The 144,179-nt window shown below is 29.2% G+C and overlaps 12 protein-coding genes across 14 annotated transcripts; 8 read left to right on the top strand and 4 right to left on the bottom strand.

Annotated features, from left to right (window-relative positions):
- The first annotated feature begins 19,559 nt into the window (after positions 1-19,559).
- Positions 19,560-54,996, top strand: LOC135928903 (leucine--tRNA ligase, cytoplasmic-like). Of its 3 annotated transcripts, XM_065465355.1 has the most exons (29): positions 19,560-19,702; positions 19,814-19,904; positions 19,947-20,027; positions 20,069-20,209; positions 20,322-20,486; positions 20,650-20,826; positions 24,926-24,993; positions 25,517-25,823; positions 26,246-26,333; positions 27,527-27,657; positions 28,463-28,603; positions 28,803-28,966; positions 29,791-29,945; positions 30,718-30,859; positions 31,276-31,503; positions 31,751-31,808; positions 32,439-32,508; positions 32,922-33,089; positions 33,556-33,667; positions 41,400-41,490; positions 41,707-41,853; positions 42,228-42,362; positions 42,583-42,687; positions 44,742-44,852; positions 44,960-45,046; positions 46,000-46,189; positions 47,772-47,930; positions 52,834-53,014; positions 54,453-54,540. In XM_065465355.1, exons 1-28 carry the CDS (start codon positions 19,587-19,589, stop codon positions 52,968-52,970), a joined length of 3,765 nt encoding a protein of 1,254 aa, XP_065321427.1. In that variant the 5' UTR covers positions 19,560-19,586; the 3' UTR covers positions 52,971-53,014; positions 54,453-54,540. The 3 variants fall into 3 exon arrangements, with proteins under 3 accessions (XP_065321427.1, XP_065321426.1, XP_065321425.1); XM_065465354.1 differs by lacking the exon at positions 52,834-53,014 and having other exon boundaries at positions 32,925-33,089; positions 54,453-54,996; XM_065465353.1 differs by lacking the exon at positions 52,834-53,014 and having other exon boundaries at positions 54,453-54,995.
- Positions 54,997-83,714: 28,718 nt separating this feature from the next.
- On the bottom strand, positions 83,715-86,012 carry LOC135928573 (uncharacterized). Its single transcript, XM_065465029.1, has 5 exons — positions 85,712-86,012; positions 85,347-85,475; positions 85,025-85,191; positions 84,627-84,795; positions 83,715-83,923 (listed from the first exon to the last, which is right to left on the bottom strand). Exons 1-5 carry the CDS (start codon positions 86,010-86,012, stop codon positions 83,715-83,717), a joined length of 975 nt encoding a protein of 324 aa, XP_065321101.1.
- A 445-nt stretch (positions 86,013-86,457) lies between these two features.
- On the bottom strand, positions 86,458-88,282 carry LOC135928572 (putative uncharacterized protein DDB_G0291812). The gene is made up of 6 exons (XM_065465028.1): positions 88,073-88,282; positions 87,550-87,956; positions 87,369-87,471; positions 86,902-87,097; positions 86,548-86,779; positions 86,458-86,470 (listed from the first exon to the last, which is right to left on the bottom strand). The coding sequence occupies exons 1-6, from the start codon at positions 88,280-88,282 to the stop codon at positions 86,458-86,460; spliced, it is 1,161 nt and encodes a 386-aa protein (XP_065321100.1).
- A 1,139-nt stretch (positions 88,283-89,421) lies between these two features.
- Positions 89,422-89,923, bottom strand: LOC135928571 (uncharacterized). The gene is made up of 2 exons (XM_065465027.1): positions 89,676-89,923; positions 89,422-89,590 (listed from the first exon to the last, which is right to left on the bottom strand). The coding sequence occupies exons 1-2, from the start codon at positions 89,846-89,848 to the stop codon at positions 89,422-89,424; spliced, it is 342 nt and encodes a 113-aa protein (XP_065321099.1). The 5' UTR covers positions 89,849-89,923.
- Positions 89,924-95,743: 5,820 nt separating this feature from the next.
- LOC135928570 (protein qua-1-like) lies at positions 95,744-96,229 on the top strand. The gene has a single exon (XM_065465026.1). The coding sequence runs from the start codon at positions 95,744-95,746 to the stop codon at positions 96,227-96,229; it is 486 nt and encodes a 161-aa protein (XP_065321098.1).
- Positions 96,230-96,314: 85 nt separating this feature from the next.
- On the top strand, positions 96,315-97,154 carry LOC135928569 (uncharacterized). The gene has a single exon (XM_065465025.1). It carries the CDS (start codon positions 96,315-96,317, stop codon positions 97,152-97,154), a length of 840 nt encoding a protein of 279 aa, XP_065321097.1.
- Positions 97,155-98,101: 947 nt separating this feature from the next.
- LOC135928568 (merozoite surface protein 2-like) lies at positions 98,102-98,488 on the top strand. The gene has a single exon (XM_065465024.1). The coding sequence runs from the start codon at positions 98,102-98,104 to the stop codon at positions 98,486-98,488; it is 387 nt and encodes a 128-aa protein (XP_065321096.1).
- A 1,048-nt stretch (positions 98,489-99,536) lies between these two features.
- LOC135928567 (uncharacterized) lies at positions 99,537-100,163 on the top strand. The gene has a single exon (XM_065465023.1). It carries the CDS (start codon positions 99,537-99,539, stop codon positions 100,161-100,163), a length of 627 nt encoding a protein of 208 aa, XP_065321095.1.
- A 233-nt stretch (positions 100,164-100,396) lies between these two features.
- On the top strand, positions 100,397-100,870 carry LOC135928566 (uncharacterized). The gene has a single exon (XM_065465022.1). It carries the CDS (start codon positions 100,397-100,399, stop codon positions 100,868-100,870), a length of 474 nt encoding a protein of 157 aa, XP_065321094.1.
- Positions 100,871-101,255: 385 nt separating this feature from the next.
- On the top strand, positions 101,256-101,681 carry LOC135928565 (uncharacterized). The gene has a single exon (XM_065465021.1). The coding sequence runs from the start codon at positions 101,256-101,258 to the stop codon at positions 101,679-101,681; it is 426 nt and encodes a 141-aa protein (XP_065321093.1).
- An 817-nt stretch (positions 101,682-102,498) lies between these two features.
- On the top strand, positions 102,499-102,936 carry LOC135928564 (keratin, type I cytoskeletal 14-like). Its single transcript, XM_065465020.1, has one exon. It carries the CDS (start codon positions 102,499-102,501, stop codon positions 102,934-102,936), a length of 438 nt encoding a protein of 145 aa, XP_065321092.1.
- Positions 102,937-124,518: 21,582 nt separating this feature from the next.
- Positions 124,519-130,381, bottom strand: LOC135928381 (gastrula zinc finger protein XlCGF44.2-like). Its single transcript, XM_065464833.1, has 3 exons — positions 130,105-130,381; positions 129,956-130,062; positions 124,519-124,954 (listed from the first exon to the last, which is right to left on the bottom strand). Exons 1-3 carry the CDS (start codon positions 130,289-130,291, stop codon positions 124,673-124,675), a joined length of 576 nt encoding a protein of 191 aa, XP_065320905.1. The 5' UTR covers positions 130,292-130,381; the 3' UTR covers positions 124,519-124,672.
- Positions 130,382-144,179: the final 13,798 nt, after the last annotated feature.

The following is a 144,179-nucleotide window of genomic DNA, read 5'->3' as shown; positions in this document are numbered from 1 at the left end:
AAGGATCGGCTCTCAGCCCACTTCTCTTCATTACAGTAATAGATGTATTAGCACAATCTATACCTCAAACAGTCCTGTGGAATATGATATTTGCAGATGATATTGTGATACTTGCCGAATCCAAGAATGAAATGAAAGAAAGATTAGTGAATTAGATAAATATCCTAAAAAAGCACGGACTAAAAGTAAATAAAGAAATGACGGAATATATGGTGATAGGAGGAGATGAAACAAAGAGTATTGATATAAATGAATGGCAGATATCGGCAATTGAAACCTGCAAATATTTGGGCTCCACTATACAAACAAACGGCAAAAAGAGATAAAGAGTAAAATTAATCATGGGTGGTTAAAAGTGCTATTTGACAAAAGAATCCCACACAAATTATAGGGAAAAATTTACAGTTCCATAATACAACCAACTATTCTATATAGTTCGGAAACATGGCCAACCAAGGAATCAGACGAGAGAAGTCTACAAACTATGGAGATGAGAATGCTGAGGATGATTGCTGGAGTAACAAGAAAGGATAAAGTGCGCAATACAAGAATACTAAGTAGTTTAAAGGTAGACTAAGTTAATGGTAAACAGACTTAGGTGATATGGGCACACAATGAGAAGGCCTATCACTACATAGGAAATAAGGTTGAGAGCTTGGAAGTGATGAGCAAACGTAAAAGTGGAAGGCCAAAACTTCAATGGGGCCATAAATTTATAGCCAATATAAAGAAGTATAAATTAGATATAAGAGATTGTATAAATAACATAAAGTGGAGAGAGATGTTGAAGGAGCTTACCACCAGAAAAGGTGAAAGCTAAAGAGAAAAAAAAGAAAAAAGAAGGAAATTATGCCAGGCTCTAAAGGAATGGAATGCCAGAAAAATAATTTAATGATATACCCCCTTTTAAAATGTTTAACTATTTAAAATTTAGATTGCAAATCTTATATTGCTGAGGATATTCAGCAGATAGAATAATTTTTAATTTCCTCTTAAAATGTGTGGAAAATCCTATGAGGTTGGGAAGTATGATTTCAGGATTTCTATCTTGATGAAATAAATAGTAAAGATATATATATTGCGTGTTAAATTACGTAACGAATAATGTTCATTTGCCAGTGTACTCAAAGATATGGTAGCAGAATAAATGAAATGGAAGATGATCGTATGAACAAGTGAGGAGTCAAATGAAGAAGAAGGAATATTACAATATCATAATAACTCAGAGTGTGATAATAAGTGTAACAAATGTTGAATATGCGCGTATGAAATTTTTAAAAGATGCAATATGCATACAAGTGACACTAATTTATTGGCATATGAATACATTTTAACTTTGTCATTTATGCAAATTAATTGCGAGAAAACATTTAGTAAATTAAAAATTACAAAAATAAGCTGAGATCTAATATTGACCAAGAAAAATTAAAAGCGTTTTTAATGATGTCAGTTGAATGAGAACCATTGGCGCAGATTGAACTAGAAGATATTCCTGTATATTTGCGTAAAGATTCAAAATTAATGAGAGATTTATTAACGTAAAAATTATACATTTCCTTAATTCTTTTATTTGAATTTTATTAATATCTATTTACAATATGATCGGTGCCTGATTTTATAAGTGCAGCAATTTTATACGCTGTAATATTGTATAACTGCAATAATTATATGTGTAAAATTAATAGATTTGATATATTAAGTATGTATTTTTATATTTAACAGATGTATGATTTGATTTTATAGTGCAATATCGTTATAAATTTAATATAAAAAAATATATATGTGCAATGAATATTATTTTATATTGGTAGTGAATATGATTTTAGATGTGCATTTTTTAAAAATAAATTATAAATACTATTCTTTTTTTTACTAAAAATGTAAATCTTTTGAACTTATTTTCAAAAATAAGAAGTAATAAAAATCATGTAAATCGAAGAAGCCATATAAGGGAAGGGGGCGAAACCCCCATATAAATGAGGCCGCTATAAAAAAATGCCCACGAGGCCGTAGCGTCGCCAGTCCGCCCCTGAATCAACGAATATATTAATTTCGTCTAAAGACCCTCAAAATTTCTTGTCAATAAATACAAGGTGTGAAAATAATTGTGCATTCTCCTCCAACAGAGTAAAGCGGGATCTTAATGCTAATAAATATTTGTTAAAGTGGTTTTTCTTAATAAATTTTATAAATGTTTTGGGCTTAATCATTTCCCCTTTGCTCAAAATTTATGGGAATGAGCCTTCAGTAAACCCTATCTGGACTTCTAAAGGTTGGATAACGTATTTGGCACATTATCACTATCCCATATCGAAAACATTGTTAAATTTTGGTTTCTTCATTTATTTGCTCTTCTTCGCTAATCAGCTATAGGCAGTTGTATTCCCATTCAACTACAACATGTTAGTTAATATTAAAAGAGTCAGAATTGCTATGCTCTTGTGTCTCACATACTCATTAATATGGTATTTCCCTACGCGCAAATGGTCTACTTTGTATAAGACGAAATTATGTACAACCACATTAAGCGGAGGAAATAAATCTTACACAGGAGATTATGTATATTATTACCGATTCAGAAGTTTTGAACCTCAGGACAATATATCTAGGAATCTTTGGATAACTTACCAAATTTGCAGAGAAGTTTTTGCTGTGTTAATACCTTTTTCCCTGATGATTTTATGCAAAATTATACTTATCAAAAGAGATATAAAAGTTTCTGATGATATTTATAAATCATTCAATAATAAGCATCTTATAAGCGTGACTGCCAACAAACCTATAGAAGATTGCCTTGGTATTGAAACTAGTCTTGACAATTATATAAAATCTAACATTCATTTTATTGATACAATTGGGAATAATCCAATCCATAGCATAAATTCTAATTTAATTGATGGACCAAAGTCAATCAAGCCTTTAAACAAAAGAATCACCGATTTAAATATAAAACCTTCTAAAATAAATTCCTCTAATAGATGGCACTCCAAAAAGTTATCCGAGAATAAGCAACACATAAAAACTTTAACAATTTTAACATTTCAATTTATATTTCTTATGTTACCAGTATCAATTTTTCAAATGGTAGTAGACATTTTGATCACGAGATATTCTAGGAAAGTTCTAGCAAATATTTAGTGTTAGAATATATATACGTTAGTTGTACCTTTTATTTTAACTTTCTATTCAATTCCAATTAGAGAATTATGATCATCGAAAGATTAAAGATATACACCAGAATTTTAAAAAATATCTTTCAAAATTAAAATTTTGAGCATTTAATATTTATAAACTCATATATATATGATTAATTATATACCATTTTAGTGTTATAATAATATATTTACACATTTATCTTTTAATCTTATATCTTTAAACCTAAAAATATTATTATAATTCAAATCACTATATCTCATTGATAGTTAAAGTTTAGAAAAATAAATCACATTATCTCTAAAGAAGTCTGTTAAAAATAAACAGACCCAATCATAAACGATTTAGTTAAATGTATATTTTTTTTAACCTTAATGTCAACTAAATCTCAACACTTATCTCTTCCCATAAATTGGCCAGACCTGTAATCTCAGAGTTAGTCTGAAATTAGCAGTTTTTTGTTCCTCCTACTATTCACCAATTGTAAAATACATTTGACCTATCTATCCGCCCTTGGTTTTTAAAAAACAATTTCCGCCCATTTATTTTAAAAATTTGTTTAGCTAGCCTGCCCGATATTTAGAGATTATTTTATTCTTCGGTCTTTTATGTAAAGTTATTTTAAAATGTTTTTAATTAAAATTATAAAATATGCAATATTATGAGATAGGAAAATAATTCTGTTTCTAAACTATTTTATTGATATAAAGATACGATGTTTAAATTTTTGAACCCACCCTTACAGACTTTTACCTTGAGTAACATCTGCCACGTTTATAATGATAAAAGAAAATTTGTGTTATCAATTTAATAAATGATAGTTAAAAATTTTATCCTTCGATTTTTAAGAAACTTTTTTCGGTGATCATTATGTTCAAATATATTTGTCCCATTAAAATATAATATGCCATACCAACATCAGAACCTATTAAACGAGTGTTCAATATATGAAAGAGATTTCTGAGAGATTAACTCTCTTATTTGATGGATATGAAAACACTATTAGTAAAAAAAAGTGATAAAATACTCAATATATTATAGATAAGTCGTAATATAATAATATAAAAATTTGTGCCAAAATTAATTATATGTATATTATTTTTGTTTATAAATTTATTTTTTTAACCCTTTATTTTGATCACTGCCTATCAATACCCAATTCAATTTGTACGCCAGATGGATGACAGCAGCAATGATTATTATTAGATATCTGAAAAAGTATACCGAACTCTAACCTGGCCCTCTTGCATGAGTCATTTAAGAGCTTTTCCTATTTGCGATAAAAAAAAAAGTTTCCAAATGTTAAAATTAATTGATAGCCCTTATTTTATTCAAAATGCGTATTTTAATTGAATGATTTCGAAATTTCTTTTAATTTTATTCACACCGGAAAAGTTGCCGATTTTTTTATAGCAGCGGAGCGTTATATTTATATATTAAATTGTTATTATTTTAATTTGAATATCAACATTAAATTAAAATATGAATTGTATTCTATAGCTATTTATAATAGAATAGTGTATATCATTTACATGCATTACTACATCATATTTCATTTTCCACAAACACATATATATTTATGGACATGTTTTAAACCACCCTATATAAAATTATGAAATTACAACTCTCTCTACAAATCATAAATTATCCATTTTCACAGCAATTTATTTTAATTTTAGAATTATATTTATATTTAATTTATATTTTAGTTGTGAAATAAAATGTTTTAGTAAAAATCTAAGTACAAGTAACTTTTCTCTTTCATAAAGTATTAGAAAAAATTAATAATAACCTAGGCTTGCTAATTTAGCTAGGAAGGTTCTTTAATAATTTTGCTAAATCTGAATTCTGATTTATTATATTTCATACTTTATATTTTGCTTGCATTCCAAATTTATATTTTAATTTGTATAATAAAAATCAATATAATATTACTAATATATGTTGTTTATGTGACTCCGACCTTAGTAAAAATACAATTCATTAGTCGACTTCTGAGAATGAGAAGATAAATATAAATTGGAGTGAGACAGGAAATAATTTAAGAAATGAATTAAACTATAACAATGTGTTAGAAAAGAGCGCCCAAATAAATTTAAAAAAATGTAATATACATTGATTTATAAATTAAATTCATTAAATTTAAAAAAAAATAAATATCGCGCCACCGCCGCCGACAATTTAATAGGCGGCGGCGAAATAAAAAATATCGCCGCCTTCGATTGAAACAACGGCGCACAGGTCTAATAATAATTGACAATTATAAATTTATAATGTATGATCTCAATTTTAATCATAATATAAAGTGAGGAGCGGATTGGCGGGCTTAAGAGCAGGTTGGCAAAAGCCGGGATTAAATATAGTTCATTGGGACCCGATTAAAATACATATAATTTTTGCGGCCGATTGAAGAAAATTTATTAAAATTCTAAGTTATCAAAAATATTTATTATATTTTATATATTATCACATACGCAAAAAAATAATATTAAATTTTAGGAATTACATTTGCAAACATTTATTTGTTAATTTTGTTCGCTAATATTTTTTATTTTAAAAAAAGTATTCATAAATTTATTTCTTTAGGTATATCATTTTATAATAATGGCAACAGACAGAAGATATTATTTTTAATTAGCACACAATCAATTCAGTATGAATATGAAAGTAGATATTTTTATATCAAAAAATTATTGATATTCACACTGCATGGACTATGGTTGAAGTTGCCAAATTATCAATATCTAATTTGGATTTTATTTCTATTGAAAGTAAATCAAAATTTAGGGCGTTCAAATAAAATGACCTGTTCATTGATCAAATGTTTTACTTGAAAATATTGCCATGGCATGTGTGTGAATGACATTTTACAGAATTAGTCATAAGAAATAATATATTCAGATGAATGTAGAGACGCGCAACCAAATTACCCTATTAAGCGTTTTAGTAAGGTGTGTTTCAACCTATAATAAACCAAATAGTTATAAGGTTTAATTAGAGATTTTTAAAATATAGGCCTCAACGCTGATGTACAATATTTTCACCCAAATTCATGTCATAAGGGGACCCCCATAAAACTAAAGCCTCAGATATTTTCCCACGGCTACCAATTATTTCCAGTTCGACCCTGTATAAATTGGAAACATTAGCTCTTCTTATTTTAAATTATGAGACTCAGAGATATATTAGTGCGCGTATTGCTACTGGTGTAGTTAGAACTTCTATAATTTGATGGCTTATTTGGAAAATTTGTTATCCAAATAAAATTTTATGATGATGTGGTTACAATAGACAATCTATTACTCTGAAGTGCTAGGATAGAGTGAGTATATAGTAAGGCAAACTAATAGTATACAGGTGATTGATGCTTGGAAATAGAAAAGGTTAAAAGTCCGTCCATCACATATGGAAGGAAGCGTAACTTTAAAGACTTCCCTTCCAAAATATAGTGTTTTGGGGGAGTTTAATTTTTCAAAAATTATGGGGTTTTATATAAAAAAAATAGAATTTAATTTAAAATGTGAAAATTTTATATAATTTTATAAAAAATAAAAGGAAATTTGAATTACAATCTCTTTTTTATGATAAAAAAATAATTTAAATAAATATTTTTCTATAATATAATTATTCCATAAATAATTTATATGATAATATGTTTTAGAAAAATTCAATAAAATTAAAATAAATGAGTGTTTGCTATACATATTTAAATATTATTTATCGTTATTTTATAATAATTTAATTTAAAAAATCTACTGTATACTTTATAAATGTTATCCCCCTATTTTTTTCGGATAATATTATATATCACATTTTTTTTCCAATTAGAAATACACAGCCAATATTTTTTTTTCTCGAATTAAATGTAAGAAGGATTATTCATTATGACACATGTAAAAACTATTCATTTTTATAATTTTAACATTCGCCAAACTTTACAATAATCAAACTTTATACCTATATTGGAATAGTCGCTGGTAATCTAGAATAATATGTACATCATTTATATTTTATCGTTTTCGATTTGCTTCTACGTCTTATCGGTCATCTCGAAGTATATTAATCTGTCTTTTATATACAATAACTTTGATTAAATAGTATTATTAACTGCACCATTAATTTATCCATTTTACATTATTATTCCTTGTTATTTAGTAATTTTTCTAAAGAGAAAATTTATTTTAATGAAATTTAAATTTATATTAAAACACCATAATATTGTATTATAGGAAATATTCTGGCAATCCCAATCAAGAAAAACGAAAAAGAAATCTTTATGCTAATACTTCAATCGTTTCATTAATTAATTGCAAACCTTTTGTAAATACATCACTCCAACTGTGTTACACGTATAAATCCTTGAGCGATGAAAAATCCTATGTTAAAAATCTTCCAGATATATTCTTTTATTCCCCTGGAGATATCTACGTAGGAGCTTTATTTGAGATATACGAGCCTAGTTTGGAAAGTTTTGGTGTTTGTGGGAATAAGATAGATCAATATTTGCTAGAAAAGGCCTTTTCTTTTGTGTTTGCCATGGAGATGTTGAACGAAAAGTTGAAAAAATACTTTAATATTACCATAGGCTATTACATGTTTCCTACTTGTACCAATCCATCTTTGGCGTTGGTAAAAATAAAAATTCTTTCTAATGTTATCTTGTAGTTAATAAATCATTCCCTTTTTATTTTAATTACACAAATATTATTAGAGATTTGATCCTACAATATTCAGATGTTTAAAATTATAGTATAAAAAGAAAGAGGGGAATAAGAACCTTTATTAATATTTATCTTTACTGCAGGCGCATATCCAATGGAGGGGGTGGGCATCGCGAATTTACCTCTTCTCGTAACTTTCAAAAAATGTATACTAAAGTATAAATTCAAAGAATAATTATTAAAATTAATAACTTTAATACCAGTGAAACCCCAAGATTATTTATATAAAAATATAATAAAGACCATCAAAGTGGACCTCCAATATAAAAATATTTATAGCGAAAAAACACGCCTAATATTATTTTAACCTCCTATAACATAATCCTGGTTACGCCTATTGCTTTCTTAAAAAAAAATTCAAAATACTTAATCCAATAACAATTTTTTTTATTATTGCAATTAAGTATTTTTCCGATTTAAAAGCATGCTCATCAAAACAATAAAATGTTATTTCAGAAAATTTATAATGATTCATTTAGACATGAAATAGACGAGGGTGGCTCGCTTTGCCTAATCGACTAAAATTGACACAATCTATCTGCAGGAATACACGCTCTCTAATATAGTAAACTTCGAGGTGCGAATGACTTTTTTTTTACATGTTTCATGAAGGTGTAACTATTATTTAGCAGAAGACTCAAGGTTGCAGTTATAAATTTTTTGCTGAAATTTGATTTAAATGTTTCTGAAGAAGGCTCAGAATCGCTATAAATAATACTGTGATTTTTTATTAATGTTAAAGTCTAGATAGGAGAGTATTTAAGTTAAAGCAACTTTTTAAAAAATGGTGGGGGTGGGGAGGGGGGCTTATATTTCAATATATCTAAATCGCTAATTTATGAGAACCGTTTTACACGGGGTTGATAGGTCTACCATATTGACTATTAGACTACCACATTTTTTTCTAAAAAAAAAGTTGAAACCTATTTTTAATTCTATCGCTTTCAAAATTTCCAAAATATACTAAGAATCCCTCCAAATTTCAAATTATATTATTGATTTATGATATACAAATATGAAATATGCCAGTTATTTTAGCTATTATCAAAATCAAACTAGACAAAACAATCATTGTTTTAAAAAACTAATTAAGAAGAATTGCCAACATTTTTTTAAAAATCATTTTCTTGCTTGGATTTCTGAAAATTCACTTTAAATTATTTTTAGAACTATCTTAAGATTTCTAAAATATTTTTTCCAAAGTTACAAACTATGCAGCGCCTTTTAGAAAAACGGCAAATTCAATTTTTTATTTCGACCTGACCCTAAATTATTTTATATTTAAATATAAAATTAAACGTTTATTTTTATGATGATTACTTTTTAGTACATAATTAGGCACCAGCCAAGCAATTATTTTATAATTTTTAGACCCAATCCTAATTAAGAGCCTAGTTGCAGAGCTATAACAAACCTAACCTAAAAAAATATATTCTTTTTCATTCATAAAGCTTTTTTTTGGTTATTTTTTATGGCTTTTTTTAAACTAACCTATTAAAGTGAGTTTTGACAATCAAACCGGTTAATTTATATTTAAGACTTCTAATATACCATTCTTTTTTAAAGAATTGCCTACAATCATGATTCCTTATGTAAATAATTATTGATCTTACAACGGCAAGAAGCCGAATATAAATCCAAAACCCTCGAGTTTTTACTGAAACAGAACTCAACCTGAACATATTATAAAGTTTAGGGTTCAGAGTTCAAGAATTAATTTTCTATTTATTTTAATTTAACCTTTTTTTCTGATGGAATCATTTTTATTAAATTTTAAACTAATTTTTACTACCCTATCATTGTGTTTGGAAAATTTTTATTGCATGAATACTATTATAAAGAGGCTTTCATATACCGTTTCAAATTATTTGTATTTATACAGATTCAAGCTATTAAGATTAGAAAATTGAGTATGACTTTGCATCCGATAGTAGCCATACTTGGTCCCTTTTCCAGCCCTGAAACAGAATTAGTAGCTAATTATTTATCACATTATAATATCGCTCAAATCAGTTTAGGTGCCAATGCAGATTCTTTGATATCTAATAAAAGGTAAATAAAAGAAATGAGGATTATTTTTACCATGTATATCTCATATGTCTTTCGTTTTTTATTTAGTAACTCTTATCTATAAATATTTTTTAGAAAATTAATTAATTACGGTAGCATTTATTATTAAACATCAAAATAATTTCAATTCACTGGCGATTCTAAATAAAGATAAAAATTAAATAAATTTAATTTGTATTAAATGTTATATATTTTTATACACATTATAAATACTTAAAAATTTATAGCAAAATTGTCTAAAAAGTTGGATATATTATATAATCTCCTAGAATAATTATCGTAATTAAGAACCTTAATAAACAATTGATAAAAATAAGGCATTTAAAATTATTTATAAATAAAACACTAAAAAGTTCGTGAAAATCAGAGATGGCGAAAAGTTAGAAAATAAAATGCATTTTAAATCCAATAATGAAATTCGCTTATTCCTTTATTTTATCATTAAATTCTCGCATAATAGCCAAGTAATTTTAAGCTTAATTGTTTTATTTTGATGAGACAAAGATTTTTTAAATATATTTTCTCCATTTATTTGAATGTCCAGTATTTTTATGAAATTCTCAATATATTTTTCTGAAGTAACTATTTATAGTTATATTACAAAAGTAACTTACTGCATTGCTGGAAAGTGACTTTATAAATTTAACTCAATATTTTTATTATTATTTTTGTATTATATAAAATAAGAAAATTAAAAAAAAAAATTAAATTAGACAATTAAAAAGCATAAATAAGAAATATAATAAAAAATTGTAAGGATTATAAAAATTATTTCATACTGGTAAATTAATTTAAATAATGTACAGTATAAAATAACTAAAATAATGGAGGATAGATATGATTACAGACAAACAAATTAAAATAATGGAAATCTAACAAAGAACATTAAATTCAAGATATATTTAATGAAAATTTTATACTGAACCCGAAGTTGCTGAAAATTATTATATTAACATATTTTATAAAATACTGGTGATTTCGTGAGAAATAAATAGATTGTTCTAACATATAAATTCAAATGGATTTTATTAAGAAATTTTTTATGTAAAATTTATAAAAAAAAAATACTGCTAAGATTCAAATCTCTTTTTACCATGACAACCAATCAACTATACTTTGTTCGTGTTATAGTGGAACTGTTAGAACATATGAAATGGAATCGTTTCTCGATAGTATATTATCAAAACAATTATTTTACGCTTTACAAGAACAAGATCTTGAAAAATTTAAAAAATCTCAAGGCCTGTGTGGATCTACAAATAGCATTATCTCCACAGGAGTTTGATAATACAACCATACACCTTTTTATGGAGATAATAAAGAATTCAAAGAAATCGAGATTAGTTTTGCTGTTCCTGCCCAAGAAACAATATATTATGGTGCTAAAATTGATAAATATACTAGCTCCAAACCATGACCTAATATTTTTAGCTCTCGACAATTGGCCCGATCTTAATGAAATAATTAATGAAGGATTGATCACAGTTGCACTTGGAACCATAACTATATTCGAGTTTAGCAAAGGAGTTGAAGATTTCTCTGAGTGGATGGAAATCTTCAAAGCCAACAACAAATTAGCATGGATAGACATAATGGCTATAGGCACAAATTATAGTTTTCCCATTTCGTCTCTCATCTCTCATCCTATTAATGAAATGCTATTTTCGCCGCTTAACTCAGGTGTTCCCATATATGATAAACGTTTTGCTATCATTCTGGACGCCGTTGATACTTTTGGATATGCTATAGAAAATATGATAAATACTGTTTGCTCTAAGGAAACTCATAAAGTGTTTTACAATAGCTTAATAGAATGCCTTAATAACTACTCAATTATTCCTTATATTCTAAATGTTTCTTTTGAAGGGAGAACGGGATATATTAGGTTCAACGAATTTAAATCAATTGTTAAGGTAATAAAAATAGCCCAAATGACACGTGTGACGGGTATAAAAAGTAATTTTATTAAATCTGATGTGTTATATCATAATTATGAACACAGAACGGTCGGGACTTACAATACCTATAAAAACCAACTTTCAATATTCATTCCTTTAATTTGGAAAAACTATAGTTTTGAAAATGGGGAAAACGCCCCACTCTCTAGTTGCAGCTTGCCTTGCAGTTATAGTCAAATCAAAATACCTTCAGAAGTAAAATGTTGTTGGAAATGCGTGACGTGTGTCAAAAGGGAGGCTTATAGCAAAAACATAACTATGCCCTGCTACAATTGCTCCATCTTCACTTGGCCGGACCCTGCTAACAAATTGAATTGCACAAGGTTACCGGCCAAATATATCTATTCAGATCTTAAGCTTTGGCCAGATCTCATGTCATTATTTGTATCGATAGCTCTCCTCTACTTTTTACTATATATTATGTTTTACTTATATCATCAAAATGTCCCATCTTTCAAATCGGAAATAAAGCCTCTTGTCGCCCTCCAGTGCCTTGGAATTATCATGGGTCTCCTATCTACCTATTTATATATCTTAACTAAACCCAGCAATCATTTATGTATGGCATCGCAATTTTTATTACAGCTATCGGTGACCATAAATTTTTGTTCACTGTCCGCCAAAATGCATATTGCAAGAGTTATCATAAGGAATAAGTTAATAAAGTTGCAAACTACTGAAGACATTAAAATTCCAAGAAATTGTTATTTTATTCAAGTACCACTTATCCTTACAACTATTCAAGTTATTTTAAAATTATATAAACACCTACCATACCATTTATACCCTTTCTTAAATTATATACTTAGACTTTTTAATTAGTATTATTAGGATTATATTTGAATCTTTTTAATTAATCATTAGTATTATAAATATTTTCGAAATATATATTGATAATTATAATTTTATAATAGATAATATTGAATATAATCTTCTCAATATATGGAGGTTTTAAACTTTTTCAAAAAGAGACATTGACAGATAATAACCAATCTATTAAAGGCTCGGATATCAAAAGTTACGGGAGAGTTGAAATTAGTTGTGCGATTTACCCAGCCTATTTACATTTTTTTTTAATTCAGATATTTTATCACATTTTCATTGCTATCCTATTACTTTGGCAAACCCTAAAGTTGAAAAGTTTTCCTGTGGAACAGTACAAAGCACATCGCCTTAACATTATTAACGTATACATTACCCTGACCTTGTTCGTAATCGGATTACTAGCTTATCTAACTTTAATTTCTCTGTTAGGAATATTATTATATTTATTATCACTTATTTTTCAACTTTTATTAACTGAGATACTGCAAAGCGTTAATAAAATCAAAATCGTACTGTTTGAAAAAGCCCAAAATAGTTATTAAAATATTCTAATTTTAGAGAAGTTTTGTAAATTTAACAATGATAATAAAAAGAGGATTGTATTACATAATATTTTTATAATTATTAGCATATTATTATCCCGCATTCAATCATTATTATAAATGAATATTGGCATGAATAATTCCTATTTTTGTAAATAATATATTCAGTGATTAATTAATAAACTAAATTTACATCAACGTGGAAAATATTTAACAATTATTATATAATTTTTATCCAGAATCAATAAATATGGCGTTCAATTTATATATGATGAACTTGAACGCGTTCCGTCTTTTTTATAATATAATAGTGTATAATACCTGTACACTATAATTTGGAATATTTTATTTTTTTAGTTTATAAAACTATTTTTTTAAAATATGTATAATTAATAATACAAATATTTTAAATTAATATTGTTTTATTTTTGGTTTTATATATTATTAAAAATGGTAAACTTTAAGAAAATTATTACGGATAAAAAGAAAGTGCTTGAATCTCTATGATGATAGCCAATTTTTGCTGAAGGTAAAACTCAATGCAGAGATATTAAATTTATTATTTATCAGTGTCCGGCAAATAAACAAGGAGAAGGTATATAAATCAAATTTTATCGGCAAAGGGAAAGAATATTAATTTTATTTTATGCCAGGGGAATATCACCTTGAGAATTCACTCTTCTACCATAAAATCCAGGCAAATTTGTCAGGATGTTTATGATAAAAGCTGCGTCCGATGAACACGTAAATTATTAAATACTTTAGGGCATGGGCTGTTACACCATTGCATTTAGTGTATTGAATGATCTTCTCAATTATTCCAATGCAGTGAATGTCGGCATTTGAAATAAAGAGAGTTTAAAAGAGTTTACAAATATAAGGGATTAGATTAAAGCAATTGTCTCAATATATATTTCTCACTGAGGGAGAAGGGGGAGGGGGCATATGTTTAATTTTTGAATGGTTAGTGACTAAAATATTTTGTAGATAGCATGTTACCTCTAACTTTTCGAAAGTGATGTAGTTCAGCGCTACCAGTATAAGTATCAAAGTTCCTTGGTGGAAGCTAGGTATTTAGAGATAAGAAACGATTCTAACTTTTAAATTAGGGAGGTACAAACATTTTCGAGGAAGGTTAAGTAAGCAATAGAATAAATGGGTATTACATAGCTTTCATTTAGTGAGTTCGAAAATTAGAACCAGGAGATAAATATACCTTAGTTGTTGAAAATTGAGCATCTGACTTGGTAAGAAGGGTGACCTGTGTCTATTTTAAATAATTTTAATATACATAATAGTGTGAGCATTGGGTAAATACCCGGGAATTTACCCTATAATATTTATTTTCCCTGGAAATATTCCCCATTTAGTTTTATATGTCAATTTCTTTTTATTTTTGAAGTCGTTTATTTATTTTTTTATCATTATTATCTTCAGCCAAATTAATTCACTTTTTCATAATGGAATAATATCTGATTTAACAATATCTCTCATTCTCATTTAATTTATTACTACAATTATTTTCTTCTAACAAGTGCATTAGGAAAATCATATTTATCTAATGTATTAGAAATATTTAGGGAAATAAAATAATTTACAACTTCACTCAAACAATATTGCAAATAACTTTGAAAACAATTCGCTTATATTAATATAAAGAAATTTTTTGCCGATTAGATTATTTGCAACAATACTTATAAATCCACCTTGTCTACCCATGAACTTCAACTGCCCTTATCCTAAGATATTAATTAAGCAATCGTTTAAATCTAAATTTAGACACAGTGATAGAAAATCAACCTAAATATAAGTGTTAAGGTTATTGGAAATACTTGCTATATGGGAAGGTATTACAATTATTTTTTCATTTATTTGGTAGAAAGGGGTTTTTACAAATTAAAGTCTGCATTTTATTCTTAATAAAACAATCAATAAAAATATACATATATCTTCTAGTAAATGTATTTCTGATTCTGGGATTTTTTAAATAATTTTATCTTTTAGGATGCTAGGGAGTGGGCATGATTAGGTAGAGTTTTTCCCCTAAATTTTATTGGAGATCTTTAGATGCCCTTATTGGCCTTTGTCTATATTCGATTTTTTATAAAAATAATTTTAGGTTTTACTTTTGTTTTATGAAATAATTTTTTCTAAAATATTTGAATTATAGTCGTTATTTTGATAAGTTATTAACTTGTAATAACTTGGTTACTCGCCTGTTCACTAGAATAAATTGTTTTTTTTTTAATAATCAAGGGAAGTTGACACCTCTCCTCCCCATATCGAAAATATGATTAGATTAAATAAATTAAATACTTATATACTGACATAATTTGCTTTCATTTCAGTTAAATTTATAAAACACCTCCCAAATTATATTTAAAAAATTTTTTTAAACAGGACGCTTCCCAAAGACGCCATATTTCGGAATAGACACCGGCGTTTAAACTCTTCGATTCCTAATTGTAAAAACATAGTTAGTACTAATATTTATATTTAATAAAACATCGATTGCAATAGTTTTCAATTTCAAAATCAATCCATCTTATTTATGTGTCAAATTGTTCAAAGATTTGACCACTTTTTATGCTACCATCACTAACATATAAAAGCCATAAAACTACATCCAGAAATATCGAGTTTCATATTTAAAAATCTGTTAAAAAGTTGATTTTTTTTAGTCATGAGAGTATTTTTTACATTAGATATTTAATTTCTTTTCCTAATTGCTTTGACTTCTATATTTTTTTATCTTGAATCTTGCTATCAATTTTAGAATTTTAGTATTGAACTAATAACTTTTTAATTTTAATTTTATGCTGTTTACAGGATGGATAGAAGATTAAATCAAATTGTCTTTTTTGTATGCAATGCCTAATAAATATTGAATAAATGGAAACACAATATTTATTCTTCCATATAGCACATACAAATGAAGGCAGGATATAAAATGTATTTTGATCCATAAATCACATGATAGATGATATTGGTGTTATGTAGTTATCCTCACCATATTATATTAAATCATGAATATATGTATATATATCTAATTGACGAATATAAAAATTCATAATGTATAAATAGTATATATTTCTACATTACTACAAAATCAAAATTGAGAAAGCGCTAAGACGTCTTTGTTAGGCCATAACTCAAGAGGATACCCACATAATATACTCCTTTGAGATTTCAATAAAGAGATATCCTCCCTAGATTTTCCATGGTGGCAAAACTCTTTAAGGGCATCATCAATAAAAATGCTGGGACTTCTCGCAAAGAGAGTCAAAATAAGTGAAAGCATCAGCAGCCACGTCAGTCACCCAAATAATTTGTGTGAGTCATTTCTACATTTAATTTGAGATTATCGAGATACCTTCACTCTTTATAATATGCATCTCCTCATTTATCTTAAGTGGACGAACACAATGAGACCATCATTTAATCAATTTTATAAAAACAGCTAAATAAAATGTTAGCCAAAAAATAGCTGAGTCTTGGATTTGGCCAAAAGAAGGTCAATAAGGATAAGTTGATTTCTGACATTCATAATCAAATAAAGGGCAAAATTCTGATTTACCCATCGTCAAATAAAGGATAAATATGTTATTCCCCGTCATTCTTGACTGGTTATCAACTGGTTGCAATATATTTATACATTACTGCACTTTCCCTTCAATAATTGAACGGAAACCTACATTTCCTAGAGGAATCCACGACTTATTTCTCATAATCTTTGTCTATGGTTTCCATTTACCTATACCTTGTGGTGTTACCTTTTTAACACAGTCTTCTCCCCCCAATCAAAATCTTGATCTCTTAAAAGAGCATCAATATTAGGTGCCTTACAATTGTCTCACATAGAATATGAGATGATCCATATCCCTACATCGCACAAAGATCTGGCTCATGGAAGCTCCATTAGTTTTAGCATAGGTCACGTGATTTGAAAGCCCAATGTTCTTATATCATTATATCTAAATTAGCCAGGTTTCTTTATCACTCATTTTGCAAATGTCTATATTACCATAGTTCAAAGATCATAAGCCATAACCCGATCTCCTTGTAATGTCACTTATCATTAATAATCTATGTTTTTACTAAAATTATACTACTAAGTCTAAGCGTAATCAATTTCCCAAAATTAATTTCCATATCCATAATTTGATATAAATCCAAATGATTGTTAAATTATTATCAACAGATTTCCAAATATATACATTTCCCAAAATTATTCAGCCATTAACAATCATGATTTTAATTTTTTTTATATTTCCATATTTAATAATTGTATTTTGAATAAACTCAATTCTTCTGCAATTTTATCCAATATCAGCATGAACATCTTCATTTGTACCAAAAATTTATGATTTTATAATTTCCTTTCTTTTGCATATTTATTTATCAACTAAATGTTCTTTGTCAGCATTTATAATAATTCATTCAATATCAGAACCATTAATATATTTTCTAAATTAAGTTAATTATCAACTATAATTTTATCATATTTTACAAATTCTACATAATTTATTCCAATGACTTAATTCTGATTTACAATTTTACTTTATCCATATTAATTTCATAAAATATCCAATGCATTCATGCTCAAACAAATATCACATATACAGATTAGTTCATACTAACCATGACATTTTCCAATAGTTACCCAAAAATTATTTCATAAAACATCCAATAGATTATTACAGATTATCTGCACCATGACTTCGCCAATATTATAAATAGAATAATAAACATAATATTTATTCATCCATATAACACATAGAAATAAAAGCAGGATATAAAATATATATTGATCCTGATATTATTATAATATATGATATGGATATTGAATTGATGAGTATAATAATTCATAACGTATAAATTGTATATTACAAAATATTCCTATTTACTAAACATTACATATTGGTCTACGTTTAATAATTAGTGTCTTAAAAATTTGGCAAGCCTAATACTTAGAACTGTGTCGTAATATGAGATTCGGATTCATATCAAATTTTTAATAATATAATTCGATTCAAAATATAATACGATATAAAATTAATTATCTATTGAATATACTGAAAAGAAAAAATAAAATTTTTAAAAATTGAATCATAAGTTTAAAAAAATTTGAATTCGGGAAAAGAAATATGAATGTATTTAGACGTAATTGATTTTGCATAAAATTTGAAATCCGATATTTAAGACTCAGCCGAGGGCATGACAATAATTTTAATTAGCTTATAACAGGTTAATGTTAATTAACTGGAAAACTGATTAAATTTATATGTATTAAACAGGCATTACATTACATCGGGCAAAATATTGAAGGTGTTTATAATTTTCATTTTAGAATTATGCCAATCTTAACAATTTTTATTATTTTTTCAATAATGGATTTTCCCTGAACTAACTATCAATTGGGTTGATGTACCTAAAATGTACTAATAATTTTTTAATAAAATTTTTTATTGGAGATCGTTAGGTCCATTTACTGTAGATTTGGCTATATTAGATTTTTATAAAAATAATTTTGGTTTTACACTTTTTTTTAATTACTATTTTTCTAAATATTTTGAATTATAGTCAATATTTTAAAAAGTTATTAACTCTTACAAATTTTTTTTTCAAATTGTTATTTATTATGATATATTGTAGATATAATTGGAAGAAAAGGGGGTTGGGAGTGTGTAGGTGGGATATTAGTTTGGAATGATATTTACGAGAGCATGTAAATTTTTTGGAGGGACCCTCCCTCTGATTACCAGCTTGATTTGACCTCAAACATATGTAACAAATAATATATAATTAAGGAAGCTCTTAATGATATTGCTGGCCAAAATTTGATCTTAAAATTTTTATCCTCTTAAGTTGAAGCACTAATATTTAGCACTAGTCAATGATAAATAAATATCTATAAACTAATAAAGCCTTAAACAATGGCATAAATGATAGAATTAGACTTCCAAATGTTCAATCGATTATAAAGGAGATGATATAAGACATATGATATTAAAAAACAAAATAGAAATAAATATCTAATCATTATTTTTCATTGGCGATACTTGACTAATGGCGAGCAAATGTGTGTTTAGCCATTGGCCACGATTCCTTCACCTTCTACAAGAAATTCTACTATCCACCCCTTCCTTAAATTAATTCTGTAAGCCACTGTTATATCTAGTCAATAAGATTCATAAATAATAAAAAACTATTATTTTTTACTTTTGTCAGTTAAATGCCAGATGATACATCTGACAAGAAATGTTATTCTAATATATATTGGGTACATTATTTTATATTTTCTCACGTTTTTATAAATGACAGAAGAAAAAAAGGGTAAAGTTAAGAAGTTGATTAAATTAGAAAAAGAGATTCAAGGCTATTGGAATGAGAACAAATTATTTGAAATTGATGCTTACTCTAAAAATAAAAAGTAATTAATAAATTTTGAAATAATAATTTTCTTTTAAAATGATTGAAATTAAGTAATATTATCCTTAAATTTTATAATGATTTTAACTTATTATAATATCATTTTACATAGATCGGATGAAAAATATTTTGTAACTTTTCCTTATCCTTATATGAATGGTCCTCTTCATTTAGGCCATGCTTTTACTATGTCTAAATGTGAAGTTTGTTAAATGCCTTTTTATTTATTTATAACATTGGCCTAGTTTTCTGTTGGATACCAAAGATTGAAAGGCAAAAACTGTTTATTTCCATTAAGTTTTCATTGCACTGGAATGCCAATAAAGGTCATATTTTATTTGTAATAAAAATAATATTTATATTATAGGCTTGTGCTGATAAATTGAAACTAGAGGTTAAAAATTTTGGATATCCTCCAAAATTTCCGTCTAAATCTGATAAAGCTAGCATTGAAATAAATAATCTGGAGGTTAAGGAAAATAATAATAATGTTGGTAGGAGTGGAAAGGTAGTTAATTATACTAATTGATTTTTTCTTGCCATTTATATAATGTTGCTAATAATTTGATTTATTTTTTATCCATTAAAAAATCAACCCTTTTAAATTCAACAACTAACAGAGCAAACTAATAGCAAAGGGAGGTGGGGAAACCAAATATCAATGGGAAATCATGAAACAGTTGGGATTTTCAGACAAAGAAATTTTGGAATTCATAGATCCTTACCATTGGATTGATTATTTCACTAAACAAGCTATTATGGATGCCAAGAGCTTAGGATTGAAAGTTAAAATTTATAAATAAGCTCATTTTTTTTCAAATATTATCTCTTACATAACAATATTAACATGCAATTAAGAAAAAGTTTATATTAATAAAGCTTCTCTTTAGACATAAATACTATATTTATTAATAACAAATTATAATCTTATTACACCCACCCTTTAAGATTGATTGGAGACGTTCATTTGTTACAACTGATATAAACCCTTTCTATGATTCTTTTGTTAAATGGCAATTCCGGAAATTGAAACGCACTCACAGGGTGAAATTTGGAAAGAGATACACCATATTTTCTCCAGCAGATAAGCAACCTTGCATGGACCATGATAGGCTTAGTGGGGAGGTTTAATCTTATCACATTGCTAAATTATTGCTATATTTATATATCTCACATCTATAATCTTATGATTAGGATTTTTTTCATTATTATTTATACTGATTAGAAATCTGCAAGACCCAACCCATTTTGACTTGTTAAGAATCTTTGCACAACAAAAAGTTGTGCTACCCCAAAATTTTTCAAAAGTCAGGCATGGTACATCCCAGCTTTTAAAATTTTACTAATAGTCCACTATAGCCCAAATTTTTCTATAAAAATTTCTGGCCATTACATTTTTAAAAGCTATATCTAATTTTTTTCCCAGTATCAATTAAGGCAATTATATATGTAATATATGGCTATCTATTTCTACAACAATCATTTTATAAATCATTGTGTTTGATAAATAATTTGTTTAAAAATTAGTGATCTGCATTGGGCCTATTTTTTTAAGCTTGGCTTTAGCCGTAATTTTTTTTAAAAGCTTTGCCAGCCTGGCTATGATTATTTTTTATTTGTCCCTGCCTAGTCCGAATTAATTTAAATATAGAAATGAATTTTTCTTAATAAAAAATAATTATACCCAAAATAAAAGATATATATCATATAGCACCTAATTTCTACAAATAAATAAAATTAAATATTTTTATTTTACATATAAAAAATGTTGGCGCTTTATTTCTTAGAATAAAATTTAAAGTTGAATCATATTATACCCAAAATAAAAGGACATATATTATCTACAATTACAATTCATGTTGAGGTACTACGCTATGATTGTCATAATTATCTTAGTTAGCGATATCAGATGCTTATCTATTCCTATGTTTTCCAGCAAGGGCCGTATCTTATGCTGTTTAATGGAATCAAAGGCTTGACTTAAATCAATCATTAGGGCAAAGATAGGGGATTTATGCATTCTAGCCTTTTCCAGAATAACTTTAAGTGCCATAGTCAACTCCGTAGTATTTCTACCATTCCTGTATGATGTGATAGCCTTAAAGAGGAACCTGTTAATGATTAATTTAATCCTGACAGATATGATGTATGTGAACATTTTTAGGGCAACTGGTATCAGTGCAATACCTCTGTAATCTTTAAGTCTGTTTGGGGTCTTGTTTTTAGGGAAGTTTAGTATTATTGATGTCATCCATTCGTAGGAAATTTACCCGTATTCCATATCTCCCTAAAGAGGGAAGTGGTAAACTGGCACTTAGGTCTACATCTATCTTCCAGAGTTCTGCAAAGATCCCATCGACTCTAGCAGCTTTATGCATTTTTAGTCGTTTAATGGCACCGATTTTATCCAACTTGTTCAGGTTCTGACTGGGTGATTGGAAAGGGTAGTCACATATAGGTCTGGGCCACCTCGTTCTGTAGAAGTTCATGTAATAATCTATTCATATGTCTAATTGTTCCTTTGGGTCAGTTATAATCTTATTGTTATTTAAGTGTAGTCTTGGTAAAGGATTGGTCTTAAAGGTGGTGAGTAGTTTAAGAGATTAGAAAGCCTTAAATGTTATTATTATCAAAAATGAATTGGATAAATTTAGATAAATTAGCAATAAACAGCCTTTTGTCAGCCCTTATGCGGTGAGTAATGTCCCTCCTGTGATGTTTAGCATATTGGTGATGGGATATATTTATTGTTAGATTCTTAATTATTTGTATAGTTGAAGGGGTGAGCCACTCTCTGCGTTTAATGCGTGGTCTTAAACATGATGTTATACTAACTAATAAATTCAGCTTAATGTCCTTCCAGGTCAGATTTGGGTTAATCATGCCATTTAATGTATTCCTCCACGTTGCTAACTTAGTGACGAACTCTTCTTTCACCTCTAAGTCATTGAGCTATGCTAAGTCTTTTCTGGCTATGAATCTTACACTGGTGAGACAGTTCTGTTTAATGTAATTTGGGAAAATGCTATTGTTGATTCTGAGTTCACAGCCCAGTGGGTAATGGTCCGTAAAAAGTGTAAGGTTTAGTTTACTGATTACTCTGATGTCTCTTACCCACTTGAAGATCTTTGTGAAAATTACAAAGAAATCTATCTGTGAGGTATTGCCAAGGAAGGACTCTTGTAAGTTCATGAGATAAATAGGATGCTCGAAGAACGTATTTTCAATTTTCATGTTGAATAGTTCACAGATTTCTATTAACCTTTTACCGTTGGGGTTCGTACTTTGTACTAATGTGGCATTTCCAAAGCAGGAAGAGTTATTAGGTTTGCCTACCGAAGCATTGAAATCGCCTGCTAAAATGATACCATCCCGACGCGGTAGTTCCTTTAAGATATTCTCCAATTCCATATAAAAGATACTATCATTGTGAGGTGCGTATACGTTAAACAAATGAACTTTTTTGTATCCTAAGTTTAAGGTAAGGCAGCATATTCGACTGGAGACTGGGTTGAAGCTTACGAATTTTATTAATTTATTATGTATCAGAATCGCCACCCCAGCCCATACATGTTCAGCATTCGAGCTGCAATATAAGGTATAATCTAAGAGGTTCCTTACTTCAGTTACTTTAAGTTGGGTTTCTTGTAAAAGGAGGATATCGTAATGTTGATCATTCATGACTTGCCTAAGTATAGTTTATAGAAAAAAAACTTGCTTCTTTAACCTTTGACTTCCAATATAGTCCTAGACTCGCAATACCTGTTAGCTTAGGGATGACTTAATATACCTTGCACTCGAATAAAAATCAGTATAAGAGGATCTTCAACGAAAGTAACAAGAAATACAAGTTATAATACTAGTGCGTAAATTTCTAAATACCTATAACATATATATAAACTACCTGATTCTAATTCCCCCCCCCCCTAGGACCTAAGGATGGATTATCACTCGAAATACATCTTTTAGCACACAAATAAGTAATGGAACCTTATAAACTATGCTATACATCATAATGACATAATTGAAATGAATATATATAGTACTTTTTCTCTTTTTTCCCTTTCTCTCTGTCACAGAATCGGCACAGTAATTATAATAAATTTTAAAAAAAATTTTTCAATAAAGGACCACAGTATTAAAATGATCTCTTTTAATATAAGATCCCTGAATGACAAATTAACTATACTTAGGCAAGTCATGAATGATTAACATTACGATATCCTCCTTTTACAAGAAACCCACATTAAAGTAATTGAAGTAAGGAACCTAGATTATACCTTATATTGCAGCTCGAATGCTGAACAAGTAAGGGCTGGGGTGGCGATTCTGATATAATAATTAATAAAATTCGTAAGCTTCAACCTAATCTCCAGTCGAATATGCTGCCTTACCTTAAACTTAGGATACAAAAAAGTTCATTTGTTTAACGTATACGCACCTCACAATGATAGTATATTTTATATGGAATTGGAGAATATCTTAAAGGAACTACCGCTTCGGGATGGTATCATTTTAGCAGGCGATTTCAATGCTTAGGTAGGCAAACCTAATAACTCGAATATTTTTATTTTACATAAAAAATATTGGCGCTTTTTTTGATATAATATAAAACATAAAATTGATAAATTTAGATATAATTTTTAAAAATGTAGGCCTGAAGCCCATTTGGTTCTTGTCTAGTATGCGCTGGGTGTACCTTTGCAGTACCTAAATACAAAGAAATTGACATATTGTAATATATTTTCAATAGTAAATTAAAATATTAACTTGAAATTCAAAAAAATATATCAAAATTGCAATGCCCAGGTTGTATTATAAATTTGTAATATTGTGTCTGATTTTTTTATATATATCTAATTGACCAGCCCTAAAATATTTTAGATATAACTTGCCTCGCCAGGCATAATTTTTTTAAAAATTTTCCAGACCCGGGCTTTGGATGCAGGAATTGCAGATCTCTTAAACTGATACCTCAATGATTTAAAGTTGTTGTATATTTTATTACACTTTTTGCTTGGTTCATTTTACCAGTATAAGCTGTTAATCTCTTGCTTAAAAAAATGATTTTGGTTTGATGCACCCTAATTCAATGGGAAAATTTTTGTTTGTCCTTGAATGCTCAAGTTAGTATCTACTGGTTTTTACTTTTGTATTTCATATTTAATTGTAAATTTTTTTCATATTTTATTTGTAATCTTAATTGATTCTTTTTTTAAAAAAGGGAATTCTGCCACAGGAATACACGTTGATCAAACTTAGAGTCTTAGAACCCTTCAACAAGCCTTTACAGTTTTATATTAAAATTATTTTTTTTTTAAATCCTGAAAAAGGGGGAAGGTTTAACTCTTGAGGGGTAAGATGGATAAATAAATAATATGGGCAATTGGGTAGGGTATAGCTATCCCTATTTTATGGCTAGATTCATAGCGGGATTCAATTCTGACACGATTTAACAGCAGGTCGATTTTAATCTGTTTTATGAGAATACTTTTTTTAATATTAATTTAATCTTAATAAAGTTTATGATAATAATCCAAGAATTATTGATTTTAATAAAGAAAAATTGATCTCATTAAAATATTTTTGAAATCGCTTAGCTGTAAATGAATCCAGCCTAAAACTGTTAAATCTCACGCAAATTTTTATACTAAGTTCTGATATTTTAGATGCGTATGGAGTTAAACTTAATTTTAAATTATGAACACATATATCAAAAATGGATTTAGAGCTAATCAAATGTTTTTTAAAAAAAACCATGTTCTGAATATAGACTAATATTTTAAAAAATTCAACCCACAAATTATTTTAACAGACAGTTTCTAGACTCCCCTCATCTTAAAAAAATCAGCTGGAGTGGTCGAGTGTATTTACCCGCAGCTACTCTAAGGCCAGAAACTATGTATGGCCAAACCAATGCTTGGATCCACCCTGATATTCTTTATAAAGCCTTTTTGGCTGGGAAAAACTTGGAAAATGACGGGAAAGCTAATGCCTCACAAAATGGCGATGGTAACATGGATATTTATGTGTGTTCTTCAAATGGCGCTAGGAATATGAGTTTTCAAGGCTTTACCGGTCAATTTGGGGAGATCATCGAACTAGGAACCATACCTGGCAAGGTTATTGTTTTTCATGATATTATTTAAAAAGAAGAGTAAAAAAAAATTTCGACTAATCTGAGTAAAAAAATTTAAAAAAAATTATCGACTGATCTGAGTAAAAAATTTTATCCAAAATTTTATTTTATAGAAATAAGTTCGAGTTCGACTCCATTTTTTTCAGTGTTGTCAATAACCTCCGCCATTTTAAAAAATGGCGTAATCAAGATATCAGCCTAACCTAAGCATCAAGATTTGGTCAGCCAGATCTTGAATCGAGGTTTTGACGACACAAATTGGATGTTGAAAAAGTTGCGATATTTTCACGAAGTCGAGAAAATTATAAGCCCCCTGGAGGATGATAAAAAATTTTGTGGTAATCCTTTTATTAGTCATAAAAATATAAAGTATGTCTATATAATTTTTATTTATTAATATGCTAGGATTTGCTAGGATTGAAACTGAAGGCCCCTTATTCAAAATACGACGTAGTCTACTCCCTGCCTATGATGACCATCAACGAAGATAAAGGTTATTATCGATTTTTTTTCTTTATTAATTAAAAATAAAAATTCATAGCTTTGGGTGAATATAATAGTGTTCTATATCCACTTTTTTACAAAACGCATTTTTTTTCGAAATCCTTCAGTACTCTATAGGGGTAGTGCCAATATTAAATATAGGATCTGCACCGATATTTAGCATTTTCAAAAAATATTGGATAATGCAGATTTCTGGGTTATTTTATGATTGTATATATAAATAATCATAATAATAAATTGGGAAAGAACTCAATTTATTTGTTGTAATGTTAAAAAAAAATAGCTATAATTTGTACACAATTTTTTTGGTATATTATCTAAACAAAATAAAGGATTTTAAATAAACGACTCGATGGGCTAAATTTCGAGGTTAGATAATAATATTTTGGCTAAATATCTTATTTAGCCCTTTTTAAAAAAATAGGCTAAATGGAATTTTTTAACAAATATATAAAATATTGATGTTATTATTACATCGATTTAAAGATAAATGGTAAATAAAAATCAATATAAATCTGATCTATACCGAAATCAGTTTTTTAGCAATATATTGAAAATTTTGGATCGGCACAGCCCTAGTATTCTTCCATAGCACCAATAAAAGTGATCCAAAATACACGAATTTTTTTTTAAAAATGCTCTCCTGAAAAATTAACGAATGAACCGATGAATTTTTTCTGGGAATGAAAATGACGATCTAAAATAATTTCTTCTCTTTTTGTTTATATTTTCAAATAATTATTTGTTTTTTTATTCGTGTTAACTGAATTCAGGATTAGAGTACGACTATTATTTTTTCTTTATTAGTATATTACAGAATGTGATTGGTGTATTGGTTTATGAGTATGAGTTTTAAAAAAGTGCTTTATTAAATAGCTATTTTTTTTACATCTAAAAAATTTAGAAAAATGGCAATCAAATTAAGACAGTTGTTTCTTGGGTGCATTAAGATAATACGGGTTAATGTATAAAAATAGGCTAATTAGACCTAATCATCTGGTGCGAATATTTTTTGGGTAAAAACTGTGCTTGGCCGTTTTTTGTCCAAAACTAATAACAGCAATTAACTAGGAGCAGAGTTTGAAAAAAAATCTCCAATCTTATATACTATACATAAATTAGAAAGCATAAATGGGCAAAATTACTCTTTTTTTAAAAAAAACTTAAAAACAAAAAAAATAGGAACGGCCATAGTAACCAGTGTTCCTTCTGATTCTCCCGACGACTATGCCGCCTTGCTTGATCTCAAAAATAAGCCCAATCTTAGATCTAAGTATTCTATTGGGGATGAAATGGTCCTCCCCTTCGAACCGGTATTTTATTTAATATACTATTTATAGCATCACGTGAAAGAACAGTTTTGCCTTGGGGGGCATTCCCCAATGCAAGATAAAAAAATGAAAGGGCTATCAAGAGAACCTCGATTCATTAAATTACTTTTTTTTAAAGATTTATGATCGTTTTTAAATGGGGCATTAAATTAATTATGACAATTTATTTCCTTTTTTCGATGCCTCTTTTTTTTATGGTTGGATCTTGACCGACCTAGCTTAATAATTCTAGTTTGGAGGTAGCCATGAATAGGATTAAAGTTTTTTATTCATATCAAAGACCTGCGGGCTCGGTCCGGTCCTACCCCGTTGGGCCGAGCCTTATATTTTAAGACCGATTATTTTAATTAGCTATCATTAGCTACAAAAATTAAAAATAAATGTATAATATATTTAAAAATAATCCTGGTCGGGTCGAAATTATTTTTTTTAAAAAAATCGGGCTGGGTCGACAAAGTACGGGTCGGGCTTGGCCTTGAAAATGGTACCTCGGCCGGTCTCTGATTTATATATTATTCAAGTGTTTTATATATTATAGGTGAAATAATATAAAGCGCTTTTAAGATAAATTATTATCTTACCCAACCAAATAATTTTGGAAAGATTAATTTTTTTTTGACGAACATGCAAAGAATGATGGGAAGAAAGAAAGTAAGAAAAAAAAACGTAACTCACTTTCAACCTTAAAGAAATGTAGAAAAAAAATCAAGCGAGTGTGATATTTTTAGAATAAAAAATAAATTATTTATATTTTGGTGTTATAAAAACACATTCCTACCTAACAAAGATTCCCATATTAGAGATAGAAGGATTAGGAACCCTCTGCGCCAAGGAGATGTGCCAAAAATTTAAGGTTCAAAGCCAGAACGATAAGGAAAAGCTGAAGCAGGCCAAGGATTTACTTTATCTCAAGGGATTCTACGAAGGGGTTTTTTTTATATTTAAAAAAATACCATTCATTTATCTCACTCTACTCTTAAAATGTATTATATTAGATAATATTGAAAGCTTTTAATCAGTTGAGTTATTGCTTAAGAAGTTTGATAGATTCCTATTTTAGGAATAATCAATTGAGTTTATAAGGGGGAACAATGCATTCGAAAAACTACAACAAATAATTTTCGCAGGTCATGTTAACGGGAGCTTATACCGGGCGCAAGGTATCTGAGATCAAAAAAAACGTGCAAAGCGATTTGATTGCCGAAGGCTTGGCGGATGTCTACATGGAACCGGAAGGTCTCATAGTCTCTCGTTCCGGTGACAGATGCATCGTGGCCTTATGCGATCAATGGTTTACTAAAAAAAATATCTTTAAATATTACACAAATTTATATTAGTTAAACGTAAATAATATATTTTCAAGACGAGTTTTTATAACATAAGATTACTAAAGCTTCTTTTTTTCTCATATTTTTTTTTTACTTTTTAAAAATGTGTATGTTAATTTGTGCCGAATACACTTTAATCATTTGAAAGGAAATACTTTTAAAAGTGATTTCTTCCCGAATCTGGCCTAATAAAGATCGGAAACTGAACTGGGCCAATTTTTTTTTTAATGGATGTAAATGTATAACAATGCGAATATAAATATAAAGCCTAGACTTGCTACCTCTATTATTCGCTCTAACTATCTAACTTTTATTTCTTTCATCAAATAATCTTCCATGCCTCCTTATCAGTGTTGTTAAAAAGCCCGATTCGGCTGATTAAGATTATAGCTAAAATAACATTACGTAAGCCTAAAGATTTTGTACACAACTAGCAGAAATGCTTGGACATCTATTTGCCAAATCTCGATGCTTGCATGATATTATTTTACCTACCCTTCCTAGTTTCTCTTTACTATTTTCTTTTTTAGGCATCCTCTTTTTAAATTTCTTTTCCCTTATTTATCGCCCTTATTAATTTTGCTTTAGAAAAAAATAAATAGTTATATGCCATAAATGAATAAAAATAAATTTTGACATGCTATTATTAAAATATAATAGATTAAATGCTGACACTGACTTTAGATCATTTAAAAAAATCTAATCTTTGGTATGGACTGGATTCTAAATCTTTTTCACTGATCCGATGGTTTTTTTTTATTTTAAGAATAATTCTAATTTTTCCCAGGTATTTGGATTACGGTGAAGAAAAGTGGAAAAGTCAAGTCAGGAATTACGTTGAAAATGGGTTGAGCACGCTGAACAGTTTGGAAATCAAAAAGAATTTTCTGGCTACCTTGGATTGGTTACAGGAACATGCTTGTAGCAGGCTATACGGGCTAGGTATAACATTAATATTTTATAGGCGTCGCCTGCTGTTATCTTTTAGGCACGCTAAAAAAATCTTTTTTGTGTGGTTAGAAAATACGCCAACGTCAGATGAAAAATCGATAAAAGTTTTAAGCAGGATTTTGAACCCGTTTTGGGGTTCTGAAATTCAAAATTACTTTGCGACATTTTACGAACGTGGACTATACCTATAAAAATATAAATCGAATATGTGTGTTATTCGATTTGTATTATTCGTGCTTTACTCGACGAATATTCGATTCGATAAATTTCATAGAATATAAAAAATTAAAAAAAAAATAAATAAAACCCCAAGGAACATGTTTAAATATTTATGAATAATTTTGAATTGAGAATAATATTATTTTGAATATTTGCAAATTATTTTCAAATATTTACAAATTATTTCGATTAATAGTACTAATTTTAAATTATACAGATAATTCGATCAAATAATCTATAAAAAAATTGTTATTCGTAAATAGGTATCGAATCAAATAAATCGAATGTTGAATAATTCATTTTAAGTATAACATGGACCAAACAGAACCTATTTTTGGATAACCCTCAAACCGGGGGTAATATGGGCCAGGGTGGGTTCAGGTGTATTTTGTAAGATCAATCACTAACTTTATACAAAATTCTCGCAATCTTACAATTTAAATTTCTGAACCTGGGTGCAGTAAGAACCTTCATTTTATAGAACTAAAATAAAGCCGAAAGTTATAAATTTAACAAAAGAATATATTTAAAAAAAAATTGTTAGGCAGTAAAATACCTTGGGACGATGGATGGCTTATAGAATCCTTGTCTGATTCGACAATTTACATGGCGTATTATACGATAGCTCATCTTTTGCAGGGCCTGGACAATCTGGAAGGAAAGCTCGAAAATGCATTGCATATAAGGTTGTTTATTTTTCTCATATTATCTCTTAACTCCTTGGGCATTTAGAATCTTCAAAATATAAAATGGCGCTATTATAAGAGGAAACTTAAGTTTTAGAGCTATTTATATTTTATAAATGTTTATTTTTACTTATCCTTTTGCGATTAAAAATGCGTAAAAACTTTACGCGTAAACCTTATAGGTCTCAGACCGTTTTTATGATCTTCGTTTAACATTTCTTTTGTTAATTAATTGAGGAACGTTTTAACCTGATTATTACATCTCTCTTAGATAACTTGAAGTGATCTACATAAGAAGCTCTTTGGGTAAATCAAATCTAATATAAGTCGAACATCATCTATATTCATTAATTCAACTTCATTTTTCATAATAAAATTTCTCGTTTAACCTATATTTTACCACTTTTCTTTTAAAGACCCGCGCAAATGACCGACAAGGTATGGGATTACTTATTCGACCTTAACCCTGATCCACCTACCAATGGCGTCGAAGATAATGGCATTCCCCTCTCGGCTTTGAATCGACTCAAGGCCGAATTCTTGTATTGGTACCCGGTCGATTTGAGGGTAAGTGGCAAAGATTTAGTTCCTAACCATCTGACTTACTACCTGTATAATCATATAGCCATATGGGAAAACGATCCGTATTATATCATGCATAAATATACTCATATATTTTTATTTTTCCAATAATTGGCCTAATATTTTAAATCTTTTTTTAGTAATCATGATTATTTTTGAAAATGAAAATTAACATGAGCTAAAAACCAAGGGTGTTCAATGAGATGGGGTAGTATATGAAGTAGTTGTATGGTAATGGAATATAATAAATCGCATTAATATATAAATAAATTATTTTTGTGACCCCCTCCCCTCCCTTCCAAAAAAAAGATCTAAATGGCCTAAAAGTATTCGAGCGAACGGTCTATTGAACCTCAATTCAGAAAAGGTTAACTTTTCATTATTTTCTATATTATATTCTTTTAGAATTATTCAATAATATATTCTCTAGGTCCCGAATTTCTTAACTGTGGGCAAGATCTGTTTTGTATTTATTTTGTATATTATAAAAAAGAGGACCTTTGAAGGGTTTATTAATTAAAGCCTCCTATTTAATCGCTCAGAAAAAAAATCCCTGAACGCTCAGAATAAATACTTGACCTCGGAAAAAAATACTGAATACTCAGAATTCTTTCTTAATGCTCGGATATAAAACGGAAACGCTCAGATTAAAAAATGATCTGCTCAGAAAATCGTCTTTAAGAAAAATTTCTGCAAAATTCAGTAAAATTTTTTTTAGCTTTAAGGCCGTTTCATGTCGGCCTTGCTGTAAAAAAGAAAAAACGAGATTAAATACTTAAAATAAACCGAAATAGGATGTCATCGATCATACTTTTTAGACTATACTAAAAAGCAATTAAGTATTCAAATTAAGCCGACCTAGGGTTGAATATTTTTTTTTAATTCATAAAAATTCTGAGCGTTTCAATTTCAAGTGTTTATTTTGAGCCAAACAATATAAGCCTTAATTAATTAAATTGTGAACTTTTTTTGCTTATAAATTTAAAAAAAAAATCAGATGTCAAAATCGACGGGAAATTTTATGACATTATCTCAAGCTGTTGGTCATAGAAAAGAGTATCAAGAAGGTTTATATATATATATATATATAGTATTTTTAAGATAATTATTAATTACTGTATTTATTTACAAATATCAATTATTTTTTTTATAAGTTAATTAAAATTTTGGATAATATATGAGTGTTATATATACTATTTTTGAAAGATGGGTATTTATTTATTTTTTGCATTTTATATAATATTAAATGTATATTATATATAATTGAACAAATATGGAGGGATTTTTAGTGCCTCCCCCTTTATTATTCTTATCTGGGTAACAAAGTTTTGTCGGCTTCCTTACGAAAAAACCAGCCCCACGTTCGTTGGGTCATATAGCAAGCATCGTGCTAAATGAATGAATGAATTACTGAATTATTTTAAAAATTGGAATTACTTTTTTTTTAAAAAAAATAATGAACAAAAATAAATTTTCTCAGAAGGCAGCGATTATTTTGGGGCGGACGGGACGCGGCTCGCTTTGGCAGATTCCGGCGATTCTCCCATCGAAGACTCGAACTTTTGCGTGCAAACGGCTACTGTTAATGGCGTCTTGAAGCTTTACGCCTTCTTGCAGTGGGCCCTAGCTTTTAATAGCGAATCATTCGGTATTCATTAATGTTACTATTCTCGCTAATGTGTAAGTTGAATATATCAAGTTGTTACATGTAAAAAAAAACACTGTTGTGTCAAATATAAAAAACGATGAAATAACCAAAACATGATTTTAACAAAATTCTGAAACATAAAATATGAATTTTAAATAAACACAATTTAACAGGATGTGCTCGTTTTGTATTCAAAAAAATTATATTTCCCATAAGGAGTGGGATTCCATTCGACATTTAACAGCTGATCGTTTTTTAAATGAGATCAATTTTAAGAAAGAAAGAAAGAAAATTATTTTATTTTTTAATTCTATTCATTATAATAATCTAAGAATTATTGATTATCATCAAAGGATTTTTAAAAATCGCTCAGCTGTTAAATCGTGTCGAATTGGATCAAACTATGAATCTATCCTTATTCACATTTATTTCCCTGCTCTTCATAAACCTTATTCACATTATAAAGACGACCAACATCAACATAATTTAATCAAAGAACTCCGTTCGGGAATTAGCGTCGATACCATAAGAAGAGGATCTAAATACACGGATTTCTTCCCCGATAAAATTTTTGCAAAGTTTTAAAATTAAAAAAAAAATGTATACTACTTTTTTAACAATCGAATTACGATGAAAGTTAGTTGACGTCTTCCCCTTGTGACAATTAACCAATTTAAGAACGCATAGCTTAGTTTGTTTTCCGCTTAACCCTTTCGCGCCCGACATATTTCCCGTGAACAAAAATTTTTTTTCTTCTAAAACTGAGTTAAATAAGACGCAAATAACACATTTTCAACGTTTTTTATTTTAAAAAGTGTATATATATAGAATTATAAAATGTTACCAATTGTCATCATTGGGATATTCATGTGTAAAAAAAATATACAATTTATTTTGAATGATAAGAAATAAAACAATTGCGATTTTAAACATAAAGACATTTTACATTTTAAACATTCAAATCTGGTATAACCATTTTTGCAATTCTTGCATCTTTGTCTGTTAGCCGCCGAGGGCCAATGCCCTATTTTATCGAATCTAATATCTGGGATTGGATGAAAACTATTCAATTTCTTTCTTTTTTTTCAATCTTCAAATTATGTTTACCTTCTTTTCCATAATTTTCCTTTCCAACCATCATTAATCCTTTAGTTATCCGAGCTTTAAACGGTAAAAGAGATATATATTTATCATCTTTCTGTTTGATGTGGCGTCTATAGAGTAACCACGAATTCACCACACAGGAATCTAATAAATGAAAGAAAATTAGCATGTAAAAGCGCTTCCATTTTATGTCAATTCTGTATAGTTCAATTAACATATCATGGAGATCCACTCCGCCCATACCAGCATTATAATCTTGAATTATAGCCGGAATTTCGACATTAATAAAAGATTTTTAAGATACCGACCATCTTTTCGTTCGTGATGTGCGATTTATACTCATAAATGATGATATCGTGATAACCGATTTGTTATCAAACCATTTGCAAATTATAATATTATAATTAAAATCCACTTTATAATCAAGGGACCCTCTTCCTTTTTTCTTTAAGATTTTATCATCAACCAGATGGAATCCTAATAATCGATTAGATCTATGATCCCCGACATGATAAAGCCATTATCTTTGAGCGCAACTGCTAAATTATATGAAGATAAAAAGTTATCCATGTAAATTTTATGATTTTTATGTGGGGGAACAGTTTCTAATAGTCGTATAACAATATCTCCGCTAATACCCATCAAAGTTTTTTTTATATTTGTGCATTTTCCTATATATATTTCGAAATCATATAGCATTCCAGATGATCCACATAAAGCGTAAATTTTGATTCCCCATTTATGCGGTTTTGAGCTAATATATTGTTTAAATTCACATCGCCCTTTGAAGGGGACTATCATTTCATATTCTTCTCCGTTTTATGGCGATTTCCAGGTTTACCCGGGTAGGCCAGTTTTCCCTCTGATTTTTCTTTTCATCAATTGATAATTTTTCCTCTAATTGAATCTTTCTCATGTTCATTTTTAATGCACTAATAAATGGTCTTAGTTTGAAAAGTTTATCGTAATTAGGCTGGCCCCTAAGGATTATATTATTATTATCATTAATATGAAAGTATTTTCTCAATTCCAAGAATCTGTTTCTTGTCATGCATTGAGAAATTTGAGGAATCACTCTCTCTATAGCCCAATATTGCCTTATTGATGGCAATTTAACAATGCCCGTATAAAGGTGAATTCCGAGAAATTTTTCAATTTCACTACTATTTGTATTTGTTGATTTGCCAGATAATTGAAAAGAATAAATATTCGTTTGCTTTACTAAATTGTTAATAATATCATCGTCTATAAATTTTTTAAAATATTTGTAAGGCGAAATTTCCTTATCAGGTGGAGGCAAAAATTCTTGTTTAAATTCTGTATTATATTTATATAAATCCTTATTTCGCCATAGGGCTTTCCTATTACTTGGGATAATATCATTATCATAATTTTCCAGTTCCAACCCAATATCTGGTAAAATATCATAGGTCATATTTAGATCAACTACTGTGGCATTTTCAAAGTCATCATCCTTCTCAATATCTACATCAGATATATCTCCCTCTGGTATAATAGATGTTGAGGTCATCTAAAAATTATATAAAATTTTAAATAAAATAAAATTTTCACTTTCTTAACTTTTTGCAAATATTATAGTGGCTTGTTAAATGGAAAATAGCCTATATTTAATTCTTACTATATCATATTTTCAATATTTAATTTTAAAAAATTTATGGAAAAAATTACATAAGAAAATCCCAATGTTACCAATTTGGATTTTCTTTAAAAAATCATATAAAAAATAGTTATTGTTAATTTTTTTTTTACTAAACATGAAATACTAGTAATAATCTATCATAAAAATATTATTTACCTTTGATTTATATAAATTTATATAGAATGGTAATCGATGTAAAAGTGTAAAAATTTTGGCGCCTAAAATACCTAACTTTGAAATTATATTCTGATATAATACGTGATATATAGCGCATTCGCCCTCTAACGTTGAATACACAACAGAGCAACGCTAGGTTTTCCTCATTTCCATCTAATTGGAATTTATTAATTTGGGGGAGAAAAAAAAATATGAGGAGCCCTCCACACGTTTGTGGGCAAGCCGCACGTACTTGTACGCACAACATTTCTAAGAAATGTTATTAAAACGTCTATAGGCTTAGAGGAAAAGAGCGGGACCAAAAAATAGCTTATACCCAAGAACTGCTTTTAAAATTAATTACTTTAAAGGTGGGAGGTGGATAATTTAATTTAAAAAATTTAAAGCAAGGTTATTTATTTTTGAGGTAAATTAAAGAAGAATACTTTTGAGAGGAATAAGTCCACATAAGAAATCGAAGAAGAAAAGTAAGAAAAAGGTATGTGAACGAGAGATCCCTAGGAACAATTTTCATCTGAAATATCTATCTTTGATGCGAAAGAGTTTTCTGATAGACCTTTTGCAATTATTAAGCTTTATAAATTGTTTCATGTTTACATTCAGCTCCATCACATCTTTTATAGCTTTGTAATACCATAACGATTTATATTTAGTATACTGTTTCCCTTTATGTGTATATAACCAAACGATAGCATCATGTGCAAGGTTGTGATCTGAATTCCTTATTATATGGGCTAGGAACTGTATCCGACGTTTTTTTAACGTAATATTTATCGGAGAGTGGCTAGATTTCCTCCAGAGGTTAGGGTTAGAGATGACTCTGGGATAAAAAATACCATTTATAGTTCTCAGACAATTATTTATAAAGGATTGAATGCGTCTTAAGTTAGCTTCCCATATGTCACTTCCGTATAATAAAATGGGGATAATAATAGAGTTGAATAGCCTCAACCTCGTAAAAACCGATATTTCCTTAGACTTCTAGATTTTCATGTACATATAGAACGCACTTTTGGCTTTTTGCGTTCTAATCTATATTTCCTCCTTGCATTCCCCCTTGTTATTGAGCATCACACCCAGGTATTTAATATTATCTACTTTTTTGATAACGTTTCCGCCTACCAAAAGATTTTGGAGTGGTGGCGTATTTGGCGAGGAAAGAATAACCGTTTTATTGAAATTAATTTTTAGACCAACTCTGAGGCTTATGGTTTTGATTAGGTAAATCAGGCTTACAACTTTCCCAAATTTTATTAAAGAGAGCAAGGAGAAAAGAAGAGATTATGTTCGGGGATATTTTTAAATATTCAGCTGTAATGTTGTCCAAACCCGGAGCTCTATTGTTCCGTAATTTCTTTACAATGTTTGAAATTTCATTTGAAGAGAAACCAGCCGTAGATATAATTGTATGAGAATTCATAGTAGTTAAAGGAGTAGCCTTGCGGGAGTCGAAAATCGACATATAATGATCCAGCCACAATGCCATTTGCTCATCTTGGTCAGTTATGGTTTTCCCATTCGCTAAGACGATCGTAGGGAGTTTCACGAAGCAACTGGATTTACAGAAGTACTTTAATTTTTTATATGCATCGTAGATTCTGTTCTCTTTCATATCTTTATCAATGTCTGCCGCCCTTTTAGCTATAAAAATTCTCCTATCTTTCCGTAGTAATCTTTTAATGTCTTTCCATAAATCAATGTTAGAGCTGTTCGTCATTCTTAGTTGATATATCTTCTCAAGAGTTTCATCAGACATCCATTCTTTCCTAGACACAAGATTTACGTTTGGTAGTCTATCATAAGATTCCGCCAATTCTTTCTTAAAAAGTTCCCAACAATCTTCAACATTTCCATTTCTGGTAACATTAATAAAGGTTCCTTTTTTCGAAATAAGGGATTGTTCAAAGAGAGTTTTATTTCCTTGCAATAGAAACTTATTTGATTTACGTTGAAAAATTATATTGGACGAGTTAACATTGATGCGCCATTGAGTTAGGAATACTATTATTATGATAACCCCAGATGTTTTTTATATTTATAACTGCAGTAACCATCTTATGATCAGATATGTTGACCCTGGTAGATGCTTTAACATCCACAAACCAACTATGAATATTAGAAATAAAAAAGTAAATTTGAGATATCTGCCTGCCCCTCACAAAGGTATATTTGTTGATATCGCGATGGCAGAAAAAAGTATTTTCTACCTTAAAGTTTTTGTTACTGCAGTAATTAGGAATTTTATGCTGTCTACATCATTAGATTTGTTGAATGGCAGCTTGCCCTATAACTCCTCTACTTATATATTCACTGTCTTTACCTATTTTCATATTGAGATCACCCAGGATTAACGTTATATCTATTTGAGAGAGAGTTTAATATATATATCATTTCGTCTCAAAAAAGTTTTTCTCATGTTCCTATTTTGTGGGGCATAAAAATTCACTAAAAAATATAATTTTTCCACGTAAATCAAATAAGTTTCTATTGCAAGGAAATAAAACTCTTTGAACAATCCCTTATTTCGAAAAAAGGAACCTTTATTAATGTTACCAGAAATGGAAATGTTGAAGATTGTTGGGAACTTTTTAAGAAAGAATTGGCGGAATCTTATGATAGACTACCAAACGTAAATCTTGTGTCTAGGAAAGAATGGATGTCTGATGAAACTCTTGAGAAGATATATCAACTAAGAATGACGAACAGCTCTAACATTGATTTATGGAAAGACATTAAAAGATTACTACGGAAAGATAGGAGAATTTTTATAGCTAAAAGGGCGGCAGACATTGATAAAGATATGAAAGAGAACAGAATCTACGATGCATATAAAAAATTAAAGTACTTCTGTAAATCCAGTTGCTTCGTGAAACTCCCTACGATCGTCTTAGCGAATGGGAAAACCATAACTGACCAAGATGAGCAAATGGCATTGTGGCTGGATCATTATATGTCGATTTTCGACTCCCGCAAGGCTACTCCTTTAACTACTATGAATTCTCATACAATTATATCCCCGGCTGGTTTCTCTTCAAATGAAATTTCAAACATTGTAAAGAAATTACGGAACAATAGAGCTCCGGGTTTGGACAACATTACAGCTGAATATTTAAAAATATCCCCGAACATAATCTCTTCTTTTCTCCTTGCTCTCTTTAATAAAATTTGGGAAAGTGGGAAAACTCCGACAGAAAGGAATAAATCTCTCCTGTGCAACTTCCCGAAAATCAAGGAACCTAAGAAATTCGCAGACTATCGGGCAGTTGCTCTCACCTCCTGTGTATCGAAAGTTTTTATGACACTCATCAAGAACAGGATCTTAACTTCTACACCCCATCTTCTTTCTAAATTAATATGTTGGCGAGGAAAGAATAACCGTTTTATTGAAATAAATTTTTAGACCAACTCTGAGGCTTATGGTTTTGATTAGGTAAATCAGGCTTACAGTCTCTTCAATATTTTTTGATATTACAACAATATCGTCAGCATACGAAACGATCTTATTAACAAAGTGAAAATTTTCATTAGACCCAAAGTCAGCCAAGTCGGCAGCAGCATTTACCTCCTTTATGACTTTATTTATTATGATGTTAAAGAGAAGCGGTGATAAAGTGCAACCTTGTTTTACTCCCTTTTTTATCTTGAAGTAGGGTGATATTTTATCGTTAGTTTTAAAACATGAAGTTAATTTGGAATAATGATTCCTTAAGATGGAGATAATATTTTGTTCGATGCCACACTTTGATAGTGCTACCCATAAGGCGTTATGGTCTACATTATCAAAGGCCCTACTAAAATCAATAAAAGTGTAATAAGACGGAATCCTGTATTTCCAGCACTTTTGCATAATTATTTTTAGCGATAAAATGGGTTCCAAGATGTTTTTATTTGGTCTATATGCGCATATATATTTAGAAAGAAGATGGGGTGTAGAAGTTAAGATCCTGTTCTTGATGAGTGTCATAAAAACTTTCGATACACAGGAGGTGAGAGCAACTGCCCGATAGTCTGCGAATTTCTTAGGTTCCTTGATTTTCGGGAAGTTGCACAGGAGAGATTTATTCCTTTCTGTCGGAGTTTTCCCACTTTCCCAAATTTTATTAAAGAGAGCAAGGAGAAAAGAAGAGATTATGTTCGGGGATATTTTTAAATATTCAGCAGTAATGTTATCCAAACCCGGAGCTCTATTGTTCCGTAGTTTCTTTACGATATTCGAAATTTCATTTGAAGAGAAACCAGCCGGGGATATAATAGTGTGAGAATTCACCGTAGTTAAAGGAGTAGCCTTGCGGGAGTCAAAAATCGACATATAATGATCCAGCCACAGTGCCATTTGCTCATCTTGGTCCGTTATGGTTTTCCCATTTGCTAAGACAATCATAGGAAGTTTCACAAAGCAACTGGATTTGCAGAAGTACTTTAATTTTCTATATGCATCGTAGATCCTGTTCTCTTTCATATCTTTGTCAATGTCAGCCGCCCTTTTAGCAATAAAAATTCTCCTATCTTTCCGTAGTAATCTTTTAATGTCTTTCCATAAATCAATGTTAGAGCTGTTCGTCATTCTTAGTTGATATATCTTCTCAAGAGTTTCATCAGACATCCATTCCTTCCTAGATGCAAGATTTACGTTTGGCAGTCTCTCATAAGATTCCGCTAGTTCTTTCTTAAAAAGTTCCCAGCAAACTTCAACGTTTCCATTTCTGGTAGCATTAATAAAGGTTCCTTTTTTTGAAATAAGGGATTGTTCAAAGAGAGTTTTGTTCCCTTGCAATAGAAACTTATTTGCTTTACGTGGAAAAATTATATTGGACGAGGTAGCATTGACGGCCATTAAGTTAGGAATACTACCGCGAATTTCTTAGGTTCCTTGATTTTCGGGAAGTTGCACAGGAGAGATTTATTCCTTTCTGTCGGAGTTTTCCCACTTTCCCAAATTTTATTAAAGAGAGCAAGGAGAAAAGAAGAGATTATGTTCGGGGATATTTTTAAATATTCAGCTGTAATGTTGTCCAAACCCGGAGCTCTATTGTTCCGTAATTTTTTTACAATGTTTGAAATTAAAATAATGATTTTGACAGGTTAATGATAAAATATGAAAGAATAAATATTGTTTTGTAAATTAATGTGTCTAAATAGCAACCATTTTTTTAAATATAAAAATTAATTGATTAAAAATTTTGATGACAAATGATCTCGCTGTACGCGAAAGGGTTAACAGAATAGTCAAATGTTTTAAGATGCTTTAAAGGTTCCAATCGGAATTTTTGAATTTTTTTATAAAAAATTATTTTTTTTAAACATTTGGCTTTGCGAAATTATATATTATATATTGAATTTTTATTTTCTTTTAATAAAAATGCACTTAGCGAGATAAACGACACTATTAACCAGGCGGAATACTTTTATGAACGGATGATGTTTAAAGAAGCTTTAAAAATTTGCTTTTTCGAATTTCAAGTAAAACATCTTTTTAAAAACACGGTGGGATATAATAAATTTCCCACCTTTAAACGCAAAAAAAACAGCATAAATATCCAACAATATTATGAAATTTAGTTCATTTTCTCATATTTAATATAACTTTGTGTTTTCGCCTAATTTTTTGTTTAAAAAAAATGAAATTTCCATATAATAAAGGGCTGAACTATTTATTTATTTCTGGTATAAAATAAGGGAGCGAGGGATAGGTACCGAGAACTCTGTATGGATTTGGGCATGAATTATTCGCTTATCGCTAGGTATATAGAAGTGCAATGCTTGCTGCTTTCGCCTATATGCCCACACGTTACCGAATTCATATGGCTGCATTCCTTGAAAATGGTTTTACAAACATTAATTGATAAATGATTAGCCATTAGATTTGTATTAATAATTATCTATAATATGTTTTGACACTTCAAATTCATTTTTGAGAGTCACTTTCTTTTGTTATTTTGATTCATATCAAATATGTTTTATTATGGAAATTTATAACTTTCTAAAAGTGAATTCTCATAAAGTGATTCTTCTCAAGTAGATTGGTTAATATTGAGAAATCGTAAATATAAATATTTTTTATAAGATTTTGGTTGGGAATTGCTAATACCGACTTAAGATGGTCAAGATAGGTGCGTTTTCATCATGGAAATAACCTTTTGGAGGTTTCATTGATGTTATAGCACTGTTTTTTTTTATATAAAAACAATTAATATTAGAAAACTTCTATAACTCAAGCCAAATGGCCCCTGGCTGGAAAGGTGGATAAGAATTTGCTAGAAGCTTCCAAATATCTCTGGAAAAATGCTCACGAATTCAGGATTCACCTGAAAAGTTTACTGATTGGCAAAAAGGTTTTAATTATTATATATTAAAATAGTATAATTCACTTATAAAAAATATATCTATATAGTATATACTTTCTTAAACTATCGCCTATATATAATTAGAGGTTATCTAAACTGTACCCATTCATAAATGGTTTATATTTTTAAATATTAATTTAATTGTATTAATAATCAAAGGAATAAAGCTTTTTTCTTCTTCTATACTCCTATTTTCATACATTTCTAGAAAGAATTCGCTGGTAAAAAGCCTACCAATGCCATCATATACGTAGCTAAAGATTTCCCCCATTGGCAAAAGATCGTTATAGATACTTTAACTACTTTGAAGAAGGTTTTTTAAAAAATATATTTCTTGATTTATACTTATTGTAATGCTTAAAAATTCCATTTTTTTAAATCCTATTCATAAGATCTTAACTACAGTGAGACGTTTTGGAAACATCACTATTTTTTCAGAAAAATATTTTAAAGAGAATTTTGCAAAATTGTTTTATTGTTCTTTACATATAAATATAAACATTTAAAAGTGAATTATAAATTATTATTTTTTAAAAAATAATTAAATAAAATATTACACATTAATTTACCTTTATTATTTACCTACTTCTGTTATTTATTATAAATTATTTATATTTCGTTATAACATATTGCAGGGGATCTGCCAGAGGTCTAAATTTTAGGTCTAGCTTAGGTTTGAAAAAAATTCATTTTTAAAGCCCGACCCAAATTTTTTTAAAAAGAATTCTTTTTATATTGGAGTTGGCCCAGAATTATTTGGCCCCCGATTTTTATTCTTGATCATATTTCATGCTGCTCCGGAATTAAAATTTTCTTAGAAAAAATAAATTATACCATATGGAGGCCGATTCCGGGCTCTCACCACATCTCGTATATACTGTATATATAGCAGAGACCTGCAGGCCCGGCCCTAGGCCCGGGCCGGGCCGTATTTTAAATTTTTTAAATATATCCGGGCCGGGCCTAAAAAAATTTTTTTTAAAATATATCCGGGCCGGGCCTAAGATTGTTAAACCCGGGCTGGGCCTTAATATTTTTTATAAAAATTTTTACATTATGAGTTAATGGTTATAAGATTAGATTATATTATAGTTATGATTAATATAATATTGGGTGATGGTTAACACACCTAACACCCACAGATCGATCTAATTATTAATTTCCTGCAAATTTATTCAAAGTATTAATATATTTTTTTATAATTCATATCTAAATTTTTACAACATATTTTACCAAAACAATCAAATAAAGGAATATCTTAAATAAGCCCCAATATTCAAGTATTAATAATATATTTTTTATAATTCATATCTAAATTTTTAGAATATTTACCAAAACAATCAAATAAAGGAATATAATGGCACAAAATACTAATGATATAATTAATAAAATTAAAAATAATATTTATTCTTTTAGAAATACAAATAATAATTTAAAATCTGAAATATGGGCTAAATTTAACATCATCATAGATGAAAATAAAAAAAACATTGGCTACGTACAATGTAAGAATTGTTCAAGTATATTATCTTATAATTATAAACATGGTACATCACATCTAAAATGACATAAATCTGTTGGTAAATCCATAAAAATTAATAATTTTTTTTTACACCTGAAAAACCAACCTATAAGTAATATAAAATATTTAAAAATTATAAAATAAATTATATTAATATTGTGCAATTAGATTATATTTTCAAAATACTATTTGCATTTTTTTAAATAGCGATTTATTTTTATTTTATAAATTAAATAGTAAATTAAATACAATATATTATATTCTCAAAATATTTTCCATTTTTATAAATTAAATATTTTTATTTTTTTTAAATGCAATATAAAATATAGTATATGCTCAAAATATTATTACCATTTTTATGAATATTAGTTTTATTTTTATAAATGCAAAAGATATAGTATATGCTCAAAATATCCATTTTTATAAATAACAGTTTTATAATATAAATTCAATATTATATTCTCAAAATATTAGCTTTTTTCATGTATTTTTTAAATAATAAGCGATAATACTCGCTGAAAAATATGGTAAAATACTTCATAGGTGAATTTTTGTATATACCAGGTCGAATATAATTTTAAAAAATTCCGAGCCGGGCCTTAAATTTTTAAAACCGGGCCGGGCCGTGCAAATGGTGCCTCTGCAGGTCTCTGATATATAGGCTAATTCATTATCTATAAGCTGCTCATTCGCGAATACCATTTTTTTTAAAAAGTGAAAACCCTAGTATGTTTTTAACATATTGATAAAAAGGATAAGAGTGAGAATATGATCGGGCTCGGTCTACCCGAAAGGTTAAATTGACGGCCCTGTCCCCTTCTTAATTTTTTTATTATTGTTATTAGAATAACGGTGGCACCTTACCCGATAACAAATTCATATCCGAAGCGCTTTACAAAATACCCGCTCTCGAGAAATACAAGAAGAAAATTATGCCCTTGGTTCAAACCATTAAGGTTTATTTTAATTTGCATTCATTTAAAAAAAAATTAAGATTAAAATAAAAGAATAGAATAGCTATAATTTAAAAAACTATAAACGTAATTCTTAACTTTTTATTCAGGATAATTTTGACGAAGAGAAAACATTTTTACTGGACGAACAGAACATTTTACAGCAAAATATCAAATATTTGTGCAACACTTTGGAGGTTAGTTCCTTTTTTTTGTAAAATTTTTCTTAGAAATCAATGCTTAAAACGAATAAATACACACTTTGCATAAAGTGTGTATTTATTCGTTAAGTTTCAAAGTCTTTTTTTTGTTGGAATTCTATCAAGTAAAAATTGATTTTCTTATATTTTTTGGGTTTATTCTTTGAATCCACTCATAGCTACTTATTTGGGGAAGTGGTTACCTATTGAGCCATCTATTATAATTTATTAATTATAGTTTTTTTTCTCTTCTTTTTATTCGATCCTTGGTGGGTATCAATATTTTTCTGAAACTAACCTTTTGTACGAAGTTATGGTTATAGGCCATAGTGATATCGCTTAGGACCACTCATTGACATATAATAAGACCTTTGACGATTAATTCATTTAGGAATATTAATCCAAATCAGCTGATGGACGCCATATTGGTTTCCCGTTATAAAGAATTTACATAGCTTTTTTTGAAAAAATATATATGGGATACCAAAATGGCGTGTCACCAGCTGATTTTTATTCAATATATTTTAAAAAGAATGAATTGTCAGTCTAAATAAGCATAATATCTTATTGGGTTTAATATTTATTTAATATAATAGCTCAATACACCCACTTACCGAAATTTTATACAAGTTTTCTAATAGATGCCTATTATTATTTTTTAATGATAAAGGAAAATTAGTTATTTTTATAAATGATTTTCATTTTATGCCCCCCCCCCTCTTTGCATTTAAATACCAAAACGTAATGATAAGGACTTGATTTGTATTAAGGTTAGCCTACTGATATGACTAAGTTTAGGTTAAATATGATCTACCATTTTAAAAATAATGTTTGGGCTATCATATTATTATTTTTTTACCAAATTCAAATAAGGTGCTTTACCATGATACATATCAACCCAAATTTAAGTGTATCCTTTAAAATTGTTTATTTTTGTATAATGCGAAAAGCTTAAAAGGATAGATGTACTTGCCGATACCCAAGACGACAAAATAGAATGTTGTCCCGGAAAACCAGCGATCGTATTTGGGTTTGAACCGGTATTTGATATCCTGTTTATCAACAAGCAAGTAGGGGCCCCTTATTTCGAAATAAACCTACCCGTGACCCAAAACGAAAGGGTGGCTGATATCATTGACAGTTTAAACTTAATATTTTTTTTCTCTTCACTTCCCTTTAAAACTAAAAAAACAAATATACCTTACGTATTTTTTTCGCCTCGTATTTATATTGTTGGCAATAAATTGAACTCTGGCACCATCCTCTCTCACATACAAGGTTTGCCATTGTTTTTGCACAGAAAATCTTATTATGATAGCTCAAAATACAAAAATAACATTTCCTATATTTTATTCTCATTCAATTCATAAACCATAAGAGAAAAAAAATGTAATTATCCCTATTTTTACCATTTGTTGGAACAAATTCCGATTTAAAACGAACATTTGTTAAATAATACAATCTTTTACACTTTAACTTATAATTTATTCGAAAAAAATCAGCGAAAAAAATTTAAATTCATTTGTTTAATTTTGTGCATCAATGATACTGCATGAAAATTACTTTATAAGCTACTCGAAATAAGCTTTATTCTATAAACTTATTTTTGAATAAAAAGAAAGTAGCGATTTTTAAATAAAAGAATACTCGGATAACCTTATTAACTTTACCATATATCATTTGAAAGTAATAGAGAATCAAATTATTTTAATAGAGGAGGTTGAAGGAATGACATCAAAGTAATTTTATTTCCTAAAGACCATCATTGTATCATATAGAAAATAAAAATAAAAGGAAATTTATTCATTGATATTAAAAATTAATTTAAAAGTATAATATTTATGTGCATAATTAGTTGGAACATTTTTTTTATTGTTGAATATTTACTTTTATAAAAATGAAGGATGGAAAAGGATAATTAACTATTAAATTCTAACAATTATACAAATCCTTGCTTAGCCATGACGTTGATTAATGGTTAAAACAACAATAAAAAAAATTTTCTTATGTATTAAAATATTAATTAATTATTAATTTTTTTAAATAATTTAGTTATTCAGCTGATTTTTATTAAAAAAATTATATTTTTATGCTCGTTTGAAATGGGAAATAGTTCGAAAGAATGATAAAAATTGGGGTAATACTTCTTTTTTATATAATATTCGAATTGAATGAAAACAAAATATAAAAAATTTACCGTATTTTAAGTTCTCTTAATAAGAGTTTCTGTTCAAACAACGACTAACACTGTATTTTTAGATCTTTACTTTTGTATAATTTATTAGCAATATCATCCGATACATTTTTCAAAAAAAAAATGATCGGCAAAATAACTAGATTCTTGGTAGCTTATCAACTTTATCATAATGCAGCATTGACTCGTATAATTATATTACATAGAATAAAATACTGAATAAGTCTAGAAAGAAAACAAAGAAAAAAATTAGGTGTACCTACTATTATTTAACTTAGGGCCATACGAGTGTATTGGGTTTGAGATCCTTACCTCTGAGTCATTTATAGATAAAATTCTTAAAGATTTTATCCTCAAAAGAAAAGATAAAAAATATGGAATAAAAATAAAGAAAAGAAAGCAAAATAGGAAAAATTACACGGATGAGCTAAGTTCAGATAACGTTATATTTGTGATCTCCACTGAAAATAGGTTTTATTTGTATTTATTAACCTTTTTTTAATGTCCTCTCTGGTCATTTAATTTTAGGAATAAATAAATATCTGGCACGCTCGGCCGATTTCAAGGCTAAAGATATATTCCTCTGCAGATACGAAGACCCCTTGTTAGGGCCCAGAATGCTCCCATCTTGCTTGGATTATGAAGAGCAACTCTTTGGTCCAAATAAGCTTGCTACTTCTTTACCACGTATGCATTCTCTCATTAAATTTTTTTTATTCTTCACTCCTAGTCCCTTAATGGTTTTCATTGATTTTATATATTTATTTAGGGATGTACCGACATTTTTTTTGAATCAGACCGATATCTCATCTTTTTTTAAATATCGATATTAGCTAATATTAAAAAATTTTGCTATCCGATAAAATGGCTTTTAAAATTTCATAATATTTTCTGTTTGTTACTTATTATGTAAATAGATTAACGTCATTTATATAAATAATTGATTTATCAATTTAAAATATTTTATATACTTTTAGATTCATGAATATAAACTATAACTGATCATTCTAATATATTTAAATGACTTATGTTTTCCTTTCTTTTTAGCTTTCACCTGGTAGCTCCTTCAATATCTCTCTCCATTTTATGTTATTCTTGCTATCTCTTTTATCTAATTTATATTTCTTCATATTGGCTCTAACTTTATTGCCCCATTGAAGTTTTGGCCTTTCTCTTTTACATTTGCCCATCACTTCCAAACTCTTAACCTTATCTCCTATATAGTTTATAGGCCTTCTCATTGTGTGCCCATACCACCTAGTCTGTTCACCGTTATCTTAGTCTTAATAGGCACTACTTTAAACATACTAGTATTCCTGTACTTCGCACCTTATCCGTTCTTGATACCCTAGCATATCAGCATTCTCATCTACATAGTTTGTAGACTTCTCTCGTCTGATTCTTTGGTTGGTCATGTTTTTGAACTGTATAGAATAGTTGGTTGTACTATGGAACTGTTAATTTTTCCCTTCAATTTGTTTGGAATTCTTTTGTAGAGCACTCTAGATAAAGATCTCCACTTTAACCACCCTTGATTAATTTTACTCTTTATCTCTTTCTCTATTATGCCGTTTGTTTGTATAGTGGAGCCCAAATATTTTCAGCTTTCAATTGCCGATATCTGCCATTCATTTATATCAATGCTCTCTGTTTCATCTTCTATCACCATATACTCCTTCTTTTCTTTGTTTACTTTTAGTCCGTGCTTTTCTAAGATATTTATCCAACTTACTCATCTTTCTTTCATTTCATCTTTGGATTCTGCAAGTGTCACAATATCATTTGCGAATATCATATTCCACGGGACTGTTTGCGGTATAAATTGTGATAATACATCTATTACTGTTATGAAGAAAAGTGGGCTGAGAGTCGACCCTTGATGAACTCCCTCGGCTATTGTGAAGCCTGTTGAAGTACCACTTGTGCTACGACCATTGTTGTATGGCCCATATACATATCCTGTATTATTTTTTTATATTTTTCGGAAATCTTTTGTTGCATAGCGCCCACCAGATAAGTTTTCTTGGGATTCTATCGAAGGCCTTTTCTAGATCGAGAAAGACCATGTGTAGCTTTTTGTTCTTTTCCCTGTATTTTTCACTCATTTGCCTAATTGCATGGATAGCATCGGTTGTTGATCTTCCAGGCATAAAGCCAAACTGTGTCTCTCCTATTTCGATTATATCCTTCTTAATCTTTTTTCTATTATTTTTTCGTATAGTTTTAGACAGTGTGACATTAGTTTTATGCCCCTGTAATTTTGACAATTGTGTGGATCCCTTTTATTTTTGAAGATAGGAACTAGATAGCTTTGCCTCCATTTTTGAGGGATCTCACATTTCCCAGTATTTTATTATACAGATTTGTGAGGAGATGTATTCCATTATCTCCTAGTACTTTAATGCTTTCTATTGGAATATCATCTGGACACCTAGCTTTGTTGTTTTCTATATGCTTGAGACATGTGATTATTTCTTGTTCTGTTATTGGTTGTATAAGGTTTTGACATGGGGAGTGTTCGTCTACATGTAGTATGTGGGGATTAAAGTTGAGAAGCTCCTGAAAATATTCTTTCCATCTATTTATTATTTCTTTTTCCTTTATCAATTTCCCATCTTTATTTTTGATTACTTTCGGAGCTCCGTTTATATCCCTAGAATTTTTTTCTCGCTGTTTGGCTAATCTGTATATTTTATTTTGCCCTTCTTTGGTATGTAGTTCTTCATACATGTCATCATATGCCATAGCTTTGGCCCTAGCCACCGCCTTTGTAGCTATTCTCTTGGATTTTTTTTTTAATTTGTCTTGTCATCTGGGTTTTTAAATTTGTACCATATTTTATATAGGGCTTTTTCTCCTTTATAGTGGTTTGTACATCTTTTCCACCACCATAGTTCTTTGTATGATTTGTTGCCTCCCCTTGTCAAGCCCAGTGTCGATTTGGCAGTGTCTATTAATCTGGATTAAAGGTCTGTCCACATTTTTTTCACTGGCTTGTGAGGAATCTATTGTTTCAATGTTTGCATTGATTGCAAAGGCATCTGTCATTAATTTTAATCTACCCCATTTAATGCATGGTTCAAGTTTTATCTTGTTTTGAGTGGATTTATTTGTGATGTGTAAATCCATGACTAGTAGCTTGTGTTGCGCGGCAATATCTTCTCCTGAGATGACTTTGCAGTTATTACATCTTTTAATTTTCTGATAGAGATTAGCATGTAATCTATCTAGGTTTTCCTTATACCACTTTCATATGTTATTAAATGACTGTCCTTTTTCTTATATGGTTAAGGCAAGGTCGAAGGCTTGCACAAATTTCAGTACTTACTCTTCTCCATATTCAAAACAATCATGATGCCTTTTGTAGCTGTCTCTTGCTTTTCCCACATGAGCATTTAAGTCTCCAGCTATTATGACTAGGTCATTCTTAGGGATCTTAGGAAATATTGCCGTGCAACACAAGTTATTAGTCATGGATTTACACTTCACAAATAAATACACTCAAAACAAGATAAAACTAGAACCATGCATCAAATGGGGTAGATTAAAATCAATGACAGATGCCTTTGCAATCAATGCAAACATTGAAACAACAGATTCCTCACAAGTTAGTGAAAAAATATGGACAGACCTTTTATCTAGATTAATAGTTACTGCCAAATCTACATTAGGCTTGACAAGGGGAGGTAACATGTCACACAAAGAACTAATGAAGAGGTACAAGTCACTATACAGGAAAAAAGGAGCCCTATATAAATATGGTACAAATCCAAAGAACCCAGATGATAAGACAAAATACAAAAATTCCATGAGAATAGCTACAAAGGCGGTGACTAAGGCTAAAGCAATGACATACGATGACATATACGAAGAACTACATACTAAGAGGGGCAAAATAAAGTATACAGATTAGCCAAACAACGAGAAAAGAATTATAAGGATATAAACGGAGCTCCGAAAGTAATCAAAAATAAAGAAGGGAAATTGATAATAAAGGAAAAAGAAATAATGAATAGATGGAAAGAATATTTTCAGGAGCTTTTCAACTTTAATCCCCACATACTACATTTAGATGGACACTGCCCATGTCACCTTTTACAACCAGTAATGGAACAAGAAATAATCACATGTCTCAAACATATGAAAAACTAAAAAGCTAGGGGTCCTGATGATATTTTAAAAGCCTTAAAGCACTAGGAGATGAAGGAATACATTTCCTCACAAATCTGTACAATAAAATACTGGGAAACGAAGAGATTTCTCAATGGCGGCAAAGATATCTAGTTCATTTTCAATAAGGGATCCACACAGATTTCAAAATTAGGGGCATCACACTGTCTAAAACTTTACGAAAAAATAATAGAAAAAAAGGTTAAGAGATATAGTCGAAATAGAAGAGACTCAGTTTGGCTTTATGCCTGGAAGATCAACGACTGATGCAATCCACGCAATTAGGCGAATGATTAAAAAATACAGAGAAAAGGACAAAAAGCTTCACATGGTCTTTCTCGATCTAGAAAAGGCCTTCGATAATTCTAAAAAACTTATCTGGTGGGCGCTACGCCACAAAAAGGTTCCCGAAAAATATATATGAATAATAAAGGATATGAATATTTGAGCCATACAACAATGGTCCGTTACACAAACCTTTGAGCCGTATATGAGAAAAATCGTCAGGCTTGTATAATAATTTTTCTGGATAAATACTGAGTTAACATTTTTAAAAATCGACTTGGACCGATTTTGTAACACTAGATTGTGTGCATTAAAAATTAAAACGATTAGTATGTTTACAGAATACAAAAATCGAATATGATATCGGCGGCCTTAATTTAATATTAGATCTGATCGGCCACCAAGAAGTAGTGTCATTACACGCCTATTAAATTAATATGTTTAGATAAAAATATAAATGAGCCATAATAAAAATTAAGGAATATATTAACCCTCCTCCCTAATTTTGCTTAAAATATCTATAAAAATTTGGCACATTTTTTGCAAGTTATTAACTTACCCATATTCTTCATATTTCCCCCAATTTATAAATAATATGTTTAGCATGTCTTGTTAAGGATCACCGGGATATCATAATTTTAGTTAATTTTTTAATTTATTTTTATGTGTCATTTATGCTTCACTAAACCTTAAATAGAGTAAAGCACTAGCGAAATGCTTTTTGCAAAGAAGCTACTGCGTTAATTAGGGTAGTAATTTAAGCATGTATTATTGTGACATTTTGATATATGGCCTTGAACTATTGTCCAAATACATTTTTTGAAATATTGAAAATACTCAAAATATTTTATTTTCTAATTGAATTTTGCATAATTATAAATAAATTGCTAATATAGAAAATAAAGTCAATTTGTTTTTCAATGGTAACTATAAGTTATAAGATATTGGGAGAGTCCTAAAGAATTATATGATTATGAAAATGAAGAGAGTAAGTAACATTAATACACTTACAAACAAAAGAAGATGATAACTATTCCGAAAAAAATGAAAATGTTATTAAACCCCAAATAAACATATACCATTTGAAATTGATAAAAAGCAATTTATTTCAATTATATAGTTTAATATTTTACAGACCCAAATCAAGATGGAAAAGTTGGCATTCTTTATCTCCGTTACACTTGTCATATCTTAAGCCTTATGACCACAACCAATTCATTTCAACAGTCCTTATCACTAGCCTTCACAATACAGCGGTGGGGATATGTATAGCATGGAATTTTATCGGTTGATCAAAATCTTCTGAAATAACTCAGGCAAAATTAAAAACTAAACTTATCATGGTTTTTGAAAACATAATTTCAGGTTTTAAAAGAAAATGGACATTTTATAGAAGAATATTGTCAAATATTATTTTCTCTGTCAATCGCTTTGGATAAATTACAAAAGGGGGAGGAAGGTTATTATGGCGACCTAGTTCTAATAATATTTATAGTTAGGTAAAAACTTATTTTACTTAAAAGTGGCTCGCTGAATTATTTCTTACTTTTACTTAATGGCTGTGTTAATTGATCTGGAGAAAATTTATGAAAAATTGTTATATTTTGACAATATTATGCAGCATTTTAGCTACGGTTTCGCATCCATATTAGTGTTGCTAATCCACTACATTTAGTCGACTAACTAATAGTTATAGTCAAAAAATTCGACTAAAATCTTTAATTAAAGTTTTTGAAAACAAAAAATTTGCCTAATCTTCTATTAATAAAATAATAATTTTAAAAAATATGCAAAATATTAGATTTGGTGCAAGCCAGGCGCTAAATAAAAAGAAATATAATGGAAATAAATTATAAGCAAATCCACGAAATTAATCGACTAATTAACAACACTAATCCATAAAAACTGAGATGCTGAGGAATTTCTTTGAACAAGATTAAAGGTAAGCAAAAATTATTAAAGAAACGATAGCATTTAGATACAAAATCTCTTACTTTTTTTCATGTTGGCGATAATAATGATAAATTTTTATTTTTGTTGATCATCAAAATCATACTCTCGATTTAATGACAACATGATATTGAGCTTTAATATCTTCGAAATTCAAATACTTAATAATTGGATAATAACAAAAATATTTCTGAAATATAATACAACATTACCTTCTTTCTGGAATAGTGGGAAGACTTTTTTCATCTCTCACTAACGGTGTTTGGATCCAAAATTTTGTCAAATATATATTTACACATACCCCTCATTTATTATAATAACTTTCTTATATAATAATAAATGTTGTCTTCCTAAATAAAGTTGTTAATTAAACTTTTGAAACCATTTGTTCCATCGCATCAAGCATAATTTAAAAAAAATTCATGCTCAGTTTAACAATTATTTACCATTTATATATCGTTGATTTTCAATATGCGAACGTTCGTGATTAATTTTGAGCAATAATATAAATCTCTATGGTCACATTCACAAAAATTTATTTTAGACATTCCAAAAAATAACTAGTTATACAGCATAAATGTACCCTTTTCAAAATATATTTTGTTATAATTAGACCTGACTCATACTAAGCAAAATATCTCGCCTGTTAACACAAATATATGCTAAATGTTAAATCTATTGCTAAATCTCATTTCACAAAATGATGATCATTTCGTTTAATTTGAATTAGGCCATAAAATTTCTTTTTTTAAAAAAAAATAACTATTTAATAACACTTTTATTTTTTGAATTTTCGATTATTAGCCACTCATTTACATCCCGTACCAATGGAAAGCAAATTCTTCTCTGAGCCAGATGACAAAAATGGTCTGAAAATATTTTTATTTCCCAAGGAAAAAGATTTTTTCGAAGTCGGGAAAACGTTGGTTTATCACGTTTCCGCCTGAAATCTATTTTAAAATATTTTTTACATATAAATCATTTTTTTATATAAAATAAAAAAGAAATTGATTTGATCTGTAATATATTAATTTTTATGTTTAGGTATTTTTTGCGTTCCTATAGAAAAATTTGTTCCGCCCCCTTTCGAACCTTTCTGACAGATGATATTTCATTTCCATTTTCAATCAAACATTTTTATCTGGTAATCTTTATTCATAAATCAATTATTGAAGACCCAAACATTAATATATTGCCTGAAATATTTATCGTTTAAATTTATACGGTGATAACAATTATAAATTTGAGTGTGAAAAAAAACAACTTATTGCCAACCCTAATTTTGTAACCTTATTATCCACTTAAAATTTATTATAGCATACTTTCAAAACTTTCTAATTTGGGCACAGTTAGCACTATACCTATCATATTTTATGAATAGGAATATTAAAATTAATTGAATTGAATACGAATAAAGAAAATAATATATTATTCTTCGAACAACTTTTTTTATCCATTAGATCGAATTATTCGTATAATTTTAAATATTTCGTGTTATTCAAAATTTATCCTAAATCGGCATCATTTCGAAACTATTCAAACTTATTCCTAAATTTTTAAAATGATTTGCAATTAGTTAAATTGTTAAAAATATTCAAAGATTTATTCAAAAAGTTTTGAAGATTTTTTAATATTTTTTTTAAAAAAAAAGATTTTTAAAGAATATAATTTTCCAAACGAATATTCGACGAATCAAATCAAATAACGTTTTTATTATTTGTAATGGAATTTTTCGTTTCACATTTTTATAGTTGTGACTATGAATTTTGGTTAATTTAGACGTGCCTATTCACTCTTCTGTTATATTCTTAGTTTAGCAAAAAAAATGAGATTATATTTATTAATTCATCAAAATAGTGAGTAAAATTATATATGGTATTCATAAACTTATGCAAAATAAGGTTACTTCATTCAGGTTATATCATTTTAAAAAAATAATGATAATATACCCCCCTTTATAAACGCGATAACCCAAAATAAGAATGTCTAAAATGGTTGTAGGAATAAAAATATATAATTAATTTATGAAATAAAATAGTATGCTATCTTTTTTTGTTTACAATATATTTTATATACATATATGGCATTTGATAATGTCTTCTTTGGATTTATGAATATTGTTAACAGTTCATTTAGAAATATTTAATTTTTTGTGACATTCTCTTAGAGTATGTAATGTAACTGGTTTTTTTTAAATTAACCAAATTTGTTATATTTGTTTTCTTTATTAATTTTGTTATTTGACATGAATAGTTTTAAAAAGATGATAAAATACAATATAAATGAATGATTGTAACTAGAAAAACTTAATTATACTTTATAGAAGTTTTACTCAAATGTACAAAAAATTAAAAATCGGCTCTTTTTTCAAAGTATTAACGCATTTTTTTCTAATAGTAGTTAATAACAATTTGATTACGGCTCAATATTTTGGTGAGTTTCCCTTATTATCGAGAAATCCAATTAAATAGGTTTGACTGTATTTTTATTTAATATTGTTTTTTTTGTTTAAAAAAAAGTTTTTATAATCTCATTCTAATCAAAAATTTAATAACAAAATATATATATAGGTAATATGATAATAGTATTATTGTATGAATTATGGAGCAGATCTTAAAATTAAATAAAATGTTCATTTTTAATATTATTTAGCTAAATGCCAGGAAAGTAACGGAATATACCTTCTCGTTCCACAATCCCCGATACAGTGCACAGGCATTTTTTTTCTAAGATTTAAAAATTGCTTTAATAATTCCATATTTTGAGACTGTTCTTCAATAACTTCATAGTTTATTTTAACCAATGGGTTAAACAACATTTTTAGTAAGATAAGAGTAGGGATACGATCAATAACCACGGTTCAGGGAATAAGAAAAATTACTAATGCTAAAAATGATAAAACATACCCTTTTTCCTCATCATATAATTGAGTATTTTACCCAAATAATTATAAAAGAGGAAAATCATGTTATTTATTTTTTACTCATAGCATCATGATTAAAAATTGCCATTAATAATTCCATATTTTGAGATGGTTCTTCAATAATTTCATAATTTATCTTAACTGAGAGGTTAATCCAAATATTTGATGGAAAGTAAAAGTAGGGGCTCGATTAAAGATTACGCTTCAGGGAATAATAAAATAAATATTACTAGTATAAAGTTGAAAATGATATAACTTATCTCCTATATTGAGGTCAAAAAATTTATAAAAGAGGAAAATACATGTTATTCTTTTTATTCATAGCATTTGGGCTGGATATTCCCTTATTCAAATTAGTGAAATTCAATCATGCGACCGATTTTGGTAGATAAATTAAGATTCTATTGGGATTTTTAACTTAATTTAAATGCAAACCAACCACTATTTTGGGAAAAAATTTGGTTTATTCTGGAAACAGCTCGGGATTCTCAGGTAACATTACCAGGTCTGGTTCTACTAGTTTCTTAGCTCCTTCTGCTAGTATATAAGGATTATAAGTACTCACTTCCACCAGTGTTTGTTTAAAGCTACTTTTAAAATTTAGCGCTACCGTATTTTTTCAAAAAAAAAATAGCGCGCTATCTACTTTAGAATTTTTAAAATATTTTTTACGTATCTTTATTTCCACATATAAAAATATGACTGATTATAAATATATATAATTTATTGCATTTCAATAATAACATTTTTATACAGTCACATTCTCAAGTCTAAGCGAGATCAGAAAAAAATAAGCTTTGTCATAATTAATCGTTCAGCACTAGCATTTTAGGGCAATGAGTATTAAATTTAATATACAAGTTTTTATATAAGAAAAATCATAAAAAATATTCATTTGAGTATTTTTAGATTTAAAAAATGCCTATAGAGTTTAAAAAAATATCAGTAAGTAACGTTTTTGTGACTAGGGTATCCTAGTCTGATATAACATTATTTAACGTTAATATTAGTCTATAAAGTTGCCCTTTAGATTTAGTCAAATTAATATATTTCCAATTCCACTTAACTGGAGTGAACAATAGCAGTTATTTTTAACATCCAGATAATAATTTATAAAATATTAAATATATGGTCTGATGATAAAATGAGATGTTAATATTCATTATTGTGATTTTTAATTTATAATACAATTCTTAAATAATATCTACAGAAAATGAACTTTCACGTAAACTCATTTAACTTAAAAACTATTATAGATAAAGTCTTGATTCAAATTTTATTTTTAAGATCAAGGATTTGGTTACACATTGTATTAAATTTATTTGGTATATTACCTCTAAATGTTTTCTCAAGTTGAAGCTACTACTAGTCTTGTTAGATAATAAAACTTCTGGCTCATCTTAAAACAAAATTTATAACCTGTGTTAATTTTATCGTTAATTAAAATATTTTGTAAATTTAGGAAAAGGAAATTTCATATTGTCATCATTTTCCAGGGAAATTACTTGGTCGATATGATCTGTATCAAGATTATTTTCAATATCAAACTCTATTGTCGGCATTTATTTTGAAAATTAAATTTATAATGTATATTTATAAATAAAAATTTCAAAGTAAAATAAAAGAATTATGATATAATTTTTATGTGTATTAAATGTATTCTAAATCAGTAGCGAGCTACCTATATAGCTATTTTTTTAAATGTAGCGCGTTAAAGCTACCGTTACTGAAAAAGTAACCCACTACTTTAACAACACTGCCTTCCACCTTATCTCGGAGTCAATGTTTGCTCTAGGCTTCGAATCCAAATATCGGCTTGAGTTAATATTTTGAACTAGTTGAAATGCTTGATGCCCATATTTCTCTTCTGTCCTCTATGAGCACCGAATCGGCAGGTATTCTGCCACTGATATGATACTTTCAAATTATCACAGTTTCTTGCTAGTATTGGCTGACCATGAAGCGGTTATTCTCGCGTTTCATAGTGCTGATAATCAAATTAATGATCAATTATTTTTAAAAATAAACAATTTAATCAATCCTTTGCGTATAATTTAAATATAAATTTTTAAACATAACATTTACTGTAATCTTTGTTATATTTGAAACATGTAATTGTTAAATTTTATTTAAAATATTTTTATATAAGGAGAAATAAATTTATATGATAAGTTATTATAAAAAAATTATTTAAATTAGTTTATGTTTGAAGAATAATTTCTAATTATAATTTGCTTTTTTTTATTAAATATCGATATTTTGATACTAAAGAAATTTGTAAATATAATGTATTAAAAAAAGTATTAAGTTTCGATATAGGTTTTATTTAGTCAATCCAATATAGTCTAACAATAGATTATTCATAAATTTCGCTAAAAAACAGATGGATAATTAAATTAATAAATTTTTCTCGAAGGTTTATTTTTTCCTGGACATATAAAATATTTTTTATTACATTATAAAACTTGATATAAATCAAATTAATCGTGATATAATCAAAAAATAGATTTATTTAATAAAAAAATTTCGTGATTTTTAAAAACCCTAGTGTTCCAGAATGGATATTTCAATCACGAAGTAAGTTAAGATAATCATCTAATCCTATTCATTTACTTCTTGAACACTGGCATTCTATTTAACAAACTAAAGAAAACTTTTTGGTAAAATAAAATGGTTAAATTTTATCAAAATTAGAAGAGAAAAAAATGACAATGACCCAACTTGGTACTCTTATCAATATTTCTAATAATTATTATTTTTTGATCTTTATTTTTGAACTTAAATTTTTTATTCATCTCCCGATTCTCTTTCCAATATTTTGTTAATTCTCCCATCATTTATCATTGTCAAAAGTCGGTCGAAAAAAATGTTTTTTAGGTCGGGTCAAACAACTTAGCCATATATTTTTACGGATCAGGTCCGAAGTTAGTGTTTTGATTAGTAAGAAGTGGGGCTGGTTTACAATACTATTATATTAGTAATGGTTTCAAGCTATTATATTGATTTAAATCTATGTTTTGGGGGTGAGTTCCATTCAGATGAAAACATTTATGAACGCCTAACGATTTCCCTAACATCTATCGAGCTGAGTTATTTCATAGCATAATTTATAAGATATTTAATCTATTGTATCCTAAATATTTTCATGAAATTAATAAGTATTGAGAAGGGCTATAAATTTTTTTAGCGAAGGTAAATTAAAGGAAAATTAAAAAAATAACTATTCCTTTGCCAGAATTATTATTAGCTTAAAAGTTGATCTGAGAAAAAGAACAGAAAATAGAAGTCATCAAAAATACAATAAACATGATCAACTTACTGTTTAATGCATTATTGAATTGGAAATATATTTATTTTCTCTTTAATTTATTTTATCAAGTTTTTGCCAAAGTATACTAAATTTATAAATTTTTTTAAATAAGAATAAACTTTCAGAGTAGACCCGGCCCTAGGCTGTATAAAGGTGGGTCGAAGCTTGGCAACTTTAGCAAAGTTCATCTAGCAGAGTTTATTATTATAAGTTTTGGCCATTTCATTTTTTCAGAAAAGGTATATGTCATATGGAAGAAGAAATAAATAAAACTATGTAATAAATCATATAATTATTATATTTTAATAAAAATCAGATATGCACAAAAAAATAATATTAAAATAGTGTCATCTCTCACTTATTAAATCAGTCAAATTTGAATGGTCAGTTTGACATCTCGGGCAGAGATTTAAGTAAAACTCCAGTTAATGATAATGAACATCGTCAGACAATATATATAGCAATTTACTAAATAATGACCAAATTGTATCAACTTTTTTTTATATATACATACACTCCCTTTCCCATATCTGGGTACCTTTTTAATCATAGGCTAACTAAGAAGAATAAATTACTTTTAAAAAGAGCATACTATTGCAACATTACACTGACCAGAAATTTGTAATATAAAATATATAATTTAAACATATTTTTTATTATCAGTTTTATTTTGATGATAAGTGCTAGAAAGAACGTTATTTTCTATCTTTTTGAGAAAAAAAAAATTTTCACGTCCGAGTCTGACGCCTTGAATATTTTAAATGTTTAGATCCCGGGACAACTTGGTGGGTCTCTAAAGATTTTAAAAATATAAATTTATTTATAATATCGTTATAAAATGTTTTTCCCAGTTGCTTCGAAACTTTTAATGAAAAAAAAAAAATTATTCGGTGGACTCCTTGGCCAAAGAGACAGTTGTAACCCACACTACAGGATTAATTTATTTTCGCATTTTTATCGAATATTAAGAATGCATTTCAAAATATGAAAAATAGCATAAAATTTAATGCACCATCGTTGCCCGAAACCAACCATACAAGTGTTGTTAAAAGCTACTTTTAAAAGTAGCGCGCTATAACTACAGCTAGCATTTTCAAAAAAAAAGTAGTACGTTATTAGCTACTTTTTACGCCACTTTCGCATTTTTTTTTAAAATATTTTTTACACATCTCTATTTCTACAAATAATGACTAAAATTACAAATATGTATATATATATTTTTTTTAATTAGCATCTAACTAATAATAACATATCCATTAATGATCTGCAAATCACGGCCCGTACCCAGGTTGGGTCTATTTTTAAAAAATAATTTCTGACGTCTTAAATTTTTAAATATGATATGATATATTTTGTCAAATATATTAATATATTTTAAAATTCTTGCAAGAAAAAAGACGCTAATAGTTTTGTAATTTTAAATAAATTCGGACCGGGCCAGGTAGACAAATAATTTTTATTTCGGGTCGGGCTTTTAGGGACAAATAAAAATTTTTGTTTATGATTGGAGGACAAATTTTTTTTTTAAAATTTTTAGGGTAGACCGGGCTTATAAAATTAAGGCCCGATGTAGATCACTAATTTCTATACTGTCATCGCCAAGTCTAGGGCCACGATTAGAAAGTCTAAAATTATAGTAAGTATTAGTTAGAATAGAAATTACTTTAACTATCTTATTGAACCAATTTCTCTCAAAATTGGTCAAAATGTGAAAGAATTGAAATAAGTATCTTTTTAGGCATGTTTTGGTAAAATTAATAAATAATCAAATAGATGAGTGATTAATTTTAAAAGCATATTTAACATCCAGATAAAAATTTATAAAATATTATCATTAAATAGATGAGTCTGATGTTAAAAAGTAAATGTTAATATTAAATATTTATTGTAATTTTTTAATTCACAATATAATTCTTGAATAATATCTTATGGCCAGTTGGAATTGAAACACACCATGTTTGAACAGAGCCAGAAATCAACTTTCACTTAAACTCATTTAGCTCAAAAACTATTATAGATAAGATACAGCTTTGATTCATATTTTATTTTAAAGATTAAGGATTCGACTATACATTATCAAATTTGTATATTACCTTTACTACTACTTTTGTTTTTTGGAAACAACCTTCCGGCACATATTACAATGAAATTTATACCCTGTGTTAATTTTTTTATCGAGGATTAAAATATTTTGCCAATTCAGGAAAAGGAAATTCCATATTATCATCATTTTAAATTACTTTGTCAATATGATCTGTAGAGGAGACTGGGGTTAAATAAATCCCAGCGCTTGACAAGCCACTTAATCTCATTTTAAAATTAAATGCACCAGAAGGTTAAAATTTTATCATAATATAGCTTTTATTAGTTTACATCTATAGACAAAAATCTTTCGAAATAATTAATTATAATTTTCTAAAAATCGGTTCACCCCAGTCTCCCCTACTAAAATTATCTTCAATATTAATCTCTAGTCTACTTTTAAATCTAGATTTATAATGCAGATTTTAAAATATAAATTTAAATTACAAAATTAAATTAAAAAGATTATGATTTTAGAATTAATTATAAATATATTTTAACAATTTTAATTGCGTATTTATTATATAAAATTGCCTACTTTGTTACTTTCTAAATTAGTAGCTAGACCGCCATCGCTATTTTTTTTAAATTAGCGCGGCATAGCTACCGCTACCGAAAAATGTAGCGCGCTATAGTAGGTCACTACATGTAGCCTGTCACTTTAACAACACTGCCTTAGATAATCTCTAACTTTAAATAGGGCATTCAAATTAATATCATATTAAGCCATGTTTAGTGATTCTTAAAAAATTCCATTTAGGTGTACCCCCCTCCCTCCCCCCACTTATCTACTCATATAATTTAAAAATTAATTTTAAAAAACATGCAAGGTTTAATTTAATTTTTAATTGATTCTTAGTCATTTATTTAATCTCTTTTTCTCTTTAGACTCCTTTTAAAATTTTTAATATCTAATTGTCAAAGATATCAAATGAATTTTATTTTTATAAAACATTAATTTTGGATATTTATTATTTTTAAATTCTAATAAATTATAAAAAAAAATTTAAGAGATACTTTAAATATCTAACTTGAATTTTTTGCTCACCGTTTACAAAGTGCTAGTTATCAAATGACATAACGATAAAATGTAGGAATGATTAAGTTTGAGTGATTGTGAGTCGTTAAGTTTCGGAGTCATAAAGAGTTACATTACGAAGTGACAGGCCAAAAAAAAGGTATATAAATTATTCAAGAAACATTCTCCAACGAAATATAAGCAGTATATTATATTAAAAAACAGCAAAAATTATATTAATTATATCTTTATTTTAAATAAATTTAAATTTTTTGATTGACATGACACCTAAAATATATTGTAAAATAAATACATTAAATTCATTAAAATAAATAATTTTATTTTAATACAAGTCAAGTAAATATAATAAACGCTTATTTAAATATTACCTGAACACACATTTTGTTTTAATAAAAATAATTTAAAGTTTGAACTATGAATTCGTCTGATTCGGTTTTAAAAAATAATAAGTTATGAGTAAACTGAAAATTTGTTGTTATTTATCAGGATTTTATTGTTATTTATCCCGCACTATTTATCCTGAGTCAGCTGGTTACCTCCCCCCCCCCCTTCATTTAAATCTCCCTAGAGAATATTTATACCAATAACTCACCGATAAAAAGAAACTTTCTCTTGTATTGTAATCCCGAGAGCATATTTGTTACATCTCTTTATTAGCAAAATGTTTAAGAATGTCATCCATCCTGTCGTCAATAAAAAGGAGCATTTTATTACACCAAATACGTATATGAAAGCTTCAAATTAATCAAAAAAAAGTGTTAAAATATTATGCCTTTATGTGGGTTCTATTTTCAAGAGTATTTTGAAGAAAAAAATGGTTTTAGTTTCTAGTACTCATTCATAGAATTTTTTTATCTTTCTCTCTTTCTTTCTTTCTTTCTTTCTTTCTTTCTTTCTTTCTTTCTTTCTTTCTTTCTTTCTTTCTTTCTTTCTTTCTTTCTTTCTTTCTTTCTTTCTTTCTTTCTTTCTTAAGTAGGATTTGTTTCCGATTTTGAATTTATCAAGGTTTCTATAACTCGTTCCTCAAAATATTAAAATGGGTTCTATTCTATTTTAATGTTTAAAAGAGGGTTCCAGGCACTCAGAAAGATTTGTAGCAACCAGACTAGATTACCAATAAGCACAGTTCAAACATGCACGGGAAGTCCGCGTCACGCCATCTTCTCTTATATAGAACGACACCTAAGGCAAGCGCAGTCTTACCCATATCAACAATAGATAATGTAGAAGATTTTGAAGATGGAGATTCTCCGTAGTCTCCACTACTTGGAAATACAACCATGGTTACCAATCGCGATAAAATCGCCTCATCGATTTATCTTAATTCGAGATCTCTATTCTCTGGGTGTAGTTCTAAATTCTGCACACAACTCCGTTAATGACATTTGTTGTCTCCCTTTTTATGTTTTATTTTTAACATGAACCTCAATAAATTTTAAATGAAAATTCTCAAAATTTTATATTTGTATTTTTTTTTTTATTAATTATAAAAAACCAAGCTTTTTCCTAATTATTTCAACCTTAGAGCCTTAATATTTTATTTTATTTTTTAAAAAATAATTATTATTTTTTTGTCATATTTATACTTTTTTTAAATATATTATCATAATTTATTTTCTATTTTCATTTCAAATTTTTTTTTAAAATAATAATATATATATTATATAATACCTAGACGTCGTCAATATTGGTTCATAAAACCCTCCCAAAAATAAAAATTTATGAATAAAAAAATATAAAAAGATTATATAAAATACCTTTAGTTTTATTCTTATTTGTCTATCTTTATAATCTTTCATAATAATAATGTGTAATATAAAGTAAATATTAGAAAAGGCCTAATGAATCAGGTTAATAAAGGGTTCAAATTTCTAGCTCTACTCCCAAAACTTAATTTATTTTCGTATCAATAATATACTAGGTTATATGACTTTTTTTTCTTTGACAATTTCACTAATTATCACCTAATTTTTTTTTTTTATTCTTCATTTTTCTAAAATTATAAAAATAGAGTCTAATCAAAATTTTGAACCGCAACAAGAATCTAAAACCTCTGGAATCAAAGTCTGTAAAGGGAGTTAGAACTTATTTTTCAGAATTTTAGAAACCGGAAACTGAACCTCTTTTTAAAAAAATATTCAGTTAGAACCCTCTAGGTTTCAAATTGTTCTAAATATTACTATATAAAATTTCATAATTGGTAGATTAGCTCGGTAATTATTACTATAATTTTTTTTTTGGATATTTATTTATATAAAGAACATGTTTTTAAATTTTTTTTTAAAAAAAAACTACAACAAATCATTCCCAAGATTCACCATGTCTTAAGATGCCAATTAATTTTAAAAAATGATCAAAAAAATACCTTTACCTCCGTTGTCTTCTATCTATCTTCTCAAAAGTTCTATTATATTCTTATATTCCTAAAGGAACGATCTACTTCCTTTCTTTTTAAAATTTCTTCTTATTAAAAAATAAAATTTACGCCAAAAAAAAACAATTTTTCATGTCTGTCATCAACCAAATATAATTTCCATATTTTTATGTCACAAAGAAAAGGTAAAATAAAAAAAAAATTTCCCACAAACTTAAAAAAATCATTAATAATTTTTTTTTAGTATAAAAAAGTAATATTTTAGCCAACCCAACCCTCGAGGGTAAATTTTTTTGACATTTTATTTTTTTTTAGTTTAATATATTATTCTTATTTTTTTTTCCATAAATTATTGGCTCTGAAAAACAAAAAAAAATATCATATTTTTATAACAAACATTAGAAATGTAATCTTTAATTCTTCTACCTTTGCATAATTTATAAAATATTATATAAATACATTTTATTTTTAAAAATTTAAAAGTGTTTTTTTGGTTCTTAAAAATAATAAAAACGAAAAATTTCGCGAAGAAAGTGAAAAAAAAAGAAGAAATATTTGTCCAATAGCGGTTACAATAAATCATAACAGTTTTTATTGTTTTTTTAAAAAAAATAAAATAAACTTGGGGGACATTTTTTTTTTCTTCTTAGAATTTATTTTTAAACATAATGCGAAGTGATTGATGGATGATAAATTTTGGAGAGCCGGAAAAAAACATATTATCCAAACATTTTTTTTGAAAGCTTATTATTATTATGCCGTAGGAATATAAAAAAAAATTTAGGACTTTTTCATAGACCTAATCTTTTTTAAAAAAAATTTAAATCATCTCTGGCGAGCTTTTTTTTTTTTAGGTTTTAAAGATTTGCTAAAATACTTCAGAATTTGTTAAAACACAACGAACATATATGCTTATGGAAGCATAGTCGGGTTCGATCCGACATGTTTTTAACAGCTGATCGATCTTTAAAATCTGATTATGAGATTCATTAATCGTATCGGAGATCCCACTAGGAATCTACTAACCTAAAATTTGCCAATATTTTTTCTTACCCTTTAAAATTTTTATTATCATCGTTTTAAATAGCGTCTTTTATAACTTTAAAATCATTGTTTTTTTCTTTTTTCTAAATCTAAACCATAATAATAAAAATTTGCTATTTAAACATTTTTACGATGCACATACGACAACTAATCTATTATAATTAATTAGATAAACTTATAATAATAATAATTTTAAGTTATATTGTTAATTTTTTACACCCAACTGGTAATGTTAAACGGGCTCGATTTCGCCTATTAAAAATTAGGATTTTAGCGTAATTGATATTACCCAAGCCCCAATATTTTCGCTAATAGCTCTCCAAACCTTTAATATTTTTTAACTAAAATATTGGGGTTAGTTCAACACTGACCTCCACCAAGATTCTTTTCTTTTACTTCTAAATTTTTTTTTTATTCACAATTTTTCTTCCCTCTCTTTAATTTTTATCTATGATTTTTTTGTAATATTTATTAATGTAAATATTTTGCGAATGATTGAACTTGATAATAAAAATTTAATTTTTTTTTAAATAGTATTATTTTATTTTTTATTTTTTTTATAAAATTTAAAAATTAATTATTTAAAAAAATATAAAAAAGATGAAATATTTTGTCACAAAAGAAAAGAAAACCTAAAATTTGATGTAAATTTTGGACAATCTCAGGTAAGATAGGTGTAACTATGAGATGGGTGACACTCAATCTTTCCATTTTTTCTTTTTTAAAAAAAAAGTGTTTTATATATAATTATGCAATATTATACAATACACAAACATGAAATTTTAAAGAAAATTTAAAAAAAAAAAAATAGATAATATAATTAAAGGTTATTAGCCCTGAATAAAAAATCTAAGACTTTATTTTTAGAAGATATACAAAGGTAATAATAAAGGCAAAAATAAATTTCGAAAAAGAAGATAATTATAATATATAATTGAAAATAAAAACTTTTTTTGAATTTGATTTTATTTTAAGTAATAATAATTTTTTTTTTTAAATGACAATAAATAATATAAAAATTGGATAAGCAGGTGTAAATAAAATTTCTTGTGGTTTTTTTAAAAAAATATATATATAATAATCAAAAGAAATTCCCAAGTTTTTTAAACGTTATTATCTAAAATAAAAAATTTTTTTACCTTGTGTGTATACCTTTTTTTTTGTCAAAATTATATAAATTTTTTATATATCATTTCGCTCCCTCCTAAAAAAAAATATATATATATAAATTTTATGTAAATTAGATTATTATCTACTTTAAAAATAATTTGTTTTTTTTGCTTCAAAAAAGTAATTATTATTTTTATTTTCCTTATATTTTTTTATTTTATTTTCTTGAAATATATATATATATATAATATATTTATAATTAAATCCGTTATAATACTCGCGTTTTATAAAAAGTTATCCCTCGTTTTAGCGTTGATTTTCGGGTCCCTTAAAATCTCTCAGTGATTTTACAATTATTCATTTATTTTTTTCATTTGATTTTTGTCTTGAGAAATTTTTTTATACTTTATCATATATATATTTTTTAAGTATATTATATAAAATATTGTTTTTAATAAATAAAATAATAAAATATGACAAGAAAAATAAGGTACATTTAAAATATTATTTTTATTTTAGAAAAGTTGATTTTGCCCTTCAGGAGTCATACCTGTTATTATTATTTTTTACCTGCCACCCCTTCCCCCCCCACTCCCTCTACACAAAAAAAAGATATTAAAAAAAATATTTTAAAGTTTTATTTTTTGATTTATTTTTTTGTAAATATTTGCGAAATTTATTTATTTGGAGTACATGATAAAATATATATTTTTTTTTAAAAAAAAATGAAATGCTTAAATATTTAAATATTTAAATTCATTCCCTTTTTCGTTCTTTACAACACCAATTTATTACTTTAATAAAATTATCTAATCTACCATCCAGACCCATATGGGGGAAAGTAAGAGACTTCACGTAATGCGTTTGTGACCCTAAAATTTCCTCTTTAAGATGTGTTAACGTAATTAGGTCCTTTGAGAAATTCTAAATTTATATTAGCAGGGATATCTTTGCTCACACCATTTGCAGTTAGTGAATATGCATACTATCAGCATATTTTATATATATTATATATATATAATTTAATATAATATGTATAGAAATAACAGATATTAGGTTAAGAATTTTGGAGAGAAAAAAAATTGTTGAAATCCCGAATAGCTTAGTTAGAGAACCCAAATTTTTTTAAATAAAATAAAAAGACAAAATATAACTAATGTATTATAGGGGGGGGGGGGGGTCAGAATCTATGAGCCCACTGGAAATGACACTTCTTCTCTACAGGGAACACCTCAGGAGTAATTTTTGGCCACACCACCAGTCATATGAGACATTTATGGAAGCTATTTTAGTTTTCGACGAGTTTTAAATTGCATCCCAAGTTTAGATAACCCGTCTAGGCTGTAACTTAATTTTTGAATATTTGAAGAGATGTTCTACTAATGCGAAAAAAAATATGACATGACAATTTGAAAGATAAATTATTTTTATGCGGCATGTACATGATCCCAAATGTCATATTAATTAAAGAATATCAGGCAGTAAAGTTATGCGTTTTATGAATAAAATGCAGGTCATCATGGCCAATCAAACCTAGTCTCATACCACCCCCGGTCGCATACTATCCCCGGTTGCATACCATCACCGTTCTCTCCTTTTTATCTTCGAGAGGCAAAATATTTTTATATATCACTTAAGTATTGTCAGTTCAATAATTGTTCCTTGCCATGATAAATCGTTATTATTGAGCTGTTGTTTGTATATGGATTGTTTGAACAGTTTGGTTTCAAGTTGTATAGCTGTATAATCATGCATTATTAATATCATTTCTTGCCCATGGCCTCTCATTACTCTTCACATGCAACGAAACATTCCCAAGACTATCTTTAAATGGACATAAATAACCAAAATCACCCTTAAAAAAATGTACAAATGAAATGAATAATATTAAATATATCATCTAAAAAATAAATATAATACCTAATTCTTCCGTCAGAAACTTTTTTCGCCAATATATTGTCAATGAGTGTAGATTCGTCAAAAAGTAACAAATACAAATTTAAGATTACTTATATAAATAAAATAAAAGTGTGTTCATATACCTTCGAAATTCCCAAATTTTTTGTTAATTTTTCTCGTTGAAGATTTAGGGATGTTTAAATTTATACAGTCAGTACGGACAATTAATTTATTCTACATTTTTATATTTTCGCCTTTTTTTGAAAAATTTGAATTATCCATACTGGCCTTACAAACTTAAACTTTAAAAATAAATCGCCAATAATGATTAATTTTTATTATTATTTTTTCCTTGATCCGTCATATTATCCCTAAAAAAAATATGGAAAACTTTTTAACTAACTGAATATATATATATAATTATAAGATTTTAGGAAATTTTTTAACATTTTTTGAATGATTTTAATTCATTTTATAAAAAAAATTTAAAATTTAATATTAAAATATATAAAATATTTAAGAAAATATATATTTTAAAAAAAATTATATTGCAAATTTTTGGTTTTCAGAAAAATGAATTTTTTAAATAAAAAAAATGATATAATTGTTTGAGCTTGGGTGTAAAGCCCCCTTTAAAAAAAATAAGATAAAATTGTCACAACGAAAATATGACAATTTATATTGTTTTTTTTGTTATTTTTTTTTTAAATTTAAATATATTAAAAAAAAATTGAATGATATTATAGAAGATAATTTGCATATTTTAAAAATAAATTATATTACATTTACATTATTAATAGTAATTTATAAAAAAACAGATACATAAAATCATCATTCATGAAGAACAGAAATTTAATTTTAATGTAGTCAATATAGTAAGAAGTCAGAAGGTCTTCAAAACCCCCACCAACCCGATGACCTAAGGGTTAGGTCGGGTCGGGTGGAAAAATCGTGAAATTACTTCTTATTTTCGGATTGATCGAGCTTGGAAATATTTTATTTTTTATTTAAAATTGGTCTTTTGCAGGTTCTCTAAGAACCGCCAAAAGGTTAACACTTAAATCTCATATCTAATTGCATAATTATTGTCAAAGTCAGCTGGCATCCCCCCCTCCCCTCCCTTTAGCCCCATTTTTTTGAAGGAATGACATAAATTGATAATGAATTAATTTGGCTTCCACAAACCCCATGAGAAAGATAGAGAAGAGTTGGGGGAAAGTGTTAAACAAACTTACGAAAGAAATAAATGATAGAAACGCCATCTTGGAAAATTCTAACTTTTATTTATAGTTTTTATTCAAAGATTCCTTGAGTTGGGTTACGGAGATTTTGTCTATCAAAAATTTCGCTCCGGGGTTGTATGGTCCTTAAATTCGATCTCTATATGGTCCATGTGGGCCAAATTCAACAAAATGATCTAAATATATTTCGAATCCCCCAACAGGATTATAATTTATAGAAAAAAATTGAATATTGGATTCGCTAATAATTTAATTGGAAATGCCATAATTATTTTATTGAAATTCAGTGTTTATTAAAGGTTGTTGTCTGATCTTCATTATTATAATATACATTTTGTATTTTTAATTTATAACTAAATTATTTTATTTCTTAACACAAATTTATAAAATATGATTATATAAATATAACCCTTAAACTTTGTGTGTTTAACAACTATTATTAATTTTTTAAAAAAAATATTTTTTTAAGGCACAATTTCAAAAAAAAAGCCTTTTGTTTAAAAATTTGAGAAAATTTTAAATTTTTAAGAATTTTGAAAATTCTTAAGTCATTTTTGAAATGACATAACCCCCCTATCTTTTCTTTAAAAATTTTTTTATTATCGATTTAATACGATTCCCCTTCTTATATACTAATTAATTTAGTAAAATTTAATTAAAATTTTTTTTAATAAATTTAAAATAATTTTCTTTTAGGGGGTAATTTTTTTTTTTTTTTAAAATGATGAATTGTCCAAAATAAATTAATTTAGAAAAAAAATAATACTATATATAATTATCAACCAGAAATTACATTTTGAAGAAATGAAAAAAAAAGAAGAAAAAAAGAAGAAAAAAGAAGAAAAAAAGAAGGAAATAAAAAGAGTGGAATTACAATAAAACAAAAGAAATTTAAAAAAAAAAATTTAACATGGATTAGAATTGAATAGTAAAATTATGGATTTTAAGAAAGTACGAATGCAAAGAAAAGTTATTTAGGAAGGAAAGGGAAAAACATAAGAAATCAAATAGGCCATTATCATTTTACTAGACTACAACTAGTAGACTTGGATAAACCTTATTATTACTGTACTACATATTGGGTGGATATAGTGGTTTTAGTTCAAATATACTACTATTATTGTTGTTAAATGTACTAAACTTTGACCAGCTTCAATATAATTTAGCCAAGTATCTTTGCTTAAAAAAACTTAAACCTCTAAGCTTATAAGCCTAATTGTTACTATTTTTTTAGAATAAAAACTTGACTCTGTCATTTATTAAATTTTTTTTAAACTTTTGATTGTTATTTTGGTATTTTTATTTATTTAATTATAAAATGTATATTTATTTAAATAAAATAATATTATGAAATGAAATATTTATTTTAAAAATATTAAATATATGTCCATTCGGCTCATTTCGTCCAAAAAATATTTTATATTCACCTAACCCCCTCTTATTGTTTTAAAAATATTTAAACCGCCCGCATGTTAAAATTTTTATTTCATAACCCCTCCCCCCTGTCGCAGACTTCTACTCTACAATTATTTAATATTTGGTTAAAATAAAAAGAAGTTCGCAATTAGGACCCAAGGCCTGATGTGGATGTTCATGATGAAAATGTTTGTACGAAATGTTTTAATTTACTCAAGGATTTTACCAGTGGGAGTGGAGGGGGGGGGGATATGTAGTATGGTTAAATGGTTTTAAAAAATAGCTAAACCAAGATTTAAGCCAAAATAAATATTCTGGCAAACCTAGATATAACTCATAGATGGTAGAAAGATTTGGACATCTATTAGCGAAATCTCGAAACTTAAGTATAATATTATTTTGGCTAAAATCTTAACTTAAAATTCGCTAAATCGAGCCGTCTAACAACATCAGGGATTTGACGCGAGAGGTTTGACTTGGAGTTGCTTCCTTTTTCCGCTAATTTTGATTTAGTAAGGAGGGGGGGTAGGAAGTGGGTAGGTGGAATTAACATAGCTTAGGAGGGGATCACTATGACACATTATATGGCGTAAGAGTCAGAGATGTACAGAAACTCCTATAAAAATTTTATAAATTTAAATAGCCGGAATATATAATAGTCTTGAACATTCGCGTAAGATGTGATACCACCCTTTTATTTTTCTTCTTCTTTTATTAGGGGAGGAGTAAATAATTTACACAAATTATTATATTTGGGGGGGGGGGGTCTATTGAGAAATGTTTACAAGTAAGTTATTATAAAAATAATAAGAGAACCAAAATATAGAATTCTATAAATTGGGATGAATCTGGAAATTCGGAATTACAGCCCCGCTCTTTAAGATTTTTATGAACTGAAACCAGAGCTCCATTATGAATTTTTGGAAACCGGTTCTAAGAAAAGTGGGACTATTTCATGTGTAGCTATACTTATTTTCATTGGCCATTGACAGAGTTCGTAAATCTGAATCTGAAACTCTGAGTAACTGTTTAAAATCTAATAATCAGGACCGTAACCCCATCTTGAAAAATGGTTAGAACCAGAGGCTGTATTTTTCCATATTCTAAACTTCGATGTCTAAAGTTGATTCTTTCTAAATACAAACATAAACATCAGAGACCTCAAACCCAGCCCTAAGCCCGACCTGGGTATAGGGGCCGGACCGTATCTTAATTTTTTAAATATACGAGAAACCAAATATTTTTAATTCGCCATTATTATCCTATAAAAGTTAAAAATAATAATATCTATAAAAATTAGAAATAAATATATTGTATTTTAAAAAAAAAATCTCTGCCGAACAGGACCATGCAAATAGTACCTCTACAGTATTGTTGTTAAAAAGCCCTATTTAGGTCGATTTTCTAAAAAGGCCCTATTAAGATTTTAGCCAAAAATGGCATTGTGTAAGCCTTTGGCTGCCATCCTCTAAGCAAAATCACCAGGCGTGCACAATATCATTTTGGTTTTAAACTTAATCTGGCTCTTTTTAAAAATCGACTAATCGGGCTTTTTAACAACACTACTTTGATCTGATAAACAATATAAAAAATCAGAGTTTGAACAAAAAAATCTTTAAAAATTATTTAAAAAAAAAAAAATTTGTATAAAGATTGGATAAAATAAAAAAATTTGTAGATTTTTCTTTTTCAAACTCTGCATAAAATCGTTTATTTATAAATACTATATTTAAATTTATACTTTATAAATTATAAATTATAAAAACTTACGTAAATATAATGGTCCTAAGTGTCGCAGATTTTTAAATTTTTCTTCTAAACTTCCCCACAATTATTTTTAATTGCTATTTTTAGAACACTTTTCTTTTCTTTTCTTTTTTACACCTTTTCAAAAACATAAAATTTTTTTTAAATATTTAGATATATATATTTTTTTTTATAAAAGAAAATAGTCATAATAATTATGGAATAGCCGCGCATGCTATCTTTTCCAATTGGATCTTCTTCCCAATAAAATTAATTAAATGTTATTATTTTTAAAATAAAAGCAAGTTTATGAATAATTTATATAATTTTTTGTGTAAATTGTTTAACAAAAAAAAACCCAAAAAATAAGTTAATTTATTTATATTATTTATATTTTATTTTAAATAAAATAACGTCTTTTTTTTATATAAAAATATTTTGTTTTTTTTGTTATATTATAGTTATTTTTTTGTGTCAAAATAAAAGGGCCATCCCATCGAAAGTGCATATTATATTAAGTAAAAATTTCTTCTATTTATTTCTTTTCTTTTCCTTTCCTATTTCTATTTCTATTTCTATCTATTTCTATATTTATATTGTGCGTTTAAAATATCTTATCCTAAAGTTTTTCAAACTTTCAAAAGTTTTAAAACTTTAAGAAAACCTAATGATAAAGTTTTGAAAATTTTACAAATATGTTTTAGCCATATTTTAATTTATCTAATATAAAAAAGGTTTATTTCATATTTTATTTTTTTTTTATAAAGTTTTAAGTTTTCAAATTAAATTTATTGATATTTAAAACATAGCAAAAGTGGTCAGTCAGGACGATAAGTTCCCAGCAATCTATATAAAATTATTCAAATTTTTTGGGGGGTTTTATCCAAAACATGAATATTTCTCAAATATTTTTATTTACTACACAGGTAACAGAAAAAAATTAAAATATTAGAATTTTATTTGAAGGAAAAAAGATAAACTGAATTATATGTTATCTTTAAGTATTTTTTTATCGAAGCATGAAATTTTATACTTTACAATTATAATTTAGCGATAGCCTTAACCATCCAAACTTGAGTATCTACTATCTTCGTTATATGATTACTGTATTTTCATAACGGAATAAAATGGAAAAATTTTTTTAAATTATACCCCCACCCTTTTCATCGAAAAATTAAATTTTTTTATTATTAATTAACTGAATATAAAAATAATAAAAATAAATATTTTATCAAAATTTTATTGTCAAAAAAAAAGGGATTTGTTTTTACGTTTTATTGTAAAACTTAAACTTTCATCATAGTAAAAAAAATATATAAAATATTTACTACCCCAGAAAAAAAAATGACAAAAAGGGTACATCTTAAATATAAATATATTGTATTTTATTTCAAAATATTTTGGTAAATATACGCGAATTAAGATGATAAAATTTTCTTATTTTCTTATTTTAATATAGTATAATATAATATAGAGGTACTGCATTATATTTCATGATCCCCGGTTCTTATGGCAATTTATAAAAATAAAAATAAAATTTTTTTTCCTCATTCCTACTGGCCGTTCTTTATTAGAATCCTAATTTTAGTTTATAAAATAGATCAAATGTTAATATCGGTGCTATAAAAGATAAAAAATAAGGCCTGCTAATATCGCAGAAGGTGCAGAAGGTTATGGCTCCATCAAAAATCTTGATACGTTAATCAACTCGGGTGCAAACAGTGAAGTAAAGAAATAGAATCTAATGCACAATATTTATACAATTGTTTTCCTCATATTTTTCCTATTTAAGTGATGATGCCACTTTTGATAAGAAATTTTTTTTATAAGCATGATGATATAAAAAAAATGGAAAAATTTTCAAATAACCATCATAAAATAAAGTTTTAAAACATTTAGAAAGAATTCATACCCGATAAATGACCTCTAACAGACAGATCTCATATTTGCGGTTCGGTTAAGTTTTAATCAAATATAGCATTGACTAGGTTAAAGGGCAAAGCAATGAATCATAAAATGCAAAATTTAAATTTTTTATTAAACGCCTTTTATTCAATGTGAAATATATATCAAAGACCTACAGAGGTACCAATTGCATCCAGCTTGGATTTGTAAAACAAAAGTTTTGGCCCGGTTCATGTTCATTTTAAAAAATAAAATTTTCGGTATGTATAAAATTTTTTAATATAAAATGGTTTTGAAAAATAAGAATAGTAAATAAATGTGATAAATTTGGTGCTGTAAACATTTCTAAAAAAATCAAACCCTTTCGCGTTCATCGTTCATTGACAAAAATCGAACGCGTTCACGTTATATTAGCCATGTTAAAAAATAATATAGTTTTATTTCGATAATATATAATTATAAATACAATATAATATAGCCAATAAAAAGATATTTATATCTATAAAAAAAATTTCTTATTAAATTTTAATAACACTTGTTTTTCAAAATTTTTATCTGATAGACAGAAACACTTGGCAGTAATACGGCATTAGCTGCACTAAAACGCGCTCTACAAGAGCAGATTAGGAGATTGCGGTACTATACTTAATAAACAACTCTTTTAACGTGGGGAATTTATTAAAAACATTTATTGTTTTGTCCTTATCTTCAAAAAATTGAGATAAGTTATCCTCCTTCCATCCTTTACTTACTAGTCAAAAAAAGGATATCTCGAAATTAGCAGTTCTTGAAATTCTAAGGTTTTCAATGTATTTTTCAATAACGCTATAAGTTTATTTTTTATAGGTTTGTTCTGTGGAAGTTATTCAGAGCTATTATAGCTTGGATATTGGATGTATAATTGCAGAAAGAACATATTGATCTTCATATATATATGTTCAAATCTTTAAAAAAATGAAATATATATAATTTTAATAGTTAGGTTTAATACTTTTTATTTAATAATGCGTCTTTCAATATTTGACCATAATTTAGGCCTAAAATTTTTTTTAATTTTAAAATAACTATTGTTATTGTTGGGGTCAAATAACCTAGATGCATTTTTTCTTCAAATTTAATGATTTTACTTAAACAATCAAGTGACGTTTTAAATTGAGACTTGAAGATTTTGAAACTGATATAATACTTTTTGGGCACATTTTACATTTATTAGTTCCTTCAATATAGGATGTTAGTAAAATATTTACATATTTGGGCCATGGTAATGTTAATTCATCTGATTTTGAAAATTTCAGAGTCAGATAATGATGATGAAATAATAATATCCATGCTTATGCTAATCTACCAAATTAAAATATAAACAATAATATCCAAATTAATAAACTATAATAATGGTGCGTTAAAAAACAATTGATTTAAAAAACAGTTGATTATAAAATATAAGACTTTTTTCTTAAAACATTCGGATTAATATTAAATTTTTCAAATAAATAAAAATAAAAGGTGTTTTTAAAATTGTCAAAAATAAAAGGAACGACGTTCAACATTTTTTTCAAAAAAAACGAACTTCGTTCACGAACGCTTTCATTACATCACTAGATATATTATTCATTTTACAATAATTTTTAAATTATATTTAAATTTTATTTCATCGATTATATATTTATATTTAATATGTATAATAATGACGATTTAAAATGTTAACGTAAACTTGGTGGCCATATAATTATATAAGAAATTTTTAATATTATTGCTAAATATCTTCAATCTTAGCTAAATTTAGGGTAAATCAACTTAATATTTAGAATAATTAATTTATTATATATAAGACCTTGCGGAATGTAGCTTCTGAAAATTAAAACTAATTGAAAGTAATCTTCATATTCGATCTCATATGGATGAAATTTAACTATAATCAGCATAGCATACATCATAATCATCGCTAAAATCTTGATAAAGATAGATACGTTTTAGACATAGAAAGACCTCTTAATATATTTATATAATTTTCTAAATCTTCACAATTTAAGAAAAATAACATATACATTATATTACATTTACATATCAAACAAGCAAGTCAAATTTAACGGTTCCTTATTATAATTAAAAAATGTAGTATTCTTATATTATAGACACCTAATAAATATTTATTTAATTTCTTAATATTATGTGACGATAGATCAGTTTGCTAACATCTTTATTATTCTAAACACTAGAGATGATATTCTCACATTATCTATATAAAACTTCAATGCCGGACAAATCTAACCCTTACAAAAAAAATATATAAATTTTAAAATATAATCTCATATTTTATATTCATATAAATAAAACTTCTCGTTAGGCAATTAGACCTATCTTATTTTATGTGATGAAAATGTAATCTTTTTTATAACCAATTCTCGATTGGGGTCAAAATTGATCTTAAATAAGATTCTTCAATCTAGAAAATGACCAATTATTTTTATAGGGTTCAGGAATCATTGTTTAAAATCGAAGGTTTAAAATTAATTTTTTGGGCGATATTTACCTATTCAAAAAATTATAATATAATTTTTAAATTTCTTTTATTTGATGAATTTTTAAATTTATTTGTAAACAATTTAACATTATAATTCCATCGCAATATTTCTCAGGAAGGAAGTCCGCGAGCTTGATTATCTGGGAGGTTAGAGGGACACCTAGAATTTTGGAACATTGGAAACTATCTATGCAAAAATTATGCTATAATCCCTATCAAACATTTATATATTATGTCAATATATTCACGTTTACTACAAAGATCAATATTATCAGCAGTTTCTTCGCTAGCTTTTTCAACTTGAAGGGTCTATTAAAGTTTTCTAACATTAGTAACAAATTTTTTAGTAATTTATCTAAAATGAGCAAAATTTTTTTTTTAGTAATTTTATCTAAAATGAGCAAAAATATAGAATGGTTTAAAATAAGCAAAAAGAGATAATCCATAGCAAAAATTTTTTATTTCAGGGGGACTTTTTCAAAGTTTTTAGGAGGCGGGGACCCCTTTGCTCCTTCCTTAAATATTCTAATTAGTGGATTATAAATTTTTTACTTCAAATAATTAATTATATTTATGAACTAATTTTTCTATCTATCAAGGATAAAATTGTTATTTACATCTCTGTAATCTTAAAATTTCGGCATGTGCACGCTATTACTCTAAAAGAAATAGTAGGGAACACGCTAAAATGGGAATAAAAGAAGAATTAGTCAAAAGTTCTTTTGAAATGTTTTTAAAAAAAATATTTATATCGAAAAGATATAAAGTACATTATTAAGAAATTAGCGTATATAAAAATTGAAATATATTGCAAAAAATATAAATTGGATATAAAATGATATAATATTTTAGAATGCATTATATAATTATATATGTTAACGTCAGCGTTTTTTGCCAGTGTTATTTTTCAACTTTTAATCATTTTTTGAGTGCTTTTTTATGTAAAAATAATTTAAAAATCGGATTTTACAGGAAGTTTATTTCCATCATGTTTGGATTACCAACCCTATGAATTTTAGACAATTTTGCCGTGAAAATCTGAGCATAAATATAATAAATTTATATTAATTTTTTCATAGATCTTTTATATAAATTATATACTAAGGCGAAATTGTATACAATTCTTAAGATAGGCATTTTTAACATGACATGATGGAATACATATCCTTAAAAATTTACTCAAAAAACAAATTTAAAGTCGAAAAAATAACACATTGACGCTAACATATATAAATAATTATGTTATTATAATGTAATTCATTAAATTGGAATAGATCTAAAAAGGGTGTAAATAAACCTACAATATTCGCTTTTAGCAAATCTTTTTCAATATTTTCATTGATAACCGCACTAATTCTTGATTGGTTATCATGTGCAGAATGCAGACCTGTGACTTTTCAGTTACTTATTAATATATGGATAAGAATTCCACTTATTGAGGAGGAAGGCCCATTAAACGTTTAGCATCAATAAACTGCAAATAAGTTTTATCATAAGTCTTACAGAGAGATTTTTTATCATGACATTCATCACGGAATTGTGTTAATATAATTTTGAAACTCTTTCAAAGCACATCGGAATTTATTATGTTTATAGTTATTATCAATATATTACCTCATCCCATTTATTGCGAGATTTAAATCGAGCTTCAGTTGGAAACAAAGCCGTTAAAATTGCTCTTCACCAATAATAATATGAAAGTCTATTGGCAAGTTTTTTTTAAAAATATTTTATATCAGATAAGCTAGCTAAAAAGATAAAATGGTATAATCTAAAATATAATATTTTTAATTAGTAGAATTATATGAATTAGCATCCTTTAACCTAACTTGCATATTGTCTATTGAGGCGTATAATGAATTGATTAGTTGATACAATGAATTTCCTTCAATATTACTAATCCAAATTCATTAATTCTTTAGCTTCTTGAGCTATTTTCATATATTCTTCTCTATAAATATTTAAATAAAGATTCATTAGAAATTATGAAAGAGATTTAGAACCAACCAGGCATATTCTTAAACGATTTTAGAACACGAATGTTCGCTTTATTGATATTTCATCTTTAGGTAAAGTGGTTGTTCTTGGATGCTTTAAAGACAGCTGGAAATTAAAATGAAACAACATACATCAGGCGGGATCTGATAAGAATTTATCATTTAACAATTGGATAGACAACCTATTGAATTTTGGACTGTTGCTATATTGCTGAATTTTTGAAATGCTTATACATCGCCTCATAATTATTCCAAACTGACTTAACACTACGAAGATTTACAGGCATCAGTAGTATACCAAGCATCCTTCCAATATTCAGAAACTGAATACCCAGGCGCTATTAGATACTACGTATTTCGATTTTTGTTAAACTACCTATATATAAACTCGATTTGTGTCATTAAAGGTAGGATTAATGTCTGTAACAATCTTTATTGCATTGAGAACCAATAATTCTAAAGGGTGGGAAAGGTTAGTTTTTGAATTAAAAGTATCAATTATGATAATATCTATTTTGTTTATATAATATTTTATGTTTATTTCATGGTATAAAAAATATTAATATGCTAAATTACCATTATAAAAAATCAAATATTTTGGAGTGACAGGCTATGCCCCTATTTTTTTCTTCTGGTGGGAGCAAATTAATTCCTCCCCCCCCTCCCCCGACAGGTCCTAGTTATTTAATAAAAAGAAAATATCTTTTATTGAGTTATTACTAATAATTGTATTAGATGTTAGTTGTTGACCATTATATATAATTTTTTTGATTTTTGTTGTTTAAGAGCTCGGTATAATTTAAATAGATAATAAATTATGAATAATCACCAGGCACAACATCTATTCTGCAGTAACATTAGCTCTCAGGAGACCCGAGCCATAAATGATATAATTCATAAACTTAATTTTACATCTTATTATAATCTTTTTAAGATATTTTATTTATTAAAATTAATGATGAAATCTAAGGGTGTAAAAATTATTGTAAATCAAATTAATATATGGTTATAAAATTTTTTAACTAAAATTATCACGATAGGATTCAACAACACCAAGAGTAATGAAGAACACTTAAATGCCCATAATATGGAATAATATTTATATATTTTCCTAACTAAATTAAATATTCTGTGCATTACCCATAATTATTTTGTTTGAATCTTTATTTCAAAATTACAAATTTTACCATGATAATACTTTTGTTAAACTGGCCTCCCTCCAAGTCTTTGTTAGCGTTACTTGATTGAATAAATATAAATATATAATTTTGTTTTGTTTTTATAATTTATTGGAAGTGTTTGTCCGGGATAATTAAGCCTTCTATTCATAGTAATGACCCCTCTAAGATTCTATCATATATTTACAGAAACCGTTATGTGAACCAAATACTAAATAGAATTTGTTAAGGGTATAAGTCTATTCTATTTAAAAATCTAGTCTATCAAAAAAATTATCTTTAAAATTAACATTTTAAAATTTAAAATGTAAAATGTAAATAAGGTTCTATCAATTCAACATGCATAAAATTTATTAATTTAAAAAATGAGCATAAAATATATTTATATTTAATATAACATAAAGTTTTTCTTAAACACTCCAAATAATGGTATTTATATTTATAAATATGAAAAAAAATATATATAAAATTAATAACATTTAGCATAAATTTAAGTATATTAATTATTATGTATATATATTGTATAATATTAATATATATTTAAAATATGAATATAAATCCACAAATATTAGTATATCATAAAATTTTAAGAGATAAGATAACATCAAGCCAACAGTAAATAAGCTACCTTTATAATTAATTTAAAAGTACTAGAGTTATAAATCATTAGACTGATGTTTAAATTTGCAACTGAGATGAGATCATTATATTTATAATACTAAAAGTAAACTTTATATATACTATTTATAAATATTTTTTTAAATATTTTTTTAAATATTTTATATATTTTAAATATTTTTTATTTTTAATTATATTTTATATTTTTTAAATATTTTTGTTAATTTTTTAATTTTTTAGATTTTTATTAAATTTTTTAAATAATTTTTTTTTAATATTTTTGTATTTTTTTAAATAAAGTTATTCATTTTCCGTTAGGAAAAATATATAATTTTAATAATTTTTAAATTTTTTTGTTGATATTTTTGTATTTTTTTTCACCTTTTTTAGTTATATTTTGATTTTTTTAAACAGAAATTTACATTTATAATATTTTTTTTATAAACATTTAATTCATCCCATTATGAGCAAAAACTTTCGCACAAAATTCAATAATTATAATTAGCACACCACTAAAGGTTGTTTATAATTTAACAAATCAATTCCTTAAACGTCAACAATAACATAAAAAATAATTTCAATCCAATGAATGCTTAAAATCAATCAATATGAAAAAATATATAAAAAAAATTAATGAATGCTTAAAATCAATCAATATGAAAAAAATCCGTAATTCATGGGTCCCTAATTGATTCCCATTCGGTCGGTTGCTTGTTGGCCAAAAACTTGAATTTCATGGTATTATGGCCCAGCAAATTAACGATGTAAAGACACCCGTCAGGCCCAAAGCACATATCAGCTGGTTTGCTTAGGGATACCAAGCTGCCATTTTTGGTAGTTCTTATAGGACATATATATTGGCCATCTTTGTCAAATACCTTTTTATATTTTAGAGAATACAATATATTAGAACCCTGTACAACCAGATCTGAGTCCTATCCGACCGAACTCGGGCGGATTCCGGCTTTCATTTTCGAATTTATAAGATTTTTGAAAATTAAATATCGGGTATTAGATCGGCTTTATCCGACCTTATATGAGCCAAAAAATTGGTCAGATACAGGGCTCCACAGTGCACGCATTTATAATTTTTGTTTTTTATTTGTATATAGTAAAATTAAATTATTGTTTTCCAATACGATCAATATCTCAAACCGCTCAAATTGGTCATACGAGCTTGAATTAAGTATAAAATATCCTTACATGAATTCTATCACTTTTAGAATCAGCTATGGCCAAATTTCCGTCATGATCAACGGCTATGCCCGACGGTTCGATTAAATCCACCAAACTATTGCTATGTCCTCCGAATATGGATAACGGTTTTCCGTCGAAATCTACCCGGTAAACTAAATGCTTCCCTGTACGAATAGACGTGAATAAATATATATATAAATCTTAGGGCCTCTATATATTCAAATAATATTCTAATGGTAGATTTTTTGGGCCACGGATATAAACTTCACCTCTAGCAATTATTTGTAGAAAACGGAATCTCTTATAATATAAATTTCCTAACTCGAAAATCGAATGCAAAACAAATTTTATACTATTTTTGCTCCAAATATCATTTCAAGATAAGTTTTCACTTTGACTTTTTTAGTTTAAAATATATCATATTAAGGCTGGAAGAATTTATTTGTTTCTTCGCCTCCTACACATTTTAATACAAACCTAAATCAGTAACGGCGATCCAATCATCATGAACGGCCAAAAATCGGCACTTAGAACCTTGTCTCCAATTTCCGCATATAGTATACAAGGGGCTTTGCTTAACCAATTTTCCCGTCTCGCTGTCGTAAAATTGCAGGGTTGGTTCAGGGAAGGTGTAACAACAGGTCACAATCCAACCTTGTTTGGTTAAACTCAACCCTGTTAGAATAACATAATATGTGCATGAATTTTCATTGTCTATATTAGAGGTCTGCAATGGGCGGGTTTTTAGCTCGCCCGAATACGGGCGGACGTGGTCGGGTTTTCTAAAATATTTTCATATTGAACAGATGGCGGGCCGGTTTAATTTTTTTTTAAAGTAATGGCCAGGAGTGGGAGGGTAAATTTTAAATATATTTTTAGGCCAAATAATAAAAGTTTCCAAAAATAATTTTTAAGCATTAGGCAAGCGTGTTAAAAAATTTCAAAACAATGATTGGGCGAGTATTCTGGCTAAAACCCGCTCATTGTAGACCTCTAATCTATATTGTATGCATATTATATCGTTTATTTTAGTATTTGGAATAATGCTTACTATATGGAATATCATTTGTCAGAGTTGTTAGGATATTTTTTATGATGATAATAGATAATTTTAATAATAATTAACGTACATCGTTATAAAAGCAAACCCCATAGGGTATAACTTTCAATAACAAAAGTATAGTTTAGCGATTTCTTTATTTTCAAAATTCTTAATTTCGTATGATAATTATCTTTCACGTTAAACAGAATTTATTTTAAGAAACTAATATCAATAACACTTTTGTAGACAAATTAAAATTAGCATTAATAGGTAAACATCCATTTCCGCTTTTATTTGAATTTTCCTTCAAATTTTTTAATATAAATATTATGATACCGTATGGCCTATTAACGTGACCCTCGCCGAACGCTTGGAGAAATTTACCCGTGGGGGTGTATATTTGCAGCCTAAAATCATCTTTTATACAAATGTTTCCGTTGTCTAGAACCACCGCTGCCGAAGGTCTAGTAAACCTTCTCTCTTTGGGAGACGTACCAATCACAACCTAGAATTTTTAACAAATTAATAAGTCTTATGGCACATTAAATATGTATATATAAGTTTAAAAGAATACAGTCGTCCCAGATGAATATTGTGAGTAAAAATCCTCAAGTCCCTATTTCCCAACCTAGTAGGATTTTGCATTCTTAAGCATTACAAAAATGTTTCCTCCAAAATATTGATGTGGGTTCTGACACAAATAAAAAAAAGAGGTCTCAAATAAAAAAAATGACCTCCTGTATCCCATTTTCGTCAAAGATTTTAATTTTATCGTTACCGCTATCGCAAATAATGATGTTGTTTGTGAACGGACATACTGTTATACCGATGGGAAAATTGAAAGTTCCCAATATACCCTTGCCCCATTTCCCGATTTGGAGTACCAAATCGGCTTCAATACCTGAAAATTCCGTTAGGCAAAAATGAATTCTTGAAAATTGTAAACTCAATATTTATTATCAAATATTTTCTCATCCGATTTCACACTTTATAAATATTATATTTTTTCTTAAGTCCTCATTATCTTAAGAAAATACATAAGGAGATAAATTAAACCTGGTCCTCTCAATACATTGCTTCTAATCATGCTTCTGAGTTTGACATTCACTCTGGGTCTCTTCCTAAGTGTAGGTCCAAAAAACTCAGAAAGACTTAGCCTTCTAACGTTTTCGTCCATTATTTCATCTGAAATTTTTAAAAAAATAACAATGAGGAATTAATTATATAGGATATAATAAAAAAATTTTAAATAATTCATTATAAATTAAAAAATAAACTTTAATTCTTTTTTTTTAAAATTCTAAATTGGCTTAAAGGAATAAGTGCATCTTAAGTCTATTTCATATACATCTTCACCTTATATCAAAAGCAATCGTAAGAAACTACCAAAAAAAATGTATTATATTCATTCGTTAAAATACCTTCGGCAATCTTTGCTTCCGCTCCGTTGAGGTAAGCAAATGATAAAGGTACCGGAAGTGATCCGGAGTCAACTTCGGTAATCGCCTTTGCTGCGTTAGAAACAACATCTGGTAGAGTTCTTAGCTGCAAGCCCAAACCTTCATAAACCATTGAAATTTCGTTATTCGAGGTCAAGGAAGGCTCGTTGCTATGAATAGCATTGTTTATTACAATACCATTTTCCTCGGCACCTTTGATCCCGTTAGCGAGAATGAGAGGAGGGGAGGGATCGTTGGATGTAACCATTTCGACATCCTTCATATCTTTATCCAAAAGGATAGAAGTATCAACAATAGCCAGAGATTCAATTCCAGTCTTGGCAATTTCTACAATTTTTTCTCCAGTCAATTTTTTGTCTTGGTCGCATTTTATGACGAGTCGGTTGGCTTAAGATAATCACATGCAAATAATAGAAAAAATATTGTTTTCTCTGAAATGAACTTAGGATTACCAAATGTTATATCATAAACTATAGCTAATTTAATAAAAGGCCTTTCGCAGCATTTAACCCATTTATCAAATATTACGTGCTATAATATTACGGGATTTATTAGAAGAATGGTAAAATGTGGTTGTGGATGGATCCGATAGTGCCGAGCTGGTCCTGCTTTGTTGACTAGAAGAGCAAGTACCTTCATTTAAGATGTACCATTTTTTCTTCCTACTCTCGGTGCAGCTCCCATTGTTACCGTTGAAATTATGTTTGTTAGAACCCCTGACTTCGTAGGAATTCCTTTTTTTATTATAGTTGAAATTGAGCTTCTCTAAACTATCCATACTATCCGGGGCAATTAACAATCCATCATTAGGCAATTTAATCATTTCAGGTAAGTCAGATGGGGCATTCTGACAAGCTATCATGGCTTTAAGTCTATCACCGGATATGACGTTCTCTTCATCTGGAGTCTTAGTATTATTCTTTTGGCTGTTAAGGGTTATTTCAGAAGCAGATCGCTTCATCTTAGTATTCCTAAGTGGGGCTTTGTCGGTTTCGGATCCAAACATGTTTTCGTTTTTGATCTTAAACGCTTAAATATATGAAATAATATAATAATTACATTGTACCTCATTTATTATGCCATGAATAACCCTAAAATTTAAATTTAGTCTTGATTTCCATTCACACAATTTATGAAAACACAAAGATTACCTTTACCATTACCCCCTCCTAACAAGCTTATGGGCACTTTTTCATTATCGGCTATAAGAATTTTGTTCTTTATGCCGCCTATGATATCTTCTTTTGAATCCCCGCAGTCCATTCTCCTATTACTGATCAGATGCTCATCCTTGATTGTACTAGGTGGCAGTTGATTAGCTGGCATATAAAAGGGATCGGGAAGGGTCTGAAGATTAATTTATAATTTAAGAACGTTAAAAGTCATTCAATATGAACGGAGTTTGATATACATGAATACATTTCAAAAATTTTGTCGAAAACTTCAAAATGCCCTTTTTATTTAGTAATTTTGCGCACAATTAATGTTCCTTAGAACAACTCAAAACTTAAATTTAAAATATTTTTTAATTGTTGGAGTCATATTCTTTTCTACACAAAAAATTCTCTAAAGATAATGAAAAAGGTATAGCATGTTCGTTAAAAACTATAACTTTAACCTTGTAAGCATCCTTGAGAATGTATCTGTTCCGTTTTAAATCGGCAGTAATGGTTCGGGCAAGCGGCGATTTAGCGCAAGATAACAAAAATTCTTTTGAATACCTAAGAGATATAAAATTTTTTAATTAATTACATAAACTTTTTACTCAACGTTTATATATAAAAATATTTTTTACATACCTTATGACTTGTTTTTGCGGTTGTTTATAGCTGCCTTTATCAAACGCGCACCTAAAATTAGCAGGCCATTCGCTATTGATTAGTGAATTAAATCCTCCGTTATTACCAGTTTCATTGGCAAAATGAGATGAAGAGGATTGATTATTGTAAGGATAGGAGCTGTTTTGATGTTGATATTGATTCCCGAGAAGATTCGCATTTTGGTTTCCATTGTGATTTCCATTGTGATTTCCATTATTTCCATTATGATACCCATTTTGGAAAACGTTGTGCTGGTTGGTGTTGGAGAAACTGCTCAAGGAGCTTATACTTTTATTATCTCGCCCACCATTAAATTCGTCCATAATCGCGGCATCATCCGTCATGTATTTGGAGATTCGGAAATCCGAGATGGATTGCAAATTCGTCTAAATTAGTTTGCATAATTTAAAACTAAAGGTTATATTATTTTACATCAATTAAAATGAATGTAGTTATTCAAATATATATCTATGTGAAGCAGCAAAGGATTAAGAACTTCAACCTTGCTATGACTCCTGTATCTCCTGTCGCAGTCATACTTGTTGATAGCAGTGTTGGACTCAAACGTAGGGTAATAGGAGGATTGAATGAACGAATTTTGTGAGATAAGCGATTTCCCGTATTTAGAATTGCTTCTCCTAACAGGAGGCGTGGCGTAAACCATGATAGGACTTCCCAATATTGGCTGGCCATACAATTTGACCGTTAGCATGTAATAGCCTGGTAATTAGGAAACGAGATTTAGATAATATCTATGGTTTCAATTTTTTTAACATCTTAAATTATTTGGTTTTCCTAATTTATAGTAAATCTTTAAAATATTAAATACAAACTTTAAAATTCTATCTCCTCCAATTGAAAATTTTATTTAGGGAAGAATCGAAAGAAAAAAAAGAAATATATCAATAATGCTAATAACACAAAACTTTTATGTATTTAAAACATTTAAAATTTTATATGTTGAACCTAATTTGTGGGGAACAAATTGAATTACATAACGGCCTTCCATTGGTTGCTTCAGTGTAAACATAACGTTCTTATGTTCCTGATCCTCAATTAAACACACTAAATGATCCCTTAGAAATATTGAATCCTGTTTGCACACAAACTCGACTGAACAAATGGCGTCCAGGTCTGTTAACTAAGAGTATTAATCAAAATTAGCTATACAATAATGAATATTGGATTTTATTTAGAATACTCTTGGAATGATATATAATATCTTTCTTTCTAGCCTTTTGCTAGTCTTTGTTTAAAAAAACGTCCATCCTATCTCCCATTTATAAATGTTAAGTAAAAATTACCACATCTCCTTGCTTGATAAAATACAAATCTTCAGGTATAGTTAGCAGCTGCCGGATGTAGCCTATGTTTTCTTTTTGGAAAAGTTTCTCAAAGTTTTCGGCCCTTACAAAATCTAGGACTTCGACTGGTCCAGTTTGTTCGTTGGACTTGTATGAGAGTTCTAGAATAGCTCTATGGATATTTTCTATGTTATCCTCTAAATCTTCGTTCTAAGAAGGATGAAATATTGATAATAGAAGAATTTTAAAATTATCGAAAGCAATTTTAAAAAACTAGTGAATAGCGTTACATTTGTGAGATTATTACTTTTTTGCAATAGTCTAAATATATATTAAGCTAAAAAATATATATAATGAGGAATAATTTAAAATTTTTTAAAAAAAATCAAACTATATTTTTATTTAGAATTTTCTTATTGGGGAGGATTTTCGAAGGCCTGACACCCCGCCCCCTCTACAACTCTTCTTCTCTCTTTACAGAATTTACCACTATTCATCCCAAAAATGGTTTCTAATTTCAACATACTACGATAAAAAAAACAATTAATTATTTTTTTACAATTTTTCCCTTCATCAGGTTGTTGATGTGTTCTCTCTTTTCCTTGACGGCACCATTGATAGATTCCAATTTGCGAAGCAATAATCTCAAAGTTTCAGCTTTATTTTCAATCGCTTCATTCAAATCTCTCATCAAATCGTCTTGCAAGCCAATGATTCTTTCAAAAATATTATTATAAAAAATTAATTATTCTTCATTAACTATCATGTTTTAAAAAAACATATATATATTCCAATAAAAACCTTCTAAACGTTTCTTCAATAGATTTTTTGGAAATAAGGCGTTTATTCTCTAGAAGCCTCAAACAATCCTTGATTTTGTACTGTTTTTCCTCGTTTTCCGCGAAACACTTTTCGATCAATTCAAGAGACGACGCTAGAGTACTTTGTATATCACTGCTAGAATTCATGGTCATGTGATAATTTTTATTGTTTTAAAAGGCCTGAGAGTTTTAAAGGATTTGTAAAATTAATAATTCTTTTTTTTTATAATTTTATTCTAGTTTTATTATTTTTAAAACATTATTTTTTTTAAAAAAAAAATATATTCCTTGTGTAATGAATGACACTTTTGCAAATTGGAAAAACTACTTATTTTGCTTTTTTTTAAACTTTGTTTAGCACTTTAGGATTGAATTAACTTTATTCAAAATAAATCGTTAGTTTTTTAGAAATTTTTTATATAAATTTAATAATTTAAATTTGAATTTGTTCTAATTTCTATAGACTTATTTCTTTCTAAAAGAACGTTCTATTATGAAAAAAAAAAAATTGTCAAAATATTATTACAATTTTATTTCAGAAAGTAAATATTGTTAAATCTAAATCTATGAAAATTTTTTTGTTATTAGAATGTTTTATAAAAAAATAAAATTATTATTTGTGAACCAATATCTAAAAGAATATAATGTGTTTCAATTCAAAATATACCAGTCATTTTAAATGGTTTTTTTTACCAGGGCATTTTCTTTATTTCTTAGCCTAATATTAAAATTGCTAGACATTACCACACCAGTATCTTGATTTGCTTTATATTAATTACTCTACAAATTATGAAATAAAATCGTGAATAGTTTAAAATATTTATATATATTTTTTTTAAAGATAATTTGTTTAGTTCTGTCTCCATTTATCGAAAACAAGAAAGAGATTTTTTTTAAAAGAATGGCATAATTATCATAAACTTATCATTCTTTTCCATCTTTGAACTTTTTTTTAGATATAATCTAGAATCTACGATTCTTTTACCAATTCTGCAATATTTGAATATCTTCAATTCTTAGTAAATCATATAAAAAATATTCCTTTATATAAGATACTTTGAATAATATATTTTCTCTCCAGAATCATAGATTTATACTTTGAACAGATTGCTCCATCTGAAGGACACGCAATCAAATATAACGTAAGCCCAAAACCTGGGGGTGCTTTATTTGATATTTTTGGAAATAAAGATAGCATATTCACAACCAAAAAGTTATGTTGATAAATAGCTACATTTTTACTAGGTTTTGAGCCTTCTCTAATAAGGCTAAATCAAATTTTTGAGCGAAACTACATCTTAGCCTTGACCCCTAGATTTAAACTTAAAGGGTGCTCAATCTTAAAATATTCTCTTTCCTTAAGGCTTAGGAAATTTCGACTGCTAAGAGCCGATTATCAACACTTTATGCAAGAAATAATTCAATTTTAACAAAATCTTTTAGGAATTTGAAATTTTCTTATAGGTATGTTGTTATTTGTTAGGATTATCAATTCAATTTAAAAGAAATAATATATTGGCATTTTTTTTGTTAGGTTCGTCAGTGTCTTTTTGCCAGTAAGCCATTTTTTTTATTGATTAACTGATATTTAAAAAAATAAATCATTAGGAACATGTTGACAAAACATTATGCATATAGCTACATGATAGAAAATTTATTGTAAGCAAATCCCTTCAAAATCTACCCCTACGCGGCCTTCGGAAGCGATATATTCCACCTATTATACTATAATAACCCGTGACATTAATTAAAATATGATGAGCCACCATTTCTAACCTCCAAACAATTCTAAATAAACTCTTGTAGGGCTTGTGATTATTTAGGCCAGAAATAACAAATAAACATTAGTTTAATCAACTAGTTGTTATTACTAACCGTATTCTATATATTAGCCACGAGCTTGTATAACTTCAAACTTTACTAAAATATTATCTGTGAATAAACGAGAAATAATTATTTATTAATAAATTTAAACTTTTTTTTTTATCGCTTATTTTTATTATTAATCTACCAATAGCGTTTATTTGAACTTTACCCTATTAGGTGTCTACTCAAATTGGATGCGAGTCGCTTCTATTCTACTCTCTCATGTAGATGCCGTATAGGTAAATATTTGAGCTTGTTCGATTCAGAAATTACTCCTTTATTTAAAAAATATATTGTTTAAAAACTCAAAAATTAGTATGATTAAATATAGAATATAATTTGTCTAGAAATTATCATCTAATGAATTAGCTTTAAAAATGGGGGTATAATGTTTTGAATAAATTTTAAAATTATTTTTTAATTTTATATTTTTTCCGACATATTCTTTATTTATTTTGATAGAAATTTGGGCCTGAGAACCGATTTACGAGAAGCAAATAAAAGGAATCTAAAGATTCAAATTAAACGAATATGAAACTTGGGCATATATCGATGATGAAATTCCTAATTAATAATTTTAAAAATATTCTTAACTGCGTGGATACTTTAACCATCAGTATTTCAGTGTGTGTAAGTGATTTTCCTTTTATGAATTTAAACATGGTAGATAAACGAACTAGTTTAAGAGTTAATAATTTGTTCTTAAATATTAATGGAGCTTCTCATATCTGGAATAGATTCCAGTCTATGTATCAAAATATGGAAAAGGGGGAAGGGGGCTATTTACATTCTTTAAATTAGCTCTCTCAAAATCTTAAACAACTTAATACTCTTTATTATAGGCCCTTTCTCTTCACCCTTTTTTGAAAACTTCTTTAATATACTTAAAATTCTATAAGCTATAAGAACTTCACCCGTATTCAAAAATGAGTATTTTCTATCCTCGCACGAACTTATATTAAAGAAAAAGCTTGAATCATTTTTGAACCTAAAATTTTTGACTTCTGCCCAGCGAAAAGCCACTTTACCATAAATCTAACCTATTTGGCATCCGCTCACCTTTGTGCTTATCTAATCTTTTCACTTACGAATTTCTTGAACTCCAACGGCTTATCCCAGACGACGAGATAACCTCAGTCCTCGACACCTGGGAGGAAAATTGCCCACTATCAGACCAATCCCTCATGCCCAAAAAGACTTGGATTTTTTACTTGTTTCCTGGTCGTTGATTACATTTTTACAGACGGCCACCTTGAGCCTTGAGGTTAACCTTAATTCAATATTTTTTTTAAAGCGAAAACAGGATATGAATGGCTAGAGACAATACCCAGCTTCAACCTCTGATTGCTTTTCTTGGTCGAATAGCTTATTTTCATCGCTTTTCATCTAAGATGTAATAAAGTAAATTACTGCATTGCAAATATTCTCACGGACGCCAGCCCCCCAACCTGCCGCAAAACAACAACATTCTATAAGCTTTCGAAGCTAACATACCATCCAATCTCAAACCAGTAGGTCTTCTTAGTGACAGTTCTGAAAGGCTGGGGTATTTAATACCTTGCTCTAACGGCTTTTAGTCTATTATGGAATAATTTAAATTAATTTTTTTAAAAGGCCAAAAGGGCCAAATTCGGATTTTAATATTTTTTAAAATTTTCCAACCTCGCTCAATTTTTTAAACATACTATTTTGACCTATTATTCTGAGCTTGTCGATCTCTGATTAATGTAAGATGTTTCAATTTCGTTTTCTAACAAACGCCTAGTCTGATAAAGAGCTTAAACTTGGACACCTTTCGTTTGTTTATAAGTGCTTGATGGAATGTTATTTTTAATATTTTCTTAAACTCATTTTTCTGTTTTTTTTGTGTTTATTTTTGTTGTTTACTTTTTTAGTTTTATTTTGTTTTTATCGTTTTTTTTCTCTCTAATTTTTTGAGGTGTTCAAACTATATAGACGGCCAAAAATCCGGCTGTTTGGTAATAAGTCGAACCAAGACACACACTAAAGGTTTTTTCCTATAAGGTAAAAAGATTACAAGGAAGTCTACAGGGAAACTATTTTGACCTTAACTTAATTTGAAAATCAAAGAGAAGGGAATCCTATATGATAAACTCGGGAAAAAAATAATTGTATGATATTAAAATAATTTTGATATCAAGCTTTTCAACAATCACATCAAATTCTGTAGTTGTAGAAATATATTTTAGAAGTAAAGTTATTATCATTTTTATTAATTGTTGAATATTATTATAATATGATAGAACATAAAAAATTTAACGGCAGAATTGTCATATTTAAATAATTTTGTATTTTTATTGGAATAGACACGAGAATGACGCAGTTCTAAGACGGTTGAAAAAACTTGCGTTGAATATGAAAGAATTCAGGTATAATTGTTAAGTTTAAAATATATTCATAGCTTAAATTCCTAGGAAGAGGGGCGTTGATAGATCTATAATATTAATATTGCTTTAGCTTATCTAGGCAAGTCTTTCGATTTTATTTTTAATTAGTTATTTAATTTTTAAATATTCTATCCCTCAATAAAATATTAAAATTTCTTTCACTTATATTAAATTTCTACAATGTTCAACCGATTAGATTAACCTTAAATCAATTTGAAATTTATCTTAGTAAAGATCAAAATTAGTGAGAAGTCGCCTAAAATTATTATGTTAAATAAGTGATATTTGTTGTTTTAATAAAAAATATCTGCTTGATTTTATCTAAACTAGATATGTGGATTGTTTATTAAAAAAAATTATATCTAGATAACAGTTCCTTTATACTATATTACTGTGATTAGAAAAATTTTTATTACAAGTATTCTTTGGAATATTGTAATTAGACACGAGTTTTAGTCGAATAAATGAAAGTTTAGTGCATCATATTAGTTTTTATATTATTAGAAAATATTTCTGGCGGAAGGGGGAAAGAATTAGGTAAATTTTTCTTGGGGTCTTCTTTCGAGATTGATCCTAAGAATTTGTTTGAGACGAATTTCACAGATACTTTTTCAGGATGACGATAATATTTAATTCTTATAAATAATTTTTATTTTCTAAATTTTATTTTGCATCATTTATACGTTTTGCTTTAATACTATAATAAATGGTTAATATAACTGGTTCTTTAAAAAATGTCTTGAAATTTAATACTGTTTTTAAAAAAATCCGAGAATCATTTATTATAACAAATATTCTATGAATTGTTTGATTTAATCTAAAATATAATTATTTTTAGTTTACAAAACATCTTACAATAAAAAAAAATTAAGGCTATTAAAGGACAGGATGTAGAGATATGATATAGTAAAATACTTGGTGTATTATTATATATTTATATTTTTGTATATGGTTTAGGGCTATAAGATAACATAATGAAGAGTGTTGTGATGATTTAATTAAAAACATATTGACAATTAAATTAAAACCCAAATAAATATCTTTAACTTTTGCATAATTCGATTTCTTAAAATCTCTAAAATACATAATAAATAAATCTTTAATAGAGCTATAAGAAGAGTTGGCTTATCGATTCAAAGTGTTAACAGCAAAACATGTGTTTGATAATGATATGGAAAGAAATCAAATTTAATTGTTATTTTATTTTTTATTAGTTTTTTATTAAACTCATATTCATAGAATTCATGGATGATGGGTAGGGTTGGGCTGAAGAAAAGATACAAGAATAATTTATTATTTAAAATCTATAAAAGACTATGGATAGTTTTGGAATTTTTTGGATTTAGAAAGGGTAATTTTAAATAAAACAAGTTTGAGGTTATTAAAATTTAGATAAACGATTAGAATAGCTATCTGAGATGGGTATGATTAGATACATATTTTTAAATAAATTTTTAAGACGTAGTTAGTATGGAATTAAATTGAATTTAAAAAATTATAGGAAATGGATTTCAAAAAAGGAAGAAAATTTAATTAAAAAATGGATATGTGAAGGAATAGGAAAATGAATAGGAAATGGAGGAATACGAAGAAAGATATGGGAATATAAGGTTAGAGGGAAAAAATATTATATGGGATAGTTGAAAGATTATGGGATGGAAAAATTTCAATAAAAGGGATAGGAGATGGAATTCGAAAATAGATAGGAGAAGGAATTTGTAAAGGGTTGGGAGAAGGAATTTGAAAAGGGATAAGAGATGGAGTTCGAAAAGGGATGGGAGAAGGAATTCGTAAAGAGATAAGAGAAGGAATTCGAAAAGGCATGGGACATGGAATTCGAAAAGGGAGAGGAGATGGAATTCGAAAAGGGATAGAAGAAGGAATTCGTAAAAGGATAGGAGAAGGAATTCGTAACGGGATGGGAGAAGGAATTCGTAAAGGGATAGGAGAAGGAATTCGAAAAGGGATGGGAGATGGAATTCGAAAAGGGAGAGGAGATGGAATTCGAAAAGGGATAGAAGAAGGAATTCGTAAAGGGATGGGAGAAGGAATTCGTAAAGGGATAGAAGAAGGAATTCGAAAAGGGATGGAAGGTGGAATTCGAAAAGGGATGGGAGAAGGAATTCGTAAAGAGATGGGAGAAGGAATTCGAAAAGGGATGGGAGAAGGAATTCGAAAAGGGAGAGGAGATGGAATTCGAAAAGGGATAGAAGAAGGAATTCGTAAAGGGATAGGAGAAGGAATTCGTAACGGGATGTGAGAAGGAATTCGTAAAGGGATAGGAGAAGGAATTCGAGATGGGAGAAGGAATTCGTAAAGAGATGGGATAAGGAATTCGAAAAGGGATGGGAGAAGGAATTCGAAAAGGGAGAGGAGATGGAATTCGAAAAATAGAAGAAGGAATTCGTAAAGGGATAGAAGAAGGAATTCGAAAAGGGAGAGAAGAAGGAATTCGTAAAGAGATGGGAGAAGGAATTCGTAAAGGGATAGAAGAAGGAATTCGAAAAGGGATGGGAGAAGTAATTCGTAAAGGGATAGGAGAAGGAATTCGAAAAGGGATGGGAGATGGAATTCGTAACGGGATAGGAGAAGGAATTCGTAACGGGATGGGAGAAGGAATTCGTAAAGGGATAGGAGAAGGAATTCGAAAAGGGATGGGAGAAGGAATTCGTAAAGAGATGGGAGAAGGAATTCGAAAATGGATGGGAGAAGGAATTCGAAAAGGGAGAGGAGATGGAATTCGAAAAGGGATAGAAGAAGGAATTCGTAAAGGGATAGAAGAAGGAATTCGAAAAGGGATGGGAGAAGTAATTCGTAAAGGGATAGGAGAAGGAATTCGAAAAGGGATGGGAGATGGAATTCGTAACGGGATAGGAGATGGAATTCGTAACGGGATAGGAGAAGGAATTCGTAACGGGATAGGAGAAGGAATTCGTAACGGGATAGGGGAAGGAATTCGAAAAGGGATGGGAGAAGGAATTCGTAACGGGATGGTAGAAGGAATTCGTAAAGGGATAGGAGAAGGAATTCGAAAAGGGAGAGGAGATGGAATTCGAAAAGGGATAGAAGAAGGAATTCGTAAAGGGATGGGAGAAGGAATTCGTAAAGGGATAGGAGAAGGAATTCGAAAAGGGATGAGAGAAGGAATCGAAAAGGGAGAGGAGATGGAATTCGAAAAGGGATAGGAGAAGGAATTCGTAAAGGGATAGGATTAGGAATTCGTAACGGGATGGGAGAAGGAATTCGTAAAGGGATAGGAGAAGGAATTCATAAAGGGATAGGATTAGGAATTCGTAACGGGATGGGAGAAGGAATTCGTAAAGGGATAGGAGAAGGAATTCGAAAAGGGATGGGAGAAGGAATTCGAAAAGGGAGAGGAGAAGGAATTCGAAACGGGAGAGGAGAAGGAATTCGTAATGGGATAGGAGAAGGAATTCGTAAAGGGATAGAAGAAGGAATTCGTAAAGGGATGGGAGAAGGAATTCGTAAAAGAGAGGAGATGGAATTCGAAAAGGGATAGAAGAAGGAATTCGTAAAGGGATAGGAGAAGGAATTCGAAAAGAGATGGGAGAAGGAATTCGAAAAGGGATGGGAGAAGGAATTCGAAAAGGGATGGGAGAAGGAATTCGAAAAGGGAAAGGAGAAGGAATTCGTAAAGGAATAGGAGAAGGAATTCGTAATGGGATAGGAGAAGAAATTCGTAAAGGGATAGAAGAAGGAATTCGTAAAGGGATGGGAGAAGGAATTCGTAAAAGAGAGGAGATGGAATTCGAAAAGGGATAGAAGAAGGAATTCGTAAAGGGATGGGAAGAAGGAATTCGTAAAGGGATGGGAGAAGGAATTCGTAAAGGGATAGGAGAAGGAATTCGTAAAGGGATGGGAGAAGGAATTCGAAAAGGGATGGGAAGTGGAATTCGAAAAGGGATGGGAGAAGGAATTCGTAAAGAGATGGGTGAAGAAAGGGATGGGAGAAGGAATTCGAAAAGGGAAAGGAGAAGGATTCGAAAAGGGAGAGGAGATGGAATTCGAAAAGAGATAGAAGAAGGAATTCGTAAAGGGATGGGAGAAGGAATTCGTAAAGGGATAAGGAGAAGGAATTCGTAAAGGGATGGGATAAGGAATTCGAAAAGGGATGGGAGGTGGAATTCGAAAAGGGATGGGAGAAGGAATTCGTAAAGAGATGGGAGAAGGAATTCGAAAAGGGATGGGAGAAGGAATTCGAAAAGGGATAGGAGATGGAATTCGTAAAGGGATAGGAGAAGGAATTCGTAACGGGATGGGAGAAGGAATTCGTAAAGGGATAGGAGAAGGAATTCGAAATGGGAGAGGAGATGGAATTCGAAAAGGGATAGAAGAAGGAATTCGTAAAGGGATGGGAGAAAGAATTCGTAAAGGGATAGGAGAAGGAATTCGAAAAGGGATGGGAGATGGAATTCGTAACGGGATAGAAGAAGGAATTCGTAAAGGGATAGGAGAAGGAATTCGTAAAGGATGGGAGATGGAATTCGTAACGGGATAGGAGATGGAATTCGTAACGGGATAGGAGAAGGAATTCGTAACGGGATAGGAGAAGGAATTCGTAACGGGATAGGAGAAGGAATTCGAAAAGGGATGGGAGAAGGAATTCGAAACGGGATTGGAGAAGGATATCGAAAAGGGAGAGGAGATGGAATTCGAAAAGGGATAGAAGAAGGAATTCGTAAAGGGATAGGAGAAGGAATTCGTAACGGGATGGGAGAAGGAATTCGTAAAGGGATAGTAAAAGTAATTAGTAAAGGGATAGGGGATGGAATTCGAAAAGGGATAGAAGAAGGAATTCGTAAAGGGATGGGAGAAGGAATTCGAAAAGGGATAGGAGAAGGAATTCGTAAAGGGATAGGAGAAGGAATTCGAAAAGGGATAGAAGAAGGAATTCGTAAAGGGATGGGAGAAGGAATTCGTAAAGGAGAGGAGATGGAATTCGAAAAGGGATAGAAGAAGGAATTCGTAAAGGGATAGGAGAAGGAATTCGAAACGGGAGAGGAGAAGGAATTCATAACGGGATAGGAGAAAAAAATCGTAAAGGGATAGGAGAAGGAATTCGAAAAGGGATAGAAGAAGGAATTCGTAAAGGGATGGGAAGGAATTCGTAAAGGAGAGAAGATGGAATTCGAAAAGGGATAGAAGAAGGAATTCGTAAAGGGATAGGAGAAGGAATTCGAAAAGAGATGGGAGAAGGAATTCGAAAAGGGATGGGAGAAGGAATTCGAAAAGGGAGAGGAGAAGGAATTCGAAAAGGGATAGGAGAAGTAATTCGTAAAGGGATGATAGAAGAAATTCGTAAAGGGATAGGAGAAGGAATTCGAAAAGGGATAGGAGATGGAATTCGTAACGGGATAGAAGAAGGAATTCGTAAAGGGATAGGAGAAGGAATTCGTAAAGGGATGGGAGATGGAATTCGTAACGGGATAGGAGAAGGAATTCGTAACGGGATAGGAGAAGGAATTCGTAACAGGATAGGAGAAGGAATTCGAAAAGGGATATGAGAAGGAATTCGAAAAGGGATAGAAAAAGGAATTCGTAAAGAGATGGGAGAAGGAATTCGAAAAGGGATAGAAAAAGGAATTCGTAACGGGATGATAGAAGGAATTCGTAAAGGGATAGGAGAAGGAAATCGAAAAGGGATGGGATATGGAATTCCAAAAGGGATGGGAGAAGGAATTAGTAACGGGATGATAGAAGAAATTCGTAAAGGGATAGGAGAAGGAATTCGAAAAAATATGGGAGATGGAATTCGTAACGGGATAGAAGAAGGAATTCGTAAAGGGATAGGAGAAGGAATTCGTAAAGGGATGGGAGATGGAATTCGTAACGGGATAGGAGATGGAATTCGTAACGGGATAGGAGAAGGAATTCGTAACGGGATAGGAGAAGGAATTCGTAACGGGATAGGAGAAGGAATTCGAAAAGGGATGGGAGAAGGAATTCGAAACGGGATTGGAGAAGGATATCGAAAAGGGAGAGGAGATGGAATTCGAAAAGGGATAGAAGAAGGAATTCGTAAAGGGATAGGAGAAGGAATTCGTAACGGGATGGGAGAAGGAATTCGTAAAGGGATAGTAAAAGTAATTAGTAAATGGATAGAAGAAGGAATTCGTAAAGGGATGGGAGAAGGAATTCGTAAAGGAGAGGAGATGGAATTCGAAAAGGGATAGAAGAAGGAATTCGTAAAGGGATAGGAGAAGGAATTCGAAACGGGAGAGGAGAAGGAATTCATAACGGGATAGGAGAAAGAAATCGTAAAGGGATAGGAGAAGGAATTCGAAAAGGGATAGAAGAAGGAATTCGTAAAGGGATGGGAAGGAATTCGTAAAGGAGAGAAGATGGAATTCGAAAAGGGATAGAAGAAGGAATTCGTAAAAGGATAGGAGAAGGAATTCGAAAAGAGATGGGAGAAGGAATTCGAAAAGGGATGGGAGAAGGAATTCGAAAAGGGAGAGGAGAAGGAATTCGAAAAGGGATAGGAGAAGTAATTCGTAAAGGGATAGGAGAAGGAATTCGTAACGGGATGGGAGAAGGAATTCGTAAAGGGATAGGAGAAGGAATTAGAAAAGGGATGGGAAAAGGAATTCGAAAAGGGAGAGGAGAAGGAATTCGAAACGGGAGAGGAGAAGGAATTCGAAAAGGAATAGGAGAAGGAATTCGTAAAGAGATGGGAGAAGGAATTCGAAAAGGGATAGAAGAAGGAATTCGTAAAGGGATGGGAGAAGGAATTAGAAAAGGGATGGGAGATGGAATTCGTAAAGGGATGAAAGAAGGAATTCGAAAAGGGATAGGAGAAGGAATTCGAAAAGGGGTAGGAGAAGGAATTCGAAAAGGGATAGGAGAAGGAATTCGAAGGGAAAGGAGAAGGAATTCGTGAGATAAGAGAAGGAATTCTAAAAGGGATAGAAAAAGGAATTCGTAAAGAGATGATAGAAGAAATTCGTAAAGGGATAGGAGAAGGAAATCGAAAAGGGATGGGAGAAGGAATTCGAAAAGGGAGAGGAGAAGGAATTCGAAACGGGATAGGAGAAGGAATTCGTAACGGGATAGGAGAAGGAATTCGTAAAGGGATAGGAGAAGGAATTCTAAAAGGGATAGAAGAAGGAATTCGTAAAGAGATGGGAGAAGGAATTCGAAAAGGGATGGGAGAAGGAATTCGAAAAGGGAGAGGAGAAAGAATTCGAAACGGGAGAGGAGAAGTAATTCGTAAAAGGATATGAGAAGGAATTCTAAAAGGGATAGAAGAAGGAATTCGTAAAGAGATGGGAGAAGGAATTCGTAAAGGGATAGGAGAAGGAATTCGAAAAGGGATAGAAGAAGGAATTCGTAAAGGGATAGGAGAAGGAATTCGAAAAGAGATGGGAGAAGGAATTCGAAAAGGGATGGGAGAAGAAATTCGAAAAGGGAGAGGAGAAGGAATTCAAAAAGGGATAGGAGAAGTAATTCGTAAAGGGATAGGAGAAGGAATTCGTAACGGGATGGGAGAAGGAATTCGTAAAGGGATAGGAGAAGGAATTCGAAAAGGGATGGGAGAAGGAATTAGAAAAGGGATGGGAGATGGAATTCGTAAAGGGATGGGAGAAGGAATTCGAAAAGGGATAGGAGAAGGAATTCGAAAAGGGGTAGGAGAAGGAATTCGAAAAGGGATAGGAGAAGGAATTCGAAGGGAAAGGAGAAGGAATTCGTGAGATAAGAGAAGGAATTCTAAAAGGGATAGAAAAAGGAATTAGTAACGGGATGATAGAAGAAATTCGTAAAGGGATAGGAGAAGGAAATCGAAAAGGGATGGGAGAAGGAATTCGAAAAGGGAGAGGAGAAGGAATTCGAAACGGGATAGGAGAAGGAATTCGTAAAGTGATAGGAGAAGGAATTCTAAAAGGGATAGAAGAAGGAATTCGTAAAGAGATGGGAGAAGGAATTCGAAAAGGGATGGGAGAAGGAATTCGAAAAGGGAGAGGAGAAAGAATTCGAAACGGGAGAGGAGAAGTAATTCGTAAAAGGATATGAGAAGGAATTCTAAAAGGGATAGAAGAAGGAATTCGTAAAGAGATGGGAGAAGGAATTCGTAAAGGGATGGGAGAAGGAATTCGAAAAGGGAGAGGAGAAAGAATTCGAAACGGGAGAGGAGAAGTAATTCGTAAAAGGATATGAGAAGGAATTCTAAAAGGGATAGAAGAAGGAATTCGTAACGGGATAGGAGAAGGAATTCGTAAAGTGATAGGAGAAGGAATTCTAAAAGGGATAGAAGAAGGAATTCGTAAAGAGATGGGAGAAGGAATTCGAAAAGGGAGAGGAGAAGGAATTCAAAAAGGGATAGGAGAAGTAATTCGTAAAGGGATAGGAGAAGGAATTCGTAACGGGATGGGAGAAGGAATTCGTAAAGGGATAGGAGAAGGAATTCGAAAAGGGATGGGAGAAGGAATTCGAAAAGGGAGAGGAGAAGGAATTCGAAACGGGAGAGGAGAAGGAATTCGTAACGGGATAGGAGAAGGAATTCGAAAAGGGATGGGAGATGGAATTCGAAAAGGGATGGGAGAAGGAATTCGTAAGGAGATGGGAGAAGGAATTCGAAAAGGGATGGGAGAAGGAATTCGAAAAGGGATGGGAGATGGAATTCCAAAAGGGATGGGAGAAGGAATTAGTAAAGGGATAGGAGAAGGAATTCGTAACGGGATGGGAGAAGGAATTCGTAAAGGGATAGGAGAAGGAATTCGAAAAGGGATGGGAGAAGGAATTCGAAAAGGGAGAGTAGAAGGAATTCGAAAGGGGATAGGAGAAGAAATTCGAAAAGGGATAGAAGAAAGAATTCGAAAAGGGATAGTTGAAGGAATTCGAAAAGGGATAGGAGAAGAAATTCGAAAAGGGATAGGAGAAAGAATTCGTAAATGGATGGGAGATTTAATTCGTAAAGGGATAGAAGAAGGAATTCGAAAAGGGGGATGAGATGGAATTCGAAAAGGGATAGAAGAAGGAATTCGTAAAGGGATGTTAGAAGGAATTCGTAGAGGGATAGGAGAAGGAATTCGAAAAGGGATAAAAGAAGGAATTCGTAAAGGGATGGGAGAAGTATTTAGTAAAGGGATATGAGAAGGAATTCGAAAAGAGATAGAAGAAGGAATTCGTAAAGGGATAGGATAAGGAATTCGAAAAGCGATAGGAGAAGGAATTCGTAAAGGGATAGGAGATGGAATTCGAAAAGGGATATGAGAAGGAATTCGAAAAGGGATAGAAAAAGGAATTCGTAAAGAGATGGGAGAAGGAATTCGAAAAGGGATAGGAGAAAGAATTCGAAAAGGCATAGGAGAAGGAATTCGTAAAGGGATGGGAGAAGGAATTCGAAAAGGGATAGGAGAAGGAATTCGAAAAGGGATAGAAGAAGGAATTCGTAGAGGGATAGGAGAAGGAATTCGAAAAGGGATAAAAGAAGGAATTCGTAAAGAGATGGGAGAAGGAATTCGAAAAGGGGTGGGAGATGGAATTCCAAAAGGGATGGGAGAAGGAATTAGTAAAGGATAGGAGAAGGAATTCGTAAAGAGATGGGAGAAGGAATTCGAAAAGGGATGGGAGAAGGAATTCGAAAAGGGATGGGAGATGGAATTCCAAAAGGGATGGGAGAAGGAATTAGTAAAGGATAGGAGAAGGAATTCGTAAAGGGATAGGAGAAGGAATTCGTAAAGGGATAGGAGAAGGAATTCGAAAAGGGATAGAAGAAGGAATTCGAAACGGGAGAGGAGAATGAATTCGTAAAGGGATAGGAGAAGCAATTCGAAAAGGGATAGAAGAAGGAATTCGTAAAGGGATGGGAGAAGGAATTCGTAAAGGAGAGGAGATGGAATTCGAAAAATGATAGAAGAAGGAATTCGTAAAGGGATAGGAGAAGGAATTCGAAAAGAGATGGGAGAAGGAATTCGAAATGGGAGAGGAGAAGGAATTCGAAAAGGGATAGGAGATGGAATTCGAAAAGGGATAGAAGAAGGAATTCGTAAAGGGATGGGAGAAGGAAATCGTAAAGGAGAGGAGATGGAATTCGAAAAATGATAGAAGAAGGAATTCGTAAAGGGATAGGAGAAGGAATTCCAAAAGAGATGGGAGAAGGAATTCGAAATGGGAGATGAGAAGGAATTCGAAAAGGGATAGGAGATGGAATTCGAAAAGGGATATGAGAAGGAATTCGAAAAGAGATAGAAGAAGGAATTCGAAAAGGGATGGGAGAAGGAATTCGAAAAGGGATAGGAGAAGGAATTCGAAATGGGAGAGGAGAAGGAATTCGAAAAAGGATGGGAGAAGGAATTCGAAAAGGGATAGGAGAAGGAATTCGTAACGGGATAGGAGAAGGAATTCGAAAAGGGATGGAAGAAGGAATTAGTAAAGGGATGGGAGAAGTAATTAGTAAAGGGATATGAGAAGGAATTCGAAAAGAGATAGAAGAAGGAATTCCAAAAGGTATAGGAGAAGGAATTCGAAAAGGGATGGGAGATGGAATTCGAAAAGGGATAGAAGAAGGAATTCGTAAAGGGATGTTAGAAGGAATTCGTAAAGGAGAGGAGATGGAATTCGAAAAATGATAGAAGAAGGAATTCGTAAAGGGATAGGAGAAGGAATTCGAAAAGAGATGGGAGAAGGAATTCGAAAAGGGAAAGGAGAAGGAATTCGAAAAGGGATGGGAGAAGGAATTCGAAAAGGGATAGAAGAAGGAATTCGAAAATAGATGGGAGAAGGAATTCGAAAAGGGATAGAAAAAGGAATTCGTAAAGAGATGGGAGAAGGAATTCGAAAAGGGATGGGAGAAGGAATTCGAAAAGGGATAGGAGAAGGAATTCGAAAAGGGATGGGAGAAGGAATTCGAAAAGGGATAGAAGAAGGAATTCGAAAATAGATGGGAGAAGGAATTCGAAAAGGGATAGAGAAGGAATTCGAAAAGGGATTAATAAGGAATTCGAAAAGGGATAATAGGAGAAGGAATTCGTAACGGGATAGGAGAAGGAATTCGAAATGGGAGAAGGAATTCGAAAAGAGATTAATAAGGAATTCGAAAAGGGATAATAGGAGAAGGAATTCGTAACGGGATAGGAGAAGGAATTCGAAAAGGATGGGAGAAGAAATTCGAAATGGGATTAAGAAGGAATTCGAAAAGGGATAGGAGAAGGAATTCGTAAAGGGATAGATATAGGAATTCGTAAAGGGATGGGAGAAGTAATTCGTAAAAGGATATGAGAAATAATTCGAAAAGAGATAGGAGAAAGAATTCGAAAAGGGATAGGAGAAGGAATTCGAAGAGGGATAAATAAGGAATTCGTAAAGGGATGGGAGAAGTAATTCGTAAAGTGATATGAGAAGGAATTCGAAAAGAGATAGGAGAAAGAATTCGAAAAGGGATAGGAGAAGGAATTTGAAGAGGGATTAATAAGGAATTCGAAAAGGGATAATAGGAGAAGGAATTCGTAACGGGATAGGAGAAGGAATTCGAAATGGGATTAATAAGGAATTCGAAAAGGGATAATAGGAGAAGGAATTCGTAATGGGATAGGAGAAGGAATTCGAAAAGGGATGGGAGAAGGAATTCGAAAAGGGATAGGAGAAGGAATTCGAAAAGGGATGGGAGAAGGAATTCGAAAAGGGATAGGAGATTGAATTCGTAAAGGGATAGGAGAAGGAATTCGAAAAGGGATAGATATAGGAATTCGTAAAGGGATGGGAGAAGTAATTCGTAAAGGGATATTCGAAGGAATTCGAAAAGAGATAGAAGAAGGAATTCGAAAAGGGATGGGAGAAGGAATTCGAAAAGGGATAGGAGAAGGAATTCGAAAAGGGATGGGAGAAGGAATTCGAAATGGGAGAGGAGAAGGAATTCGAAAAAGGATGGGAGAAGGAATTCGAAAAGGGATAGGAGAAGGAATTCGTAACGGGATAGGAGAAGGAATTCGAAAAGGGATGGGAGAAGAAAAGGGATTAAGAAGGAATTCGAAAAGGGATAGGAGAAAGAATTCGTAAATGGATGGGAGATGGAATTCGTAAAGGGGTGGGAGATGTAATTCGTAAAAGGATAGGAGAAGGAATTCTAAAAGGGATAGAAGAAGGAATTCGTAAAGAGATGGGAGAAGGAATTCGTAAAGGGATAGGAGAAGGAATTCGAAGAGGGATTAATAAGGAATTCGAAAAAGGATAATAGGAGAAGAAATTCGTAACGGGATAGGAGAAGGGATTCGAAAACGGATGGGAGAAGGAATTCGAAATGGGAGAGGAGAAGGAATTCGAAAAGGGATGGGAGAAGGAATTCGAAAAGGGATAGGAGAAAGAATTCGTAAAGGGATGGAAGATGGAATTCGAAAAGGAATAGTAGAAGGAATTCTGAAAGGTAGAGGAGAAGGAATTCGAAAAGGGATAGGAGAAGGAATTCGAAAAGGGATGGGAGAAGGAGTTCGAATAGGGATAGGAGAAGGAATTCGTAACGGGATAGGAGAAGGAATTCGAAAAGGGATTAAGAAGGAATTCGAAAAGGGATAGGAGAAGGAATTCGTAAAGGGATGGGAGAAGAAATTCTAAATGATTAAGAAGGAATTCGAAAAGGGATGGGAGAAGAAATTCGAAAAGGGATAGGAGAAGGAATTCGTAACGGGATAGGAAAAGGAATTCGAAAAGGGATGGGAGAAGAAATTCGAAATGGGATTAAGAAGGAATTCGAAAAGGGATAGGAAAAAGAATTCGTAAAGGGATGGGAGATGGAATTCGAAAAGGAATAGTAGAAGGAATTCTAAAAGGTAGAGGAGAAATAATTCGAAAATGGATGGGAGAAGGAATTCGAAAAGGGACAGGAGAAGGAATTCGAAAAGGGATAGGAGAAGGAATTCGAAAAGGGATAGATATAGGAATTCGTAAAGGGATGGGAGAAGGAATTCGAAAAGGGATAGGAGATTGAATTCGTAAAGGGATAGGAGAAGGAATTCGAAAAGGGATAGATATAGGAATTCGTAAAGGGATGGGAGAAGTAATTCGTAAAGGGATATTCGATGGAATTCGAAAAGAGATAGAAGAAGGAATTCGAAAAGGGATGGGAGAAGGAATTCGAAAAGGGATAGGAGAAGGAATTCGAAAAGGGATGGGAGAAGGAATTCGAAATGGGAGAGGAGAAGGAATTCGAAAAAGGATGGGAGAAGGAATTCGAAAAGGGATAGGAGAAGGAATTCGTAACGGGATAGGAGAAGGAATTCGAAAAGGGATAGGAGAAATAATTCGAAAAGAGATGGGAGAAGGAATTCGAAAAGAGATAGGAGAAGGAATTCGTAAAGGGATATGAGAAGGAATTCGAAATGGGAGAGGAGAAGGAATTCGAAAAGGGATGGGAGAAGGAATTCGTAAAGGGGTGGGAGAAGTAATTAGTAAAGACATATGAGATGGAATTCGAAATGGGAGAGGAGAAGGAATTCGAAAAGGGATAGAAGAAGGAATTCGAAACGGGAGAGGAGAATGAATTCGTAAAGGGATAGGAGAAGCAATTCGAAAAGGGATAGAAGAAGGAATTCGTAAAGGGATGGGAGAAGGAATTCGTAAAGGAGAGGAGATGGAATTCGAAAAATGATAAAAGAAGGAATTCGTAAAGGGATAGGAGAAGGAATTCGAAAAGAGATGGGAGAAGGAATTCGAAATGGGAGAGGAGAAGGAATTCGAAAAGGGATAGGAGATGGAATTCGAAAAGGGATAGAAGAAGGAATTCGTAAAGGGATGGGAGAAGGAAATCGTAAAGGAGAGGAGATGGAATTCGAAAAATGATAGAAGAAGGAATTCGTAAAGGGATAGGAGAAGGAATTCCAAAAGAGATGGGAGAAGGAATTCGAAATGGGAGAGGAGAAGGAATTCGAAAAGGGATAGGAGATGGAATTCGAAAAGGGATATGAGAAGGAATTCGAAAAGAGATAGAAGAAGGAATTCGAAAAGGGATGGGAGAAGGAATTCGAAAAGGGATAGGAGAAGGAATTCGAATTGGGAGAGGAGAAGGAATTAGAAAAAGGATGGGAGAAGGAATTCGAAAAGGGATAGGAGAAGGAATTCGTAACGGGATAGGAGAAGGAATTCGAAAAGGGATGGAAGAAGGAATTAGTAAAGGGATGGGAGAAGTAATTAGTAAAGGGATATGAGAAGGAATTCGAAAAGAGATAGAAGAAGGAATTCCAAAAGGTATAGGAGATGGAATTCGAAAAGGGATGGGAGATGGAATTCGAAAAGGGATAGAAGAAGGAATTCGTAAAGGGATGGGAGAAGGAATTCGTAAAGGAGAGGAGATGGAATTCGAAAAATGATAGAAGAAGGAATTCGTAAAGGGATAGGAGAAGGAATTCGAAAAGAGATGGGAGAAGGAATTCGAAAAGGGAAAGGAGAAGGAATTCGAAAAGGGATGGGAGAAGGAATTCGAAAAGGGATAGAAGAAGGAATTCGAAAATAGATGGGAGAAGGAATTCGAAAAGGGATAGAAAAAGGAATTCGTAAAGAGATGGGAGAAGGAATTCGAAAAGGGATGGGAGAAGGAATTCGAAAAGGGATAGGAGAAGGAATTCGAAAAGGGATGGGAGAAGGAATTCGAAAAGGGATAGAAGAAGGAATTCGAAAATAGATGGGAGAAGGAATTCGAAAAGGGATACGAGAAGGAATTCGAAAAGGGATTAATAAGGAATTCGAAAAGGGATAATAGGAGAAGGAATTCGTAACGGGATAGGAGAAGGAATTCGAAATGGGAGAAGGAATTCGAAAAGAGATTAATAAGGAATTCGAAAAGGGATAATAGGAGAAGGAATTCGTAACGGGATAGGAGAAGGAATTCGAAAAGGATGGGAGAAGAAATTCGAAATGGGATTAAGAAGGAATTCGAAAAGGGATAGGAGAAGGAATTCGTAAAGGGATAGATATAGGAATTCGTAAAGGGATGGGAGAAGTAATTCGAAAAGGGATAGGAGAAGGAATTTGAAGAGGGATTAATAAGGAATTCGAAAAGGGATAATAGGAGAAGGAATTCGTAACGGGATAGGAGAAGGAATTCGAAATGGGATTAATAAGGAATTCGAAAAGGGATAATAGGAGAAGGAATTCGTAACGGGATAGGAGAAGGAATTCGAAAAGGGATGGGAGAAGGAATTCGAAAAGGGATAGGAGAAGGAATTCGAAAAGGGATAGGAGAAGGAATTCGAAGAGGGATAAATAAGGAATTCGTAAAGGGATGGGAGAAGTAATTCGTAAAGTGATATGAGAAGGAATTCGAAAAGAGATAGGAGAAAGAATTCGAAAAGGGATAGGAGAAGGAATTTGAAGAGGGATTAATAAGGAATTCGAAAAGGGATAATAGGAGAAGGAATTCGTAACGGGATAGGAGAAGGAATTCGAAATGGGATTAATAAGGAATTCGAAAAGGGATAATAGGAGAAGGAATTCGTAACGGGATAGGAGAAGGAATTCGAAAAGGGATGGGAGAAGGAATTCGAAAAGGGATAGGAGAAGGAATTCGAAAAGGGATGGGAGAAGGAATTCGAAAAGGGATAGGAGATTGAATTCGTAAAGGGATAGGAGAAGGAATTCGAAAAGGGATAGATATAGGAATTCGTAAAGGGATGGGAGAAGTAATTCGTAAAGGGATATTCGAAGGAATTCGAAAAGAGATAGAAGAAGGAATTCGAAAAGGGATGGGAGAAGGAATTCGAAAAGGGATAGGAGAAGGAATTCGAAAAGGGATGGGAGAAGGAATTCGAAATGGGAGAGGAGAAGGAATTCGAAAAAGGATGGGAGAAGGAATTCGAAAAGGGATAGGAGAAGGAATTCGAAAAGGGATGGGAGAAGGAATTCGAAAAGGGATAGGAGATTGAATTCGTAAAGGGATAGGAGAAGGAATTCGAAAAGGGATAGATATAGGAATTCGTAAAGGGATGGGAGAAGTAATTCGTAAAGGGATATTCGAAGGAATTCGAAAAGAGATAGAAGAAGGAATTCGAAAAGGGATGGGAGAAGGAATTCGAAAAGGGATAGGAGAAGGAATTCGAAAAGGGATGGGAGAAGGAATTCGAAATGGGAGAGGAGAAGGAATTCGAAAAAGGATGGGAGAAGGAATTCGAAAAGGGATAGGAGAAGGAATTCGTAACGGGATAGGAGAAGGAATTCGAAAAGGGATGGGAGAAGAAAAGGGATTAAGAAGGAATTCGAAAAGGGATAGGAGAAAGAATTCGTAAATGGATGGGAGATGGAATTCGTAAAGGGGTGGGAGATGTAATTCGTAAAAGGATAGGAGAAGGAATTCTAAAAGGGATAGAAGAAGGAATTCGTAAAGAGATGGGAGAAGGAATTCGTAAAGGGATAGGAGAAGGAATTCGAAGAGGGATTAATAAGGAATTCGAAAAAGGATAATAGGAGAAGAAATTCGTAACGGGATAGGAGAAGGGATTCGAAAACGGATGGGAGAAGGAATTCGAAAAGAGATAGGAGAAGGAATTCGAAAAGGGATGGGAGAAGGAATTCGAAATGGGAGAGGAGAAGGAATTCGAAAAGGGATGGGAGAAGGAATTCGAAAAGGGATAGGAGAAAGAATTCGTAAAGGGATGGAAGATGGAATTCGAAAAGGAATAGTAGAAGGAATTCTAAAAGGTAGAGGAGAAGGAATTCGAAAAGGGATAGGAGAAGGAATTCGAAAAGGGATGGGAGAAGGAGTTCGAATAGGGATAGGAGAAGGAATTCGTAACGGGATAGGAGAAGGAATTCGAAAAGGGATTAAGAAGGAATTCGAAAAGGGATAGGAGAAGGAATTCGTAAAGGGATGGGAGAAGAAATTCTAAATGATTAAGAAGGAATTCGAAAAGGGATGGGAGAAGAAATTCGAAAAGGGATAGGAGAAGGAATTCGTAACGGGATAGGAAAAGGAATTCGAAAAGGGATGGGAGAAGAAATTCGAAATGGGATTAAGAAGGAATTCGAAAAGGGATAGGAAAAAGAATTCGTAAAGGGATGGGAGATGGAATTCGAAAAGGAATAGTAGAAGGAATTCTAAAAGGTAGAGGAGAAATAATTCGAAAATGGATGGGAGAAGGAATTCGAAAAGGGACAGGAGAAGGAATTCGAAAAGGGATGGGAGAAGGAATTCGAAAAGGGATAGGAGATTGAATTCGTAAAGGGATAGGAGAAGGAATTCTAAAAGGGATAGATATAGGAATTCGTAAAGGGATGGGAGAAGTAATTCGTAAAGGGATATTCGATGGAATTCGAAAAGAGATAGAAGAAGGAATTCGAAAAGGGATGGGAGAAGGAATTCGAAAAGGGATAGGAGAAGGAATTCGAAAAGGGATGGGAGAAGGAATTCGAAATGGGAGAGGAGAAGGAATTCGAAAAAGGATGGGAGAAGGAATTCGAAAAGGGATAGGAGAAGGAATTCGTAACGGGATAGGAGAAGGAATTCGAAAAGAGATAGGAGAAAGAATTCGAAAAGGGATAGGAGAAGGAATTCGAAGAGGGATTAATAAGGAATTAGTAAAGGGATATGAGAAGGAATTCGAAAAGAGATAGGAGAAAGAATTCGAAAAGGGATAGGAGAAGGAATTCGAAAAGGGATAGGAGAAGGAATTCGAAATGATTAAGAAGGAATTCGAAAAGGGATAGGAGTAGGAATTCGTAAAGGGATATGAGAAGGAATTCGAAAAGAGATAGGAGAAGGAATTCGAAAAGGGATAGGAGAAGGAATTCGAAGAGGGATTAATAAGGAATTAGTAAAGGGATGGGAGAAGTAATTCGTAAAGGGATATGAGAAGGAATTCGAAAAGAGATAGGAGAAAGAATTCGAAAAGGGATAGGAGAAGGAATTCGAAGAGGGATTAATAAGGAATTAGTAAAGGGATGGGAGAAGTAATTCGTAAAGGGATATGAGAAGGAATTCGAAAAGAGATAGGAGAAAGAATTCGAAAAGGGATAGGAGAAGGAATTCGAAGAGGGATTAATAAGGAATTAGTAAAGGGATGGGAGAAGTAATTCGTAAAGGGATATGAGAAGGAATTCGAAAAGAGATAGGAGAAGGAATTCGAAAAGGGATAGGAGAAGGAATTCGAAAAGGGATGGGAGAAGGAATTCGAAAAGGGATAGGAGAAGGAATTCGAAAAGGGATAGGAGAAGGAATTTGAAAAGGGATAGGAGAAAGAATTCGTAAAGGATAGGATAAGGAATTCGAAAAGGGATAGGAGAAAGAATTCGAAAAGGGATAGGAGAAGGAATTCGAAAAGGGATAGGAGAAGGAATTCGTAAAGGGATATGAGAAGGAATTCGTAAAGAGATGAGAGAAGGAATTCGTAAAGTGATAGGAGAAGGAATTCGAAAAGGGATTAATAAGGAATTCGAAAAGGGATAATAGGAGAAGGAATTCGTAACTGGATAGGAGAAGGAATTCGAAAAGGGATGGGAGAAGGAATTCGAAAAGGGATAGGAGAAGGAATTCGAAAAGAGATAGGAGAAAGAATTCGAAAAGGGATAGGAGAAGGAATTCGAAGAGGGATTAATAAGGAATTCGAAAAGGGATAATAGGAGAAGGAATTCGTAACGGGATAGGAGAAGGAATTCGAAAAGGGATGGGAGAAGAAATTCGAAATGGATTAAGAAGGAATTCGAAAAGGGATAGGAGAAGGAATTCGTAAAGGGATGGGAGAAGTAATTCGTAAAGGGATATGAGAAGGAATTCGAAAAGAGATAGGAGAAAGAATTCGAAAAGGGATAGGAGAAGGAATTCGAAGAGGGATTAATAAGGAATTAGTAAAGGGATGGGAGAAGTAATTCGTAAAGGGATATGAGAAGGAATTCGAAAAGAGATAGGAGAAAGAATTCGAAAAGGGATAGGAGAAGGAATTCGAAAAGGGATAGGAGAAGGAATTCGTAAAGGGATATGAGAAGGAATTCGTAAATAGATGAGAGAAGGAATTCGTAAAGTGATAGGAGAAGGAATTCGAAAAGGGATTAATAAGGAATTCGAAAAGGGATAATAGGAGAAGGAATTCGTAACGGGATAGGAGAAGGAATTCGAAAAGGGATGGGAGAAGGAATTCGAAAATTGATAGGAGAAGGAATTCGAAAAGAGATAGGAGAAAGAATTCGAAAAGGGATAGGAGAAGGAATTCGAAAAGGGATAGGAGAAGGAATTCGAAATGATTAAGAAGGAATTCGAAAAGGGATAGGAGTAGGAATTCGTAAAGGGATATGAGAAGGAATTCGAAAAGAGATAGGAGAAGGAATTCGAAAAGGGATAGGAGAAGGAATTCGAAGAGGGATTAATAAGGAATTAGTAAAGGGATGGGAGAAGTAATTCGTAAAGGGATATGAGAAGGAATTCGAAAAGAGATAGGAGAAAGAATTCGAAAAGGGATAGGAGAAGGAATTCGAAGAGGGATTAATAAGGAATTAGTAAAGGGATGGGAGAAGTAATTCGTAAAGGGATATGAGAAGGAATTCGAAAAGAGATAGGAGAAAGAATTCGAAAAGGGATAGGAGAAGGAATTCGAAGAGGGATTAATAAGGAATTAGTAAAGGGATGGGAGAAGTAATTCGTAAAGGGATATGAGAAGGAATTCGAAAAGAGATAGGAGAAAGAATTCGAAAAGGGATAGGAGAAGGAATTCGAAGAGGGATTAATAAGGAATTAGTAAAGGGATGGGAGAAGTAATTCGTAAAGGGATATGAGAAGGAATTCGAAAAGAGATAGGAGAAGGAATTCGAAAAGGGATAGGAGAAGGAATTCGAAAAGGGATGGGAGAAGGAATTCGAAAAGGGATAGGAGAAGGAATTCGAAAAGGGATAGGAGAAGGAATTTGAAAAGGGATAGGAGAAAGAATTCGTAAAGGATAGGATAAGGAATTCGAAAAGGGATAGGAGAAAGAATTCGAAAAGGGATAGGAGAAGGAATTCGAAAAGGGATAGGAGAAGGAATTCGTAAAGGGATATGAGAAGGAATTCGTAAAGAGATGAGAGAAGGAATTCGTAAAGTGATAGGAGAAGGAATTCGAAAAGGGATTAATAAGGAATTCGAAAAGGGATAATAGGAGAAGGAATTCGTAACTGGATAGGAGAAGGAATTCGAAAAGGGATGGGAGAAGGAATTCGAAAAGGGATAGGAGAAGGAATTCGAAAAGAGATAGGAGAAAGAATTCGAAAAGGGATAGGAGAAGGAATTCGAAGAGGGATTAATAAGGAATTCGAAAAGGGATAATAGGAGAAGGAATTCGTAACGGGATAGGAGAAGGAATTCGAAAAGGGATGGGAGAAGAAATTCGAAATGATTAAGAAGGAATTCGAAAAGGGATAGGAGAAGGAATTCGTAAAGGGATGGGAGAAGTAATTCGTAAAGGGATATGAGAAGGAATTCGAAAAGAGATAGGAGAAAGAATTCGAAAAGGGATAGGAGAAGGAATTCGAAGAGGGATTAATAAGGAATTAGTAAAGGGATGGGAGAAGTAATTCGTAAAGGGATATGAGAAGGAATTCGAAAAGAGATAGGAGAAAGAATTCGAAAAGGGATAGGAGAAGGAATTCGAAAAGGGATAGGAGAAGGAATTCGTAAAGGGATATGAGAAGGAATTCGTAAATAGATGAGAGAAGGAATTCGTAAAGTGATAGGAGAAGGAATTCGAAAAGGGATTAATAAGGAATTCGAAAAGGGATAATAGGAGAAGGAATTCGTAACGGGATAGGAGAAGGAATTCGAAAAGGGATGGGAGAAGGAATTCGAAAATTGATAGGAGAAGGAATTCGAAAAGAGATAGGAGAAAGAATTCGAAAAGGGATAGGAGAAGGAATTCGAAGAGGGATTAATAAGGAATTCGAAAAGGGATAATAGGAGAAGGAATTCGTAACGGGATAGGAGAAGGAATTCGAAAAGGGATGGGAGAAGAAATTCGAAATGGATTAAGAAGGAATTCGAAAAGGGATAGGAGAAGGAATTCGTAAAGGGATGGGAGAAGTAATTCGTAAAGGGATATGAGAAGGAATTCGAAAAGAGATAGGAGAAAGAATTCGAAAAGGGATAGGAGAAGGAATTCGAAGAGGGATAGGAGAAGGAATTCGTGAGATAAGAGAAGGAATTCTAAAAGGGATAGGAGAAGTAATTCGTAAAGGGATATGAGAAGGAATTCGAAAAGAGATAGGAGAAAGAATTCGAAAAGGGATAGGAGAAGGAATTCGAAGAGGGATAGGAGAAGGAATTCGTGAGATAAGAGAAGGAATTCTAAGAGGGATAGGAGAAGTAATTCGTAAAGGGATATGAGAAGGAATTCGTAAAGGGATGGGAGAAGTAATTCGTAAAGGGATATGAGAAGGAATTCGAAAAGAGATAGGAGAAAGAATTCGAAAAGGGATAGGAGAAGGAATTCGAATAGGGATAGGAGAAGGAATTCGTGAGATAAGAGAAGGAATTCTAAAAGGGATAGGAGAAGTAATTCGTAAAGGGATATGAGAAGGAATTCGAAAAGAGATAGGAGAAAGAATTCGAAAAGGGATAGGAGAAGGAATTCGAAGAGGGATTAATAATAAAATCGAAAAGGGATAATAGGAGAAGGAATTCGTAACGGGATAGGAGAAGGAATTCGAAAAGGGATGGGAGAAGGAATTCGAAAAGGGATAGGGGAAGGAATTCGAAAAGGGATAGGAGAAGGAATTCGTAAAGGGATATGAGAAGGAATTCGTAAAGAGATGAGAGAAGGAATTCGTAAAGTGATAGGAGAAGGAATTCGAAAAGGGATTAATAAGGAATTCGAAAAGGGATAATAGGAGAAGGAATTCGTAACGGGATAGGAGAAGGAATTCTAAAAGGGATAGGAGAAGTAATTCGTAAAGGGATATGAGAAGGAATTCGAAAAGAGATAGGAGAAAGAATTCGAAAAGGGATAGGAGAAGGAATTCGAAGAGGGATTAATAATAAAATCGAAAAGGGATAATAGGAGAAGGAATTCGTAACGGGATAGGAGAAGGAATTCGAAAAGGGATGGGAGAAGGAATTCGAAAAGGGATAGGGGAAGGAATTCGAAAAGGGATAGGAGAAGGAATTCGTAAAGGGATATGAGAAGGAATTCGTAAAGAGATGAGAGAAGGAATTCGTAAAGTGATAGGAGAAGGAATTCGAAAAGGGATAGGAGAAGGAATTCGTAGAGATAAGAGAAGGAATTCTAAAAGGGATAGGAGAAGTAATTCGTAAAGGGATATGAGAAGGAATTCGAAAAGAGATAGGAGAAAGAATTCGAAAAGGGATAGGAGAAGGAATTCGAAGAGGGATTAATAATAAAATCGAAAAGGGATAATAGGAGAAGGAATTCGTAACGGGATAGGAGAAGGAATTCGAAAAGGGATGGGAGAAGGAATTCGAAAAGGGATAGGAGAAGGAATTCGAAAAGGGATAGGAGAAGGAATTCGTAAAGGGATATGAGAAGGAATTCGTAAAGAGATGAGAGAAGGAATTCGTAAAGTGATAGGAGAAGGAATTCGAAAAGGGATAGGAGAAGGAATTCGTGAGATAAGAGAAGGAATTCTAAAAGGGATAGGAGAAGTAATTCGTAAAGGGATATGAGAAGGAATTCGAAAAGAGATAGGAGAAAGAATTCGAAAAGGGATAGGAGAAGGAATTCGAAGAGGGATTAATAATAAAATCGAAAAGGGATAATAGGAGAAGGAATTCGTAACGGGATAGGAGAAGGAATTCGAAAAGGGATGGGAGAAGGAATTCGAAAAGGGATAGGAGAAGGAATTCGAAAAGGGATAGGAGAAGGAATTCGTAAAGGGATATGAGAAGGAATTCGAAAAGGGATGGGAGAAGGAATTCGAAAAGAGATAGGAGAAAGAATTCGAAAAGGGATAGGAGAAGGAATTCGAAGAGGGATTAATAAGGAATTCGAAAAGGGATAATAGGAGAAGGAATTCGTAACGGGATAGGAGAAGGAATTCGAAAAGGGATGGGAGAAGGAATTCGAAAATTGATAGGAGAAGGAATTCGAAAAGGGATAGGAGAAGGAATTCGTGAGATAAGAGAAGGAATTCTAAAAGGGATAGGAGAAGTAATTCGTAAAGGGATATGAGAAGGAATTCGAAAAGAGATAGGAGAAATAATTCGAAAAGGGATAGGAGAAGGAATTCGAAGAGGGATTAATAATAAAATCGAAAAGGGATAATAGGAGAAGGAATTCGTAACGGGATAGGAGAAGGAATTCGAAAAGGGATGGGAGAAGGAATTCGAAAAGGGATAGGAGAAGGAATTCGAAAAGGGATAGGAGAAGGAATTCGTAAAGGGATATGAGAAGGAATTCGTAAAGAGATGAGAGAAGGAATTCGTAAAGTGATAGGAGAAGGAATTCGAAAAGGGATAGGAGAAGGAATTCGTGAGATAAGAGAAGGAATTCTAAAAGGGATAGGAGAAGTAATTCGTAAAGGGATATGAGAAGGAATTCGAAAAGAGATAGGAGAAAGAATTCGAAAAGGGATAGGAGAAGGAATTCGAAGAGGGATTAATAATAAAATCGAAAAGGGATAATAGGAGAAGGAATTCGTAACGGGATAGGAGAAGGAATTCGAAAAGGGATGGGAGAAGGAATTCGAAAAGGGATAGGAGAAGGAATTCGAAAAGGGATAGGAGAAGGAATTCGTAAAGGGATATGAGAAGGAATTCGTAAAGAGATGAGAGAAGGAATTCGTAAAGTGATAGGAGAAGGAATTCGAAAAGGGATTAATAAGGAATTCGAAAAGGGATAATAGGAGAAGGAATTCGTAACGGGATAGGAGAAGGAATTCGAAAAGGGATGGGAGAAGGAATTCGAAAATTGATAGGAGAAGGAATTCGAAAAGAGATAGGAGAAAGAATTCGAAAAGGGATAGGAGAAGGAATTCGAAGAGGGATTAATAAGGAATTCGAAAAGGGATAATAGGAGAAGGAATTCGTAACGGGATAGGAGAAGGAATTCGAAAAGAGATAGGAGAAAGAATTCGAAAAGGGATAGGAGAAGGAATTCGAAGAGGGATTAATAATAAAATCGAAAAGGGATAATAGGAGAAGGAATTCGTAACGGGATAGGAGAAGGAATTCGAAATGGGATGGGAGAAGGAATTCGAAAAGGGATAGGAGAAGGAATTCGAAAAGGGATAGGAGAAGGAATTTGAAAAGGGATAGGAGAAGGAATTCGTAAAGGATAGGATAAGGAATTCGAAAAGGGATAGGAGAAAGAATTCGAAAAGGGATAGGAGAAGGAATTCGAAAAGGGATAGGAGAAGGAATTCGTAAAGGGATATGAGAAGGAATTCGTAAAGAGATGAGAGAAGGAATTCGTAAAGTGATAGGAGAAGGAATTCGAAAAGGGATTAATAAGGAATTCGAAAAGGGATAATAGGAGAAGGAATTCGTAACGGGATAGGAGAAGGAATTCGAAAAGGGATGGGAGAAGGAATTCGAAAAGAAGGGATAGGAGAAGGAATTCGAAAAGAGATAGGAGAAAGAATTCGAAAAGGGATAGGAGAAGAAGAGGGATTAATAATAAAATCGAAAAGGGATAATAGGAGAAGGAATTCGTAACGGGATAGGAGAAGGAATTCGAAATGGGATGGGAGAAGGAATTCGAAAAGGGATAGGAGAAGGAATTCGAAAAGGGATAGGAGAAGGAATTTGAAAAGGGATAGGAGAAGGAATTCGTAAAGGATAGGATAAGGAATTCGAAAAGGGATAGGAGAAAGAATTCGAAAAGGGATAGGAGAAGGAATTCGAAAAGGGATAGGAGAAGGAATTCGTAAAGGGATATGAGAAGGAATTCGTAAAGAGATGAGAGAAGGAATTCGTAAAGTGATAGGAGAAGGAATTCGAAAAGGGATTAATAAGGAATTCGAAAAGGGATAATAGGAGAAGGAATTCGTAACGGGATAGGAGAAGGAATTCGAAAAGGGATGGGAGAAGGAATTCGAAAAGAAGGGATAGGAGAAGGAATTCGAAAATGGATGGGAGAAAGAATTCGAAAAGGGATAATAGGAGAAGGATCGATTTAATATTTGGCGACGAGGTAAAAAAGTCTCGCGGTTTTCGGTCTTCACTCAAGTTAAATGTTATATAGAATTATAAAAAAAATTTTCTGTTTATAAAAAAAATAAATTAAATAATAATAGATTTGTTTAAAATTATGGATAAAAGATGAGTGAGATAAATGGGCTATTGACGACTATAGACACAAAAAAAATATATTCCTTAAACTGACGCCACCTTGAAAAAATATTTATAGCTTATGGAAGAATAAATATTAACTGATATAAAAAAAAATTACTCTTCCCAAGAAAATATGGGCAGATATATTAAAAATAGCAAAACAACTTATAAAGATAAAACAACTGTTCTGGCATCTAGAATTAAACTCATTAGATTTAGTCGAGGGCCTTCAGAATCCATTTTGAGTTATTTAAAAACAATAAAGGAGCTAGTCCGAAGATGCGAGATTGAAGATAATGTTGAACTAAGAATTCGCGATCAATTAATCGCCGGAGAACTATTATTACGATACCCAGATACTAAAGATGAAGACTAACCGTTAAACTTAAACAAATTATAAAATTTATGATAGTGATAAAGGACACGATGCAGCCTATTTAGATTTCCATGGATTATAAAATTTATAATAAAAATAAAGGGCACTATCAAAATGATTGATGCAGCCTATTTAGATTTCCATGGATTATAGAATTTATGATAATGATAAAGGGCACTATCAAAATGATTGATGCAGTCTATTTAGATTTCTGTGGTTTATAGAAATTATGATAATGATAAAGGGCACTATCAAAATGATTGATGCAACCATATTTCGATTTCCATGGATAAAATTTATGATAATGATAAAGGGCACTATCAAAATGATTGATATAGCTTATTTGGATTTCCGTGGATTATAGAATTTGACACAGCCTATTTGGATTTAAAGAATTTGACTTATCGTTACCAACGAATGTAAAAATTAACATGATCAACAATAAATATAAATATAATGATAATGGTAACGTGAATATTGACAAACTATATAATGAATTTGCTACGGTGTTTGATAATAAATTAGGATTCATAAAAAATGTCGAACATGTAAAAACTACACCATACCATCCGAGAAGTAACGGATTACTAGAAAGAGGCATACCGATATTTTGCTAATAGAGAACAAACATAATGATGGGTTATTTGTATATTATATTATTATAACTTTCCGACATGTATTATTATATTATCGAGGTTTATCAAATTGCATATTTTAGAAGTTAAATTGGATAATTATATAAATGTATATATACAAAAGAGTTACAAATAAAATTCATTATTGTTCTTAAAACATAATCGATTTAATAATTCAAAAAGGGATAGGAGAAGGAATTCTAAAAGGAATTCAAAAACACTCCAAAATACAGCATAATGTATATTTTACCTCTAATTCGTGTAATGAATGCACGATTACTTCTCATTGACAATTTGCGAACTCGTGACATAGAAACTGTAAAAGAGCATTATTGTAGAATTAGTACTAAATTATAAATTACTCTAGGGTGCAATTTACGAAATACAAATTATTTAAAGCTTTGTCTTCGTGGGGAAATGTCGATGTTCATGAGTCACGATATGAGAACATATCATAAATGAATAATTTTTTTTCAGATCCGGGGTCTTTTTATATCATAGTGAATACAAAATTATTTTTATAACTAACTACAATAAATAGACTTAAAGATCTCCAATAAAATGTATAGTAAGCTTACCTAATAGTGCCCTCCCTCTTAGCAAAATCCTGACTAGACCTAGGTTATGTTAAGAATTTTTGATCTAGAATTGAAGTATAGGTGAGATAAAGAAAATTGTTTTAAAAATAATTAAATTGGTTTGTAATGATTTAATTATTAAATAAAAACAACTTATGATATCTCACCAACACACTTTTTATTGGTAAACACTTACTCGAAATGGGTTGAGTATAAGAAAGTAGATTGGGCCTAATTTTTCAAGCTCGGCCAAAAATTTTCATTCATAAATTTGTACGGCCTGACCCAATATTTTCAAAAAAATATTAGACCAAACCCGAAATAAGACCGGTCTGGTTTAAAGTCGTTCGGGCCGGGAATTGCATATCTTTATAAGGCAAAGTAAGTTGTAATTAAGAAATTGTGTGCTATGGCAAATATGGGATTTTAAGAATTTAAGTTTAAGGGTGGAGCAGGGTTTAGAAGTGAAATTTTCCAAAAATTTTGTAAATAAAGGGGTAACGGTATATATTCTAGCCCATCCTACCACTCGAGCTTAAATGGGTTGACTGAAAATATGGAGGGACTAGTAAAAACATGGCTAATGAATTCGAAAAAGGGGATAGGAGACGTGTGGATTTCATTGGCGATTTATAATAATGCAAAGAATAAAGATGCGTGGACACTAGCGGAACGGTTTATGGGTAGAAAAAGGATTTTGGAAATAGTAAAGTAAAGCGGGAGGAACAAAGGGGATGTTAAACAGTTAGAATATATCATAGGACAAAAAGTATAGACAAGAATGTATAACACCAGGAAGTGGAAACTAGTGCTATTGAATGGTATAGGGATCAAGTGCGTGATTGTGAATATGGGGACAGAAGGAGACAATGGAATAAGTACAGAACAAGAGATGGGTGTAAACGGATATGAAGACTAAAATTCAATGTATATCAGGCAACGATACGGGCTAATGGCAAAAAATCAAAATGGGAAAGTTCAAATAAGAATTATTATGTAATATATTTAATGTTTTGTACCGATGATGTATTTATAAATAAGTAATGGCATTTTTAATATTATATGGGTTAGGAAGGTAGCCTCTACAAAGAGGGGGGGGGGGGGATATCATAATTTTATGTTTTTATTTATCGATGCGAGAGGGTAAAATAAATAAAGATGGAGGACAATGATTATTTTTTGCAGTAGTGTTGTTAAACAGCCCGATTTTTAAGACTGGCGCAATTATGATTTCAGGAAAAATATTATGTAAGCCTCGAGATTTTGAGGTCCAAACATTTCTCCCCTCTATGAACAAAATTTCCATGTTTACATGATATTATTTTGGCCTAAATCTTAATAGGGTATTTTTAATAATTGACCCATATCAGATCGTTTAACTACAATATTTGGAGATTAATTAAATTTTGTTTTTATTTTAAATAATTATGGAGGAAAGATGAAAGTCGATAATATTACATATTAGTTAAATATTTACGAATGATTTAGATAGGGTAATCTAACCATATAGTATTGTTAAAAATTAGGATAGGAAATGAGTCATATAAGGGAATGTTACAGGGTAAGTTATTCCGGGGAAAAGTGTATAAGCGAAGGTAAATAAAATTATTATTTAGATTATTAAATTTTTAGTAGAAATATAAGGGAAAATTATTTATAAATGGGAAGAGGCGGTTGGAATTCGTTATATGTAATTAATCTATTTATACGACGCCTTCTTTTTATGTTGCCTAACCTTTCAATACTCCGGTGAAAAAAATGACGTTAATACTAGGGTTGGGTTTAATAGACCCCAATTTCAAATGTTAGAATCTCCAGTTATATTCATTATTTTTATTTAATATTTAATATAAGAGAACTAACCTTAAACTTGATAATTATTTATTTTTATTTCTAGAGCTTAGATTAAAGGTGATGAGGATCAGAGGCCTTCATGGGCCGGGCCAGCCCGCATGAGTGCAGCAATTTAGTTTTCTTATCTAGATGTAGGGAATTAGTCCTATCTGTTATTTTCTAGCGGGTCTGGGTTTAAAAATTTTTTTTTAATGGGCTTGGACCTAAAATTATTAAATTTAAATTATTTAAAACAGTTGCTAATTTAATGATATATTGCCTTTTTTTCTTCTAATAATAATAAATTTAAGTATTGTAAACATAATGATTACCTAAATATATTTAAATATTGTTAATTTTCATTAAATAAAAAAAAGTTAAATTTTTATACGGGCTTTGGGAAATTTTTGTGAAACTTATTATGGGCTTGAGATTTTTTTTAACATTAAATATGGGCCAGGCCGAGCTTGGGCCAAAAATTTTTTTTTTACTGCGAGCCTGGGTCGGGCTTGGTCAAAAAATTAAGGCCTAAGGTCTCTAAAGAGGATAATTATAATTTGTGCCAAATTTTCTAAAAAAGGCATACTTTTTTTAAATTTCAAATATTAAATTAAAAAAATAACTTATCTATCATATAATCATGATAATTTATAATATGGATCTTTATTCTTCAATATAAAAAATTACACTAATACATTCAAACATAAAAAAATATAGAACATTGAATATGTTAAATTTGACATGCAAAAATAAAACATTAATGTGTTCTAAACATAAATTTATTTTACATATTTGAAAAAAAATATTTTATTTTTTTTATTTTGATAGCTAGATATAAAAATTCCAGCTAAATAAAGATTTCCCAATAATGCCTTGACATCAACTTCTTAAGTAGAACTTTCATATTGGTCAGTATAGTTTTTACATATAATTTTAATTTTATCATTGGTATGATAAATAATCTCTCAATCATTTTTGGTGTTATGAACAAGTCAAATTCTGGAGTGTCAGCTTCTTTCCCTTATTCTTTTACTCCTCAGATCTATAACTAAATTTTGTTGATGAGTTCTTATTCTTTGATTAGACTTTTTCCATTTAGTAAACTTATTTTTTTAGCTAATTTTAAAGGGAAATATACTATGATAGATGATTCCATATTTACCTAAATAATATTAAGTTTATTGTCTTCAACTAACATTTCTTCTTCATCTAATTCAGATTGTGTATCATAATCACTATCAACATCCTCACTATTAATTACATTGTCATAAACACCTCAAATAAAATGATATTACATCTTAAATAATTATATTGTCATAAACACCTCAAATAAAATATTACATTAAATAATTATATATTTAGTTACAGAATCTGTAAAAATAATTATAAATAATAAAAATGAGTCAGCTAGTGAAAAATAAAATACCTCCACCAGAGAAAATATTTATGTTTTCTTTTTTCATATATTTCATTAAAAATATAAGATATTTAAATTTTGTTTTAATAAATTTTATAATATACTAGTATATATTTATAATTTTAAAATAAAAAAATTTCTTAAAAAATTACAAATTAACTCTGGTGGGGTCTCACAAACCCCAATCATTCACAAAATTTAAATCTTCAAAACTACTCAACCTAAATATATGAAATCTGGAATATAGATTCTAAGACATATTTGATAAAGCTACTGAAGAATCCATATCAAAATATTTAACAATTTTTATGTAATTAGTTCTAGCATGCCTGGGGTTTCATATAACCACTGGAGTATTGAAGGGTTAATCTTACTATACCTTATTTTTGTATGACGCTTATTCTACCTAGCCTCATTAATTATATGATAAATTGTAATTTGATATTAAAATTAATACAACGTTTACAATGAAAAATTAAACTTTATTAGGTGAGTAAAAATTTCATTTAGATTTAAGCAAATTTTACTTAAATTTATATATCTTGAAAAGAAATAATTTTTGAGCACTTATTCATATAAATTACATAAAAGTAGTAACATTCTAACATTCAAAAACTGAGATATTTAATTATATGTTTCTATAATTGTTATAAATAATAGAGATTTTTATGTTTGAATTCATAATGTAGATGGGTGTATTTTGCGAATGTGTTGCTCCATATTGGCTTTTTGGCTGAATCGTTTTGGGCAAAAGATACAAGGATAAGGTTTGAGCTTGTGGTGTACTTTTAACATGTGTTCTTTCAAATTTCCTTTTTGGGTAAAATTTTTTCCACAAGATACACATTCGTGAGGTCTAACTTTTTCATGAATAGTAGATATATGTTCACGGAGGTTACCTTTTTGACTGAAAGATTTTTGACACATGTTACATGGGTATGGCCTGACCTTTAGATGTACCTAATGCAAGATCAAATTAAATTCAATAGGTGAGAAGATAATAAAATCAAAGATAAAAGGTACCAGTAATATTTACAATTTTAATCAATACATGTAAGTGTAACCAATAGTCAAAAGTAATTATTAAATTTTATAAAAATGAAGTAGCATAATTAAGCCATGAAGCATGTTTAGAAAATTTTTTAAACAAATGATAAAAAAAGAAAAAGATATCATTTAAAGGTAAAATATTTGAATACCATTAAAATTAATATCCATTATATAAAACCGATATCAATAATAAAATTCTTTTGTATTTCTTTTTTACTTTTAAAATTTTGTTGCAGTATTAATTTTATTAAGAGAAGAAAATTAACATACAAGAAAATGCTTATGTACAGGGTTTCCCATTCAAAAAAGGAAAAGTTTCAATCAAGGAAAAGGTCCTATCAAAAAAGGAAAAAGGTTAATCATAAAAGGAAAAGGCCCAAACAAAAAAGGAAAAGTGTCAATCAAAAAAGGAAAAGTCCGATCAAAAAAGGAAAATGCCAAACAAAAAAGGAAAATCGTAATTTTTTAAATTTTCAATTTTTCTTAAATTCTTATTATATTTGTCATCCCTTCTTATTTTATTTCTAACTTTGTGATTTCTTTACTTTATTTGTGTCTTTTCTCAATTTATTTTTCTTACTATATCTTTTCTCAATTTTTTTTCTTCTATTTTTGATTTTATTTTGTATTTTTAAAAATAATTTATAAATTTAGGTCCATTTTTTTAACAATTCTTTACGTTTTTTTATACATATAATACAATATTCTTTTTATAATTTTTTCATTGTAATTTTTTACATACATTTTTAACCTTTTCAATCTCTTCATTTTTGATCTTTATTTTTTGGCCTTTTCTCAATTTTTTTCTTCTCATTTATGATAATTTAAAAAATAAAAATTTAAGAAAGATTATTGTATTTAATTGCAATTGCTAAGTTAAATTAATCGTTTAGTTATAATGTATTTAAAATTAAATAAGTTTAAACTGTAATACCAAATGATATGTATTTAAATTAATAAAATATAATCATTTTAAAATTATCAAAAATGAGAAGAAGAAAAATTGAGAAAAGCTCAAAAAAATAAAGATTAAAAATGAAGAGATTGAAAAGGTTAGAAATGTTTGTAAAAGATAAAAATGAAAAAAATCATAAAAAGAATATTGTATATATGATGAAATAAAAATGTAAAGAATTGTTAAAAAAAATGGAACAAAATTTATAAATTATATTTAAAAATACAAAAATGAGAAGAAAAATAAATTTAGAGAAGATATAGTAAGAATAATAAAAGTAAAGAAAATCGCAAAAAGTTAGAAATAAATTGTGAAAAATTGCATTAAGAAAAAAAATGTAAAGAAATCGCAAAAATTTAGAAATAAATTAAGAAGGAATAACAAAAATAAATAAAAATTTTAAAAAATTACGATTTTCCTTTTTTGAATGGGAATTTTCCTTTTTTGATTAACACTTTTCCTTTCCTTTTTCGATTGACACTTTTCCTTTTTTGATTGGACCTTTTCCTTTTTTGTTTGTCACTTTTCCTTTTTTGATCAAACTTTTTCCTTTCTTTTTGGGAATTTCCTTTTTTGATTGACACTTTTCCTTTTTTGTTTGGGCCTTTTTCTTTTTTGATTGAACTTTTCCTTTTATGATTGACCCTTTCCTATTATGATCGGACCTTTTCCTTTTATGATTGAAACTTTTCCTTTTTTGATTGGGACTTTTCCTTTTATGAATGGGAAACCCTGTAAGTTTTATTAAAATTGAAAGTAATGTCACTAAACACTATTTAGTGGTCCACTATTAGTTACAATTTTTAAAAGTATTGTCGTTACTTTTATGATACTTTATAAAAAAAATTATTTATTTTTATTACATAATAATCATTTTATCTTTTCCGTACCAAACAATTATTCAACAATATCACTTGAGGGCAAGGCGTTATTTAAATTTATTTTTAATGCAAAAAAAATTATCAAAAATTTTAAAAAATAGATCAAGATAATTATAGCGTTCTTGAAGTATTTACTAAATCTATGTTAGCATTAGATTATTCAACGTTATTAATAGCCTAATTAGCTTCTCTTTGAATCCAGTTAGGAATATAAGGTCAATTCAGCATACAATTTTACTAAATAAGGGCAACTAAAGCATTATTAGCGTTTTTAAGCTTGAGAACCTTTTACAAAAGGCCCGGCCCGAATCGGGTTCGGGCTGAGTCAGGGCTAATATTTTTAAAAAAAAGTAGGGTCGGGCCTATAAATTATTTTTAAAAATAATTTCGGGTTCGGGTAGGGCCGGCAAAACCTTTTTTAAAAAATTTCGGGCCGAGTTGGGCTTGAAAAATTAGGCCCGATGCAGGTCACTAGAAAGAATACCCCTTTAAAAGAATCAAAATTTAAAAAAGCTTTTGTTTATGAGTTAAAATAGATTTATCAGTCGATAAATATAAACATAATTTGATTTTTATTTACATTATATTTAATTTAAAATTAATTAGGAAATATGATTTTAACAATCCAGTAGCGTCACTGGGGGGGGGCACAGTGATTTGGGTGCACTTATTTTTTAGAATATATCAAAAAAAGAAAGTCATGAAAATTATTTCTAAAAAAGGTTATTTTAAATATTTCCCAAAAAATTCTGAAAATATTTCCTAAAAAAGGTCATTTTGAAAATAAAGTTGAGCGAACTAAATATGTAAATGATAAAGTTAACTAATCTAATATACAATAAAGATGTTTTGGCTAATTACTTGAAGAATGACATCTACAGCTACTATATTTTTTTGAAATACAAATGGAAAAAAAAAATCTTCTTTGACACATTTTGTTAAATCTAGAAATAAAATACTCAAATAAACATTTTTCTAATATTTCTTAAATTAAAATATGTTTATAAAATTAAATACAGCCCTCAAGTACTAGTCTTGAATAATTATTTAATAAGGCAAATTTTATACATTCAAATTGTTTTCCTAGATTTGAGGATGATATTATTATTTAAATTTAATGAAAATAAACTAAGCATTTTTATAAAGTAATGAAGCTAATAGTTACTTTTAGACAAAAATTGGTGATAGCGTGCTCCTTCAAAAAGTAGTGTTTTTAACACTGAATATTATCCTTAATACTTTATACATCAAAATTTAAATACTGTATTATTTTTTTTAATATAATGTTCAAAATATTTTGCAAATTTAAGAAAAGAAAATTCCTTTATCATTATTTAGTAAAATTTTGTTGTTATTATTTGTTTCATTTTTTTAATATCTATTTAGTTTGCAACATTTTACATTTTAAATCACTTGATAAATTAGAGTTATAATAGATTTTAAAATATAAAGATTTTTTTAAATAGGTTTTATTAAAAACAAAGGTCATATAAAAATATAAATCATGATTAAGATTAAAATAAAAATTAAATTAAGTAATAACAATGGTGAAACTGGTTTATTTGCATTGCTATATGGAACATGAATAGCTGCAATTACTTTGATGACCTAATGTAATGTCTTGCTTCAAATAAAAGGTTTTATTATGATCACCAATTATTTGGCTTAATTTTCTTTCTAATAATGTTAAATTTAAGTAGCATCAAAAGCATTTATGATGTGTGATAAAAAAATTAGCAAAATTAATTTTAAAAATAAATCAATTTTTAGTATTTTATAGTGTGTTTATAAAATGAAGCACACTAATGCTATCATTATTTTTCAAAAAAGTGGCACAACATCCGTTATCTCTCTGATTGAAAGGGATTTTTTTTTTTAAAAAAAAAAAATTTATGTGGGAATTGGAATTGGAAAAAAATCTTATATTTTGTTTTTAAATATAATAAAGTTTTTTAGATTTTCATTTAAAAAAAATGTGGCATTGGTATCAGCAAAGAAGTTGGTAATAGTGCATTAAATAAAATAGTCATTATTTGCAATATCCTTCCATAAATTTATATTGGGGCAAATATAAGTCAAGATGAAACTATGTTATTACAAAAATAAAGAAAATCCTAAAAATTTTTTAGTAGTATATATATAATAAAAATTTAACTATATAATTTTGAAAACTTAGTGATATATTAGAGATGGTTCTGCTCATTTTGCCAAAATATTTTCATTCACATGTTCATCTATTGATCCAAAAATATTTTTAACCCACCCATTCACCCAATGTTAATTTTTTTACTGCTCCAGAGCTTGGGTAGTATGGTTGGGCAAATTAAAAACTTATCTGTTACAGAATTCTAACATGTTTACCCCCCTACCACCATATCAGGAGGTGTAATAATTTAAAAATTTAAATATAAGGAAATGTTCCAATGATTGCATCCTCCTTATTTAATTATTTTAAATTTAATATTGAAAAATTTTTAAATTATACAATTATTTTTGTTTTAAAATAAATTAAATATAACTTATGAAGTCAACTGTAATGATAGGGAATTTATTTATTTAAATATTTAGGCCATTCTATTAAAAGTATTCTTTTTGTTCATTAAGTTAGTTAATATTTTGTAAGCGATATAAAATTAAGATAGATTCCTCAAAGGGCAAAAAAGGGATAAATATGTAGTTTAAATCTTTTTTAAACATTTAGTTATATAAAATCTATAGACATTTTTTCTTGTATAATTAATAGTATATTAAATTAATTATAGGTAAAGTTTATGAATCGCATAATATTTTATTTTTTTCAAAATATATATTATCAATTCTTTTAAAAATTAGATAAAACTTTATTACAAAATTTTCCTTAATAGAAAATATTGTAAAAATATAAAAAAAATTAATATGAATAATATTTAATTATCAAAAGTCTATTATTTGTTAAAAATTATAAAACATAATTAAATATTAAAAATTTAATTACTTAAAATTAGAAAAGCATTAAATATATAACATAACAATTATAACATTTCAAATTATTTATATAAAATGTAACTGCAAATAGATTTTATAAAAATGTTTTACTTGAGTTATATGGGTGTTTAAAATGCCTTTAGAAGTATAATATTTATTGCAAATTGTGCATTCAAATTTTTTAAATGTAGCAACGTTATTATTTTCCCTTATTACCTCTATATATGATATATATTTATAATATATACTATAAACATTACCTTGCTTTAAATCTGAAATATTGCATTCTTTAAATAACTTTTGAGTGTTAGATTTAGATTTTCCTGATAAAAAGGTAAACAAATCTTTTGCTGATATATTTTCCAAAATTTTGTTGTACATCTTACAAACATCAGAAAATTCTTCATTAGAGGAGTTATCTTCTACATCTAGTTCATTCTGTATCATTTTTACATTAAAAAGCAAAGTATTTCTTTCGAATCTAATAGAGTGCTAAAATCATAAGAGTGTCATATTTCACATATAATAGGTGAGTGATTAAAAGTCGTGACATAAATTAAATTGAAGTGTGACAAAATATATAAAAGAAATTATTATGAGCAAGAAAATATAATGTGTAAATAAACTCACTATATTCTGCAAAATCTAAAAGATACCTGCCAAGCTGCGAAGCAACTAATAAAATTTATTTATTTTTTGCCTAACTAAGCGGTTCATATTTAATTAATAAATTCACTACATTCGGTAAATCCATAGGCGTAGCCAGGGGGAGGGGCAAGGGGAAATTTCCCCCCCCCCTTCAAAAATTTATCACTTTTTGTAAATATCATTTTTAGCTATAAAAAATATCCCCCTTAGCCCTCCCCCTCACTCCCTGACCCTCAAATATGTATGCATATATCTTAAATAATAATTTAAAAGAAAGAATGTAAAAGTTGATATTTTTTTATAAAACTAATCATCATAATTTATAGATTTTGGGGAAAATAAATTTATAAATATATAAAATGAACCAAAAATGTTTTTTAATAAATGGAATATAAGCCAAGGATAAGTCTTAGGACAGAAGTGAAATGTATTATAATTATTAATAATAGATCTATAAAATTACTAAATAATATAATATATCAAATATAATTTTTTATAAAGTGAGTAATTTTAATTTATTTATCTTAATAAAAGTAAAATATAATTATAAAACTATTGATAAAATTAAATCATAAATTAAAAAAATATTAAAGCACAATATAAACAGTGGAATATTATATGTCGTCGATTTACAATATATCTAATTATCAAATGACAATCAAGTATTTTTACCAATATAGCGAATTATATATTTTACAGAAAACTATAAAATATTGATAAGGACATCAGAAAATATCTTTTAAAGACATTGTGGGATGAATAATATGAAGATTAAATTTATATATACCTAAATAGAATAGATGGCGTTAAATAATTGTATGCATATTGTTGCTATATTTAATATCAAGAGCATTGATTAGTAAATTTTGTCAGATTATTAACTGTAATATATTCTCTAACTATCAAATATGTCTGTAAAAGTGGAATTTTACCTAGTATTTTATAACTAATTCTATATAGTAGAGTAAAATTAACTATATGTCTACTTACTTATTTTAAATAAATTTCTTATAATTGTTTGGAATAAATTATTACCATGCTTTTATATTAAGGTATATACAATACAAGTAATTTATTATATTTTTATTTTATATAAACTAATAAAAAATATTTCATATTTGTTCCAGGCTTATTTTTTTTATTAAAATTTGTAAAAATATTTTATGACTATATATAGGTTAAATTAACCCGGCCGAAGGCCGTGGGAAAACTGGCCGAAGGCCCGCCCAAATGGGGGTCAGGGGGCGAAGCCCCCAATAATTTTTTGATTTCCCCCCCCCCCCTTATGAAAATCCTGGCTACGCCTATGAGTAAATCTAACAAATACTTATGCTGCTGAAGAGAAGTATCCAATAATTTCCATTAGTTATCTTGCAATATATTAAAAAATAATTTTATATCTGAAGTATAATAGAAAACATTTATCAAATTACAATTTTTTTCTATTACATAAAAAATAAAATTTGCCAGAATATTTTATTTACATATTATTTTTTTAATACTTCTAGGGTCTTGTTTAGTTATTATTACTACAAATAAATTTGAAATTACAAAGAAAACGCATTGGCGTACGCAGCGGGGAGGAGGAAGACAAATCCCCCCCCCCCCCAAAGCCAAAAAATGCAGATGCCGGATTATAATTTTCAAAAATATTATTGTTAATATTAATTTATATTTGTTAATATTTATTCCTATTTCATATATATATATATATATATATTTAATTACATTTATTTATCACATTCATCTACTAAGTTATTTTATCAACAATTTCGATTTCAAGTTTTCCTTGGCGTAATTTACCTATTATTTTCCAATTTTAGTGGCGTAATATTTATCTAAATTTCTAGTCAAATAATAATTATCTCTGAAACTCTTTGTCCAACAGGGAGAAAGAAATTGCAAGCTTGTCCAACGAGATCGAGTCTCCGCCGTCAAGCAGTAACAGCTATTATGAGTTAGAAGAGCCGATTATTAATGTTATTACTGAAATATCACAATGGCTTGAAAGAAATATTTCCTCAGAAGCAAAAAAATTATTGGATTCTTTAACTTATTCCCAGCGTCTACATGACAGGATTTTCACTGGATGCAAACCCCCTTCAAAAACCTTTGCCTACCCCCCTCAAAAATTCACGCCACGGCGGTGTCTCTTTATTTTTATTTTCACCTTTATAATTATATTAATACTCTTTTCAGAGAATATTAATAAGGATAACTTAAATTAATCTATCTCTACTACCAACTATCGATATTTTGTGAATATAAAGAATTAATTTTTTAAATAATAAATTCAATTAAAACCTCCATTATTTACAATGAATTAATTATTATGGCATTATGAGCTTGCTGATATATCTAAACCTTTGAAATTAAAAAGGATAGCAGAAAATTTTATTTGGAAAACAATGTGTATAATTGTTTACAATATATAGATTTGGTCGATAATTGTATTCCAATATTTCTATAATAAAAGTATTAATTTTTACAGCAATAAATTTTGTCCTATTTCATCTCAAAATTTAATAGATAACCCCCAAAAAAATTTATACCCCCATTAAAGCAGCCTACCCCCTCAAAAAAATAGGATGCAAACCCCTCCTGCTCATGTAGACGCTGCTTATTCCAAATTTTATTTCTCATTAGAATGTATTATTTAATTATATAACTATTTTAAGTATTACTTTTCAAAAACATAATATTGACTTGATTAAGAAGATGAGAATAGCGGAGAGCATTTTATTAGAACTCAAGGAAATTAGAGCTATTAATGTTGAAGAATTTCATATTTTATATGTTATTGTTGAGTCAGCTATACGTATTTGTTCCCCTCTACTTGTAGCAAGCGAGCTCATCGTCAAAACATTAATATAGGATCAGTAGAAGAGTATTATAAAACAAATGTCCCCTCTTCCAACCTTTTCCATATGGTGATAGAAAAAAAATAAAAATATTTGTTATATTTTTATCATGAATATGTTAAAATATCTTATAATGCCTTATTAGCTGAATAACTATGATTAAAAGATTAACTATGGTTGATACAGTCCTAAAAAATGCTATGGATGCTTTTTATTTCAAACACATTTTAGATTATACTCCCAATGTATTAAAATGGTTATATATATATATATTAGCAGCTCTTTAGGAAACTAATGAGAGAACATTCTCTTTTTTAAGAAGAATAGCAGAGCCTTGCAGAGGTACCATTTGCAGGACACGGCCCAGATTTTTTTTTTAATTTTTTTCCGGCCCAGGTTTTTTTCAAAATAAAATTTTCTGGCCCGGCCCTAATTTTTTTAAATAAATTATATTTATTTTTGATTTTTATAGCTAATAATGGCGATTTCAAATATTTGGTTTTAAAATATACAGCTCGACCCGGATATATTTAAAAAAATTAAAATACAGTCCGGCTCGAGTCTGTGAAAAACATACCTGTGAAATACAAAATCTGAAAGTAGATTGAATGCTTTGAATCTTTTGAATATTCATAGGCATTTAACGCCAAGCAAGGATAGATAATTGAAAAATTAGCTCAAAACATACAAAATACAATTATTCCTAAGAAACTTTTTGTGTATTAATTTATATTTCTAACATTTAAATTTTTTATACTTTATATATTTTAAAAGCTCAAAAAATTCAAATTTCAATTTTGTGTCATTTAAGTAATTCATATCGTGGGTTATATTCACTTTATATTTTATAATTCACATTTATTTTATAGTTTTTCAATGCCGGTTTATATATATAATTTTTTTAATTCACATTAGTTTAAAATTGTGTATTAGAAAAGTTATTAATCCTAATAAATTTATGTTTAGTATTTTTAATTAACAAGAATATTTCTTAAAAAATTTTATTATCCCCCCCCCAGACCAAATTCCTGCGTACGCGCCTGAGAAAACGTATCATACTAAAATCGGCTGCCTTCGATTCGATATCGCAGATGAAACTGTAGCGAGTTCTACCGTAGAATTGATAATTGGGGATCATCTATCCATGAGACGGATCTGATCTTTATATGTATTTAATTATGAGTAATTATTTGTGTATATATCTGAAAATGTGAATAAAGATTTTAAAAATGGTTGTATGACTAGGTTACAACTTGTAATATAGTGGCGCAGAATCGAATAGGATGATATTATTAATTTATATATATTTTATAATTCTGATTATCTGGGCTCATTGAATTAATAAAACATTCATCATTAGCCTAAAAAATAGCTATTGAGATCTTTTCTCTGAAATGAGAGCTTCGCCAGCTCCCCCTTATTTCTGATCTGGCGACTGATATCTTTGAAGAAGTTATTTGTTAATCATCTTATGTTGTTAGGTTTTAACCTGTTATTGATATAAAATATAACTTGAGATTCAGATGAATAACAATTTTTATAAGACCTATTTATTGACTTCTTGTTAATTATTGGGGAATTTGTGTCCATGCACGAAAATCCAATAAGAATTTAGATGTCTACTGTCAGTAGATTAGAAAGTTTTAATGTTAGAGTAAACTGCAGATCTCAATGCGATCGATATTATTTGATTGCATAAAAAGTCGGATTTGCCCACAAGGATTGCAATTAATTAAAATATAAAAGGGTGATCGGCATTTGCTGCATCAATATGATAATAAAAAAGTTATTTTACTTGTCAGATATAACGTAGCTGAGCTTTTGAGTATTCAATTCTGATTTGAGATTTTTAGATGGGATAATCTCATAAAATATCTCTCCTTAATGAGTAATGAATTTAAATCTATTAAAGATTAAATACTCAAAATAAGATAATCAGTTTTTCACAAATGATAAATTCCAATCTTTCTCATAGAATTCGTAGATTATGCTGCATTTTAGTAGAGTAGAACAAATTATTATAAAAGTATCATTATTATTATGAAAAATTTTTGTCAGGGTAATATGATTTTAATTAATATATAAACATACCTATTTACTATACAGGGTTGGTCAGCAAGGTGTTAACATACTAAATACAAATACTTTTCTGTATTTATATTAATTTTATAAAGTGTTTAGAATTTATATTTCAAATACTAAGTATTAAAAATATTTCGATTTATAACGATTTTAATTTCATACGAATACAATTACTTTTCCTATTTATTGAAATTTATTTATAAATCAATGATTTACTAATTTATATATTAAATTTTTGATCCAAGTTAGCGAAATAATATTTCATCTCATCCGATTGATAATGAACTAAATTATAGTAATATTTCATCTCATCCGATTGATAACGAACTAAATTATAGATTAAACCAGTTAGGCTGAGTTTGTCAAGTTATTATATATTTTAATGAAGAAAATATAGATTCAGTTTTATTTTAAGCTATTAATTTTATAATTTTATAGGGAATCTGTTACATATCAACATCCTCCACCAATAATTTAACCATTTTAGATGATAAATTCTTTAGAATGACCAGTATAATCAATTATATGATGAAACTAAATGTAATTTTTGTTCAACTAAAAATAATACCAAAATAATAAAGTGGGCAATTTTATCCTCCAGCAATTTCATTTTCCTTTTAAAAGTATTATATATACTATAAATGTATCAAATTTTCCTTCTTAATACTTACCCATTTATTTAATTAATCAAGTTGAAGTTATATAGTAAGGAAGACTTAATAAATAAATATAATGAATATATTAATATTATATAAATAATAATAAGATTTTTTTCTATATTATTCAAAATATATAATTTTAAATTACTTTATGTTGTTAATATTAATATATCATTTTTCGAATATTATTATAACTCTATGGCGACAATTTTCCCTATAATTTTATAGTTATTTAGTAAATACATATTTATCTCATATTGAATATTTTTATATAATATAATTTATAATAAAATATATTGTGTAAATAATAGTTATAAAAATAGGTACTATAATAAATATAACGCTTTACCTATAGATTTTTTAAAAATTTTAATATGAATTGCCTACCTCTGAACATTTTCCTACAATAATTTAATCATTAATTTTGATGATTTCGATAGCTAATTATAGTAAATAAATAAACAAAATATATTAAGCGACTAGGTTGCAATATCATAATTTTGCTCTAAAATTGTGATATAATATTTGCAATTATGATATAATATATAACATCATTTATATATGCTACTTATGCAATAAATATATCCTTTTTTATATATAATGACTGCAATGATATTATTTACATAATTATTAGACTTTTAGAAAATGGTTAAAAATTTTATATATAGGTAAAATAAATTAAAGAATTTGTATTTAAATACTTTTTTACAATTTTTTTTGGGTATTTAGTATTTATATTTTAAATAAATTTGTTGAAAACGCATTTGTATTTATATTAAAATACTTTTTTTCGAAGTGTATTTGTATTTATATTCGAATACACATTTTTGAAAATTTTCCCAACCTGTCAAGAATATTATATAAACTAACTTATTCACTATACTATATTATATTAAATTGTATAGATAATTTAACTAAGAAACAGAATCTAAAATTAATAGTATTATTAGATTTTATAAATTTAATTGCTGAGCAGTTCATAGAATATTAGACAATATTTTTGAGCTCAACCAGTTACATTTGCAGTTACAGTTTCCAAATTGTAAATAGTTACAGGTAAAGTTATCCACTTAAAAAAAATTTAACTAGTAATTGCAGTTCCTCAAAAGAAATAACTACTTACAATAACAACAATTGCCTCCTCCGCTTATAATTCATATGAATATCACGGATTTTTAATAAGGGATCTGATTTTTGAAGTCATTTGTCCAGATATTTAAGATTAAATAATTAATGTCTTCCTAAAAAATTTCCAATTTTATTCATTATTTTAAATACCCTTACGGGTATTAAAACAAACTTTTGGTCCTCAAGTCAAAGACCTAATAAGAAAAATTAGGCGACTAATTTCGGTAAAACTGCAGACACAGAATAAAGGTTCTACCTTTGTCAATGACTTGCAATCCAGGTCATCAAATCAAGTTTCCATTGTCTTATTAACTCCATCTCCTCTTGACTCTTTTTTGTCTTGACCCCCCTCCCCCCCCCCTACTTTTCTCTTTATATATTAACAAATGATTTTTTTTATGTTTTTTTTAATAAGTAGAAAATCTTTAAAAAAAAATCTATGTTTTATAATTAAAGTAAATTATCTTTTAATTTTAAACAATAAAGAAAAAAACTTTCTAAAAATTTAATATTAGGTTCGAATTCGAATAAATAAATCATGAGTCAGGTATTGTTGAGTTATCAAAGAAAGGAATATATATTTATTTTTTCAAATCAGAAATTTTTTTTTATAAAGATAAAAGGTATATTAGTAGTATAGAAAATGGCAGCTTGAACTGATGTATTTAATTCAACTCCTTTAAACCTATTATTAAATGAAAATATATATAATTATAAAGCATATATTGATAGTATAATTACTAGTCTCATTTACTGCTCGCTGAATTTTATTAATTTTATTTTTTTTTATTTATCTCTCCATTTTTTATACCTTTTCGTAGTTTATTTTTCATTTCTTTCTAGATTACTTCTTACTTTATTTGTCTGGAGTAGGGAAAATGGTATTATGAAATAACTAAATATGACATAAAAGGGCTCAAATGACTCAGAAAACCTGTTTAGACAAAAATACAAGAAATAGTTAATAAAACGTGTAAGGGAAGTAACGCATAATAAACGTAAGAAAATCAGTAAAATTTCAGTAGAGCTAGCAAAATGTCCCAACATGAAAAGTTATTTTTTTAGATTTTATTCATTTTACTCAATTTTTGAGGAATTTTTTTCTTGTCGCCTTATAATTTTTTTTAAATTCTTCATTTTTTCTTATATTTGATTCTTGAATCATTTTTACGATCCTCTTTCTTATAACTAAGATGAATTCCTTTTTTATCAAAATATATTTATATTATTATTTTTAACTATTTTAGATATAAAAGTATTTTAAAAAAAATATCGAATTATAATTATGACAATTGCCACCTTTGCTAATTACATTAGCATTGAAATTATACAAAATATACATTTTTAACGATTTTGGCCAAATTATTTTTAAATTAAACGGATAATTATGAAAGAAATTTGAAAAAGAACGAAAAAATGAGGTAGCATGTGTCAACAAAAATTGTGTAAAATAAAGAAAATTAAAAAAAAAAGAATTATAATTTTAAAATATATAAAAAAAAAGTTAAAATAAAAAATAATCAAAAAAAAATAAATAGAGGTAAAGGTATTGAAAAATCAATTCTAAATAGAATAAAAATCGAAAAAATATTGATTAAAATTAAATAAAATCTAAAAAAAATACACAGAAATATTTAAAATAAAAGAAACTTGAAAAGAAGTCAAAAAGATGAAAAACTATATGAAAAAATTCTCAAAAAGTAAATTTTAAAAAACTAAAGAATATATCGAATTAGATTTTTTAAAATAATTAATATCAAATATTGGAAATTTTAATTAAAATTAAAGAAACTTGATAAATTGTTCAAAAAATAAAGTTGAAATCATACCTTTTACATTTAACTTGCTCTTCTAAAATTTTACCTTTATTTCCCTCATTCTGCATGCTTTTGTTCAATTTTGCGTTTATTTTTTGTCATTTTTGCGTGGTTTGCAATTTATTTTCTACGTGCCTTTATACTTAGTTTATAAAATTTTGGTACCTTTTACGTCATTTTCTGCCATTTTCGTCATTTTGCTTGGTTTTTAATAATATGCTCATTAAAAAGTCCAAAAATATTTTTTGCACATTCTCCTATAAATAGGTTGTTATTTTATTTATTTTTTTTAAATGTTATTTCCGACCAAATTTAAATAATACAAGTATAATATTTAATTGCAAAAAATTGATACATTGTAATACTTATTTATTATTCAAACCAGCAAATAGAGTATGTATGAGATTACGAATAAAAATATCAACTTGACATATATATTTTTCAAAAAAAATGTGTTTTATCAACTCAAACAAGAAAATTTTAATAGATATTAATCTTGAAGACAGTAAAAATCTCTCGGGAATTTTCTCGTAAAAAATATGTGCAGCAATGTAATATGTATTAGTGTCTTAGTAAAAATTTATTGGTTTTGAATAATTCTCTAAAATATATTATGATCATCGGTGCTAAGTTTTTTTTTTATAGGTCAGACAATTGCTTTCAAAGACCTTGGCAGGTTCGAAATTTTGGAATTCTTATAAAAATGCATATTTATGATTTTTTAAAAAAAAATATTTCAAGATAATCTTAACTGACATTAGGTCGGGCTATGTGCCGTGCTGATTAATATTCTAAAATGAGGTAGTTCTACCCTATATAAATTTATCCAATGGTCCATTTGTTGTCAATATATTGGTATCGACCTCGCACCCCCCCCCCCACACACTTCACCCGATTTCTGAAAATAATTGTTATAAGCTAGAAATAACCGTCTATTGGAGGCCTTTAGTGCTGGCTAATCAATTAATCTTGATGATTTACTAATATTTATATTCTTATTCCTTTGCTATTCCAAATTTCAAAAAAATAAATTATATGCTAAAATCAAATTTATTTCTAATACGAAATTATTTTTATCGCTTTTATAATTTACAAGGATTCAAAATATCAATTACCCAGAGTGCCTTATATACCTTATTATTATTATAATAAATTTTTTTTAAAATAATATATTAACACAATATCCTTGTAGCCATTATCAATCAAATAATATATTTATTTTAAATCTGGTGTTTATAATATAAATTACATTAGTCCATAAAAGTATAATTGATATTTTATATAAATCCTCATAATAAAACTCTGTTTCAGATTTTCCAAACTTTATATTTTGTTAATTAATAAAAATTTCGATTGGGAACTATTTCCTGGAACATTACTTATTTCGGTATAGTCTAGTTATTAAGTTTTTTTAGGAGGGTGAAGGTTGGCGGGGTAATTATAAGATGTTTATGTCGCATAATAATATGTAATATAAAATGGCAGATAGGGAATTCTCATTAATATCAAAATGATACATCCCCTCTCCTTATTAGGCTGCTATCTTTACCGGCCCTCATCTGTGTTACAATTTCTTAGTTTAAATCAAGTTACTATACATATAAAATAATTATTTATAAAGATTATTAGCGTATACTGATGAAAATTATTGTTTATAACCATTACTTATTTTTCCATTTTTTTCTATTTGGAGAGAAGGCGTTTTTATTTCTTCACACATGGCATTTTTTTAAAAAAAATTGCAAATTTGTTTAGGGGAAAAGGTTTAATTCCTATGCTCCTTGAATGCCAACAACCTACCTATTTTTGATAGAACTCCTTAACAAATAACTTAGAATAGCTGCATCAAAAATAGAGTAGCCTGAAATAACAATTTATAATAATAATATATAATCAAAATCTTGTTCCTTATTTGTTTACATTGCCATTTTCTATAATTCTTTGAAAAAAATTGTCTAATAATTATTGATTCAATTTTAGTTTGTAACACATACCAAATAAATGGATAAAATTTTGTCAAACATCAAACAGGAAATACAAGTGTTTCTAGTTTTTTTTAAAAATGTAATAAATCTTGTCGCAAGAGAGACCAATAAGCGATTATATTATATTCATTTAGTTTCATGGCCTGTTAAACAACATTAACCGAAAATCAATTATTAATGTACAAGTATATTTTTGATTTATATTTCACTATTCCTGCATTATTTATGATGTAAAATTTGCCGGATTTTTATATCAAGATATTATCCAATTAAATTTAGAAATAATTTTCGTTATAATTTGTCCTTTATACACATTTATACGGCGCCACTATAACGATATTTGTATATGTTCTAATATTTCCATTTTTTTTTGCCAATAAAAAAAATGGCTTAAAATTTTTTTCTAAAAGAGTGGACAAAATGAAAATTTTAAAATTAATAAATTTTCTATATCGTAAAAAAAAAATCGATTCGTAACCCGAAAAATTTTGTAATAAAAAATACTTATAATTAAGGTAAATTTGAATTTATAGGTTTTCATAACATTTATATTATTTTTCAAATTTTTTATGATCGATTTGAGAATGATATCAAAAATGGGAAAATGGGAAACCTTTTATGAAATCCATGTGGGTTAATCTTTTAATTTTTAATCATACACTGTAGTCGATTTTTAAATTTGGAAATGTTTTTCAGAAAAGTATAAAGTATATTTCCGCACTTGGAATTTCGGACAATGTATATTACCGTGAACCTTTGAAACTATATTTAATTTATATCCATTTTTATACATATTTTTCTATGTAATCAGAAAAAAAATGCACAAGATTTAATGGCAAAGTTTCACTGAAATATATGCTGGAATGCATTTCCGATCAAACCAGACTATTTAAATTCATAAATCGCTCCCAATAATTAATATAATTGGGAGATTCCGACCCTCCATGAATTTATTTCAATATGACTTATATATTCAAATAAATTACTTAATCATTTTGCACGAATCATCATTAATTGTGTAATAATGAGTAAAAATGTGCCAAGTCATATATTTAATTTAAAAAAAACTATTCAAAAGATTTGTAATAGCGGCAATAACGTTTATTGTATTAACAAGTTTATTTTTAAGAACTCACCTGTTTTTTTTATAGATCGGGTTACAATTATTTTAGATGGTAGTGCGTTTAGAATTATTACGGATTCGCATAATTGGGTAAGGATTTAAAGGTGGATTTTGGCTTTGTCTATTAGGCTCAGGGCAAATAAAATCAGCTAACCATTGAGACGCAAATTAATTATTTCTATAGAGGAATGGAATGGAAATGAAAGGAGTGTTAAATCTGAATGAGATTGCTTTTTCAAAGGAAAATATTTCTTGAGAATTTTAACAAGGCCGCCAACATTTCTATTATCGGGTTATCTCCCAATCGCTCTTAAGTTGAATCTCATTGATATTTTAGGGACTTTGATATGATGGAATCATCCATTTTAAACTGTGGCAGTAAATTTTCCATCTGAATGGGAATCCATTTATTTTTAAGCAATTCAATAAACACTAAACTTCCAGAATTTTCTTTTTTCTTTTTTCCTGCCTCTTTCCTTGATATTCAAAGAATGGCCATATTTAGGAAATATCTCTCCTGAATTGACGAACCAATTTCTAACATAAGATTGGGTGCTATTGTATTTACATGGGTTTGATCACCAATTATATAAGCCACAAGTGGAAGCCAATTCTAATTTTTTTTCTATCCAATTACCATTTTTTCTTGACAAACGAATTATGGGTTCAAAATTTGATGAATAACTTTCAAATCAATTTATTATGTCAGCTAAACATCCTGAGAATTCGTTAGAATGAATCACTTAGGTGAATCAGATTATGAGATATTTATAAGTTTTAAGAACTTGAACATTTAAAAAAAAAAGTAATTTCGGAAAGTTAAACAATTACATATAATATAAATAATATAAATAATGTATATGAAGTAAAATGTTTATTCGATTCTAATAAAAAGAGAAAATCAAAAATAAATGGTTACAGATAAAACCGATTGAGAATGGATATTGTAAGTCGTAAGATAGTAAAGAATACCAGGAAGTTCATTAAGTAAATTAGAAATTAGATTTAGAATTGTATGATTTTACATGTATATTTTGATAATCTAGAATAATTGACTAAAATGGCCACAAATATGGACTTTCCACGGTTATTTATTATAATTCATAGGTTAGTTTCTGGTTATGAAAGCCTAACATATTGAGGAACGATAGACAAAGATTGTAAAAAAGTAGTGATAAGTGTTATAAATAACAATAAGACTAAAAATATTGGTTGGGGGAGATTTCGGGAATATTTTGCAATTTTTGATAATTTGTTGTATGTTCATGATTTTTGGCAAAAAAATTATAAAATAAGGGTGGATGGATTATTTAGCATTTTTATATGATATATATCTAGCAAATAAATCCCTGATTTTTTCCTAAAACAAACTTCGAAGATTCGGGTTTCCGAATAGTATTATGTAAGGATAAATAAAATGCTTGGTAATAATCAATATATGAGATGAGAGTGCATAATGATTTGATCAGAATCAATATTAAAGCTTTTGATTAATAAATATCTGGAAGGCATTTTAAAAGCAAATCTTAAGGATTGAAATAGTTTCAATACAAACAATGTGTTATTGAAAATGGACAATTTGACATAAAGATGGCATGTGCAAACAATATCCAGTTTACTTTGTTCTTCAGCTGTTATGTATTTCATTAAATTATTTTGTTTGAAAGGTATTGATTTTTTTGAAATGATTTCATTTTTGTTTATATTATCCTTTTTATATATTGGAAAAATGTAGTTGGTTTATCACTGAAATCAGAAACATTATTATTTGGTGGGGTTATGACTTGTTCTACTGGATCTACCTTATTGTTAATTATATTATTACTTAATGTTCTAAGATATCTATTGCATTTAGAAATATGTATTATCATCTTTGTTGAGTTGAGAAAGCTTTATTCTAAATTGCAGCAGTCCTTCTTATTCTGAGCTTTGTGTTTATAAAAATAGGACCACATATTTTCAAAAACAAGACACAATTATGGAATCACGAGAAAAAAATGTTTTTATAAAATAATAAAAATCGTATATTTTA

This window comes from Gordionus sp. m RMFG-2023, chromosome 4 (assembly GCF_954871325.1).
Source record: "Gordionus sp. m RMFG-2023 chromosome 4, tfGorSpeb1-WG-v2, whole genome shotgun sequence".
Taxonomy (NCBI): Eukaryota; Metazoa; Nematomorpha; class Gordioida; order Chordodea; family Parachordodidae; genus Gordionus; species Gordionus sp. m RMFG-2023.
This window is presented reverse-complemented; position numbering and strand designations above follow the sequence as displayed.

Bases quoted from the DNA above. Each gene is read 5' to 3' on its own strand.
- LOC135928903 (XM_065465353.1), top strand. From the start codon at position 19,587: ATGACAGAAGAAAAAAAGGGTAAAGTTAAGAAGTTGATTAAATTAGAA. The intron at 42,688-44,741 runs GTTTTTTAAAAA...TATTGTTATTAG, and splicing joins CTTTAACTACTTTGAAGAAG to AATAACGGTGGCACCTTACC. The intron at 45,047-45,999 runs GTTAGTTCCTTT...TAATGCGAAAAG, and splicing joins ATTTGTGCAACACTTTGGAG to CTTAAAAGGATAGATGTACT.
- LOC135928573 (XM_065465029.1), bottom strand. From the start codon at position 86,012: ATGAAGGATGTCGAAATGGTTACATCCAACGATCCCTCCCCTCCTCTC. The intron at 85,192-85,346 runs GTTTAATTTATC...CGGAATTTTCAG, and splicing joins CAATGTATTGAGAGGACCAG to GTATTGAAGCCGATTTGGTA. The intron at 83,924-84,626 runs GTATCATAATAT...TTATTCTAACAG, and splicing joins TCACGTTAATAGGCCATACG to GGTTGAGTTTAACCAAACAA.
- LOC135928572 (XM_065465028.1), bottom strand. From the start codon at position 88,282: ATGCTAACGGTCAAATTGTATGGCCAGCCAATATTGGGAAGTCCTATC. The intron at 87,957-88,072 runs GTTGAAGTTCTT...AAACTAATTTAG, and splicing joins GATACAGGAGTCATAGCAAG to ACGAATTTGCAATCCATCTC. The intron at 87,098-87,368 runs GTTAAAGTTATA...ATTAATCTTCAG, and splicing joins TTCTCAAGGATGCTTACAAG to ACCCTTCCCGATCCCTTTTA.
- LOC135928571 (XM_065465027.1), bottom strand. From the start codon at position 89,848: ATGACCATGAATTCTAGCAGTGATATACAAAGTACTCTAGCGTCGTCT. The intron at 89,591-89,675 runs GTTTTTATTGGA...TATTTTTGAAAG, and splicing joins ATTGAAGAAACGTTTAGAAG to AATCATTGGCTTGCAAGACG.
- LOC135928570 (XM_065465026.1), top strand. From the start codon at position 95,744: ATGGGAGAAGGAATTCGTAAAGAGATAAGAGAAGGAATTCGAAAAGGC.
- LOC135928569 (XM_065465025.1), top strand. From the start codon at position 96,315: ATGGGAGAAGGAATTCGAAAAGGGAGAGGAGATGGAATTCGAAAAATA.
- LOC135928568 (XM_065465024.1), top strand. From the start codon at position 98,102: ATGGGAGGTGGAATTCGAAAAGGGATGGGAGAAGGAATTCGTAAAGAG.
- LOC135928567 (XM_065465023.1), top strand. From the start codon at position 99,537: ATGGGAGAAGGAATTCGAAAAGGGATAGAAAAAGGAATTCGTAACGGG.
- LOC135928566 (XM_065465022.1), top strand. From the start codon at position 100,397: ATGGGAGAAGGAATTCGAAAAGGGATGGGAGAAGGAATTCGAAAAGGG.
- LOC135928565 (XM_065465021.1), top strand. From the start codon at position 101,256: ATGGGAGAAGGAATTCGTAAAGGGATAGGAGAAGGAATTCGAAAAGGG.
- LOC135928564 (XM_065465020.1), top strand. From the start codon at position 102,499: ATGGGAGATGGAATTCGAAAAGGGATGGGAGAAGGAATTCGTAAGGAG.
- LOC135928381 (XM_065464833.1), bottom strand. From the start codon at position 130,291: ATGATACAGAATGAACTAGATGTAGAAGATAACTCCTCTAATGAAGAA. The intron at 130,063-130,104 runs GTAATGTTTATA...TATCATATATAG, and splicing joins TATTTCAGATTTAAAGCAAG to AGGTAATAAGGGAAAATAAT. The intron at 124,955-129,955 runs GTAAAACATTTT...ATCTTGCATTAG, and splicing joins TAAACACCCATATAACTCAA to GTACATCTAAAGGTCAGGCC.